Source organism: Episyrphus balteatus, chromosome 1, assembly GCF_945859705.1.
Source record: "Episyrphus balteatus chromosome 1, idEpiBalt1.1, whole genome shotgun sequence".
Lineage (NCBI taxonomy): Eukaryota > Metazoa > Arthropoda > Insecta > Diptera > Syrphidae > Episyrphus > Episyrphus balteatus.
Genome location: NC_079134.1, coordinates 175316384 through 175424347, shown reverse-complemented (window position 1 = coordinate 175424347; position 107964 = coordinate 175316384). Strand labels below are relative to the sequence as shown.

General features: G+C 30.8%; 4 protein-coding genes and 1 long non-coding RNA gene across 7 annotated transcripts; 2 read left to right on the top strand and 3 right to left on the bottom strand.

The window, feature by feature from the left end:
* The first annotated feature begins 6459 nt into the window (after positions 1-6459).
* LOC129906337 (N-alpha-acetyltransferase 35, NatC auxiliary subunit homolog) lies at positions 6460-12675 on the top strand. The gene is made up of 8 exons (XM_055982062.1): positions 6460-6575; positions 6635-6930; positions 6991-7139; positions 7199-7573; positions 9948-10146; positions 10202-10383; positions 10441-11433; positions 12484-12675. The coding sequence occupies exons 1-8, from the start codon at positions 6562-6564 to the stop codon at positions 12622-12624; spliced, it is 2349 nt and encodes a 782-aa protein (XP_055838037.1). The 5' UTR covers positions 6460-6561; the 3' UTR covers positions 12625-12675.
* Positions 12379-16944, bottom strand: LOC129906341 (programmed cell death protein 2). The gene is made up of 4 exons (XM_055982072.1): positions 16623-16944; positions 16470-16567; positions 16322-16403; positions 12379-13526 (listed from the first exon to the last, which is right to left on the bottom strand). The coding sequence occupies exons 1-4, from the start codon at positions 16821-16823 to the stop codon at positions 12813-12815; spliced, it is 1095 nt and encodes a 364-aa protein (XP_055838047.1). The 5' UTR covers positions 16824-16944; the 3' UTR covers positions 12379-12812.
* Positions 16945-21347: 4403 nt separating this feature from the next.
* LOC129906333 (protein tamozhennic) lies at positions 21348-34856 on the top strand. Its single transcript, XM_055982060.1, has 6 exons — positions 21348-21738; positions 31704-31926; positions 31997-32196; positions 32260-32527; positions 32588-32665; positions 32729-34856. The coding sequence occupies exons 2-6, from the start codon at positions 31803-31805 to the stop codon at positions 34597-34599; spliced, it is 2541 nt and encodes an 846-aa protein (XP_055838035.1). The 5' UTR covers positions 21348-21738; positions 31704-31802; the 3' UTR covers positions 34600-34856.
* A 6120-nt stretch (positions 34857-40976) lies between these two features.
* Positions 40977-69926, bottom strand: LOC129906340 (probable WRKY transcription factor protein 1). Of its 3 annotated transcripts, none has more exons than XM_055982070.1 (7): positions 69519-69926; positions 69184-69258; positions 56854-56879; positions 51857-51945; positions 51215-51656; positions 50827-51158; positions 40977-41824 (listed from the first exon to the last, which is right to left on the bottom strand). In XM_055982070.1, exons 2-7 carry the CDS (start codon positions 69219-69221, stop codon positions 41732-41734), a joined length of 1020 nt encoding a protein of 339 aa, XP_055838045.1. In that variant the 5' UTR covers positions 69222-69258; positions 69519-69926; the 3' UTR covers positions 40977-41731. The 3 variants fall into 3 exon arrangements, with proteins under 3 accessions (XP_055838045.1, XP_055838044.1, XP_055838046.1); XM_055982069.1 differs by lacking the exon at positions 69519-69926 and adding an exon at positions 56083-56656 and having other exon boundaries at positions 69184-69263; XM_055982071.1 differs by lacking the exon at positions 69519-69926 and having other exon boundaries at positions 69184-69260.
* Positions 69927-87245: 17319 nt separating this feature from the next.
* Positions 87246-88916, bottom strand: LOC129906345 (uncharacterized). The gene is made up of 2 exons (XR_008770774.1): positions 87618-88916; positions 87246-87544 (listed from the first exon to the last, which is right to left on the bottom strand). It is a non-coding gene; the product is annotated as an uncharacterized LOC129906345 (long non-coding RNA).
* Between the last annotated feature and the right edge of the window lie 19048 nt (positions 88917-107964).

Genomic DNA, 107964 nt, shown 5'->3' with positions numbered 1-107964 from the left:
ATAAACGAGACGAAGATGAGATGAATACAATATCAGTCACGTAGGCGATCTGAAAGGGTTAGATACCTACTACTATTACATATGTATGTGCAATAGAAATGATTTATGACCTGCAATAGCTGTGGTGACTTTGTAGAATAGTAAATAGAGCACACACACTTGTTTCTATTCTATTGAAGTATTATATGTGAAATGTTAAAGTTTTCAAGATCTTTGTAGGTATATACAGGAGAGTATCTCAAGATAGATCCCTGACCATTTATATGTAAGTATTTTTTGTAAGGGAAAAAGGCGAGATTATTGCCGTATTTCGATTTATAAATTGTAAATTGTAGCTGATATTTATTTGATTTGAATATCACTTACTAGCTTTATGTATTTTCTGCTGATTGATTTGACTTTAAACAAAAATAAACTCACAACACAAACACCATGTACCGATATTCTAAGGTCTTTTTTAATAAAGTTTTTTTACGTTTATGTATTTATGCAAATAATTTAAGGTAGGTCACTTGGTGTCGATTTCGGCGTCGAAGGACCTTGATCAATAACCTTATTAAATTTAGTGGACTGTATAACGAATTCTCAATTAATTTATAAATAAAACACAACTGAATACTTTGAGTAGGACTGGACGTCCTGTTTATTGCGAGGTTTTTATCTGACTGACTCTATTCGGGTGTGGGTTGAGGAAGGAGGAAACACACACACCAGCTGATCGCCTGTTCACTCATTTCAGTTGGTGTGTGTACGGAGAGGTACTCAATTGGCGGGGATTATTTTACACCTTTTACATATTGAAAGTCTTAGTAATACAAACATGTAGGTATACCTACCAAAAATCAGCCTGTTATAAATTTTTTCCTTTCCTTGGCAATTTTTCGTCTATTTTTATTATGTGATAGTAAGGTAAAAGAAGTCTAAGTTTAGAGCAAAACAAATGTAAGAAAATGCTGGTTTAATATTTGTTTAATTTTGATCTGTCCCCAACAAACAGTAAAATAACGTCCTTTCAATCAATTCTGTACTCTCCCTTTTTTAACAAAATATAAAATTGAAATTTTAGATTTTTTGGATTGACGTTTTGCCATGCCATTTTTTGTCACAGCTGGCGATATCAATGTTTGTATCAATTTTTAAAGTTAAAACTAAAAACGGTCACTGGGGCGTATGTGAAACTTTTTTTTAAACAAAAATTATTTTGTGAAGTAAACACCCAATAGATAGAATCAAACAAAATATGAACCAATTGTTTCATAAAATAAAGGCCTTACTGTATTTCTAATATGTAACATAAATGTATCCATCTCTAGCAATACCTGCGATATGTAACCCACCCACTTCCATTCAATCATTCCAATCCCATTGAGCAGCATCAATAACAACAAATACATTTGCCTCTTCTGCATGTTTCAGGATTTGATAACACACAGTCTGTTGCCTTCATTGAATGAGCTTATTTTCCCCCACCCTTAATATATTTTCTAACATGCGCATTACATTCTGTATCCAATTCCTTCCCCCGTTCCTCTCTACCATCCCTTAACGAAAAACCCATCATAGTTAAAGTGAATAAATCGTTTTGATATTGGTTCCATTATGTATTCAGTTTTCAAATAGGCCACATTCATTATCATTTGTTGCTGAATCCACTATAGATATAGGGATTGTCTTTTATCCTGGGACAGTGTTAGTTACATAAAAAAACAGTATTTTAAGAAGAATTTTACCATGGTCAAAAGAGAGTATAATCAAATATATTAAAGCAATTTAAATTTAACCAAAGTTCTGGTTCAGAAATTTTTATAAGATAATCACGACGAACGACGCATATGGCGACGTCGTCGCTTATATTAATTAACACCGTATTTATAGTTGTATGATAGTAATCTGAGCTGCAGTCATATAAATTTTGGGTTTCAAAGATAAAATTTTACCAGAAAAGTTAATGCAATTTTTTTTAAATCTACCTGGGTTTTATTAGGCGGTGAGGTGATTGCCCCAAGACAGTATTATAAAAGTACCAGGAAGCGCAGAGCACCCAAAAGAATTCAGGATTTCTTATCTTAAATTAATTTGATTTGACAAATTCTGACAAATTGCCATAAACAGATTATTCTCTTGATTCGCACTTCTTAAAAATGTATTAAAATTTTTGACCTTAAATAAGAAATTAAAAAAAGAATCTTGTCAAATTAAATTTTGAGAAAAGAAATTTGTAACATGTTTTACATTTTTCCATTGTTTTCATTGAGCTGATGGTTGATTAGCGATTTCGTGACTTATTCATGCGACTTTTTAAAACTAATAAGTTGAGCTATATAGGGTTTGTTTTATACCTACTTGAAAAGAAGCTATAATTATTTCAGTGCTGTTGATAGTTTGGAAAATTATTCTTCAAGCTGATGTCTAGATTTTTTTTTATTTCAACATCTTCTATTCAACACTGTATTAATGATTACTCCAACTTTTCAACAAAGTATTCAATTTATTAACGTCTTTATTTAAATGAGAGCACCTGTTTTCGTGTACACATTAAATTGCAATTCAAAATAAAGTAAGTACAACGAAATTGTGAGCACGAAAGAATCGTAAAGCCCTTATGTCGTTAAAATCGACCAACAGCTCGTTAAAAAACAATAAACTTTTAACCCGATATAAATTGAAAGGAAGTTGCATACACCCCAAGACTGGTTATAATATTTTGATTATTAAAAAGTTTGTATACAAATATATATACGAGTAATAAAAAAAGGATAAAACTTCCACCAAAACTCGAACTACAGAATACAGTGGTTTGGTTTGTTAACTATAGCAAAGCTTTTTATAGTTTTGGAAATTTCATTAATAAATAATGTACCTTAGAGCAAATTTAGAAAAAGTATTTTAGTTTTGATAGTGTTTTCTATAAAATATTTTTTTGGCTACTGCTAAAAAGAATAATTGATTTTAATGTTATTTTAAACTAATTACACTCAGGGAAAAAAATAATTATTTTGTAACTATTATTTGCATAGTCACTTTATAGAATTCAATCAAATTTGGCGAACAACTGTTTTTTGAAAGAAAATAGTTAAAAATTGTTAAAAATGACTATTATAATAGTAACATGCAAAAACAAAATAGTTAAAAATAACTATTAACATAGTTAAAATTGACTATACCGTCATATTGACGTAACTATTAAAATAGTCATTTTTAACTATTATGTTTATAGTTAGAAATAACTATTATAATAGTCACATGCCAAAGCAAAAATAGTTAAAAGTATGTATAATTATTTTGTATAGTTACCGAAAACAAGATGCCGTATGGTGTGGTCCCATTTGGGTTGGGTTCGATATCCCGCTTTTTATATTCCCGTTTTTTAAAATCCCGCTTTTAAAATCCCGTTTTTCATTATCCCGCTTTTTATAATCCCGCTTTTTAAAATCCCGATTTTTATAATCCCGTTTTTTATTATCCCGATTTTGCAAGCAAAACTAGTTGTTTTATTTTAAAAAATCGCGCGATTTTTTTAAATAAAACAACTAAAACAATGAGAGATTTTTCTAAACGCATTTAATTAAAACCTTAACAAAAAATTTAAAATCCCGCTTTTAAAATCCCGTTTTTCATTATCCCGCTTTTTATAATCCCGCTTTTTAAAATCCCGATTTTTATAATCCCGTTTTTTATTATTCCGATTTTGCAAGCAAAACTAGTTGTTTTATTTTAAAAAATCGCGCGATTTTTTTAAATAAAACAACTAAAACAATGAGAGATTTTTCTAAACGCATTTAATTAAAACCTTAACAAAAAATATAATATATACAAAAAGTAAGAAAAAGTAAGGAATGTTTAATTAACAAACTAATATTTACTTTAAACTTTTAAAGGAACAATGAAATCGTGATAATCCCATAGATTAATAATAACTTAAAATGATCACAACACCTTAAATTAAGTACACACTACATAATCAAAAGAAATTTCATTTAAATATATTTCAACTTATATTTGGATGCATTTCAACAATTTTGATATTTAAATAAATGAAATTTCTTATAAAAGAAATACCGTTTTCAGAATGTATTGAAGGTACATATTGTGTGATATTTACAACTCAAAAAATCAGTTTTACTAATTTTTTGTCTATTTCTCATGATTTTCTTAATTGTCAATTAAGCATGTATTTTGTAAAAAAAAAATCGGGATTTTCGGGATTTGACGGGATTTTAAAATTCGGGATTTTAGAAAGCGGTATTTTAGTAAACGGGATTTTGAAACTTTTTTTTCGGGATTTTCGAAACAAAAATTAAATATGTGTACAGGGAGTGCATCCAAGCTGCCAAATTCCGCGAGCTCTTCTTTGGCCTATCAGCATATTTCGTTCGAACCATTAATTTTGTATAAAAAACGATTCTAAATTAAAAAAAAAAAATATTTAATATCTATTGTTTCATTTTTAATGCTTTTTTTATATAAAAAAAATTCCGCCATGACATATCAATGCACAATTTGAATTAATTTTTACTTTTATAATGCAAAAAAAGAACATTTTCTCAATCTACAAATGCACTTTTTCAAAAATGTTCAGTTGAATTTTGAACTAATTTGCAATGAATGCATTAAAAATCCTTTTGTTGCTTCTGTAAAGCTTTAAAGAAGCGAAATTGTTAGTTGGGGTATGCATTATGCAATATGCATTGATAAAGGGCGCTCGCAACGTTTATTCACTTACAATAGGGGTATCATGAAACGGTATAAACTTTGAGTAAAACTGGTAAACGTGGGAAAGTGGTAAATGAGTCAAAATTTTTTACGGATTTGAAAGCTCGTTTTCCACTTTTATCGTTTTACCATGGTTTACCAAGAATACCCCTAATAACCGTTGTGAATACCCCTAATGAGTGAGCTATGAGTGAGCTACAAACAAGCACGTGCGTTTTCTTTTGTTGCAGCCATCAATTGACAATGCAATGGACCAAAAGCTCATCGACATTAGCTAAACTAGAGAAAAGTAGCGCCCCCATAAAAGCTTTACGTTTGGAACTGCACAAAACCTCTCCATTTTATTATATTTTCTAATGTCGTTTTCTATTTGCCAGATTAAGAGTCATATTTTTACTAATCCGATAGCTAAAAAAGGGGTTGAAGATTGAAGTGGGGCAAAGTGGAAAAATCTCTGATTTCATGATCTACTTCCTACCCTCATGATTCAAAAAAATGGAATCGAGGTTCAAAAATTTGAATCTGGATTTTTATTAAGATTCACACATACAAGCACACGCATTTTCACACTCACTCCTTTGTTTGACATTTTTCTGAACATTTAGTTGTTGTTTTAATTTGACAAAGTTTCTTATATGAACAGATTTCGTACACAATTGAAAAATTTATTTCATCTTCATTTGCCTGCCAGGAAAAACCTTAGATTTTTACATACAAATAGAAAACATAAGATTTTTTTCAAATTCCCTCAAACCTTGAAGTGCTAGAAAATTGATTCATATGTAAACGTACCTACATATCGTCGGCGTAAAGCAAAATTGTTTTAAATTTACTTTTTAACGAAAATGAGTTAATGATGCAGTTTTACTAATTTGAGGGTGCTCTTTCCGAATTTGAAAACCGTTTTTGTCAAAAAAATTTCATTCCGCAGATAATATACAATAAATAATAATAAACAATAAAAACATTTAAGTAGGCTTTTGAAAATGTGCATGACCCTACTAACAATTTCGCTTCTATAATGCTTTACAGAAGCAACAATTGCGTCTGTAAAGCTTTATAGAACCAAAATTGTTTGTCGGGGAGTATTCTTGATTGTTCTAAGTCCCATCATATTTTGTTCTAAGTCCACATTTTATTTAAGGAAAAAACGTACTTGTATAGGAATTGTTCTATGTCCAATTTTGGATTTTTAGTTTTAAAAAATATTTAAAAATAGTATACACCTATTACCTAATGAGGTAAACTTAAAACTTGTATATTTAATTCAACAGAAAAGAACAAACTTTATAAAAAACATAACTTGAATGGCAAAGGAGTAGAAAATTGTCGCTTTAAACCAATTTGAAACTTAAAAATCGTCCCCTGTAAAATTTGCTTTTTGTGACTTAAGGTATAACTACATTGGCTCAAAAAGTGAAAAAGTACAAAAGTGAAAATTTTCAAATGCATTTTTGTGTAGTTTTTCGGGCTGGAAAATTAAAACTAATGATGCAGAAAGCTTATTTTTTGGTCTAAAAAACAATTTGTATACTCTTTTTCACAAAACAATTGCGCTAGCTAGAAAAAAAATATTTTCACTTTTGTACTTTTTCAAAAAGTGGTGTATGTAGTTAAGACTTTAGAACAATTTTGCTTTACGGCGACGATATTTTGTACGGAAAATTATCATTGTATGCTGAATGCGTTCATTACATTTGACAGCTTAAATCTTTTTCACCTGAACGTAGACATTTGGCTTGACATTTCAGTTTTTGACAGGAGGAAAAAAAAATCAAATCAGAAAAAATTCTTGTATACTTGATACCTTTCGCTTGAAAAAAAACTTTAATAAATTAATTAAATTTAATGAAACCTCTTGAGTAAGTTATTAAATATTTCTTTTAAAATCCAAATAAAACTAAAAATCTTTCAATTAAAGTCCGTGTGACCCTCGAATGATAGCGGCAACTGCTACAGCTGCAGCTGCTGCGGCCGCAGCAACCTCTGCTGCTATAGCTGCTTGTGGGGGTGCTGGTGGCAATAGTAACAGCGGCAATGGTGTTGTCCCTGAAGGAGAAAATCTATCTCAATGGTCAGCATCCGGAGATTACAGATACAAACAGGATCTACTAAATGGTGATCTGCAAATGTCCAACATGGCCATGGAAAGTGGATCCATTTACCCGCAATACGAATGGACTGATATTACCAAGGATTTTTTCGATGCATGTTCGGGTAAGTTTTCTCCCTCCAAATATATATAATTTATTTAAGTTTTGCATCAATTTGAAATAGAATTGGCACTTGGTGAATTGGCCCAAGATGATGTCTTTGGCTTATTCGAAGCAATGTCCGCTATCGAAATGATGGATCCAAAAATGGACGTTGGCATGGGTTATAATAAGAATGATGCTCCTCCGCATACATTTGAAACGGCTGTTGCAGTAATTTATTCCCAAAATTTCGATTAATTTGATTTTAAAACTAATTTCTTCTTTCATAGGCTGGAATTCTAAAACTAGAAGATCTTGAAAATGCCGAATTGATTGGCATTTTCGATGCACTCTTCTCTTGCATTGTCTCTTGGTTAGAAGGCAATTCAATGGATCAAGTATTATTTACTTGTTTGTATTTGCATTCGCCTCATAGCATAAAAGACAAATCCCTTCGTTCTTTTTGCTATGCCATTCACAATTTAATTGCAATTGTAAAGAAAATTATTATAACAAGCAGTGGCAATGAAGAGGAAGACTTCCAACTCTATGGGAATTCTAGCTTTATTTTTATTGAAGAAATTCCAGATGCAAATGTTGCACCGGCTTTAAAAGAAGCCGAAGATGAAATGATTCGTCGAAGTAAATCAGAGATTTATCCGGAGGTAAACTTTATTTATTTGATTTTTGTGGCTTCGCGAATTTAGGAACCAAGAAATAAGGGACCAATAAAAAAAACCGAAATAAGGCCCCAAAAAAATACGAACGAAACAACACGAAATTTCTCAAATTTTGGGGTGTTTTTTCATTTTTTGCGGCCTTATTTCATTTTGTTTTTGGGGCACAATTTCATTATGAAATAAGGCCCCAACGCTAATTTTGGGGCTTACTTTAATTTTAACAACTTCACTTTCCAAAAAATCATTTTTGATTCATGAAATCTATTTTGTGCTGTGAATCAGCATCAGCATTCATGATTCGCATGTGATTCAAAATAATTAATAAAAGAAAATTATTCTACGTCCCGTAGAATAATCGTAGAAAACTTTCTCTACGTCCAAATAATTTGATATAAAAAGAAAAGATCAATATCACGTCAGTCACATTTGAACACATATATTTTATTGTACAGTAAATCTTTGGTTCATAAATTTAAGTTCCAAAAAACATGTTTATTATATGCAAAATTGGGTCAGAGTCATAATTTTAATAAAAATGTGTAGGCTAATATGGAAGTTTCACAGCTGAAACGGACCAAGACAAAAAAAAACGCAATTTTCCGCTTTTTGGCAATCTGAACCCTTCTCCCGAAACCATTTTCCTTGGAATTTTCGTTCAGAATATTCCTAAATAGTTCAATCAAATAGAAATTCAACTTCGAATTGATTGCTTAGACTAAAAGTTTTGTTAATATCTTTTTTTTTTTTACACTTTTGACCTACTCTAAAAGTCTAGAACAATATATTTTCCGAGAGTAGCGTACAACCGGGAGGTGCAGGTTCCTACAAAATATTTTGTTGTGTCTCTAAACGAATATCTATGCTTCTTTGACTAGTGCCTATAATAATCTATAACAGTGTTTGGTTTAATTTTAGCCACAGGTTTCTGAAAATGAGCAAATGTGCAATAAATAGTAAATATCAAGTATTTTAACAATAGTCTTTTTTCAGCAACAGGAAGAAAAAAATTACCTTAAAAAAATTCCTTGTCAAAGATATAAATGCAAAATTTGTTTTGTAATAATAGCTTTATGTTCTGTATGGAGAGCTATATTAATGCAGCCATGTGTGTATACAAATTCGAGCTAGTTAAGAATTTACATCAGAACCATGAAAACCGTTTTCAACCTCGGTGGGCAACATGACATTCGACCGCCTAAGTTGACATATGTATATGCTATCATCGATATGAAGCACAAAATAAAGCAGTTGAAGGCTCTGTAACTTTTTCAGTATCGAAAGTATTTTTATCCAAAAAACGTTGCACTTTTCTGTAATCATGTTGGCATAGGTACTAAATTATACATTATACAACACAAATTGAAATTCTTTTAACGATTTTACTTTAAATCTGAGTCAATCTAAAAAAAAACAGAACGTAAAAACGATTTTGAATCAATTTGTATAGGGACGTAAAACATTTTTTGAATTTGAATGAAATAAGATTCATGGACGCTGATAACACGGTACAAGAAAAGTTCTATGTATCAAATGTTATTCATGGGACGTAAGGGTAGTGTCTTTTCTTTTCAATTAAAATTATGAACGTAGCGACATTTTTTAATCAGTTTGTATAGGGGCAGTAAAGTTGTAAAAAAACAATTTAGGGTCTTATTTAAATTTTATAACTTACATAAATATGCTAAACTAAATTGTCTTTCAAAAAAAACTTTTTTGGATTTTCAAATAACCGCTTATTGTGGACTTCCTGATAGTTAGTAGAAAGACCTTTGCATTGAAAAGCATTAGTAAGTAACAGAATAGCTGAAAAAAATCGATCTGCAAGAAATCGCTATTCTGTTACTAATGCTTTTCAATGCAAAGATCTTGCTACAAACCATCAGATAGTAACAGAATAGCAGCAAAAATTAGGGCGAGTTCTTGTAGCTATTCTGCTACTTCCTGGTGTTTTAAAGCACGATCTTTACATTTAAAAAAAAAATATCATTAGTAATGTCGAATTCCTTTCAAAATCGATAAACAATGTGGCCGAGCATGTTTACTGAACAAAAAATCGATTTTAAACCGATTCTTTTTTTGAAAGGAATTCGACATAAGTAAGGATAGTTGAAAACATTGCAACTGTTTGAAACATCCTTGAGGAACAATTTTAAAAGTTCCGTCCACAAAGATGATTCTGTTGCTTTGGGAATGATATTTCATTATCTAAAATAGGGCTTTTTATGAAAGAAATTGGGGTTAAATTTAATTTTTCCAAAAATGTTCAAAACAAGTTGGGGCCTTATTTAATCTTTTCTTTTGGGGCCTAATTTCGCGGAGCCATTTTTGTTTGTTCTTCACCATATCGGAATACTTTTAGGATACCCTAGCTGTAGTTCATCGTCTACGCTTTATGCGTTTCCTGTTTCAATCGATTCTCCAATTGCAACCGGATATGGGACGTCCATCAGCTGGCGAAGCAGAACTAGCTGAGATTCATAAGAATCTAAATGCCGCTTTAGAGCTGGTTCCATTGATCAAGAGGACCATTGAGAAAGGTACTCAACCAGAGCAGGACTGTAAGTTTGATTTGCTAGAAATAAACAAAAATTCAATAAACTTTTTACCTTATAGCTGAAGCACCCAATCCAATGGGATTCTCTCCTCGAGTGCATGTTCGCAATCAACCGCCCACATTTCCACGCAGTGCGAAAATACGAGATCGTTCGTCAAGTTTGCAATTTCTCGAAGAATTAGTCCAAAGACTGAAGTTTGCATGCAAAATTATAAGACAACGGGATTACTATTCAGCCTTGGTGAGTTTGGAATTATCCAACTTAAATAAATTTAACGAATTTTTCTTCCGCTTTCAGAATTTCTTTATCGAATTCAGTCGAAAATCCGGCCAGTGTATACTCTCCCGAAGCGTTCTTCAAGTTCTCTTCATCTACAATCGTCATCTGGTTTTTGGTGTGATCCCAATAAAAGAGTTCCTTCGTGACTCAATTCGAGCCTTTAATGCTCCTCCAGTTCTGAATCCTCGTTGTCCTTTGGCCAACGATCGGAAAATCCAACTTTACGTTGAGTGTTTCCTTACTTATTGCATCAACATGACCACCTTTACACACTTTATAGAAATTTGTGGTTATAATCGAGCACGTCAAAGGGATAAATTGGCTCGTTTGATTGAGGGATTTGCTAATATCCAAGTCGAAGCCGCCCGAATTGACTCCCATTTGAATATGGTAGCCGAACAGACTGACAATGTGGGCAAGCACTCGTCGCACTTTGCTACATGGGTACTTTACAATTGCTTCCGAGCAATGATGCTCTTCTTAATGTCCGGTTTCGAATTGGAATTGTACAGTGTGCATGAATTTCTGTACATCTATTGGTATCCCTATGAACTGTTGATTGGATTTATTGTATCGGCACTTACACGAGCCGAGTCAGCTTTGTTGGATCAAGAAGCTCTCATGGAACAAATGAACAAGACAGGGAATTCAAAACAACGCAAACCGAAGCCCAAGAAGAAGAAACAATTGAAACCATATCGTCAGGAGATTGTCTATTATCATGCAATGTTGAATATGTGCGGTGGTTTTCATATGGCAATGGGAGCGTTTACAAAAGACGAACGCATTCGACAACCAATGCCAAAATTCGACAATGAAGAGATACGTTTCAATCGAAGATTTGCTCCTTTTGCTGCACTAACTAGTCCGCCGCAAGTAACTTATCAGGAGTTTAAGAAAATACGAGCACAACTTATGCAAATGCCATCGTCGGAGATTTATATGTGTGCGGCCCGGTACTTTGAACAGGCTCGCAATGTATTAGAATCGATACAGAATCCAGAGCAAGAAGTAAGTTTGAATTGGAAATGAAGTTTAATTTGAATTTTCTTTAGACAATAAGGGATACTAATCAAGGCTTTAGGTCTGTGATCATCTGTTAGGGATTGGTTTTTTGTAAAAAGATTGCGGTATCTTCAATTTTTGCCTCTGGTTCAAGTTTTAATGTATTTTATCTTTGTGGTTGGTGTACGGTCAAGGCCTTTTTGCATGGTGCCCACTAATTTTCAAAATAAAATTCGCTTTCTTTCCCTGGTCAAAAAATGAAAATAAAGAAAGCTTGAACTCAATGAAAACGAACTCGTCTTTTTCCGCTTTTGCTTGAGTTATTTTTTTAAATGACCAACTAACACTTGACCAGTCCATAATAGACACTTTAAGAAGTTTTGTTTGTTTAAAGACTACTGAGCTACATTCTTAAGCGCTTAGTTTTTATTTGTTCAATGACTTTTATGCTACTTTATTAAGCGCTTCAAGGATTTATCATGAAAGTAAGGTGTGATGCCGTGATTGATAACAGATGATGATTTTGTTTTTTTAAGCTTAAATGTTTTTCCCAGCAAGTTTAAAAAATTCAATTCCATGAATTGACGTTAATGTCGAATCCGAGTAGTCAAGAAATCGCTCAGAGGTTTCTCCCATAATTCTTGTAAAGGTCTATTCAATTCAACAATTTCATTTTTGATGGAGCAGATTTCCCAATATTCGTAGCAACATCTTACTTCACTTGGACCTATTGACCTTAGGAGGCCATTCTGCGAAAACAAGCTTCGTCATCGAATAGCTCTAAGCTTCATAGCAGATGTGAGTGTTTTTCTCTTCATCAAGTCAAGGCCTAACACCATGGAGTGCAATCCTTTATCTCAGGTATTTGACTTCGCTAAATTCAATGTAGGCAAATACTACTGATTCGAATTGAAACCTGAAAACTCTGAAAAGAAAAATCAAATCAGCCAATTTATTTTTTTAGTAACAACCACTGTACTATTTTATTAATTAGTTAATATTCTTTGTTATTGTTTTTTCTATTTATTTATTTACTATTTGTTTTCTCATCTACAGATCCTTGACATGATTCATGTGGCCAAAGTTAACTTCGTTGTAATGAATGTGCTTGCCAAGGGTCATCAAAAGCATTCTAAAGCTCAGCCCGACTTTGATTTTAGCAAACATCGGTACTTTCCAATTATAAAACTTAACTAAGAACATAAACTTAGCAAAAACAAAAAATATTTATTACCTACATCATCTTCTTCTAAAACAAAAATTGTGCAACAACTTCCTCTCTCGACTTGTCTGTCACTCAAGACCCAGTGAGTGTTTTATCTTTCTATTTCTTTTTTAAGCAATAAACTGAACAAATTGATACCAAAAAAAAACATTTAATTGATTTACTTATTCTCCTCGGAAATGATATCCTGTTTGATTATAAACTCTCGAACATATTCAGTGGATGGCTGGCAACTATTCTTGCACGAGTACACTGCCAGAACACCCCAATCAATCACGTCGTCCTTTAAATAATTAAGCATCTGAGGCATAATTTGGAACTCAAAGTGACGGGCAGCTGAGCAATTTGGACAAGGAGGGATTTGAATATTTGTGCCAATGGTTTTCGCTGTGTCAGCAATCCAAAGTGGCTCTCCACCAATATCGTAACGCAATATTTGCGATGGATTCTTTGCTACTTGCTCTTTAAAGTGGCGGAATGAGATGTCGGCGTTTTCGTCATCTTCCGTTGCATATTTACTAAGCTCCGACTCGGGAATCTCATCCATAGTTCCGGTTTTACCCTCGTCTGCGAGTTTTTGGAATTCATCTAAGCGACTTTGTTCAGTGGCTTCGTCGTCAGTGCAATGGTCACATTGGTCGGCAATACTCGTGTCAGCCTCAATGACAACTTCGAATTCGGGAAAGGAAACAGTCGGGATATTGATGTTTTCAGTGGGAATTGTGTCCCCAGATCGACAAGGAACTTTGTGCTGGGGCCAATGAGCCCGCTGGTGTTTGGCGGAGCAATAGTTTATGCCTTTGCATCGAGAACACACCGAATTGCCACGACAACCACAAACAGAACAAATTCTGCAAGATGGTTCAACAGCAGGCTAAAAAGAGATTTATTCAATTAGTATGGGAAAGTTAGACTTTAGCTGGGAAAAAATTCCAAAATGTATTTTGACTTTAGGACTCGAAAGAGTGTCAAGACACGAGTAGGCAAAAAACTTAAAAAAATTGCGAATTTTTTTTATAGGGACAAAGGTACTAACACAGGGTAATTTCCATTAAGGTGTTAAAAAAAACCAAGGGGGTGTAGGTTGAACTCAGACAAGAAAAAATTCGTATTGGAGGGGAGGTTTATGTCCTCCCCTTTAGGCAGGAGGTTCAATTTTAAAAGAAAAACACTTAAAACTGAAAAAAATTGATTAAAAATAAATACAAAACATTTTGTGATCCGGTTTTTTGTTGATTGATCACAAATTAATAAGAGTCTTGAATATAAGGAAAATAAATACAACTTATTAAAAATTTTAATTAAATTTCTGGATTTTGGCTTTTAAAAATGGTATAGCATAGCTCTATAGCTATAACCGTTATTTTTTAATAAATTTGGATGGAAATAGACCCCTCCTCCCATGCGATTTTTTTCTTGTCTGAGTGCAACCTACATCCCCTTGGTTTTTGTTACACCTTACGTAAATTACCCTGTGTTAGCACCTTTGTCTCTATATACAAAATTCCAATTTTTTGAAGTTTTTTGCCTACAGATCGAAACGGCCTGTCAAATCGAAAAACCGTCCATGTAACAAATGAAGTTAAAAAAAAAACATCTACAACTTTTACTACGAACTTATTTTCAAAAAAAAACTCAAATAATAGAGATATGTTAAAAATAAGAAAATCACCCTTTGACGTGATTCAAAAAAACAACCCTAACTCTTAAACCGAAGGGATAATTTAAAAAAAGTTTTTTAACATATATTAGCTGTGTTCATTTGGACTAAAGTATCTACTGCTAAGTACTTCTGGTTGTATTCAACTCCATTTCTTCTATAGAAAAAATGTCTTTGAATGGATTCAGAAGTACTAAAAAGTACTTTGCTGAGCCCAAAGGAACAAAGCCATTGTAGGTAATTAAATTATCTCCAAGTTTGCCATTCATTTTTTTTTTTTCTGTAGATTCAAAAAAACGTGAGTTATGTGAAAAAGTAAAATTTGTATAGATTAGGAAAATTTTTGTAAAAAAAAACCAAATGGCGGCCAAATGACTAGGTACCATTGTGCAAAATGTGGTTTTAGACTCGTGTCTTGATTAAAGATTGCAATCCCGGGATTTGAAAAATATTTTCAGACTCAGCTTGGGAGCCAAAAAAAAAACAAGTTTTATGGATTAAGTTTTGTTATTAAGAAGGAACAAAGTATAAAAACTAATATTCTTCATAAAAACAAACAAAACAAGTAAATACAAAAACAATATAGCTTTAAGCAAAAACTAAAAAATATTCCTAATGGAATAAATACTCTAAACAATGCATTATTAATTCAGTCTACAATACAAACTGAATGAAGTTTAGTTGAGGAATATTTAAAAAAAATAAATAAATATTTGATTAACATTGAATAACACATTAACAATTTAGTGTTAATAAATAACATTTAGAATTATTTTTATAATAAAATCTGCAATTCATGCTTCTAAATTTTGTTCCAAAACTTGCAGCAGCAGAAAATTCACACTCGGGTTCAATACTCGTTAGAGGGATGGACATTAAATATTTATGTGCCTGCTCTAAGTATTTTCCTCTTATCCCGTCTTCAAAAAGCAGCATTTCTCTTTTGATAACTTTAATTAATGTCGTTTTATTAGCCGCTTCTATATTTTGGTGGGGTTCTATGCTTTTGAGACTATTTTTTATTTAATTTTCTAATTTTTCTTAAAAAAAAAAACAGCCCTATTCTGCTATTCGATTCACGTGGAAGTCTTAAATAAGAAGCCTTTAAATGGGGGTTAAAATTAAAATAAATAATTTTTTTTTTCTTTAGAATCTGTAAGACAAATGAACACAAGCCGTGACGAAGGGATTAAATCGTTCGATTCACGTGAATCGAATAAATAGGGCTGAAAGTTGCTATTCGCAGCTTGGAACAGCAACAGGTTCAGTTTCCTGAATATAGTCATCGTTGGTAGCACCCAAACGTTTTAAAATTGATGTAATTTGCTTCATTTATGTTATTTTGTTGGCACTCGAAAATAAATTTCTTACTTCTGGGCTTGAGTTTTCGAGAATTACTTTTGATTTCTGTATGTTAGCAAGAACACCAAATAACTCAAGCGAATAATTAAAGCTGTCTTCAATTTGTTACTTATTGTTGAAGTTTTCGACTCTAACTGCTAAAAAAGAAATTTAAGAGCACCATAAGCTGCAGCTGTACACAAGTTTGAATCAGAACGGCAAAGAGATTCAACTGTTAATTAAATTGGAGCCAGGCTTATTTATTAAATTAAAATCTGTTTCATCAAACCTTATAGGGTGATTGAGATCGATAAGTGATTTTTGAATGCTCTGTTCAAAGCGTTCAATCATCGTAAGAAGGCTATTCCATCTTGTTTTGCAATCAAGTAATAAGGACTGTTCTTTCCCATATTCCATTTTTACATATTTTTGCAGAGTTGTGTCATTTTTTATATGCGGATGTTTAGACACCAACCCCGCAAATCCCGGGACTGAAAAGCTATAATCCCGGGATTTTCGGGATCGAAAAATGGGCCGGGATCCCGAATCCCGGGATTGCAATCTCTAGTCTTGATACTCTTTCGAGTCCTGAAGTCAAAATACACTTTGGAATTTTTTCCCAGATCCCATATAATGAAATCTAACTTTCCCGTACTAAAGCTTCTTACCAATTCCTCATCTTCATTGGGTGGAATTGCTGAATAGAATTGGTTTTGGCGTGGAAGTTGAGATCGAAATGCTGAAAAGTTTCTATAAAAAGAGAGACAAATCATGGATCATATAGAAAGTGAAGATTATTTGGGAGTGTTTATTTACTCGGCTGAATTGGGAGCTGAACAACTTGGTTCTCGGCAAATGAAAATATAAATCGTTCGATGGAAGCATTCGGGTTTTTCTTCAATTGGTGCATAGATCTAGAATATTAAATTGATGACATATACATACTTTGGGTTGTTTACTTTTATTTACCTGACATAAAAATGATTGTGGAGCACCACATTTTTTGCATTTCAAATCATCGGTAGATGGAATTTTCTCCAGATCTAACCAAGCTGGTTTGCCACCGATTTTACTTGGAAAATATACATTTCGAAGTAAATTGGGTTCACATTCTTCGGCAAAGCCTAGATCTATTTGGTGTTCATGTTCATGTGAAGCGTTGGAGCACATTTTTTTTTTTTTTTTTTAATTTTTCTTCAATTTAAAAGGTTTTCTCTTTGAATTTTGGGAAATGCAAAAATTGAAAAGTATATTTGCGAAAATTCACAAAAATTGAATATGTCACAAACTTAAAAAAAAATATGTCAAATTTTTGACAGAACCAACATGTGCAAGTCAAAGTACACTTCTAGTTGAAATTATTTGCGGTTTAATGCCGAATGTACACTCTATACTTACGTAATATTATTTTTGGGCTTAAAAATATTTTTCGTCGGCTGGATGCTATCTTGTTCTAATAGCTCGCTTTCATTAGAGCTTTGTATATAAAATCTATTGACACTTGGCATCACGGCACCTAGTGGATAGCGACGGAACCCCGAAAGTTATATAGATTATTTTCGGATTTGCCGCTCAATGTAATTTCCATAAGAAAAAAATAAAAAAGACCTCGAAAAACATTTATTTTACGAATTAATTTTATATGTACGAGTATCAATTTTATGATTGCAAAATGATAATAATATGTGTTTATATCTAAATCAGGTTTAAAATATATCAAAAAGTATAATAATACCTGTGTAATTTGTATTTAAAAAGTGCAAGCGAATCGCCTGAAAACAACAAAAAATACTATAAAAAATATAAAAATTATTAAATTATTCTTTTATTTGTTTTACTTTTTCACAAATAATAGTAGGTAAGCATTTTTTTTTATTTTCAACAATCTTGAAAGAAAATTAAACCAAAATAGTTTCTATATTTTTTGTAGTATTTGTTGTTGTTTTCCTGCGATTTGCTTTTCTTTTTGGAGACAAATTAAATAGGAATTATTATTCTTTTTGATATATTTTAAACCTGATTTAGATATAAACACATATTAGGTGTGTTTTTTTGTTTATCTATATAGATTTTGTGCAAAAAAACGACATCGGGATTTTTGAAATCCATGCAAACATTTGGCACCACTGTACATATACTTTGGCAGCTGTCTGTCAAAAATGTTGCTTTTGTTTTTTTTTTATTTTAACTCCGAAGTGGGAAGGCCATTACATCCATGTTGGATGCAAACAAAAATTTTCATATGGCCATGGCATCCATGTTGGATTCAAAAAAATTGTTTTTTTCACATAAAACCAAAAATTATCTGTATATTCTTAGCTACATTTTAAGACCCTGACCATTAACATTAGTTGCGTCGTTCTTGTGTTATAAGCGTTTGAAGGTAGCCATATTGAATTTTTTTTCGATTTTTTAAAAATCAAATGTGAAAACTTTTTTATTTTTATTTCTAACTTTTCGAAAAAACTTTGGTAATTTTTTATACATATCTGTTCAACAATCTTATAAGGATCCATTTAAGACTTTTATCTGAAAAGTGCATTGCGTATATCTCCAGATATTAACATTTCAATGCAACCATGTCAAACAAATTTTTAATTATTTTTTTCTATGAGAGTTTTTTTCAAACCTCTTTTTCTCCGCTTTTTTTTTTTTTAATATTTTCAGATATTTTTGTATGAACACAACAAATAAAGTACCTTGGCACTACTCTTTTTATCGAGAGAAAGTAAAATCTGGATAATTATCTGGATTTTTCAAAAATCTATACAGATAAAGTTTTTGTTGTTTTTAACACGTAAATTTTTTTGATTTCAAAAATCTCGATGTCGTTTTTTTGCACAAAATCTATATAGATAAACAAAAAAACACACCTATTATTATCATTTTACAATCATAAAATTGATACTCGTTCATATAAAATTAATTCGTAAAATAAATGTCTTTCGAGGTCTTTTTTGTTTTTTTCTTATGGAAACTACATTGAACTGCAAATCGAAAAAAAAATCTATATCATTTTCGGGTTGTCGCTACAAGTGGTAGATGGCGTGGAAAGCAATTTCCCAAGTCACAATAGTACTATCATGGAGTGCAATTTTTTAGTTTGTTCGTTACCTGAGTGGTCGCGAGGGCGCTTAGATCGAATTAATAATGGGAGTAAGGAGATGAGATATACATTTCTGTTTGAAATTTGACATATTTTTTAGTTCGTTCGCTAGCTTACTTTTTTGGTGGTGCTGTTTTTTTTTCATGATAGTACTATAGATTTTATATACAAAGCACTAGAGCCCAAATGAGATAATTTCGCAGATTTTAAATTCAATTTTTTTTTCTCTGTAGAATTTGACATTCGGAATGAGATATTTGCATAATTATCTTAATTGGGCTCTAGTGGAAAATCGAAATCAATAATACATTTTGATTTTCATGGTTGGTAGCCATGGAATTTTTAGGAATTTTTCTTTGTCTATTTTCTTTCTTGTTTAAAGCCTGCTGATGTGAAACGAAAATTTCCATACAAAAGGTGTGTTTTTTTGTTTATCTATATAGATTTTGTGCAAAAAAACGACATCGGGATTTTTGAAATCCATGCAAACATTTGGCACCACTGTACATATACTTTGGCAGCTGTCTGTCAAAAATGTTGCTTTTGTTTTTTTTAACTTCGAAGTGGGAAGGCCATTACATCCATGTTGGATGCAAAACAAATTTTTCACAAAAAAAAACAAAAACCATTTGTATGGCCATGGATTCAAAATTTTTTTTCACAAAAAAACAAAAATCATTGGTATATTCTTAGCTACATTTTAAGACCATAACCATTAAAATTAGTTGCGTCGTTCTTGTGTCATAAGCGTTTGAAGGTAGCCATATTGAATATTTTTTCGATTTTTTAAAAATCAAATGTTGAAACTTTTTTATTTTTATTTCTAATTTTTTGAAAAAAACTTTTGTAATTTTATGTATATATTTGTTCAACAATCTTATCAGGATCCATTTAAGACTTTATATCTCGAAATATTAACATTTCAATGCAACCATGTAAAACAAATTTTTGATTATTTTTTTTATATGAGAGCTTTTTACAAACCTCATTTTCTCCTCTTTTTTTTTGTTAATATTTTCAGATATTTCTGTATGAACACAATAATTAAACTACCTTGGCACTACTGTTTTTATCGAGAGAAAGTAAAATCTGGATAATTATCTGGATTTTTCAAAAATCTATACAGATAAAGTTTTTGTTGTTTTTAACACGTAAATTGTTTTGATTTCAAAAATCTCAATGTCATTTTTTTGCACAAAATCTATATAGATAAACAAAAAAACACACCTATTATAGCTGTGTTCCGTTGGCCTATCTATCTAAGTACTTCTGGTTGTATTCAACTCCATTTCTTCTATAGAAAAAATGTCTTTGTCAGCTATTACATGAAGCCTCAAGAGGCGCGCCTCTTTTCAAAACTAATGAGTGCAAAAGAGAAAGAAGATAAAACGAAAAATTATCCGACCGGAGAGTCGTGGGCCAAAATTCTGAGCCTCTTTTTTGACGTTTCTTTTTCCACTCTTTCTTTTTTCAACATTCCCTTTCATTTCTTTTTGCTTCTTGTAGAATACAACAACAACAATACTTAAATCAAAAGAGAAATGTCAAATTTGAGTCTTTGACTCAAGAGGCATCGTGTAATAGTACGTGCCTCACAGAATGATTATCAAAAGAAAATTCGAAAAAAGAGTCAAGCCTCTTGAGGCTTCATGTAATAGCTGACTTTGAATGGATTCAGAAGTACTAAAAAGTACTTTGCTGAGCCCAAAGGAACACAGCCTATATATAACATTCCATTAGTTTTTAGTATATCTATTAATAATAATTTTAAAAGTATATAATTTTTTTACCACACCCAGGAATCGAACTTCGTATCTGCTTGGTGGTAGTCCAATACTCTAGCTGCGTTCCTTTGGAAATATTTATCTACTTTTTAGTACTTAAAACTACTTTGAACTACTTTGCTATACTGAAAAAGTAGTTCAAAGCAGCTTTAAGTACTAAAAAGTAGATAAATATTTCCAAAGGAACGCAGCTTCTACCAACTCGGCCATCCTAGTATATTCATTAATGAAATCAAAAACTTAATCAGTTCAAATACCAAAAAAAAATGTCAGAGCTAAATTATTCAATGTCAAAACCAAAAAGCGTCCGAGCTAGATTATTTATTATTATTAAAACCAAACATCGAATACAAAACTTGGTAATATGTATCTGTAAAGCTTCTATAAATTCATTAAACAAGCTTATAAGAAAAACAAGCTTTCTTCGTTTAAGTTTCTTTAATAGTATTTAAACAACTTATTAGAAGTTGTTAAACAAGTCCGAACTTCTATAAGCACTTAAATTCTGAAACAAGCTCAATACAAGCTGTATAAAAAGTAGAACCTGCGAGATTTTAATTTACAGAGAAGCTGTTGTGCTAATTGGGTAGTTATATGGCCAGTTAAATACTCTCTTCAAACATCTTTAATCAAATACAAAAACAACACAAACATTTTCTCATTCTGCAAGCATTTTTTACTGAATCCAATCGAAAAGAGTGCATTCCACGAAAAAAAAAACAAAACTGTTATACACCAATTTTGACAGAACACCCACTTGAAAATCCAAAAAAAAAAAAAAAGAAATAAACATGGCCTACCCATATTTGACAGCAGATTTTTCTTCAATAACAAAAGTATATCGACGAGATGTTGTAATAAAGTTTCCCTAAACATAAAATCGCTTGAAAAAAAATCTTTAAAAAAAATAAAGAAACCAAGAAAAAAAAACAACATTCTTTTGTGACGAAAAACTTAAAAGTGCAAAAATCTCCGAGACTTCTCTTTTGCAATTCGATTAAAATGCAATGACAATGTAAAGAAAAAAAAAAAAGAAAAAGAAACTTCATCGATCTTCCCGAGTCGTCATTTTTATCGGATTTTCTCATATTTTGCGATTCTAAAAATAAAAATCTTGTGTGGAAAACCGTGCAAAGAGCCAGAGCCTACCTACATTTTAAATCGCAAAGAATATTGAGTGTTTCTCTGTTTTTGAGTAAGTGTTTGTTTGACTATTTTTATTCCTGTAGTTTTTTTTCTTATTTTTATTTATTAATTTTATTTGGGTTCCCTTAAAGAATAAAATTGGTGTCTTTTTTTTTTCTTGTGTGTTTGTTGGACTGCAACCAAGATTTTTGTTTAATTTGGAAAATGGGAACTAGGTGAATTTGCTTCCGCTAAACTAGCAACAGTTGCAGCAACACACGCTCGTTGTTTTTCTTTTTTTTTCTTTATTTTGCATTTTCAATCTTTCAATTATTGTGAAAAATATAATAAAAATCAAAAAAGAAACCTTTCTAGTGCGCCGTGATGTGTGTATAAATAAAAATTCACACAGATTAACTGCAACCATTGTCGAATTGAAATTCATTGAGGAAGGACTTTATTTTTTTTTGTCAGAGTTTTCATTTCACTCCTTGTTGCAGAGAAGAAGAAGAAGAATTCTCTACTGTGAATGTGACTGTTGTGTGACGTTGTTGGCTCGGCTCGGACACAAATTCCTGTGCACATTCGTTTGTTCTTTCATTCATTCATTCATACAAATTTGCGCGTAGGTTGGTTTTGAAATTGAATCCTCTCCCTTTGCCTCTTTTCTTCTATCTCCTCGTCCTCCTGTCATTGCCATTGCTCACTCTGACTATATGACTATACTCCTACTCCTGCTCGTGCTCTTGCTTCTGCTCCTGCAACCATCATCATCATCATCTTCCACGTCCACCAACCACTCTGGTTTTCTTTACATTTAAGCCATATTATTATACGAAATACACTCCTTTTCATCAGAATAGGTACATTTATTTTTTCCTAAGATGTTAGTGGAATAATAAAAAAAATTTATTCAAAGCGTGTGGTTATTTTACTTGTTTCTCCGTGGCAAACCATTTTATAACAAAAACAGAGTTTATTTTTTGTTTCATCAGAATTGGTCAATTAAATGAATTTAAACTTGGTTTTGGTCTTCTTAAAAAATGTATTTTACTTATATTTTTATTTGTATAGTGGCCATAGTTTCATAAAACAAAATACATAGTTTTAAAAACTAAAAATACTTACATTTAGAAAATGGTTCGATCAAAAAGCGTCGAGCGCTTTGTTCAAAACTTTATGAAAGTACAAGCAACAAAAATGCACTCTTCGCTTTTTGATCTTACCATTTTGCATCATGCATCATTTAAAATAAGATTTCCGGACTCGATTTTCCATTTGCTGAATTCTCCATCATTTTGGCCTAATTGTGTAATCGTACATGAATTTGTGAGCAGGAACTCAAAGATACAAACACACCATTTTCGACAGTAACTGACAACGCCAAAACCCAGCAGCATTTATTAATTTACTATCAAAACGTTAACGGACCAAAACCAATAAAGTCTATACTTTTTGAAAGCAACTATCAAATTTACCGACGTGATCGTCATTCTAACTACGATTCAATCGTGGTTGGCGGAGGAATTATTATAGCCGTACAAAATTCGTTAATGTGCTCTCTCGTCGATGACTTCCGACAATCCTTGCTTGAAATATTGTGCATAAAGATAAAAATGCCTAATGGTTTCCTCTACGTAGTGGCTACTTACATTCCGCCTTTATCCAACAGTGATGTATATGATCAACTTTACGACTGCCTGGATGGCATAACTGAAAACATTGACCCTAACGATAAAATAATCATAGTTGGCGATTTTAATCTAAGTCATCTAAACTGGATTAATGCTAATTATTCAGATTCGATGGCTGCCCTTTGTCAAATTAATGGAGTTCCAAACAACAAATTAATGGAGTTCCAAAACACGGACGCTGAACTTTTGAACTTTAATGTTTGTAACTTCTCGAATGCTTGTAATCTTGTTGAATTCAATTTTAGAAAATGTAACTTTGATGAATTGTTTAATCTATTAAGTCTCATTGATTGGGATGCTTTGCTTAGTGGTTCAAACCTAGATAATAAGTTATTTAAGTTTTATAAAATAATATTTGACTGCTTTTTAGAAACCATCCCTTTACGTCATGTTAAAACTAAAGATAACTATCCCCCATGGTTCGATCAGCATTTGAAATCCTTGAAAAACAAAAGAAATAAGGCGTGGTTAAGGTTTAATCAAACTAAAACTGATAGCGACCTACTAAATTATATTGATTTTAAAAATGAATTTAACAACTATTCAAACTATGGTTACAATGAATTCCTAACCAAAACTGGAAATGATTTTAAAATCAATTCTAAAAAATTCTGGAATTTTGTTGATATTAAAGAAATACTGATGGCTATCCAATATGTATGGAGTTTGATAAGTTTTCTAGCCAAGATCCTGAAGTTATATCCAACATGTTTGCGGAGTTTTTTTATGAAGTCCCTTGAGGAAACTCTCATTCATGTTAAAAAAAAATGTGCAAAGCATTTTTTTTTTTAACACCATTCATGGTTTTTTCCCCCAGAATGTTTGTGTCTGAAGTCTGGATAGAGCATATTTACACCTCGTAATTTTTTTTAACCATACTATTTCTGGTGGATCCTTCATTCTTTATTTTATTTAGTAAGGTGTTTTCGCCAAAATTTAGCGATTTTAATCCACCCATGTTTTTCAAAGTGATAGTATTATTATTAAATTACACTAAGGAAACTCCAGTTATTTGGTTTAATGGTAAATTTTCCCAAAATCCACAAAAACATTAAAGATACCAAGGGTGTACCTATTCTGATGAAGAAAAAAATAAATTAATTTTTCCTCAAAAAATACTTTACAAGAAAAACAATATGAAAGTTGTGGTCCATTTTGAAATAATTTTAGCCGTTACTCATCCAAACATCTTAAACTATCAAAAATCAAACTAAACTAAACTATCAAAAAAACAATAAAACCTTAATAGGTCACCACTATTAGGGATAAACGATTAATGAACATTTGAAAAGTTGTGTATCTATTCTGATGAAAAGGAGTGTATATACGGAATATGTACGTAAAAGATTCAACTCTACTATGAGAGACTATGAGACAGGGGATGGTAATAAATATTTTATTGATTTTCTTTCCGTATTTCACTATTATTCAGTGTGTGTGCAGTGGTTTCGCTTTTTTCTTTTGCTTTATTTTTATATTATTTGCTGCTGCAGTTATTGAGAATCAGACGTTTTATTCGTTATGTCAAAGAAGAAGATTATAATCCGGCATTTCTTTATATTATTTTAAAGAAAAAATAAACGACCTGAGTGCAGGCAGGCGGTTGTGGTGTAATAAAAATGTAAAAAGAATTGCACTAATGATCTCTGTCGAGTGTCAGTGTTTTGCGTAAATAAGTCAAATGAATGTGACAACACGTAGATACCTATTTGGGATAGAATTTGCTTTCTCTGAGACAATGATTTGGAATGTTGAGCCGGTATTTACTTGTTTTTACAAAAAAGTTAATCGAATATAAATTTCTTTTGGAGGTAGGTACCCTTCAAAATATTCATAAAGTCTCATCGGCTATTAGTTTTTGACCTTGTTATTTATTTTCAGTGTCACGCATCGCTTGAATAATTTTTCTTTCGTAAATATGAGTGTGTAGATATTCCATCGTGCCTGAAATATTGAACGGTCGAATACCCACTTCATTCGAATTTGCTTGATACATTACATCGATCAATTCAAGCACCTTTTACCACATGGCTTTATACCGAAATGTGTAGATATCGTTTGGAACAGTAAAGACTTCCGTATGATATCGTTCCTCAGTGAATTATTGTTTTTATTTAAGATTTGGACTTCTCCTAATATCAAATCAGATTTTGTCAGCACTGTAAAGATTTAGAAGTTACCATTTTAGTTAAGGGAAATGTCAATTTAAAGTGCGACGAGTCCGTAAAAGGTCAATGCCTAGTGACTTAAAATTCTTAACCATTCTTGTGTGCCGGATGCAATGTTTTATTATACTCTTGCAGGTTTTTATCCGCTTTCTTCAAAGTCCCTTCTTCTGCACCATATAGGAGGACTGGGATGTAAAGAGTCTTGTATAGGGTCACCTTTGTTGGACTTGGACCTTAATGAAACCCAGCAATTTAGTGTCAGCTTTTCATGGTGGGTTGTCTGAGTATCTTGCGAATGAAGTTGGTTGATGTGAAATTTTTCAAAAATATCCGGTCATTATTCTGGTGTAATAGGGCCATCAGTTCGTATATAAAACTTTTGGCTCTAAAAATTTAGCTACATAGATTTTGGATCTCTAATTGGTTAGCTGCTAAAAAATCCTTCCAAATTAGGCAATTTTACTGGAAATTTGAGTCAAAAGTTATTCAAGAAAACTCATTTTATCCATCAATATCCGTGATTAATATATCCAGGATAATGAAAAAAATCAGTCTTAAAAAACAGGCGGTTCAAAATCGATTAAAACTTAATTTAAATAGTTTTTCTTAAAAATTTATAAAACTGGCGGAAGCGGCCCTTTGCCATCAAAAAGGCATACTTTTTTCAAAGCCAGTTTGACTCATAAAGTGATTAGAATAGAATAGAAAGTAATTGGAATAGCTTTATTGGGACAAATGCTTCATGGACGAGGCGACAACTTACTTAAATCTAGAATTCTCAGCACTCTTGGTGTCAAATAAAGCTTTCGTAACAAACACGTAGAAAAACTAGGTCGTATTCTAGACTATTGCAAAAATCTTTACATACCTAGGCTAAAATGCAAAATTAATGAAAAGAATGTAGTTGCAAATGGGAAGAGAAATGAAGAATAAATCAATTTGTATCAGAATCTATAATATGTGGGAGTGCATCTTAAACCCCCATAACATATTCTTTCTTATTATAGTGCAATTTATCTAGAATCTCTTGCAAATCAATAATACTAATTGACCTTTTGTGAATCCCCAGTTTATTTTTTTTTTTCATCGTCTAACTCAATTCTTAATAAACTCTAAATAATTACATGGGTATTGTATTATTCTTGTTTGATGATCGTGTGTTACTCTGATTTTAATTTGTAATCTTGTTATTGTATTATCGTAGGGGTTCACTTGTATCTCAAATCAGAGAGTACATATTCGTATTTATTTTTGTTTACGAATACTACCAATGCTTACTTTAGTAAAAAATAAATTATATTATAGGCAGATTAGGTTGGCCACTGCAGAAACGCTTAACTCATCGAGCTAAAGAAAAATTAAAATTGGAAGTGAAAGAGGGCTATTAGTAGTTACAGAACCACAGGTCTCCCCGTCCGCATCCTGGCAGGATTGGTGTGCTAAAGTACATTGTGCATCTTATTGAGTTAAAAGACATAAATATTACTAATTAAAAATATAAAAGATTTTAAAATGAATGAATAATCGTAACTTCATAAGAAATAATTACAGAGCTACAGATCGTTATCCACCTTATAATGCAATTATAACTCTATCAGTACTTATCATCCTAAAACGGTGCCTTTTCAAATATCGGCAACAACTCAAAAGTCAAGTACCTCTAAGAAGCATTGTGAAAAGAAATTTGAACTATTTTGTACACTTATTTTGTTCAATGATCAGACACTTAGCAGACACCTGAGTTCCAATTTTACTTGTTCGTTTTAAATTGGTAGTCTCTTGTTACACAGAGAAATTTCTAATTGATGTATTAAAAGGCTTCTTCCATTCAACGTGAGAAAAAAGTTAAGTTCTCTGATCCCGTTGTTGAGGGTGGTAACCAATGAAGCATGATTTCCCGGCAGTGCCAATGATTACCTTAAATTAATGTTATTCAAATGTTATCTTCATTTGATTTATGAATAAAAAGAACTTGAAACTTTTACTACAAAAAAAAAAAAAAAAACAACAACGGTAATTGAAGCCCCGTCCATGTTCTCTTTTTCTACTTGCATGTAAAAACTTAAACTGTCTTTATATTTGCTCAAAGTAGTTTATATAACAAAATGCTGATATGTTGCGTTGGAATATTATCGAGCGAGCATAATGCATTTTATTTGCTTCTGTTTCTTCTTCAAAAGAAATCACAGTAGGAACTGATCTCGTGGAAGTTGTTGCACAAGCAAAATAAAAAAAAAAAAACTGTATTGGGAGTGTCATTCAACCTGCTCTTCAACAATATGAGTTGTAGTCGTGTCGCATACCATTCGACTTCATTAGTCTTTTGAATTCTTCTCTCATCTAAGATACAAAAAAAAAAAAAAAAAATATACATAATAATAAAGAAACCACCTTGAGCATGACCATTGATAGCAAATAAACAAAAAGAAAACAATATTTTTTCCACTCCGAGAGTGTGTTGTTTTGTTGCTTCTTCGTACTACTTTACTATACTCCTTCTTTGGAATTGCAATACACTTCTCGTCGGAGGCAGCAGTTACTCTACTTTCATGTCATTGTTTCTGGTTGATGCGTGCGTACTTTACCACAACAAGTTTTGCAATAAAAATCCACAAACAACAACAAAAAGTTATTTCTTTTAAGCACTCACTTGTGACAAAATAACATGCAACTACCTACTATCATATACCTTCCAGCATAATAATATACTCTCTTACCCACTGCCACAACCCGCTCCTGGTCACTGCTCGAGGCAAAGAAAATCAAACCCAACGAAGAAAAGATGAAAATAAAATTAAAAAAGAAAAATATTATTAAAACTACTTTAAACTAAAACAAAAGATGACGCTGGAACGACCATTTGATAACTCATTCGCTGCATGAGTCACCCTCAAGGTTAAATATTCAATCGACAACGTCGTCGTCGGATAAGTTTTTTATTTTATAATATTTTTTTGTTTTGTTTTTCATTTCATTTCATTTTTGTTTTGTTATTCTTATTATTATCTTGTTAGGGCTACGAACAACAACGATGAAAGTGTGAGCAGGAAGATTGAAGAGATTCCAGACCAGACCATACTAACAATGAGTATGAGAGACATGTCGAGGGAGATGTGTTGTGTGTATATGAAGCATGATGTGGCTTATTTTTATTATTATTTATTATTTGCTTTCATTCTCTGTTCAAGGTGTTTACTTGGATTAAAATTTGAAATTATTGACATTTTAGGAATATCATTAAGAAAGTATCGGATCATTAGGTTTGCATCTCCTAATATGGATATACTATTGACAAACAAATTTTGTATTGATATTCATGAGATATCGGATGGAACAGAAAAACAGTTTATAAGTTTAATTTGTTAATTCTATCAAAGAAGTCAATTGAAAATGTGTGATTGGTTCCTTAATCCGCTACAGATTAAACGATGTTCATGCTTAAACTCGAGGTCTAGATCCATGATCATAGAAGATTAGTTTGATAAATTAGTCAATCATAAACATCTGAAGCAAAAAAGGATCTGTTTGATATTTCTTAGATTTAAGTTGTTGAACCTTGACGAGAGCAGATAAGCTCTGTATTGATTTCTTTTTCGTTGATAGGACCAGAAGCGTTTTGAAGCATCCAGAACCATTCTGAAAGGGTTTTAAAAAAACGAAAATGATAGAGAGAAGTTGTTTCTGAAGAGAAAGATTATTATCATTGAGAAAGGAATACCTAGAGACGCGACTTCGGTTGGTTCCACCCAACAAGCTGCAATGAGAGAAAAAACTCCACATTTTGCATTTTAAATGGCACCAACACATTCAACTGTGGAGTTTTGCTCAAACGAATTTAAGTGCTCAATTAGACTAATAAATGCATACAATTTATACCTTAAATTTAAAACACGAACTTTTATTTTTATTTCTGTATATATTTATTGAAAGGTGGGTGTCTAGAGTGAGCTATTTAAGCTCAGATAGCTCAATTAAGTTTATACACAAACCAAAATCATGTTTAAATTCAAAGCACAAACCTGTTTGTGAGGACATCTTCTGGCGAAAAACGGATTAAACGCATTATACCTTTCACATGTATTCACAGATAGGGAAACCAGATGTATACCAATCATCTGAAATTAAATTTGCGGGTGTTTTATGGAAAGGGGGTACGAGTCGGGTCTCTAGGTATATTTCCTCTATTATTATTAACCCTCTGTCGGCACACGGGTGCGAATTTGGCAGGACAAAAATAAAAAAATTACGATTTGTCAAAAAAGTGGTCACAAAAAAGTCTCTTTATAAGGGTGAAAATATTTTTTTTTCGGAATTGTGAATACAATATTCGAATTCCTCGGAATATTCTACATCAATTTCAAACTTGATTCTCTAAAAAATATTGTGACCGAAAAAAGTTCTAGCAACATGAAAAAGTATAAACCAATTTCGCACCCGTGTGCCTATCACGTCACAAAAAAGAGGTGTGCCTACAGAGGGTTAAGATTATTCAACACTTTTGGACTTCAGAATGAGTGAATCCTTGAGTAAGCCAATTGAAAATGACATTACACATAATGCTAGACGCAATAGTCATAAATGTATATTATTAAGGAAGGAGGCCACTTAAACTTACATACGTTATACATTGTTAAAGGCTCTGATTGGTCAGATTTCATAAAAAAAGTTAGTTTACATTTTGTTCTGACCAATCAGGGCGTCTAAAAATTGCGTTAAACGCGGGGATTAACAAAAAGAAAAAGCTTGCATAATTTGTTCACACTTCCACTTTTTCATAGAATTACCAACATAATTAGTAAATTTGTCCAGAAATTCATTTATTCTGTTTAATTTACGTTCGACAGCCACTGTATCGAACTCATGACTAAACCTTTTTATTTCGTCTTACATCTTACTGAAAATATTTATTTTCTTTAAAAGAATGTGCAGAATGTTCAAACGGTGATCGACCTGAAAAATGCAACCGACTGCCACCTGAAAAAAATGAATCACGCTCATTTATTTTGTATGTTTTGCATTGTGTTTAAATATGACGTGGGGTCAATATCTGTTGGAGGAGAATACATACATGTTCATTCATATGGATACTTTTGTATTCATCATATCGCAATTAGTCACTTCAAATAATAAACATTTGTAGAGATAAATATATTTTTTTACAACGAAGTTAATCGCTGTACCTATTAGAATTAGCTTTATCTATTTGATTAGGTTCAAAATGTAAGAATACACTGTTAATCACTCACATACAAAAAAATATTATCTTAAATTTCTGTAACACATATTATCCATTAGTACAGTATCAGAGCGAGTGCCAAATCTGGAAGAATTGATTTTTGGAATTTTCAAACTCGAGTGTAAAACGAAACATTATTAAAAATGCAAAAAATTAAAATAAATACCCGAATATTTTAACCATCGTTGATTGTTCCTCTAAAAGATAAATTTTTGCCAAAAATCAATAATTTACGGCTTTGAAGCATATACATACAATTTCCAATAAATGAATCCTCAAATTATTTCTGTAGGCCTAATGCTTTCCAAGATAATTTATTTTTATTTCGCCCATTCCATTTTTTCTTGAAACTTTGTGAATCTCGAGAATAATCTTTTCAATTGGTCTACTCAGAAAGGAATTTTGTCCTTCCAAAGGTGAATTCGTTCCTAATTTTGTACACATGTTGTTTGAATACTAACATTTATGCCTGTCTAAATTTTTCGACATCGAGGAGTGCACGATTCAGTATTTTAACAAAAGTAATTTGGTACTCAATTTTAACTACTTTGCTAACCCAACGAAAGCAAAAATACTGTTCAGCCGTTTTTAAATAAACATTAGGGCAAATTAGCACCACTACTTCATTTAGTAAATTTTTTTGACCCCTCCTTGTACAACTGTCGAAAGGAAATTTTCTATTAATTTGAAAAGTTATTAATTTAAATGAGTTGGAAAACAAAGCACTTAATTTCGCTTTGGATTCGATTTAAAAAAATAGTTTTGAAATATTTTTGTCGGTAGCAAGTTGTAAGCTGATATTGATCCAACTCTGCATTTCAAGCCGCTCTTTAATATTCTTCATTGAAAAGAATCAAAAAATAAAAGCTTGTATTTAAGTGTTTTTCAATATTATAGAATCTTTAATAACATTAACGTTTTTTCTTTCTAATTAAAGCTTTCATTCATCAATCGAAAAAAAAAAAACAACCAACAACCAAAGAAAAAAAAAAGAAATCTTTAAAAATAAACGAAACGATAATAAAAGAGAGTTAAAATGTCTGATTTTGTGCCACGTGATATTTTACCGGATTTGTGGGAAGAAATACTCCAAAGGCATTGGACATTTCTAGAGACTGAAGAAAGTATGCAAAAGCTAGAGGAACGCAAAAAATTAGAAGGTAATTCACCTTAATAACACACTTCATTATCTCAAGACTTACCTTTTTGGTTTTTTATATTTATTTGTAGCATGTTTAAAAGAGTTCCTCTGTGTTGTGCCACATGATAGGAAATTTTTCCTACCCGAAACAGCTCATGTACTGAAGAAGACTGTCAAAGAATTGGATGATTTTAATGCTTTTAAAGCAATGGTTGGATTCGAATCAATAAGTCAATATGCAAATAATTTATTCACAAAACCATGGAGAAAAGAGTACAGAGTTATAAAGGTAACAACACCTTTGTCCTATAAACTTATGATCAGATGTCATATTTTTTATATTTTATTTTAGATGTATTCTGGGTTTTATCAACACGAAATCAAATCAAATTTAGTCGATGCAGAAAAACTCTTTGAGGCAATGGGCTATCGTCAGATTTCAAATCAGATACTCGTCTTGGATGGACCAATATGCCCAGATCAAGTCACAAATGTCTCGAGAGATGCAATGGCCGCCTATGTTGAGTGCCAAATAATGAAACAAATCAAAGCTGGCCTCACAGCTCTTCCACTTGTTTGCTCTTGGAATGATATTTTTAAATTTAGAGAAACTCACTTGGGTACTTAATCACTGATTTACCAATTCCAAAACAAACTATTATTAACTTTTTATTCGAAAGGTGGTGCATCGCAAGCAATTAAAGCCATAGCATATGCAGAACAAGAACGAAGGTTTCGAGCTAAAAAACTTGCAGCAGGTAAGTCGAAAAAAAAAACATAAAAATGGTAACATAATTTGATGGAATAATTTATTTTTCTAGAAGCTCAATTTGCATCTCAAGTTGCACCCCCACCTGTTGCTGTTAAAAGTGCTGGTGGAACATCGTGTGACAATTGTGCAGTACATGGAAACTACCATCATCATTTGCATCCATCAGCTGGACCACCTATTCATCAAATACCGAATGGTTGCAATATGCGTACCCAATCAGCCTACAACCCTTCCTGCACTATCCACCATCCCACCAGCAATATGATGCATTGTAAACACCCCAACTACTCACAAATGTCACACTCTAGAAGCCTAGAGCATTACAACGAGCATTCAGATGGCCCACCCTTGCCACATCGCCACTCTTTCGACCAACCCCCACAATCCCACCAGCCACAACATCTCTATGACAATCCCTACGACTGTGTCGACAGTTATCAAAACACTTGCAACTTCAATGCATACAACCATCCGTACAATGTGTCTGGCAATCGTTATCCTCTTCCCTACAATATATCCAATCAACTGAATAACCACAATCAATATGCTTACAATGGCTCTGGCAATATGTATCATCCAGTTGCCGGATGCGGTCATAAGATTCAACCACCAGCCGCAATCGATGCCGCAGCATATGGCGATTGCAATGGTGGCTATGCCAAAATAAATCCTTGCAATTACCCTTCTCATCAGTCAGCACGAACTAGCGGAGGCAACAAAGACTTTCAGAACTACAGGCAGAGATCTTTTCCGCCAGATCATCAGCTTATCGATTTCGAGGAACGACCTGCGCCCCATGAACTCCCACATTCACACTCCCGCTCGCAAAACAATAGTTTCGATTTGCACGACCGCACCACACAGGTTTATGATAATAGGCGAAGCCGTTCTAGCATGACACAAGCAGCTTTACCCCCAATACAAAAGGACATTTACAGCCGAAATCATCATAATAATCACATAGAAAGTTCAGACGATTTGGATGGAAACTATGTGTATGCGACACCAATACCTGGAAAACATCGAAAGGTAACGACTGATAAATATTTGAAAAATTCGGAAATCCTACAAGAATACGAAAAAATACTAGACAATAAAAAGCCTCCATTGGAAGTTGCTGTACAAACCAATGGTGGAACTCATACAACACAGCTTTCGTCATTGGACAACTTTGAAAGCTTTGATGATTTCGTGAATGTGGAAAACACAAAGGTCAATGTGGGCGAATCTTCTTCGACTGCAACAAAAGCTTTGAAAGCCAATAAAAATCAAGATGGCGTTGGATCGTTTGAGTCGTGGGATTATGTATTTCAGAATCTCGAAAAACACGGTTATTCAAAGGATCTTGGTGAAAGGGGGGATCTGTTGGTACAAAGTCTTGATTTAGACTCTCTAAATATATCAACTGGAGGCCATATAGCGACGGAAAAGCGGCGTGTAAGTCGCAACCCAGAGGCAAAACCACGCCCTCTGAATGGCGATATTGCAAAGTCAAAAACACTAGAAAAGGTTCCCCCTGTTTCGCGGAATAGAAACGGCACTGAAAAGTCAATTCTTAAGGTACAATCAAAACCTGTGGAAAATGGTCAGGTGTTACATTTGAAGCCGAGTCTGAAATCAAATACAAAACATTTGAACAATAACTTTGAAGAAGAAAACAATCATCAGCAACAACATCAACCCTCAGTCGAACGAGTGGTTTCAAGCCGATTGAGTAGCTCATCATCACGAACACCCTCGATTATAACAAACAATGCGAGCAGCAATGCAATTGCAACACAAGTCATTGTGACGAGTCCGAACGAATGGAGTTGTAGATTTTGTACATTTTTGAATCCCGACACAAAACGAGTTTGCGAGATGTGTTCGAAGAGTAAAAATTTAATTTTAGAGTCGACTAATACGCCGACTTGTGTTTGAAAGATTGAATAATTTTATTTATTTCGTTTCGCTTTGATTTCTCTTTTCTCACAGCCTGAGCCTTTATATTTTTAAATTATCTATGTATATCTTTTTTCTTGTTTTCTTTCTCTCGAATTGTTATTTGGTATTTTTTCATATATATATATATATTTCTTGTTGAAAAAATGTGTTTGAAAAAAAAAAAAACAAAGTGTTATGTGTTCTCTAAGATGTGTGTTAGAAATTGCCCAAAAAATTAGCCAAACTTCGAACGAAAGTAGGCGTAAGAGCGTAAACTAGGTTTTTTTTTTTTTGTGAAAGTTGCATTTACTCTAAATTATTATGTATTTGTAATTTGTTTATTAATTTTGTTTGAAAAAAATTTAAATTCGTTTAAAAAAAAAATTATACGCGTGGTTATTTGTGTGTGAGTGCAAACTATACAATTTGTTTTTTAATTGAATATTAAAACTGTGTGTTTTAAAAATTAGGAGTATCTTCTCTTCTAGTTGTTTGAAGTTGAAAGCCTCTACGAAAATAAATGCAAACTATTTTTTTCTAAAAGAAACTCTTCGAAATCTTTTGAAACAATTTTCAAACATAATTTATTCATCGACTCCAAAAAATAAAATTGTATTTGTATTTTGAAAATCTTCGCTACTTCAAATCTTAATCATGAGAAATTTTCTTACGGCCAATTTCTTCACAGATTCCGAGCGCTAACACCGGTCCTAGTCCCAAAGTTAGTACTCAAATTTAGCAACTATGTCGTACTACTGCCAATTTGGGTACATAGGCCTTGGTACTAGTTAGCTCCTCAAAATCAGCTAGGACATCTCTATTATACCAATCGTTAACGGCAATAATAGCAAATCAAAGCAATGTAGGTATTTTATTCTTTTCAAAAGCTATTGCAGGTTTTTTAGTTTCTTAGGTGTTGTTTCGCTTCAAAAAGGATTTTTGTTGATTTGAATGATTTGAGAGATTTTTTTTTTTATTATGGCAAATGTTATGCCGGAAAAGAAAGAATGGGCAAATGGACACTTCTTGAAGAAGTACCAAAAAAGTATTTCGATTTTTGTATATCTTTCGAAAAGTGACATTCAAGTTAAGAAAGACGCTCTTTTCTGTTATTGAATTTGTCGACTACCGGAATCTGTCTTTGAACTTCAATCATAAAATATGTTTGCAAGAAGACTTCTGTTTACGAATAGTGCTGGAAGCCATTTACAAGTAAAGTTAAATTAATGTGAGTCGCATTGTAGTAAAAAAATAATCACAAGACTGCGTTCTTTAAAACTATCCTTTTTATTAAAATACATTTTATTCATTAAGGTGGACGTTCCGTGTTTGCCTTTGTTACCTTAACCGTAAAACATACGTTTTCGTATGTAAGAACGATTTGATTCATATATGTACCTTGAAAAATGAAAAATTCAAAAACTAATAATCGCTTAGGTTTTTTTTTGTTTTGTTTTATAGAATCTGTCCCCAGTTTCTTATTTTGGAACCGATTCGTCTTTCGTAGTCCTTTGGCAAAAATCGCGACGAAAACTTTTTAATAACGAATTCTAGATTTTATACAAGTTCTTTGAACATATTCTTAGAGTTTGCAGAACTCTCTCACTTAATTTCGACGGTCCTTAAGTATTTTGCTTTTGATTTTAATAAGACTGCCTCGAAGCATGATTCGTTTTTGTATGAAATCGGAAAGTTTTCCGTTCCGATAGGTACCTGGCGTCGCCATCGCCAGGACAAATTAATTGGTTTTCTTAAAAAGTTATTGTCAGGGTTGACAACTTTTTGATGTTCGAAGCTCTTCCAGCTTCTAAAGCCGAAGCGGATACTTTTAAATTCAGCCAACCGATTTTGTTCCAATTTGACAAAAATATTTAGAAAGATTAAATTTTGAAACGATTGTAAAACCAAACTAGGTGAATGTTGTGTGTTACGTTTATTGACGAGTGTAGCCATTTTCAATTTTGTTAATTCGCAAAACATCCTTTGGCCCTCAATATATTTGTTTTGAAGAAGTTATTGTTTATTAAAAAAAAACATCGTTAAATGTCCTTAATAGCATATAAATCAGTTAGCATTGCATTCAATTTCGACAAATGAGTGTTTCTTAAATTTTTGTGGTTTATTTCATTTTTGTTTTTATTTCTTTCTGAACACATAATATAAATGTAAAAAAAATTATTTACCTCTTATATAAGTTTTAAAATTATTTACCTCTAATAAAAGATTAATATTTTATTCAAGTTTGTTAAAATTAAATTAAAAAAAAAAAAAAAAAAAAAATTAAGAAATAATATTTCTCTTGTGTGCCTCCTTCTTTATTCTTAAAACTTCGAAATCCTTTGAAATGAAAAGATATAAGAAATGTAAAGAAAAAAAAAAAAAATGAAAAGATTAAATTGTTTTAAGATGATATTTATTTATTTAGTACCTAAATAAAATTTACTTATGTTTATGTCATTGTATATGTTATAGAATTGAATAAAAAAAAAAATATTATTATAAAAATAATAAATAAAATTAAGTAAAACACCAAACAAAATGGTTTGATTAAAAACAACAAATGAAAAAAAAAAAAAAAATAAAAACAAACAAAACGACCCTATCATTATGATTATGACAATGCTTTAATTAAATCAATACAAAATTATATTAAATTAATATGAGAATTAAAACAATAAAAAAATAAACAAAAAAAAATATTATATGTAATATTAAGAAGAAAAATAAATCATACAAAAAATACTACACAATACACTTTTGGATAATTACAAAATATAAAATTCTACTTACCTACATTATAACAAAAAATAAAATCATTATAAACAAATTATAACTGTTAAATCCATTGATTGTGATTTGAATGAAAAAAAATATTGTAATTTATAGATGAAGAAAAAAAATATAATAATATAAAATCATAAGATACATTTTTGATGATTGGAAATACATTTCAACCTTTTCAAAAAAAAACAAAAAGACAAGCAGAAGAAGAATAAAAAATATCTTCCTTACGAATCACAAAAATTAAACAATAAAATATTTATTGCTATTTTGAATTTAATAAAAAAAAAGAAAAAAATATTTATGAAAAAGTATTAAACTGAAAAATTCTTGTGTTTTCTTTTAATTTTTCTGGACATATTCTGATAAGTTTTTTTTTTTGTTTGATTTAAAACTTGCCTCCAAAAAAGAAAACTTAAAGGCTTTTACCCAAGAGGTTGACCCTGAATAAAAAACCTATATAAAATGGATTCAACAAACCAACAGCAAAAAACAGATGGAAAGTTTGTACAATTCTGACTTCAAACTTGGTAATCTATTTTTGTTGGTTTCCTCGAAAATTGTTTTATGTCCCTGTAGGGGACATTGACATTATATTTTTTGGACTATAACAAGAGTTTTGTTTTATTAAGTTTGATGAACCTGAACATTAATCCGAATTAAAAAATGTTCTATCAACTCTCGTTTTTATATATTCCCGTTATAAAGTCTCAACAATCGATTTTTTGCTAATTTTTTTAAAGCATTTCCCTAGTGCTTGTATTACCCTTGAAAAAAAAAACTTAGGGCAGATTTGAAATCAGCAATGCCAAATTAGTAAAACAGAAACTTCATTAAACCAATAAAGTCGCAATTGAATTTACAAATGTAATTAACGGTTGGTACTTGCCATGTGACCAAAATGGAAAAGTTGGTTAGGTACATATGATTAAAAACGGTTCTAAAGATTTTGATTAAAAAAAAATATGGTTTTGAAATAAAAAAAAAATATTTTCTGAACCGTTTTAAGGGTTCTTACCATAGAACCGTTTATTTTACGCCTTTCTTCTAAGCGACACAACCGATTTCAATGAAAACTATTTTTGTACGAAAATGTTTAATTACTCTAATGTTAAAATTGAGAAAAATAAAAAAAAAATTGGTTAAAAAAAAACAGTTCAAAATTTTGTTTTTGAAAAATCAATTTTTTTTAAATCGAGTTATAGTCCAGTAATTTTAGGTTTTATCTGTGGAAAAATTCCTACTGGGCTCGATTTTGGTATAGACCTTCGTTACGGCGTTGTTATGAAGATGTGAAAAATCGACATTGATATCGCGTCCGCGTTAGAAGTTATAGAGGTCAAAAGGTCACGAAAATCAGTTTTTCGCATATATATCGTGACCTGTTGCTCGGAGGTCAATAGGGGTCTATAGAAAATCTGTTCGTCATAAAATTATTATTGCCAGTGGCAAAGTTATGATCCCCTCGCCATCGAGATCATAACAGGACAGAGTTAAGGGAAGAAAATTAAAGTTTTTTTTGAAAAAAAGTTTGAAAATTTTGTTATAAGAACTATTTTTTAAAACCCGGTTCTAATGATTATTAAATTTTTTTTCTCAAAATTCTTGGTTGTACAAGAAATTGAATAGCATACTTTGTTTGAAGGTCAAGACTATTTAAAGAGATGTTCTTATAACTTTAAGCCAAATTTTTCATTTATTAGTATTTTATTTTTATTATTTTTATACATATTTTCCTAAAAAATAATGTGTTTAAAGTAAAGAACAATGTTTTTTTGATACTATTAAGTGGGAAATGCAATAAGGAAGGGCTGAATTAACCGAGTTCTACAATACACGACTTTCATAAAAAAAAACTTTAAGGAAATTCTTGGAATTCCGATACTTTATGCAATTTTTCTAATCTAATACTCAAAAATTATAAGGTAAGTGTACCTATTTATGGGTTCAAATTTACACCTCCTATATGTAAACTTGTGTATAATATTTTTAACTTCAAGTAAAATCATCCAATGAACCCAAGTTTCCAAGACCGTATAAAACTAAAAATCAAAGTTAAAATTTTGTTTAAGGATCAGCATTTTATTTGACTTCTAACTTTGTGTCACAATATAATTAATCATTCGTATTTTTTGTTTATCATTTTCATTGTTTGCAAGGTTTTTATCATTTCTCTATTAAGTAGGTACACTGTCTAAATCTAAAAATTTAGTACTTTTCTATTTCGTAACTTTGTGTGTGTTTGCGTTTGTATTCGAATTTAAATTGATAATACATGATAGTTTTTTTGACATTTGTTATTTTTTTTTTTCATAGAACACAAAATATAGTTTTTTATTTTTTCTTTTCTTTTGTTTATTGTAAGTTAACTTAACTTTGTAGTTATAGTTAATTCGTTTCAAAGAACGTTGTATAATTTTTCTGCAATTCATAATTTTTTTTTTTTTTATAGTACAGAGCTGAATTTTTCTTATTTATCTAATTTTCATTTTGTTTGTTTGTAATTTCTAATATCAAATAAGAAATATAATTTATTTCTTATAATTTTACAAAAAGGCCGTCGTAAAGTCTTTTTACGTAATGTTTAAATTGTTTTATTTTTTTTTTTTTGTTTTTTTAATTTCATTTTTATTTATTCATTGTATGTTTATTTAACGTTTCTGGATTTCTTGTTTTGTTTAATATTTTTTTTAAATTTATTTAATGAACAAATTAAAAGTGTTTGAATTATTTGATATTTTTTTAGAGAAACTGTTTAAAAAAAAAATGATCAAATTGATTAGATTTTTCTTAGAAACAAGATAAAATCTTTGTATTTTTTATTTTATTTTTGAATTATGTAAAAATATATACGATTATGATTTGATTTTGAATTTTAAATGCTATTCTTTTGCATTTTATTTATAATTTATTTTTCTTAAATGTTAATATTTAAATTTTAGTTTTTTTTCAATTTAAAACATTTTTGAATCTTTAATAAATTTGGCTGAGAAAGATATAATTTTTAATGATCCTTTAAATAAAAAAAATTGCATTAAAAAAGAAATTTTAAACAAAAATAATTAAAAGTATTAGTTTTTAAAAATTGGTATTGTTTAAATTTCAATAACATATAAGTAAGTTTATATTATTAAAAAAATGTCAGCTTGGTATCCTTTATGTGACTAGTTTTACAACACTTGCAATGCCTTTCTTGAGTCTTTGCTTGCGGAGTTGATATTATTACTCATGAAGATTTATTTGTCTTAAACTTAAGTTTATTTTAAAAATAGTTTTTTTTTTTTTTTGTTGAAAATTAATAATTTGCCTTTGATATTGAAAAAAAAAAGTTACAAAATTAGAATCGATAGAAAACGTTAAAACTAAGCAATTAATAAAATTCATAGATAGGTAACTCAATTGCTTTTTAAATAATTGAAAACCTCAACATTGGAATGAAAATGAAAAAAAATTACAGTTTCGAGATCTTTATGTATTTTATTCAATATAATTATAAGAAAAGGCACTTATAATTAAAACATACTTTTGAGGACACCCTGTTTTTCAATATATTAATTAGTTTAAATAGTAAGAAGAAGAACCGATTTGGCTAACAAAAAATAAAATAAAGCTTAACCAAGCCAAGAGCTTGAGATTTCAAGATGTGTAGAGTGTAGACTAAAAAAAAAAAAACAAAAACAACTTAATTCTTAGGTGGGTTTTGTGTTAATGTTGTGCGAGCAGATACTACATAGCATCAATTTTATTTTAATTTTGGCATTTTTTTTTTAATTTTCTTTTTGAAAAATATATTTTCTCATTTTTGTGCAAGTATGCTAGATTGTATGATTTTTTTTTAATTATAATATAAACTTGGTAAATTTTTTTACACTTGAAGGATATTCACTTAAAGTCAAGTTAACCATACACGTATTAAATTAATGCATTTGTCTCAGGACATTCATCATTATTCCAAATCAAACAAAATAACCAACTTTGAAATGAAGTAAAATTTACAGCAATGTAAGCTTTCAAATTGATCTCTTAAATAAACTGCTTAACTTTAAGTAAATAACCATTAAGTTATATTTTTTTATTTTCAAATATTTTTTTTTTTTATTTCAAATGACCCAAGTTATATGATAATAATTGTTCAGTGCAATTTACCTTAAATTAATTTTTACTATGATAAATAATGAAATCGTCGTGCAATAGGCAATACCATATTTCATCATTGTTAAGTGTTAAATTTCAATGATTTTTTTTTCTCATATCTAGGATATAAAATGTTTTTTTTTTTTTTTTTTTTTATGCGCATTGTAAACAGATTAAAATTGTTTAGTTTGTGTTTGTGTTTTTTTTAGTAAAATTACAAAATCGTACAAGCTGATCCTTGCATAACTTCACTAATAAACATTGGTGTTCCAGCGCCAAGTCCACCATCTGTTTTTTGATGATCATTCTAAAAAAAAAAAGATAATGATTTATTAATATTTTTTATTCTGAGGATATATGTAACTGTTTTTATGTTAATAAACAAATAACTGGGTTATGTAAAGTTTTAGTTAAAATTATAATTTAAATACATTATAATTTTCAAAAAAAATTAAAAAAGAAAGAAAAACTTCCAAGACAGCATTTCGGTTACAAGCAAATATTGTGATTCTTTTCCCTGTGTTCAGAAGATTCTTTCTTAAATAGCTTTCATCGGAAGAATCGTTATTTGTTAGTTCCCATATTCCTTTCATGATAATAAATATTGTGGCACAACATGTTATACATGCGACACCAACTTTATTTCTTTTTTCTAACGCTTTCAGAAATATAAAGGTACGAAGAGATGAGCAGTTTTTTTTTACCGATGATTTTATTTATTAAAAATTAGATAAAATTCTCAATTTAAAAGAAATTTAAAGAATAACACTGGTCAACAAGGTTTTTGCCACAAGAACCAAAATATACTTTTCTAGTAGACCGCTACTTAAATTTTAAATATCTCGGGCAATAAAAGAGATATCGGAAAGATTTAGGTCCATTTTCTTCACTCGGAGTTGAACATAACTTGAGAATTTTTAATATAAAATTTCTCAAGTTGTGTTCAACTCCGAGTGAAGAAAATAACTGTATGAGTTCTACAGTAAATGGGGTATCCGGATCAACTCATCCAAATCGGAATTACTGTGCTTTAGACGAACAGGAGGACGAAGCATTCGGTCAGCTGCAAACTGTAGGAGCATCACACTTACACTACCTGATGGTACTAAATTGGCAGCCAAACGCAACGCGAAGTATTTAGGGATCAACTTTAACGAGCTCCTGAGGTTCAACCTTCACTCTAGGTCTGTCCTGAAAAAAGCCAACTACGCCTTCCATCGCCTTCACCCCCTGATGAAGAGAAGAAACGGATTAAGCCAACCAACGAAACTCCTGATCTACAAGCAGCTTCTACGACCTGTCATCGCCTATAGCTTTCCGGTATGGTATACCATTTCCAAGACAGCCATGAAGGAACTTCAAATTTTTGAGAGGAAAATCCTGAGGATCTGCACCGGACTTTACTTCGATCGACAGCGACAAAAATACTACAGCAACGAGCGACTTTACGAGGAAGCAAACATCATGACGTTGGAAAAGTATCTGCTGCAATCTGCAAAGAAATCTGTCGGAAGCATCGCCAACCACCCCAATCAGCTGATGAGAAGCATGAGAACCCAACAACGACATCCCGAACCCAGATACCTTAGTGCTTTGGATATTCTGGATGAGCACATAATCCCAACCGACAACGAGGAAGTAGTTTACTTTTACGCCGATACGCAATCGGCCTACTACCGCGGCTAAATGCCATACCACCCAACCCACCATTATCAATACCACAACTGGACAACCGGGACGGAACACCCCGAGGATAACCTAGTCAGCAGACTTGTAAAATTAAGCCTATTCATGTACTATATTTATATATATTTTATCTTTTATCCATTGTATAAGGTTAGGCCCCATATGTGCCAACAAATTTTATATCAATCAATGTATCTTATTAGAAATAAGTTAAGCTTAAGTCAATTGTATATAGTATGTTCAATAAAACAAAATTGAAAATCCGAGTGAAGAAAATGGACCTTAAACATTTTTTGAAAGAATAAAACTAGCTCTTATAGGCACCGGTTACAAATTTATTCATAATGAATTACTCCACCTCGCCTCGAAAACAGCCAAAATTACGTTTTTTGACATTTTCTAACGGTAATATTTCAAAAACGAAGACCAATTAAATTTTTCTGACTTCAGATTCGGATTCAGCACTAGAAAAGTATATTTTGGTTCTTGTAGCAAAAAAAAGTTAAATTTTGTTGACCAGTGTAATAGGACTTTAAACCAAGTTCTTTAATAATAGTTTTTTTTTTAATGGATAGGGGAAATTACATTTTTATTTTTTTATTGAGAGGATATGAATTGTATTCTGCTGCAGAAATATAATGGGTACGTAGTATTGTGGATTTAATCTTAATTTACTTATTTTTGACCCAAGGGTAGGGTTCAAGGGTTCATATTGATAAGTAGGTGAGGTACAGCAGAAAAAAAAAAGAAATTTCCTTGGAGAAGGTAAAGTTTTTGTTTATAACGGTATTACATCGTCATAAATATAATATATTATATATAATGTGGACAAAAATCCATTTTAAAATTGACATTTGGAAGTATTTTTGTTTTGCCATATTTTCCTTTAAACCCTACATTTTCAAGTGTTGAAGAATAGTTTGGTTATTTTCATAAAAATATTATAAGATAAGTCTTACTGATCTTAAATTAAAATTTTTTTTTATTTTACTGATAAAGAGTAGTTTGTTTTGAGGATTTATTTTGTAAGTGAATTGTTATTTTATTTAATAAAAATAATACGTGAACGACCTAGTGAAAAAAAATTCTCATACATAGCTATTTTAAAATAGTGGCCAGCAAAAAAAAAAAAAGAAAAAGTCGGAGCAAAAAATTGTAAGGTGAAGTCTCTAACTGAAATCTAGTTATAAACAATAATTATTATGTACTTGTATTTGAGATACACTGCGCGTCACTTGAATAGAAACAACAATTTTTCTTTAAAAAATAGCGATTGGCGCTTTGGTGAGGTAACTTAGTAGATTTTTAGTTTTGCATTTTCAAAGAGGAACTTTTAACAAACAATGTTGTAAAAACAAAAAACCCAAAACAGAAACCGTATGGCTACTAGTTGCGTTTTTTCGCATTACTTCACAAAAAACAGTGTTTTTTTTGCGTCACTTGAATAGAAACAAGCTCTTAAAATAGATAAAAATGATGAAAAATCATGGAAAACACTAATAATCCAGTCAAATAAGGGTTTAACCTCGGAATGAATGTTAGTAGAAATTTTTTTTGCTCAATATCTTCCTTTTGTCATTCTATAACATATCTCAAAAGTCTAGAAAAATCTCATGTCCGCTTGTCGCGATTTCAAGGCCAAATCGCGAAATGGAGATTTTCAAAATTAGCAAAAATAGGCTATGGTATTATATACACATATGATACATTATTTCAAGGTATTTTTTAATGCTGATTCCAAAAAATCTAAAATCAAGACAATCTGACGTCTCTGAAAAAAGTTATACCTGTTTTTCATCTGTCAACTCATATTATTATAACAGTTGCAAACTTACTGCCGAAAAACCCTTAAAAGTTATGGTAGATGAACCAAATTTTGCATGAAGATTTTAGAATCCATAATTATTAAAAATCAAAACTATCCATTACAAAAAATATATATACCTACGAAATAATGGTATTTTTTTATGAAGGGGCAAATTTTAGGATATGCACTAAAGAAGATTCTTGTTCATCTTAGGAATAAGTGCTAATAGGCTAATTTTTTCATTTTAATCTTTGTTTGGATATTCTTTAACTACCCTCAAAAATCTAAAAAAAATCTCATGTCCGCAAGTCCTAATTTTCTTGGTTGAAAATAAGGTGCAGATTTTAAAAATTTAATAAGAAAAGTTTAAATTTTTATATGTATACCAACATAAGCGACATGATTTAAAGGTATTTTTTAACACTTATTCCAACAAAACTCACAAACAAGTCAGTCTGACCATCCCTGAAAAGTAATGCACCTTATTCATGTTGATCTGACACAAATATCTGAAGTGCAGTTTTTCAATTTTTTAAAATCTGCACCTTATCTTTAAACCAAGAAAATTAGGACTTGCGGACATGAGATTTTTTTTAGATTTTTGAGGGTAGTTAAAGAATATCCAAACAAAGATTAAAATGAAAAAATTAGCCTATTAGCACTTATTCCTAAGATGAACAAGAATCTTCTTTAGTGCATATCCTAAAATTTGCCCCTTCATAAAAAAATACCATTATTTCGTAGGTATATATATTTTTTGTAATGGATAGTTTTGATTTTTAATAATTATGGATTCTAAAATCTTCATGCAAAATTTGGTTCATCTACCATAACTTTTAAGGGTTTTTCGGCAGTAAGTTTGCAACTGTTATAATAATATGAGTTGACAGATGAAAAACAGGTATAACTTTTTTCAGAGACGTCAGATTGTCTTGATTTTAGATTTTTTGGAATCAGCATTAAAAAATACCTTGAAATAATGTATCATATGTGTATATAATACCATAGCCTATTTTTACTAATTTTGAAAATCTCCATTTCCCGATTTGACCTTGAAATCGCGACAAGCGGACATGAGATTTTTCTAGACTTTTGAGATATGTTATAGAATGGCAAAAGGAAAATATTGAGCAAAAAAAATTTCTACTAACATTCATTCCGAGATTTACCCCTTTTTTCTCCTTATTTGACTGTATTATAATTTTAGTAAAGCAATATTAAACTTTGACATTATTTGCACATTATAACCAATTATGGGCTACGAGCTACCATTAGGCACCCCAGAAAATGCATAAATAGAAGCTAACATTGGAAATGCACTTGCACTATGCAAAATCGCGAAAAATATTGGAAAATTTGCCAAATTTGGATGAGAATTTTTTAAAATATCGTAAACTAGCGATTAAATAAAAAAAAAAAGAGTGTGTGTACACATGTACACTCGACTGAAGTTATACTTCTCATTCAGTATACATATATAAATGAATTTCATTTGATTTTTTTAATTTCTATTATTAAATTAATTAATCCACACTTCGTTTTTTACATTTTTATCAAGTGAACAATAAATTAATTCTTTCATCCTCCTTGCGTCCATGTAGTTTTCAATTTAATCTGTGAACTTTACTCATGTTGTGCGGTTCAGAACGTACTATATATGGTTAACGAAGGTAAATGATTGCGCATAAAATGTGCGATATGGTAATTTTATGAGAATTGTGTGTGCTTCAGCACTAGTAGTAGCAATATGGAACTTGCAGGGTTGCTACAAAGCTCAAAAGTGAGCTGAGCTCAGCTCGCAGCTCAGCTCAAATTTTGAGCTAGCTCACTTTTGAGATATGTACCATAGCTCAGCTCATTTGAGCTGAGCTGAAAGTGAGCTGAGCTGATGGTTGAGCTGAGCTGTTGGGTGAGCTAAGGTAAAGTGAGCTGAGCTGAGCTGTGATGGGTGAGAGGATACATTGATTTTTATTTGGAAAGTATAATGAAATATGAAGATATTTTAAACTTTTATATAACACCATAGCTTAAGATGTTTGGTTCTAGTTATTAATGGAATTATTTTAACACATAGATATTTTTATAAATAAGACAGATAATTTTTCGTGATCTTTTCTCTTGGTGTTTTTGATAGTAAATATATTTCTATTTTTTTTAGTAAAATATTTCTTTTTTTATCATAAAAAAAATTCCGGTACAATCCGGTTTTTCGACTTTTTTCAAAATTCCGAGAAAATCGCGTTTGAAAGTTGGGGTAAATTTTTTTTTCGAAAAATCCCCGAATCTTTAAACGCTCCTGGAAGCTAAACCACTTTAGAGCAATTTTTGGGAGTGATGCCAAATGATAGCTTGTGTCATGGGCCTACGCTTTGCACATTATCAGATTTTTAAAAAATCGCCTTCCATGTTAAACCACCACATCATGCCTTTTTTTTCAGAATCGCGCCTATTTTTTTTACTTTTAAGTTCTCCCGGTTTGAGAACGCGTGGACCTACAGGAATGGGAGTTGTACCCAAATGTAGGTTAGAGTCCCCGCTATCTTTTGGCATCAAAAATTGTATTTTCATTTTCTTCAAAATTCCGCGATATAGGCATTGGAACGCTTTGATCTAGAGTGGTGCCATATGAAAGCTTATATTCTCAGCTAGCCGATAGTGGTATAATCCGGTTTTTCGATTTTTTTCAAAATTCCGAGAAAATCGCGTTTGAAAGTTGGGGTAAAATTTTTTTTCGAAAAATCCCCGAATCTTTGAACGCTCCTGGAAGCTAAACCGCTTGAGAGCAATTTTTGGGAGTGATGCCAAATGATAGCATGTGTCATGGGCCTACGCTTTGCACATTGTCAGATTTAAAAAAAATCGCCTTCCATGTTAAACCGCCACATCATGCCTATTTTTTCAGAATCGTGCCTATTTTTTTTTTACTTTTAAGTTCTCCCGGTTTGAGAGCGCGTGGACCTACAGGGATGGGAATTGTACCCAAATGTAGGTTAAAGTCCCCGCTACCTTTTGGCATCAAAAAATATTATTTTTATTTTCTTCAAAATTCCGCGATATAGGCGTTGGAACGCTTTGATCTAAAGATAGGGGAGTGGTGCCATATGAAAGCTTATATTCTCAGCTAGCCGATAGTGGTATAATCCGGTTTTTCGATTTTTTTCAAAATTCCGAGAAAATCGCGTTTGAAAGTTGGGGTAAAATTTTTTTTCGAAAAATCCCCGAATCTTTGAATGCTCCTGGAAGCTAAACCGCTTGAGAGCAATTTTTGGGAGTGATACCCAATGATAGCTTGTGTCATGGGCCTACGCTTTGCACATTCTCAGATTTTTAAAAAATCATCTTCCATGTTAAACCGCCACATCATACCTATTTTTTCAGAATCGGGCTTAACTTTTTTTTTACCTTTAAGTTCACCCAGTTTGAGAACGCGTGCACCTACAGGGATGGGAGTTGTACCCAAATGTAGGTTAGAGTCCTCGCTACCTTTTGGCATCAAAAAATTTTTTTTCATTTTTTTCAAAATTCCGAGATATAGGCGTTGGAAGTTGGGGCGCTCACTTTCAGCTCAGCTCACTTTCAGCTCAGCTCAAATGAGCTAAGCTATGGTACCTAGCTCAAATTTGAGCTGAGCTGTGAGCTGAGCTGAAATGTGAGCTTTTTGCAACCCTGGCAACTTGCCACATGGAAATTACCACATGCAACTTGCCACACGCAACTTGCCACATGCAACTTGCCACACGCAACTTGCCACATACAACTTGCCACATGCAACTTGCCATATACGACTTGCCACATGCAACTTGCCTCATGAAACATGTAACTTGCAACGTGTTGTGTGTTTTATGTTTGCCGTACTGCGGCGTACTGCATTTTTAAATACTAAAGTACTGCCTACTCTAAAGGTGAAACGACAGCCCTGCTACCCAGGGTGATCGCGTCATAATCCCTTTGACATTCTTGTCAAAAAGTAAATTTTCATACCCACCCTCCCATAAGAAGTATAACTTCAATAAGACAGGTAAGACCCAAATCAAGAGCAGAGAAAAAATAATTTAAAAACTAGCTGCAACTCCATTCACTTTGCCGCTAAAATCGGTCAAAAACGTGGTGTTAGTGCGATGGTAATGTGTTGGTTTGTTCCATCATGGAAGTTATAAAAGGTGCACAACATTAAAAAAAGCCTCAAAATGCAAAATAACAACATTTTTAGTTCTACTAAGATTACATTAAAGTAAACTATTTTATAGTTGCATTCGAACTGAAAAGAAGTGAGGTAAAGAATGGTTTTTTAAAGGAAAACATACCAACTCAGATGGACCATGTTAATATTAGTGCTATTTCATTGGTTTATTAAAGAATAACGTTTATCGCATCGCCACCAAAGGGCACTTAAATGTGTTATAGTAATACGCTTTGTTTTTATGATGTGCAATAGCAAAATTGAAGCTTCACGCTTCGAAAAAAGATGCAAACTTTTACAAAGAAATAATGGTAGAAGCTCTTGGGAAGTTTAGGAACATGGAAGAACAACCGTCTTAGAGATTGCACAAGGATAGTTCCAGAAAAAACAACGCAATAGAAACAAAACAGATGCATTCCGGATGAAAACCAAAGTTTATTTCACTTATTCAATCCTTAAAGTGTAGAAAATGTCATTTACTTAATTTGTAAGAATTTACCAAACACTTTTATCACTTTCTCCAATCCACGATTGTGTACAGTACAGTGCCTAATTGTAGCTCGTAGCCCATAATTGTTTATAGTGTGCAAATAATGTAAAAGCTTAATATTGCTTTACTAAAATTAGTGTTTTCCATGATTTTTCATCATTTTTATCTAATTTAAGAGCTTGTTTCTATTCAAGTGACGCAAAAAAACACTGTTTTTTGTGGTTTTTTGTTTTTACAACATTGTTTGTTAAAAGTTCCTCTTTGAAAATGCAAAACCAAAAATCTACTAAGTTACCTCACCAAAGCGCCAATCGCTATTTTCTAAAGAAATATTGTTGTTTCTATTCAAGTGACGCGGAGTGTATCACAAATTTCTTTTTCCAATATCTTTGAGAAAAAAAATAGTTTTAAAAAAAAGAACCTAAATGTATTTAGGACTATAAAATATTGCGTTTTTAGATTGCATAAGAAGATTTGCAAGAAAAAATTTTTACAGTGGTGTAAGTCAAATGTACCAAAAAAAAAATGGTTTAAAACTTTTTGAAACTGTTCTATTTTAAGCCTATATGTACAAGTACATATATATATGTTTTCTGATTTGAATTTAATGTTCTAAAAAAATAGGACGTATACACCCTAGTGACCGTTGTCTTTAAATTCTTCTTTTGTTGATTAACTGCATTATTACAAAATTTTTTTTTCAATATTTAATATCAATTCGACTTTAATCTTTAATATCAAATTTTACTGGATAACTGCATTATTGGAAAATTATTTATAATTTGTTTTGAGGATGCACTGTTTTCCGAGTTAAACTTAATTTTTATAAAAATAGTACGTACACGCCCAAAGGACCTTATCTTAATAATTCTATTTGTAGTAGTCTATGCTTTTGCTGCTTAATTTCATTATTGGAATGTTATTTTTGTGAATCTAAAATTTAATTAATTTAAGTTAAATTAAAAGAAATAGTACGTATACACCCTAGTGACTTCAATCTTATAATTATAATTTAACATTGTTGAAAGAGTGATTTAAGTGGATTGTTAATTAAATTTTATAAAAAAAAAAAGTACGTATACACCATAGTGACCTTAATTGTATAATTCTCCTTTTACTTGTTGAAAAACTATAATAACAACTTACATCATCAAACTCGCAATCAAAGTAGTGACTTTGACACTCCATGCATCGACATTGATCCGACATTTTGCACGTTATACCCCATTGCTTGGATATGGCTTTGTAAATTTCCTTCGATGATTTGTTACTTATAATTTCCGATCTCTCCTGCTGTTGTGAATAATTTCCACTCATTTGACTCATTTGATTTGAGTCCCAGCCACCGTCACTTTCACTGTCACTTTGCTGATTCTCTTGGTTCTCTGAGTACTCTGGCGGAGGTTGATTCTGCTGTGATTCGTCGTGATTGCTACAATCCAAGTCCTGTTGCTGGTTATTTTGGTTATGATGAGCTTCTAAATGAAAATTAAAAAATTAGGATAGAAAATTGCATTACTATTTTAAAACTTACCATGCATTAAAGGATCACAGAATCCTGAATTATCCGAACTATGACAGGCACTACCGCTACAATCGTCTAACAAATTCTCCTCTGACGAAGGTGCCGTCATTCTAGAAATTAAATATTCAGTTGAATCAATTGATTCCTTGCGATTGTCAGGTTCGTTATCGTCGTCTTCTTCTTCCTGCACGACGACGTTGTTACAATGGTTCTGACTCTGCTGATTGTTGTTGTTGTGAGCGTCCTCAGAGATATGTTCATTTGATTCAGTGTTCTCAGTGCAATCAGGATCTGTGCATTGATTTTCTATCTGTTCGCATGAAGTTCTTCCCGATGTACTCTTTCGAATGTTGGAAGATTGATCCCCAGCACTGTCACGACCGCTACAACCGTCTTCAGCGGACAATGTTAGTCGACTACCTAAGTCGAGACTGTTTGCAAGGCGTGTGTTCTTCAGGAATAATTTAAAACCCACCAGAAAATAGAAGAAGAAAATAAGACAACAAAGTTAAGCATCAGTATAGACTATGAACAGCCATCAACGTTCGTATTAACACCGTGTCGTCGCCTATGACACATTAGGACAATTTCACCATGCTTCAAGGAATCAATTTACAGAAAAAAAAAGAAAAAAATTAAAATTAAACTCACTTCCTCAAGAACGTGTTCGTAAGAAGGCGGTGGGCTCTTCGGCACAGGACTTTCTGATGTGCACTGGGTTATGGTGGGATTCAAATATCCTGCAAAAATATGAATGAATAAATTTTAACCTTAAATCATTATCAAAGAAAAAAAGAAAAAAAAGTAACGTTCTTGTCATCACATTGACTTCTGAGGTCACCAACATCACTTCAAAACTCTCATCGTGTCATCATCATTGTCGCCATCTGAACCATCAACATAATTTACATATATGTATAAGTCAAGTCATGAGATGAAGGCTTTTATATGGATGTGAAAGTGCAACTTTAGTATTCAATGGGTCATGTTTGTACTGTGGGTGGAGTTTTTTTTTTTAGCTTTTGCAGAACTAAGTTACGCCCACACCTGCTCATATTAAAAAAATAAAAAAAATTATAATTTCGAAAGGAGTTGAAGATACAGCCGGAGGGTATGTGTACTTCTTTTCATATGCCTAACACTTGGCTTTTTGCAGTTTTTGCTTTATTAAGAAAACTAGCATACTATAGCCGGTGGCTGATGATGATGAAATGGGGTGACCATACGTGGGAAATTAGATTTGTTAAAGAATAAAAAAAGTAAGTACTAAAAAAACTTGTTTCTTATGACTTTCGAAAAGAGATACAATATTATTGAGGTAAATTAGAAGCATAAGGGGATATAATATTTCAACTTTCATGACGAAGAAGGCTAAAAACTCCGACATGGGTGAAGTGTAGGATTAAACTAGGATTAAACTATTCCAGCAGCCGATAATCTGGTTTGGAGTTGGGAGTATTCACCAACTCATCTGTCAAATTCAATTGAAAGATAGCATTACGAAGGAATGAAACCTCTAAACTGCGCTAACTATTTTATAGAGACATCAGCTTCCGGAACATAGCCTGTAAGATCGCATGTGTTTTCTGAACGTCTAAAGCTCTTCATCTACAATCTGATGAGAATTTATAAATCTAGGCCTCTAAGAAATAACTCTGGAACATCAAACATTCATTGATATAAATAAGCCAAAAAAAAGGTGGGTCGTTTTTGGGTTTTTTTTTCGAATTTCAAATCGTAATAGCGCGGAAAAGTAGTGCAGGGTGAAGACTAAGAAGGGGTTTTTTTTGTTTAAGTTAGCACCTTTTTTACATCTTTCCTTCCTATTAATATTCTATAACGTTGATTATTTTGGCGTTAATTTGCCAATTATGTTTTTATGAAAATAAATAGGAAAGATGTAAAAAAGGTGCTTTAAACAAAAAAAAAATCCAAAAAAAGCATAAAATGACATTTCGTCAAGAAATGACCGTGAAAATTTTAGGTTTTTTTTTATTTTTAGCAATTTTTTGAAGGTTTCAAAAAATCTCAAACTTGTAGAACATATCGCTCATTTACTTGAACACTGTCATAACTCAAAAATTACTTGTTTTTCAGAAAACGAGTTTCAAAATTAGCAATTAGCAGTGATCTTTTTTTTATATGTAAAAAATTAGTTTCTAAAACAAAACTAGTGCTCCTTCCCTGTCAATTTTTAATGTTAACAAATGAGTTTTTGCAGGAATAACTCAAAACTCGTGATTCAAGTAAATGAGCGACCATGGCCATAACCAACATGCACATAAGAGTGGTCCTTAGGAATAAAAAATTGGTTCCAAATCCGGAAAAAAAATGCAATAATTTTTTCAAATTTTTATTCCTAACCCTTCCTGACCCTAATTCATTAAGAAGTGTTTTTTTTTTTTTAATTTTTGATATTTCATCATTTGCTTTTAAAGGGAAAAAAATGACAGTTTATATAGCCTCTTCAAAAAAATAGTGGCGCCCTCTTTACTATTATACTTTCATACGGTATAATACGTATAATTCTTTCATACCTATTATATGTACATATAATAATCAAAGATCCATCTTTTGTGTCCAACACTGGACACAGAATATCACCCCTGCTCTAGTAACAACCAGTACAAGCTTCTTATCAAAATAGGACCAGGAAGGGTTAGAGATATAAAAAATATGAAAAAAATAGGGAATTTTTTAATTTTTTTTTCGACTTGATTACTGGGCGTCGCACTCAATTTTAGAAAAAGATTAAAATAAGGACCACCCTAATGTACATCCATTTGTTATACTAAAGTGATTTTTAACCGAATAACAGAAAAAGTAAGTTTTTTTTTTCCCAAGTTTTTTTTATCTTTTTTCTTCAACAATAATTGAAATTTATTTTGTAGATAGATAAAAGGCAGGAATATATTTGGGGCAGTTTGATTTTTTGAAATTATGTTCTTTTTCTTTACCTTCGAAACACTTGAAGTCACCTATGTAAATAGATAATGCAAATTTCTAAACGTACCTTGGATATTTTATTCATTGTGTCAACTGTTATCAATTTAGTTTTGATGAATGAGCCTATTTTAAATTGATGTTTAATGACCCTGTCTGGATTAGTTCAAAACAGGATTTTCTACTCTTGCTTTATTAAGAATAAGAACATCTTAGCACAGAATTGTGAAAAAAGTCAAATGTGGTTTTTGTTGAATTATGTTCTCACGCAGGGTCGGACTGGCCATATAACTGACTTGGCGATTGCCTTCAGCTATCCCATAGTTACAAAATAAAAATACATACAGAACATGTAAAAAACAAGTACAAATACAAATTTCAAACAAATGCAGGCCCTTACTCTAACTTTTTGAAAGTTATATTTATAATCATATAAGAAGTTAAAAGGTTTGGTGCCCGAGGGGTGTAGAATTGGACATACCCTTGTACCGGGGTAGTGCCCCAGGGCTCCTACGTGTATATGCCAGGGCCACACGCTAGATTGTATTTAGGGAAGAAACGGGATGTAAGAAATAAACAACGAAACAAACAGATACCTATATGATGTGCACTCAGTTTCCTTATTTTCACCTAAGATATCTATCTTAAAGACTTGAATCAACAGAAACAGGATTCAAATTAAAGGGTTTTTCGCGTACCGTACTTGTCCTCGTCCTCGGCGATCTTTTGTGAGCTTTTCATTACCTATAGGGGCCCCAAAATAAGTAATGAATGTCTGCAACATGTTTTTTTTCACCAATTAAATTCGTAAAGAAAATGAGAGCGAACGTTTTCAGTTCAAACAAAACTCTGAATTTCTGAATGAATGCAAACAATCCGAACTAAAATTCAGAACTTTTGGAAATAAAAAAAAATTTTTTAAAGGAAAGAACAAGAGTCTCATAAACCTTTTTTATTTCTTAAATTAGAACATGATTATTTTAATTAATTCTTTTGTCTATAAGTCCAAAAGACTCGAACCTAGCATAACTCGACTTAAGCAAAAGAAATAATATGTAGTAATAAAACATACATCTAACTTCTAAACTTGGAATCGGATAAGAAACAGTTCACCTGTAACTAAGTCGATTTTAAAATCATAACGTTATTTAAATTTGGAAGTGAGATGTATTATGTAGGTATATTTTATTTTTTGTTAAAATAAAGTTATCGCTAAATTCGGGTCTATCACTGAGGCTGAGGGCTATTGTCTATTTGCAGTTGCAAGTTCAACAATTTGAAAATCATTATAGAGGAAGTTATTCCGCTTTTTAATAAAATTTTCAAATCTATGAAGAATTTTCAACTTTTATCATTTTGCCACCTGGGCCCCTATGCCCCAGTCCGACCCTGTTCTCACGATTCTTTCCGCTCAAAGAAATCAAAAGTTATTGTTATTTTCGTATATATAGTGCAATAATAGTGTTATGGATGGTTTGTTGTTTGAGAAAGCTTTTTTGATTTTTGTTTTTTGTTCTTATTTTATTTAATTTTTAGCATTTTGCGTTTTTATTTGGCATACAATTGTGTACATGTTTGGAATTGTAAGGTTGTGATTTCAAAGCAGTAATTTTGTATAAAATTCGTGTATTGAATTTGAGAAGAGTTTTTTCAATATGCTGTTAAATTATGTGAAAAAAGAAAGATTGTTATAATTTTGATGTTGATTTTAACAAAAATTGTAAGGTTAAATATCAGATGTATCTAAATTATTCTAACACAAATCATGTAGGCCAATTGAGTAATAATTCCAATTAATTTATTTTAGCAACTACTTCAATCAATACTATATGATGCAGATGATAAGATACATGCAGAAGGAGATACAGTTTTTTTTTTTTTTTTCAAAAATAGATATAAAGCTTTATTAGAAAAAAAAGCTTAATTATTCTTACCCAATCGTAAATTATTAGTTTTATTTGGCAGCAAAGATTTCCTTTCGTTGCCAATTGATCCCAAACTAGTACAATCGGCTGAATCAATTGTCGAACTACTAGCTCCAATTGTAGTCGAATGATTGAGGAGAGCTTCATTAACCTGAGGATCTGAATCGACTTCTTGGGATGTGCTCCTTGAGCCACCCATGCGAAATTTCAATTTAAAAGGAGCCATATTGAATAGTCTTCTTCTTGTCCGCCTGACGTCTTCACCTCCTCCACCAGCTCTGCCCCGTCGCGGCCTTACTTCTTCCACTTGGGAATTTATTTTTACAATTTTTTATATGCTTACCCACTCTTAATTATTTTATTATAAATTTAGTTAGATGCAAAACATTGATAGTATAGTTTATATGAATTTTTTGTTTAATTTTTTTTTAATATTTTTTAATGCAAACTTTTTAGGCTTAACATTTACAAAGATGCAAATTATTTAGTTTCTATTGAGATATACACAAAATAGACACATAAAACATTTACACTTATGAGCACGTGTGTGATAGGTGTTAGCAGATGTAGAAGAGATTCAAACCTGAAAAAAAAGTTTCGACATACAAAAAAACTATGTATAAATTAAAATCCTTGATAAAATGAACAAAAATAGTAAATAACAAAAAATTAAAAAAAAATTGTGTGTGGAAAAAAATGTGAAAACAAAGAAGTGCTGGATGAGTTTTTTGCCATGCTAAGAATATTACATTTTTTTTTGTGTGTAAAATGTGAACTTACTTTGTAACAGGTGGATATATCCAAAACTGGAAAGAGAACAAAAATATAAAGGTTTTGATTAAAAATACTCCCAACTAAAAAATGAGATATTTATTTGAAGTTCTGTCGAACCAGATTATTAAAAAACAATAATTTTATGGTGAAATGCACTCTGCAATTTGGAATTTGATTTTTAATCAATATTTCTTAATGCGCTTTATCTCTTCACAAATACATACGTATATTTGTGGTCATAAGAGCCCCACCATATTCAAATTTTTGAACTATAATTTGTTAATAACTCTGTATAATAAATATATATCTTTTTTGTAGTGATGTGTTGGTAGTTTGTCAGGGGCGTACATTCCATTGGGACAGACGAGACGGTGGTGGTGCCCCGGGGTCCCCGACTGACGGATGACAGAGCTCCACTCGAGATAATGTAGAAAAGAATTCTGCAAATTAAAATTTGCATGCATTCAGAGGCCCAAAAACTACAGGAGAAAAACAAATGCAGTTGCATACAATTAGAAGAAATCCCAAATGTATGTACCTAGTCTTTTTGATGTTTATTTCGGATTCCAATAGGGAATAGGAGCAAACACTTCTCAACATCATTATTGTATGTTTATAGAAAATATTTTTACTGCGCCTATAAAGATCCTCGAGTAAAAATGGAACTCCACCTCACCACCGCTGCACAACGTCCTCACCATTTCATTTTGAAAAAATGAAAAAAATATGAAAAAATTCACTTCATTACCGCCGCACCACTACTGCACCACGTCCGCATCATTTTATTTTGAATGAAAAGTTTGGTGTACCGCCGCCGCACCACGTCCGCACCATTTTATTTTGAAAAAATTAAAAAAATATGAAAAATATTCACTTCATCACCGCCGCACCACTACTGCACCACGTCCGCATCATTTCATTTTGAATGAAAAATTTAATGTACCGCCGCCGCACCACGTCCGCACCATTTTATTTTGAAAAAATGAAAAAAATATGGAAAAATTCACTTCATCACAGCCGCACCACTACTGTACCACCTCCGTATCATTTCATTTTGAATGAAAAATTTGGTGTACCGCCGCCGCATCACGTGCGCATCTTTTCATTTTGAATGAAAAATTTGGTGTACCGCCGCCACACCACGTCCGTACCATTTTATTTTGAAAAAATGAAAAAAATATATAAAAAAATTCGCTGCACCACCGCTCGCCGCACCACATCTGCACCATGATCAAAAATTCTATTCTCGTACTTATACAAATGTTTAAGTCCTCTTATTTTGACTTGAGCAACAAATTGCCCGTTCATACAAACATGACTTATTGGCGTTGGACTTCTAATTGAAAGTGTTCTGTAGGTATACTTGAGTTGGAGTCTCCTTCTCGTCGGTAATTTTTTTTTTTATTTTTCAATAATCCAACATTATGTATCATGGTGCAGCGAATTTTTCATACAAAATGAAATATATAGGACGTGTTGCGGCGGTGGTGCACTGAATTTTTCATTCAAAATTAAATGGTGCGGGGGTGGTACGACGAAATTTTCCGCCAAACGGTGGTGGTGGTGCGGCGGTCAAGATCTTTTTTATTTTTTTCTTTAAACATTTTTACTCAGGTCTCCAGAAATATCCCAAGAAGAAATATATTGGGGAACAAGTTACGATAGTTTTGTTTTATTCAGGTAAGGTATAAGAAACACACCAAGAACTAGCTAGGAAATCATTAATGTAATAATTAAAATGGTTTAAGACACCAACCCGCTAGTCCGCATTAGCTATTGTTTAATATGTTCAGGTAATCCATCCATTAGTACCTATCCTTAAAAATGATTTCGATTATTACCTTCTTTGTTTAAGTTTTTTTTTTTTTTAATTATAATTCTCATTGTGTTATGACTCAAATATTTTTAAAAAACGACTATCATTGATTGTGAATGAAAGTGAGGTCACAAATTTTAGAATAGGGATCTAAGCGAGCATTGGTACCTCATACCAGTTTTGCTGTAAGTTTGTTAATTTGTATAATACATTCCCCAAAAAAAAATTTCTAATTTCTTTACAAAACTATCATTAGAACTGAACATACATTCCCATAGTTGTAAAACCAACCCTTTATTTACTCGACTTTCATCGTTAACAACAACGCAATCCTTAAATTGCAACACACACCCATTTAACATAAAAACAAACATTCCTTTAAGCAAGAGTATAGGTATAAAAATAAAGGCTTGCATCATTGGTCATCGTTAATTATTAATGTGAAAATAATATTCATTTCCTCATAAATAAAAATATAGTAAGTATATCCTTCGTCCTTTAGGAAAACACACAACATCATGTGTCTCCTTAACAGGGAAAGGTCGTTAATTTCATATTTTTCTTTTATTTTTTGTTTTTATTTATTTCGTCCTTTTTTTTTTCGTCCTGCGTCTATTAGATGAAACGCAAAAAAAAGCAAGCGTGTCACAATGTAATATTTCCATCTAAAACTGAAATGCTTCTTTTTATCATCGCAATATCATTACAACTAACACCAATAAAGAACACTATAAGATAACATACTCCAATATAAGAATGAGTAATACACTCTTATAGAAGAGCGGTATAGTTCAAACAACCAGAAAAAGGTCTCTTCTTTACTTTTTCTTCTATTTAACAAGGCAAATATTTTAAGAATGTCTTCGTTTCCTAGTTCCGTTTTGGTAGCAGAGAAGAAAAAAAAAAAAATAATTAGTATTCGGCGTTAAGCATTCGCATGACAGAGGTCCTTTTGCCTCTCTCGTCTAATGCGTCTATGAGAAAGCAAATGAACTGGCGACGCAGTTTTTGTTTGTTCTATGACTTCGTCTTTCCCTTTTCTTACCTTCGAGCCTTCGACTTTATCAACCACAAACAAGGAGTTAATGAATTGACAAAGGATATTATGAAACACACATTATGTGAATAAGGAAATAAGTTATTTTTTTTTGTTTGTTTATTCTTCTTTATCAGCAAAAGCGTTATAATTTTTACATGAATGTGTGCAAGATGTAGATATTAATTTTATTTGTTGATAAATTCATGCAAACAGTTATGTTTTGTTGGTGTTTAATTACTTAAATATTATCATCCTTTGTCGAATAATGGTATTACTTTGGAGAAGATAGACAAGGTTATATAAAAAAAAACATGTAAACGTGACTGCGGATAGTTTATATCCTTGTACTAAATACATACCTACTGGAAAACTATTGAGTATCCACCTTTGAAATAGAAAACCAAAATTAGAGCCTAGAATAAAACCACATGCAATAACATAGAATAGAAGCCTTATACTGACGTTTAATATCCTTGAATAGCACAGGTGAGTTAGATATCCTATGTCTTTGTAATTAAAATAAATCAATTTGATCGATATAATGAGTCCTTCTTGGCCAATTATTTGTCAACTTAGTTTTCTTTAGAATTATTGCATAAAAGACATTCGTAAGGAGCCAACTGGCATTTAATTCAATATCCTATAAGACTTCAGGAACAGAAACTCAAATGCAAGAGATAAAATGTCATTTTCTTTTTTTTTTTTTGTTTTTCAGAAGCCAAAAGGCAAACTCTGAGCTATGCTATGTTGTGTCGTATTCTGTTTCCTTTTCTGATGTAACAATTAAAATTTCTACAATTTATTGCACACAGATATAATAATGTTCATATATGTGTATTTATAATTGGAGTGCTGGTGGATTCTTTATAAATAAAGAAGGATGATGATGTTGATGACATGTGAAATCCTTATTTTGTGCAATGTAGGATATTTCATAATATAACAATGGCAGTATTGGGTCAGGATTTTTATTTTTATTTTTGTTTGTTTTGTATGCTTTTTTTTTTGTGTATGTTCACTGTGAGTGGCAATGACAATCCTCTTTTTAAAGCCTAAGGATTATGATTGTGATGCACATGTGGGAACTTATTCCATCCAGATATTATTTTGTATGTACAATTATTTTAAAATTTTAGCGAATTTAGCAGAAAATTATTTGACGTAAATTATTTATACAGTCACAAATTACAAACAAATGAAACAAACAAATTTTAAGGAAAAAAAAAAATACAAATAAGTGAATTGACAAGATTCTTGTATAGGCCAACATTTAGCATTGTTTTTTTTTTTTTTCAACGCAGAAAATATTTTATTTTTAATAACATTTTTTTAAAGCAAAATATTGTTATTTGCAATAATTTTTTTTTTTTAATTTTGAAATGCATTTTATCTAATTGATATTTCTTTAATCTTAATCTTGATTACTGGATCAGCAGAATTCAAAATACATATATCTAATTTTTTTAAAAACAACAATTGAATCGTAAGTTTTAAGAACGGAATAAGTTTATTTTGGAAAACTGTTGGGAAAACGTAAAAAACTCAATCGGGTTCTGGATTTATTCTTTTCTTCAAACTTATGGGATTTTTCACCCCCTGTAACTTCGGCCGCCAAAATATTTTTTTTTGTTTTGTTTCGACTTCGAAGATGTGAAAGTCATTTTCGCAAAAAAGTGGAGTTATTCCGTTCTTAAAACTGACATTCAATTACAAGAAACAAGAAACTCTTCTTGTGCTAATTTTTTTTTTGTTTCTTAAAATTTTTCAAATGATTCAACATTTGAAAAATTTTAAGAAAGACTCAATGTTGTAAGCTTCTATTTCTTAATTAAAAAGCAAATCATGCAAGCAAACTTATGACAACTTATAAAAACGAGCAAAACTAAAGCGACAAGCAAATAAAAAGCATTACAAATAATTAAAACAAGAACGTATTCTTTAGAGATCTTTATTAAGACTTTACATTTCAATTCAACAGACTTATCTGTTGAAAATCTATATTAAGACTAACTTAAATTCTAATGCAAAAACATAATCAGTAATACTTTAAAGCTTTGAATAAGCTTTTTCAATAAAAAAAAACAATGCAGTTATACATTAAACAATGAGCATTAGAAATAAAACTGTTTTAAGAAATCATTCGATATTTCTGTTACGTTCAAAGAGAACACATAATACATAACAAATCATATGTTTTAAAAGAATCATAATTAAAGCTTTCTTTTCGGAGTCAATGCAAATGCATGGTCGTAAAGAGTTGCCGTGTATATATTTTAGTACTAAACTATTTGTATGGCTATATCGTAAGAGATGAAGTCTCTTACAATGTCAATACTGTTGGTTTAAAATATCATCGGATAATCAACGTTTAGGTTTTCAGGCGCAGGAAAATCGACATAGTGTCATATTTTATGTTTAAAATAAAAATGAAATTCAGTTATTGAAGGTATTTTAAGTTCAATTAGGTCACACTATTTCATGAGAATCAACAAGAACGAACACTTATCAGAAATAGAACAAAACTCATGAAAACGGATTTTGATTTTACGGTCCAACAAGATTTGGTCAAATGTTATTTCTTTGATTTCAGCAAGGTTTTTTTAATGGGATACTACCTTCATAGGCTGGTTAAAAAAAAAACATTAACGGCCATATTATTCACTGGTTTAAAAAATACATCTGGATGTAAAATTGTCAAATGTCAAAAATAAATCCAAAATAGTTATCTTGGTTTTAACTATGAAAATGGTTAAAAAATAGTTAAAAATGACTATTTTTTTCTCTGTGTGATAGTGAATATTATGGATTTGGATTTATTTTTGAAATTTCAATTTCTTTACATCCAGATGTATTTTTTAAACTAGTGAATATTATGGCCGTAACACTTAAAATTTTACACCAAAATCACTTTTAAGTTAAAAAAGCCACTTAGAAAGTTCAAAATACAGCACTGTGCGCAGTGACCACCAGGTCACTGTGGCGTATGCGTACTATTTAATTTTTTTTTGAGGTAGTAATAATGCTTCTATAATTTTTAAACTAAGGGTAGGATAGGGAAAATAAAAGTTGGCCTATCCTCAGCTTACCTTGGGCAAACCCAAACCACGGTTTTAAACTAACAATTTTTACGCAGAATAAAAAATTCCATAGTTTTTTCGGTTTCTGATATGAAAAAAAGTTTTTATTGTATCTTTTGAACAAATGGTGGAATTAAGAAAAAAACTTGAGATATCCTGGGCTTATGTTGAGCAAACGCACCACATTGAAAAACAATTTTTACACTGAGTAAAAAAATTTTTATTTTGTGATTTTTGAGGTAAAATAAAAATAAAAAAAGAACATTCAAAATTAATTAAGTTAGGAGCTAATTCCATATCCAAAACCAAAAAAATTGGTAAGTTTTAAAACATTGAACTCTGTTAAAGTTGAATGTCATTTAACTGAGGGTCAATGCAGCATCAAAAAGTGAATCATAACCCATTCTCAAACAATGTCAAGTATATTATTATTCTTCTTCTATTCCCTAAGAAATATTTTCAATAACCTTCAAAATTTATTGTATAAAACATAAAAATGGTGATATGATGACTAACAATTTTTAGTATTTATATTGCTCTAAGTACACTCCATTGAAGCGTCCACTCCTTGTGTTTGTCAACTTGTTGAACTAAAATGCTGAGTGTATCCATTTATAAAACCCATATCGTTTTCTTCTTTTTGCATTGTTGTATCCACGCGAATGAAAGAAGAGGGATGGAATTCTCCACCAAATACAAATGTGCATTTTTGCATAATAAATATTTCAAAATCCTTTTTTTTTAGTTTTTTTTTTTTAGAAACCCGCAACTTTTGATGACAATGTCATGTTTTTTGGTTTCATAATTTTATTTTTGCTACATTAAGGTTTTTAGCACACTGCATTTTTCTACCACCATCAAGCATTCTATTTTCTGAAAATAAACTATTTTTACACTGGAACGCTGCCGTTGGGTGAGACTAAGATTAACTACTACTCTGTCTCTGTCCTGAAATAATTACTCTAGAACAATGTAACAGCCCTAATTTTTCAGAACGTTCTCGTATATTATTTTTTTTCTTGCATTTTTTTGTAATTCCTTTTGATATTTCAAGGATGTTTGGCCTTAAATAATGAAAAAGCATCAAAAATTAGGACACACCAACAACGACTAACAAACAAACAAAAAAAAAAGCAACACAACAACAAAATAGATAACAATAAAGTTAATTTTTGTGCAAACAATAACAGGAATCCCTCTGTTTCCCCCCTGTCTCCACTTTTACCGCACATATTTCTGTGCTCCTTTGTTTAGAACTATAACACAATGCAAGGATGGAATGGCACAGCCGACGAACGATGTGGGGCGGTGGGTTGAGTAGGGTGGTTCGTTTGGATTGATATTGGATGGGATGAGACCGGAATCTTGTTGGGTTGTTAGTCAGAGAGTAAAGCTGCTGGCTATGGATGTTGAAATGGAACTCCCACACACCCATACTCCTGTGATGAACCCCTTCCAAATATATTCCTTATTCCTTGCAGCTATGCGGGGCTTTGAACGAGGTTGCGAGAGAGGGGAGAAAAATAATTCTCTTGTTTTTTTCTTAATACGAGAGGAGTGCATCATCGCTCTTTTGTTGTTGTTGTTGTTGGTGGCATCATCACACAGTTTTGCAACACAAAAGGATGCAAATAGCTTTTTTTGTGCTTTATTGTCTTTGCTTGAATACACAGAAAAAAAAATAATAATAAAAAAAAAACAAAACGAAAAAGGAAACAGTATGTAGATATGAATGTATGCACAGCAATTGATTACGATTATCATTGCGCTTTTGAAAGTATCTTAAAATTTTCACAATAATGCACCACATGATGCCTCCTTCCCTCTGCATAATGCATTTGGAATATTTTATTTCTGATTTTTTTGTTTGAGATAAATGTACATTAACTATTTATTCCATGGTTGCCAATGAGAGAGTTTAAAAGAAAGTTTGAATTGTTTTGTCTTGTTGAAAATAAGGAATTGACTTTTGAAATAGGTATAGGTACTAGGTTTAATACATACATGATTTATCTTAGGACTGCAGGATTACGAAACAAAAAAAAAAGAGTGTGTGTACACATGTACACGCGACTGAAGTTATACTCCTCACTCAGTATATTAAATGAAAATGCAGTACGCCGCCGCCAGTACAGCGTATTTTTTAACAATCTCAGCTTATGGTGATATTAGGAAATTTTTTGATGCTATCTCCGTACCTTAACCCAAGACAATCTGACTTCCCTGAGTATAGTTATGCATGAAAAAATCTTTATAATTGGAAATTAAAAATCTTCTTACCAATTACCGGGGCTAATTTTTTGAGAAAAAAAAATACAGGTTTAGTTTAAGTAACGAAGAAAAAAATAACAAAAATAATAAAAAATTATTAAAATTATTTTTATTTTAAGTGGAGTGATTGAATATAATTCAATATAAGTTCAAGTGACCTCAACTCCAAAAATTTTTTTATAAAGCGTTTCGCCCAGGTACGACAGTGGGCTCATCAGTTAGATCTGTTGTACCCTTACTAAGACGCCTTATTTTGGTCGATGTTTACCAACACTATATAAAACTCACAGCATGAATATACTGTAAATTATAAAGCGAAACGCTTTATAAAAAATTTTTTGGAGTTGAGGTCACTTGAACTTATATTGGTTTAGTTTTAGTCTATGTTGCTTTGCCACATGCAACTTGGCACATGCAACTTGCCACAAACACTGAGGGAAAAATTAAATTGAAGTTGAAACATCATTGTTTCAAAGATGAACTACTTTGATTTATGTGACTTTAAGATACGAAACCATCAAAAATTAACCTTTTTTCCACGTTGATTTTAAAATGTTCATCTTTAACGCAAAATCATTATGAATAATAGTTAAATCAATGTGGTTTTCATTGATTTTACGTGGTTTTATGGTGGCTTTTCCCTCAGTGTAAAATTAGCCATATTTTGCATACTGAATGCCACATGCCTCGTGCTACTTGCCACATGCACTTGCACCATGTTTCATGCCACATGGTACTTGCCACTTGCCACATGCAACTTGCGACATGAAACATGCAACATGCCACGTGTTGTGTTTTTTTACCGTTCTGCGGCGTACTGCATTTTTAAATACGAAAATACTACCTATTTGTTTTTATTAGTACTAAAGTACTTATAACTCTAAATGTGAAACGACAGCCCTGCTGCTTCTTCTTCTTCTTCTTCTTCTTCTTCTTCTTCTTCTTCTTCTTCTTCTTCTTCTTCTTCTTCTTCTTCTTCCTCTTCCTCTTCTTCTTCGATTTGTAGATCGCTCCACCAAATTCGCCGTTCCGTTCGAAAGTGTTACATTCAGTCAGAGGCGTACGTTGAGCTGTCGTGGCCCCGTAAAGTGGTCCCTTTAGTGCTTTTTGGCGTAAAAATTCATTTGCACGGCCATTTCTTGACTAAATATCATGAAATTTGGTACACTGAAGGATATTAGTATGAAAAAAACGAAAAAGCTACAAACTTTTTTGTATTTAAAATGGCGGCCATAATAAGGCTTTAAATGGAATTTGTTTTTTCAAAATAGTATATAAGCCAGAAATTTGGCTTAATTCATGTCAAAAAGGTGTTGGATCTTATATCTAGGATTCATAGATTCATTTTCCAAACAAAATTAAAATTTTGAAAAATAAAACTCCAAAAAGTGCCAAATTACTAAAACAAACTTTTAGACCTCTAGTTAAGCTATTTCATGGATTTATTTTTTAAATTAGCACAATATTTACATCTTTTCTTTTATTTTTCATAATATATGGTTTTTAAGTAAATACCTATGAGAAAACATGAAATAATGAAAAATGTTTGGTGAGTCTAAAAAATGTCGATAATTGAGAATAAATTTTTTTGGTACCTAAACCAAAATATACTTTTCTAATAGATTTTAACATTGTAAATTCAAATCTGAAGTCGAAAAAAAACTATGACGACACATTTCGTAGATACAAATTCATTGTATCTCAAAAATACATCGTTTGATTTGGAAATAAATATTACCTTAGAGTTTATTTGTTTGGAGAAACCAACCCATTTTATACATTATTGAAAAGGTCTTCTTTCTAAAACAGCCAAGAAATCGAAAAATTGGTGAAAACCCCGTTTTTTGGGCCTAAGTCCAAATTTTAGGGGTGTAACGGAATTTTTAAATACCGTTTTGTAATCAGTGTAAAAAAACTCTACTAAACGCAATAGGTTTTCGCCCGCGTATATTTTTAGTTTCACACCATTGTATAAAAAATGAAATTTTGCGACGTTTAAACATCCATAACTTTTTTTCTAGTGAATTGCACTAAAATTTTCGTTCAGGAAATGAAAACCCAAGGATATAAAATTTCGAATGGAATGAATATAAGAAAAATGGTGGTCCTACATACATACCTCAGAAGTTAGTACAAAATTGTTTATAATGTTTTTTTTTTTATTTTTTTTTTTGTAAATTGTTGTGTCTATTAATATCATTTAATTTATTTTTATTTTTTCCCTACTGAGATATAGTCCTTTTAACAAAAATACATAACTTTTAATAAAATTAAAATTTTTCAAAAATACTGTGGGATATTATTTTTAGCATATAAAACTTATATGCCAAAAAAAAATGATCAAAATCAAGAAGTCTTAAGAAAATTTCACTCATTAAAAATTTCTGTTCAGAACTACTGATTTCCAATGGAAAATGTGAAAAAGCTTGCATAATTTGTTCACATTTCGTGTTCATTTTGTCATGAAATTACCAGTTTATGGGTAACAATATTAATTTTTTATAGTTTTCGAGGGATAAAATTAGGTATGTTTAATCTCTGAATTGCGGTTTTTTTTAATTCACATAGAAATCACCCATAAGAACTGAAGTTGCTCAAGAATCAAAATAATGCCATAACTAGTTACCACAGTATCTTTACTTCTGATCATCTTAGACTTGTGTGATCCTCACTTGAAAAATAATATGGAACAACTATTTAAAATGGTGCATCAAAGTAAACTTCCACAAAGCTATACTATACCGGCTATAAATTCCTTGATACTTGTATAGTTAATTAAAGTGAAAACTCATTCAAAACTAACTGCCAAAACTCATAACTTCATCAAAGCTTCTAATAACCTTTATGACCTTTATTTTTAAAACCTTGTTTCAAAGGCAGAAAAGTGTATAACACTCTGTTTTTACCCTGAACAAAGAAAAATAATCGAAGCTTTACCGAAACTTAAACATCTTTTTTATCATACTTAATCGAAGCTGAAATAAAAATTCTGTAAATAAATTCTTGTAAATTTTTCTAAAAAAGTCCTAAAATTAAGACTTAACTGAATACAAATATCTGAGCAGCTTTATTTTGTATATATTTATAATATTGTACTCTGGTGATACTTATTAGGTAATATAATCATTGCCTTGTATTGCATTCTTTTTTATTTACCAAATGCGGCAACTCTATACTAAAACAGGTTTGGAATATGCAGCAGCAATCGGAACTGATCTCTTCAACTGCAATCTAAACTGAAAGAAGATTTCGTGCTATTGCAGTTTTAACTTTGAAGGCTACACACAGAGTCTAAGTGGTTTGAAAATGCTGATGAAGAAGTAAATCCACAGGGAGATAAATCTTGAAGTCCTCTAAAGAAAAGTAGATTGCAATTTGGCAAGGGATTTTCTTAGAATTATTATACAAGTATTCGTATATACTTTCAATCTTATAAGTGAAACTTTTCAATTTGTGTGCAAAACCATAGAAGATATAAGTACTAAATACTTTCTCTTCTCTTAGACAAAGTCAACAGAATTTCTACACATACACACAACCATAGGAATCATAATAAACAAAAGAAAATATGTAATAATCCTTCAAAAAACGCTTCGGAAAAATGAATTTCACCACCACCTGTGATGTGTGTGACATCCTCCCACACACATCACACACAGTAGTAAGTTTAGAATAAAAACCGTTAATGGGGTTGACAGCTTCCCACCAACCGCACTTCCCTGAAGGTTCAGAAAAGTTATTTTCTTTTGATTTGTCGTTAATTAAGTCACCTAGCAGAAACACAAGTTGCACACACATAATAAACAGTCTATTCAACAAAAACTTGCCAAATAAACATGGATTTTGAAAAAAACTTTTCACTGTGAGACACTCGCTGAAAAGCTTACTTCTTGTTTCTTCACCATCGTTTTCATTCATCCATTAGACCTTCGTTGGTTCTTTTATTCACCTCGCAGGCAATAGAAACACAGAGCTTGATTAGATTTTTGAGAACCAATTAACCATTTTCCAATACAACTTTATTATTTCACAAAATGTTCAATAGATATATCTCGCATAGACAAAACAACCAAAAAATCATGTTGAAATAAAAATACAAGTGGGAACTTTAAATCTTTTTCGTAAGAACTTACCCTTGTGCTGATTTAATGGATTGAGGTCGAATAAACATAAATATACACACATACACAACAACACTACTTCTTCATCTCTGTGTAAAAAGAAGAAGAAAAATAAAATAAAAATAAAAACACTTTCTTTTCACGGGGACGAGGCAGGAAAAAAATAGATGAAAGTTATAAGGATCGGAAAAAAAGGACCAATAAATAAACTATGACTCAGAGATGCCACCACTCCAATCAGTGGACGAATTAAGTGGCTCTAGCACACGTCAAACAGATGATTAAGCAATGATCTATTATGTCAAAAAATATATATATATAATTTTCTTTAATTAAAGCTTTCTTACTTTTTTTTTTTTGTTAATTTTCTTTTGTTGGGGGCGAAAGGACTTGGCCTGAATTATACACTCAAAATTATAGTCTCGAAATGATGGAAAATGAAAAAAATTATTTAATCAACACTGAGGACTCATTTGGTGGATTTAAAAAAAGACCATAAATTGTATTTTAACTTTTTTGCATTATTTTTTAGGATTTTCTTCACAAGAAGCAAATTATTTATTTTTTTGTATTGAAAGAAAAAGAAAGTTAAAAAAAATAATTACAAACACGACCCGACAACAACGACTGCCACCATTTTGAATGATTTTTTCCACAGTGATGTGCTGCTCATGACTGTTTGCGAAGGAAGCCGTTTTGGGGCTAGAAACCTATACGAAAAAAGCCACAGAGGAGAACAGCCGATTTTGTGTTGCCTTCATAGTCGTTGCCGTCGCTTTCGTTGTCGTCGTCGGCTTTTCACCCCCAAAAAGTGTTGGCTATCCTTTATAAGAGGGGGTGGTAAGCAGGATTGTTGTTGTGCTTTGTAAATGCCTCTGTTATCGGGGTGAGTACATAATTTTGTTTCGGAAAAATAAATTTACTAGGATTGAAAAAAAAAGACGCAAGCGTAGAAAGGACGAAAAAGCTATTTTTTGAGCTTTTTGGTTAAAAATAAAGTTTTCATTTGGTTTGAGGACGAGACGAACTTGGGTATTGGAGTTGCCATTGTTTGAAGATTTAAAAATTTAATGACTCTTCAACCAGAGAGCGTTTTTGACACCGCGTGGAGATTATATTGGCGCAAAGTTGTCAGTGGGGACAACTTATTGTAGTTGTACCGTTAGTTATTGATTAGATTCATTTGTTCAAGCTGTCCAACGCCACTGTAACTTACCAAAAAGAAAGTTAATATCAAAATCAACGCGAATTTAAAAACAATCTGTGTGTGACGAAGTCTTGAAGAGCTCTTTTTGAATTTTGATATTCCATAATAATACAAATTATACCTAAGTCAAGATTCATAAATCATAACTTTTGAACTTTGTGCCGAACTAAGTTTGTGATTTTTAGCATAAGAACTTGTTTTAAAAATAAATTTTTAGTCCTAATTATTTTCTGTAACGGATTTTTTAGACGTTGTTTTTTTTTCAATGTCAAAAATTGGACAGGAAAATGAAGTTCCTATCCTAACCTAGGGTACATTAAAATTCGCTAACCCAAAGTTTATAATCATTTTTATGGGTTTTCTAATAGTTTCTATGGCCAAAACTGAACGAAATTGAAAAGGACATTGCAGACACCAGCTTTCCAATACAAAAAGAATTACCAAAATTGGTTCATTTAGTCCAAATTAATGAGGTAACAAACACAAAAAAAAAGTGGAAGTCGGTAAAAAATTAAAGCTTAATCGTAAAGAAAGCGTTTCAAATTATGGAGTTGAGCTATCATGTTAAATAATACGTTGTGGCTAATATAAAATTTTCCAAAGTTAATTTAGTTATTTTGTATGAATCTACGTGTTGTCTTCTTTCAAGTCCAACAAATAAAAACTAACTAAGCTATTAGCTCGGTTATGTGAATGTCGATTTCTAAAATTTTGAAAATCTAGTACAAAAAGTAAAATATAAACAAAAAACTGTTAAAAATACTGGTACACTAATAAATGCTCTCATTGTTGTCATACATATCATAGAGGAAGGAATACCTAGAGAGCCGACTCGTACCCCCCTTACCTAAAACACCCGCAAATTTAATTTCAGATAATCTCTCTTATTTTTCTCTTGTTTTCCTATCTGTGAATACGTGTGAAAAGTACAATTCGTTTAATACCTTCCTTTCACCAGTAGATGTCCTCACAAATTTTGAATTTAAACATGATTTTGGTTTGTACATGAACTTGAATAGCTCAAATAGCTCAAATAGCTCACTCCAGACACCCACCTTTCAATAAATATGTAGAGAAATTAAAAAAAAAAGGTTCGTGTTTTGAATTTATTATATTATTTTTTTATGAATTTATTTCCTACTGAGCACTTAAATTGTTTTTAAGTGTTTTGAGCTCAACTCCACAGTTGAATGTGTTGGTGCCATTTAAAATGCACGGGAAAACTACCACATATAAGCACTGTGGAGTTTTTCCTCTCATTGCAGCTTGTAGGGTGGAAGAGAAAAACCAACCGAAGTCGCGTCTCTAGGTATTCCTTCCTCTATGATACATATAAAGAATTAGAAAAATTGTCATTTAATATTTACCGTAAGAAAGTATTTTTTGAGAGAAATGGCAGGACTTGGAACTATTACCGAAACATCCTGTAAATAAATTCCAATACATATGAAATAAATTGAAAATGCTGACGCAGTTCATTCGAATATCAAATTTTAAAAATTCGAGTTTATAACTCAAAGTAACGGTTGTCCAAGATGCTAATTAAAATTAACCATTCTTTTCCTCATTATGTTTGCTCCTTAATGTTAAAGAGAAGCTTATTCATTGGTTACAACAAAGCTTTTATCAACAAAAATGCTTTAAGCTTTACTTATCAAAGATAACAATCTTAGCATAGAATTTTTATCCAAATATAGTTCTGGGTAAGTCAAAAATATTGCACTTAAAACTACTATAGAAAAATTGGTCCATTTATTCCCTTTTTAAATGCCCGTTCCTTGAAAGTATTGTTTTTAAGTGCAGGGTTGTAAAAATATAAATTGAAGAAAAATCGATTTAAAATTAAAATGAAAACATTTATTGCAAATAAAATAAAATGCACAACTGGGTCGCACGAATTTGCTCTTGTAGTTCAAAGAACCTTTATATTAGTAAACAAATAACCATTCACTTTTATTATTTCGAAAACCATTAACGATTTAGGGGAAGAGCCGACATCAGAGATTTAAAAACGGAAATATTCACCATATTTCTATTATCCGCACCATATTTCTACTAAACGAAAAAATCATCCGTACCAAATTTCTAGAAAATCCGTCCATTTATTTAGGCTGTAGCAACTTGTATAGATTGACTTACTCTTACGGAGGCACCGGTGAATAGACCGACGGACGTCATGATGAAAACCACATTTTTGGATTTCTCCAAAAACCACGAAACCAATACTTGCCCTATATGGAGGAAGTAAAAATTTACATTATAAAAATAATATTATTGGAAATAAAAAAATTTCTGCATTTAAAAAAATCAATGCAAAATGTGTGCAGTAAATTTTTGTTTAAATATTCATTATAGCCTTGTTTTTCCTACCATTCAGAAGCTACTCATTTTTTTATTTTATTCGAAAAACAATAAAAACAAATTTTCCTCTGGACCCTTCAAATACTTACTTGTGTAATTTTTTTTATTGTTTTGCGAATAAAATGAAAAATGAGTAGCTACTGAGTATTAGAAAAAACACGCCTTATATTAGCTAATTCAACTACATTATTGAAACTAATGTAAGGCCAAATTGCCCATATTATTCAAATATTAAAATTAAATTCAAATATTGAAATTCAAATATTAAATATTAAAAAATTAATTAATGCACATATTTTTTTTAATGCAGAAAATTTTATATTTAATGCAAAATATTTTTCATTTGCAATAAATATTATTTCTTTATATTTAAGCATAGTACTGGCGTTGCGCAAAAAAGAAAAGATGGCAAGAATCTGATGTGTATTCGATTAATGAATTGGTAGAAACAAATTTCATCAGTTTTATTCACCAAGTACACCTCAAACATAGGTACTACAATGGTTTTTATCTTATTAATTGAACAAAAATATTATTTATGAATCGAGACTTTTTCACAAATGAAATAAAAGTAACCTCTGGGGTTACAGAGGGAAGTCACCTGGGTTCGTTACTTTTCTGTCTTCTCTCTTCCGAGTGTTCTGAAAAATTCTCATTGCTTAGAGTATTAAGTTCTTTTCCTGGATTTGAATTTCTTTTATTGGTACAAATTCAACGATTTTTTTACTAAATTTTGAAATGTGTGATTTTAATGTCTTTCAAAATTGCTAAATATTATAGAGCGGGCGGCCACTGCAGAAACGCTCAACTCATCGAGCTAAAGAAAATTTGAAATGGGAAGTGAAAGAGGGCTATTAGTAGTTACGAAAACCACAGGTCTTCCCGTTCGCATCCTGGCACGATTGGCGTGGTAAAGTGCATCGTGCATCTCATAGAGTTAAAAGACAATATTGGTGTCAAATTAAAGGTGCTATTGTAAGCTATCAAAATTCAGAGGTCTTCCGGGCGAAAGTCTGGCAGTTTTGTCATGCAGCCCGTTTTAAGGTTAGAAGCGATAAAAGTGAGTTTTTTCATAAAGTCTTGTTTTTTGGTATTTTGGTGGATGAGTTAAGGAGTTTTTTCACTATAAAATAAAAATAAGAGTTATTAGCATTTAAATATAAAACGATGTTTTGGAAAAAGCTTGATAGTTTATTAGCAATGACCCAAAGTATATGCAAAACTACGAATAATTCACGAAAAAGTCTCAAATAATACGCTGCGCCCCTTACAACTTATCGAATTAAAAGGCGACTTTAATTTCAAATTAAAGCTTATAATGTCTTTTTTTGAAAACCAGAGGTCTTCCAAGCCAAAAATTTCAAGTTAGGTCACGCAGCTTGTTTTAAGGTTAGGAGCGATTTTCACTTAAAACGTTCAAGCAGGCTGGGGGGTGAAATGACAAGATGTGGCTTGGAAGACCTCTGGTTTTCAAAAAAAGACATTATTAGCTTTAATTTGAAATTAAATTCACCTTTTAATTCGGTAAGTTGTAAGGGGCGCAGCGTATTATTTGAGACTTTTTCGTGAATTATTCGTAGTTTTGCATATACTTTGGGTCATTGCTAATAAACTATCAAGCTTTTTCCAAAACATCGTTTTATATTTAAATGCTAATAACTCTTATTTTTATTTTATAGTGAAAAAACTCCTTAACTCATCCACCAAAATACCAAAAAACAAGACTTTATGAAAAAACTCACTTTTATCGCTTCTAACCTTAAAACGGGCTGCATGACAAAACTGCCAGACTTTCGCCCGGAAGACCTCTGAATTTTGATAGCTGACAATAGCACCTTTAATTTGACACCAATATTGTCTTTTAACTCTATGAGATGCACGATGCACTTTACCACGCCAATCGTGCCAGGATGCGAACGGGAAGACCTGTGGTTTTCGTAACTACTAATAGCCCTCTTTCACTTCCCATTTGAAATTTTCTTTAGCTCGATGAGTTGAGCGTTTCTGCAGTGGCCGCCCGGACTAATTCCTATATTCATTTTTTTTTATATAAGGGCATCAATCGTAAAAAACTAATATGAATTTATTAAAAAAAAAACACGCTCAAATGCCAATTATTAAAAAAAAAACAGCTGATTTTGAGATCAGAAACTTCAACCTCATATATGTTCTTAGGTTTAAAAATATTCCACACACAACGCCACTTTTTGTTTGATACCCAAATTTTACCAGTGCATTCGGGGAAAAAATGAGCAATTATTTTTATAACACAAATTGACAAATTGAATATTGTGATTTTTCACAATTTCCATAAATCTAACATTCAACCAAATTTGTAAATAAAAAGTTTAAATATAAATGAGAAACAATGAGAATAATATACATGCATAATCTTAATTAGTTTTTATGAATCTGTATAATTTTTTACAGTTTTTTTATTTAATTGAAACTTATGTATAATTCTTAAAGCAATTACTTTCTTGCACACGAAATGGTTCCTCTCTCCCGCCTTAAGCAAATTTAAATGCTAAAATAAATCCTTAATTTATCTAAAACTCCCTAAACTTAAAATTCATTGCTTTGATGTTTTTCATTTTTTTTTTTGATGATGAGAATAAAATAATTAAATTTCATCAAACTTTGAATGCTCTCAACCTCATTTAAGTTCAACTAATTGGCTTTAGCATAGCAAAATTGTTATATTTGCTTTTCCATTAGCTGAGACATCATCTTCCTATAATTACCTTATTTTTAATTTTTAGAACTTTTCAAAACGTTGAATATCAATTCAGAAAACTTACTCAAAACAAAAAAACTTTTATCATGAAAATATTTTGTATCTATCTAACTATTTAGAGCTTCTCCTCTACTCTCTTAGAAGGACTCAGGCATCAGAAGTCATTCAGGACAACGAACGAACGACAAACACACACTTGAATTAAACTTTTACTTAACTATACATTGAAACTTACTACAAGCAAAGTGTAGGTAATATCATTTGTAAAGTTTATTCTTTTATAGAAAAAGAAATAAAATAAAAAAAGAAATGTTATTGGTTCTTCTTTTGCTATTTTGTCGAAGTATACAAGGATATTGTAGGTTTGCCTTGACAGGAACAAAACAGAGAAAAAAAAAAAAAAAACTCATCTCAAAAGAGGATTACTTCTTATTTTCAACAAAACATTGGTGGGAAAAGTTCAAAGTCTAGGCAAGGTACGACGACACGGTGACAATTTATAAAGAACTCCATGAAACCAGCAGCGTCAGCAGGAACCACCGCGTCAGGAACAACCATCCGACCAAACAAAAGGAGGTTGCTGAATGGTGATGCCAACAACTTCCACAAATCGATTATTGTTTTTATTCCCCATCTTAACTTTATACTTTCCATTTATTCAGGTTAGAATCCGCATCCGGCAGGCGGGAAGTGAATAAAGTTAAAAAAAATTCAATTTAAACGTAATTCACAAGTTGGAAGATTTTCTCCATTAGGAGGCAGGTTATAGGTATAGGTGATATAGCAGCGTTAGCGGTATAGAAAGGTATATACGAAGAAGGTGAGGCATCCATCGGATTAGAAAGAAACGTGTATATTCTTCAGCTTCGCTTACTTCAATGCCTAATGATTTGGAAATGAGGCATAACGCAAATAATGGCGACACGACTTCGCTTCAAGAAAAAAAAATAATAATAAAACTCGAGGCAGTCAATTGCAATCGATGAACTTTTTTTTCTTTAAGTTAAATTCTATTCTTTCAAAGTTTTGTTGGTTTTTTATGACACATATTGGTTTTATAAAAAAATTAGATATATTATATTGAAAATAAATTTTCTACAGTAACTGGGAATGGATTTTTTAAGATTTAACGATTTTTGGATTCACCATAATATTTTCATTTAGAATTTCGTAAAAATTTTTTGTTTAACTATGAGCGATAAAAGCAGATACTAGCGACCTAGTTGGATCCTTCTTTAATTTGAAATATTGAGTTAACAAAAGTGCGATTGTTTTTATTATTTTTATATGAGTAACGAAATGTTTACTTACAATTTATTTACGAACTCTCAGAAATTCAAGAGACGTAAACATTAGCAGTAAGTATTTTTTATTATTGGAAATGGATTTAGGGTGGTAATAGTAAAGAAAGTAAAGTTGTAGCTTAGCTTATAATACATATTAATTGGGATTAACAAATTTAACAATTTTAAGAAAACTCTACAAATCCTGAATAAACTTAGTCGTTGTAGTTGTAAGCTTTCTGCAGACTTTGCAACCATTTTTATCATCTCACATCTCGAGACATATTTTCTTTGACCTATAAGAAGAAATTTGGATTGTATATACGACGAAAATATAAGATTTATTAGTTTTATTCTTGTCTGAATTCCAAATTCGGAATTCATAAATGTTTCTTATTTTTGATGCACCGAGGCGTATACGTAACTTTTTTGATTAAAACAGACTGATTTTTCCTCTCATACTCCAAAAAACTAATTTATTATCGGTGAGTTTTAATACAAATCACTCTATTCAAGGAATCCACAGTAGACGAACTAGATAAAATGCACGGGAGCGGGTAATAATTCTGGCTTCAAAATTCTGCTTTTTAACGAAAATTCTGTTTTTCAAAATTCAGCTTTTTTTTTATTCTGTCTTTCAAAAAAAAAAAAATCTGCTAATTCTGTTTTTTTTTTTCATAGCAAATGCGCTTACAGCTCATTAATGTACCTCAACTTTACTGCTTTTTGTTTCAATGTCGCAAATATTTTTTAAAGCGCATAGATGGGCTTTCTTACAATTCACATCCTATAAACGTGTGAAAACTATGTACATAATTAGAAACTATGTTGTGTGATACAAAATGTTCCTTTAGTATTCAATTTTTTAATTAAAAACCTTTTCTTAGGTTAAATTTTTCAATAGTCAGTTAAACAGTCAGTTAGTACTTATTCCTCAGGTATCAAAAAAATCAATTTTTCAACAGTCAAATAAAGCTTATTCCTTGGAATAAGACTATTTGCTTCTTTCAAAGACAAATACGAATTATTCTAAGGAATACTCTCAACAAAAATAATGTGTTAATTGTCAAAGCTGTTTTGAAAAAAAAAAATTTGATAAAACAAAAACAATTATGAATAAAAATGACGTTTACTTTTAAAAATGTTTGAATTTGATAGTTTTTTTGAAGTGAAAACTTCTTTAGTATCGTAGTGATTTGAAACAAGATGAAACGAAAACGCTACACGACTTCAACTTGTTATAACTTTTTTGTTTTAATAGATAGATGAATGAAATTTGTACTGTAGATAGGTAATTAAATAATTTATAATTGTACAAAATTTCAATTAATTTCATATTCAAAATTCGGAGATAACGATAAAAAGATATTCTTTTCTAACACACGTTATATCTTTTGATCTAGTGCACATATAAATTTGGTTTAACTTTAATACGCATGTTGATAACATAACCTTTTATTTGATATATCACACATAACGGTACGTGCTCTACAAGTTACAAAATCTTAAATTGAAAAAAATTTAAAAATACCTCAAAACACCGGTGGAGATCTGTTGCCGATGACCAGCTACCAGTGTAGGAAGTACCGTAATCTCAGTCTGGAAATTCGACATGGTTGACTTTAAAAAATTCTAACTTCTCTTGTAGACATCTTTGAAATACAATTTATACATCATTTTTCATCGAGTTCAAAAAATTCTAGCTCTTTTATTAGATGTCTCATAGACCTGATCGATATATATATTTTGAGCTAAGACAACAAGCTTTCAGATGATATAAAAGGTTATATAGGTTGTCATATAAAAAACATGGATTTGAAGGTGATAGAATAAAAATAGGTAGATTTTTTCTTTTTATGATTTTTTAAGGTTTCACTTCTACCACGTGTTAATTGCACACATGATTTTTTTGTTATTCTGTACAATAGTTAACTGGGTGATTGAAAAATTCAATGTTGTTATCTGATTGTTTATGCTTAATAACTTTATTCGTCGGACAGTTAACTGATTGTTTATTAGAGAATTGACAAATCGGCTCTTAATATTATTTGTTTAATTTATTGATTTATCAAATAAATAATGAATTTAAAAAGTTGAAAGTTAGTAAGTTATCAAATAAGCAGCGAGGAGTCAATTTTACAAAATTCTGAAAAAATTAAAATAATGGTAAAAACGCGCGCTTTTTAACATTTTCCAAACCATTTTTTGATAGCAGAATTTTGAAAGCAGAATTTGAAAAAAAAAGAATTTTGACCCCGGCAGAATTTTGACCCCAACCCAAGATGTACGACTGAGGTCGCACGTACGTACTCTAATGTTAAATCTTTTTACAGAACAAAACTAAGAAAAATTTAAAATTTGATATTTTTAAGGATATTCATAAAAAGTGTAAAAAACATCTGTTTTTCACTAAAGCACTACGGAGAGGACTCCATAAATTCACGAATTATTTGCCTATAAGAAGCAGAAAGCAAAAAGAATCCTTTTGGCCAACATTGAAATATTTCTCCAAAACGGTATAATTTCCTGGTATAGGTATAAACGTTTCATAAGAATAAAATTGTTTCGGAGGAATTAAAATAATTTTAGGACTACCTCAAGTTGAAAGTAAAAATAATTTTCGATTTCGTAGAAATGTATTAAAAAAAAAAACAAACATCATATCCGCATAATGATCAATCCCTTTTTTTACATTAATATTTTGAACTCTTTTCTGATGGGGGCAAAGTGCAAAGGTACGACTGGATTTTAGAGGAGGGTTCACAGTTATATTGGTTTTAACTTACCCATACTACTACTTAAGTGGTATATTCTTTAATGCAATCTTTAACTTTTTTTCAATTTTTTGGTCAGTTTGGTGGTGATGAACCCTAAATACCAAACATATATGGCATACAATAATGGTAAAATAACTTTTTTTCCTTTGAATTAAATTCTAGGAAATTTCATCACCTGGCTTATTCAATATTCACATCACAACCATATGAAAGAGGTTTAATAGAAAACAAAACAACAAAATGCCTTAGATTCTCTTCTTTAATGTATAATATGAAAAAGGTGAGAATAAAAAGGAATTTAGTTTTTGTTATTGTCCTGTTTTCATGCACATGTATATTTATAAGGATACCAATGTTAACGTATATAATATACCCTATTTCTCTATACCAACAAACCGTTTGTCCTTGTTAAACTTCCTAATCCATTACAACATTTTTACCTCTTTTTTTTTTTTTTGGTGTTGTGTTTTTTCTTGGAATTAAAGGTCAGGATTATACACATATAACAGAAACCAAACATACATATATTTGCAATTAGGATTAGTTGTAAGTTGAAAGCGATATTGCATAAGAATTTAAGAGAGATTATTGAAAAAACTATAAGAATTTTAAGTGTTGTATTGTTCATTCAAAAATATACATACAAAATGGAAATTTGAGGTAATTTAAAAAAAAAAAAAAACTAAATTTGATTTTAAGCAAAAATAGAAATTGAATTTTTAAAGAAAAAATGAAAAAAAAAAATTCTTGACCGCCGCACCACAGCCGCACCACCCTCGTTTGGTAGAAAATTTCGCTGCACCACCGCCGCACCATGTCTGCACCATTTCATTTTGTATGAAAAATTCGCTGGACCATGATAAATAATTTTGGATTGAAAAAATACGAGAATGGTGATCATGGTGCGGACGTGGTGCTGGTGGTCTTGCGGTGGTGCAGTGAATTTTTTTATAAAAAATTAAATGGTGCGGACGTGGTGCGGCGCTTTTAAAATGTTAGATAATGGTGCGGACGTGCTGTATCGGTAAAAAATCCGTGCAGAGGCGGAATTCCATTTTTACTCGGGTACAAATAGAAATAAAATTCTATCTTTTTAAAAATGTATAAGTATCTTAATATTGTAGGTGTAGTGCTAAATTTTTTTTTATTTTGAATTCAATTTGTGAGAAAATTGCTTCTACCGAGAAAACACACATACAAAAATAAAGAAAACCTGCCAGTAAGTACTGTAGATGAAGATACCTATATTTCAAGATTTTATTGCCCTCACAAAAATCATTCATTAAAACAAGCTGAATCAAAACTTTGTCTGAATCGTCTTGTGAGGAGCTTCTAGTACTTAACTATTCTCTATGGCTCGTTGAAGTTTTTGCTAAACTTTCACCCAAGATAAATCTTAATGCAAAAAGTCATTTAAACAGAGTTGAATGAAAAGAATATAAATGCAATCAAAAAATTTCAATCTTTCCAACCCAACGCTGGAGCTATCTATTCTAAAATTAATGCATTTGATATTCAAGCTCCTAAAAAAAAAAACTAAAAACTAAAAAAACTAAAGAAGAAAATTATTATTGTCACAAAGTTAGATGAGAAATACACAATTTTGATCTAAACTTTTCTGGCAATATAATGTTGTATATCCTTGAACCCTCAAGACTGCCTTTCCCTCTATATCTATTTATAGTGTGTAGGTGCGTTTATCAGTCAGTATTAAAGTGGGATGAGTGTTATATTAAGAAACTTCTTGGTTAAGCTTGAGGAATTTCCCTTTTATCGGATGTCATGGTTTATGTGCGGTGGGATATAGTGTATCTCTGCTATAGCTAGAAGAACCAAGTAGAAGGTATAGTGGCTTGGTATAGTGTAGAAGATTTCAATGACACACATCAGATGGTGAAGGATGATTTTATATGTGTAGTTTTAGTTCGTTTATGATTTATGACAAGGCATATAAGTAAAGTGAAGAGTTATAACTTCTAAGGAAGATGATTTGACTTTACAAAAGTAACAGTTCCAACTTGTTCTTTCACACATGAGACCTTCATTTATCATTGCTATTTTCTCTATACGTAGTCTTTTAGCGCAATGAAACAACTGAAGTGTGTTAAAAGGTTTTAAAAGATTAAAAGCATTTGAACACTGTATCGCAAGGAAGAAAATAATTTTTTAGAATTAACTTTTATTTGGAAAACAATATGAAAAGTGTCATTAATTAATTAACTTTTTAAAATTACATATCATTTGGATCAAGGAATTCACATTGCTTATTGAAAACAAAAACATCTTTCACATGTAAGGATCTAGAGTTGATTAAAGTTGTTGACTTTTTGTTTATAAATGAGTTCGTAATGTAAGAAGTAATGTAGGTTTCATGTGTAGATTCTAGTTAATAAATAAATACAATACTTACAAGGATGTTGAAAAGATACCACCTTTTTTCTTCACCCTTGTTTAATTACACTAGTTTACAAAAAAAAACTGTTTATGGATAGCTTTTCGAGATATGATTTTTCAAAGTTTTTTATAGTATTCGGGCTATATCTTAAGTAATAAACGATCAATCTGAACAGAAGAACTGGTATCTGAAAGCTGAATAAATAAGAAAGAAACACTCTTTTCAAGGTAACTCGAGATATTAAAGTGCAATGTACCAAAACATTTAAAAAAAAATCAATTTTTTTTAAGGCAATTTTTTGCAAAAACCATTTCTTATTGAAAGAAAAAATCCAAATCTTTCGAATCCTCATATTTTTAAATTTTGCATGTATAGTACTTACCTACACTTTCTGGCAAAGATAAAAATATAATTTTTTTCCAAATCTGTGGATAAGTTACAAAGATATGACCATTTTTATAACGATCAAAATGTTTGACTCTTTTTGTTTCTTTTTAAGTTTTTGTCTTCAACTTGAAAAACAAGCTGAATTTGAAAATTTGTATTAAGGAATTTTTTATGGATAATTAAATTTATATCCTTCTAAAAATTTTAAAAATTAAAATATTGAAAAAAACTCAAGAAAAACAATTCAAAAAAGGGAAAAAAATGGCATTTTTGATGTTTCTACTAAATAGTTTATTTTTATGCTCTGAGCATTTATAGATATTGAACATGTAACGGAGAAAAGAAAATACTTTATCTTTCAACATATGGTCATAAAAAAATGGATAAAATATTGACTTTCAAAATCCACTGTTTTTGGTCTTTTTGAGCAATTTTTCTTTAACAAAAAAAACATTGAAAAATTATATCTGAAAAACGTATCCATTGTATTTTTTTAAGTGATTTCCGAGTTCCTGAGGTCAAAGTACGTAAGAAAAAAATAGTGGAATTGAGTGTCCATTTTGGCTGTAAACCAGTGTAATGGCCCAAAATTTGTTTGTTGAAAGATAGGACTCCACAATAGAACTCTACAATTCTAGCTCCGTTTCAAAAAAATTAAGCAAATGAAGTTGCAAATGCTTATAGGTTAATGAGGGGTGTTTATGGAAACTGTAGGATTTGGGGTAGGTTTAAAGTTCCAAATTAGCATCTTTTCCAAATCCTGGGTTGTTGCATCTCACTGTTTTCATTAGTTCCAAACTGCACGAATACACCTTTTTTGGGAAGTCCATTCCGTTTTTTATTATGGACATACATAAGTCCCCTTAAATTGGAATATAAGTCGTAATCGAATTATGGAGTTATGTCCTACTGATGCACAGTGTGGGAATTCGCTCATTTAGCTTAATTAAAGTAATAGCGCTCACAAGTTTAACTTTTTGAGAATTCTTTTTTTGCAAGATTAATTATAAATATATCAATAATGAAATATAATAACAATTATTTAAATATCTCGTTAAATTTTTTTATGTACTGAAAGTCAAGTTTTTCATAAAGGTTAACTGGAAACATTGGGTTTTTTGTCATTTTTGCAGGACTCATCAAATTCTCTTTTGTTTTATCTTATTATGATCTGTTATGATAATATGAGAAAATATTTTCATCTAAGACTATTTCCAGTAGTCTTAAATTCTCAATGAGTCGGGAAAAGTATGTGAATTTCAAGCTTCCACAGTTTCGACCGATTTTAGCCCATATTTCACTAAATCTTTAACAAAGCACCATTAATAAATTTATTCTATCTTTAGAAAGAAGCAAATTGTCTAAGCCACGAATTATAAATGTCCAAAAATTCCATCAAAGCACTTTATTATTAACTCAGGTATGCAAACGTGAAAACCCTGTTTAAATATCGATAAACGTTATGAAAATTATTACTGAAATGAAAATTTTTCATATTACTTAGTTCTTTTTTTCTCTTACTATAAATTTTGGATTTGAACACCCTGTATTTCTGATATAACTATTTTTAAGTGAAATTCACTAGCCTATTGTTTTTTAAACACCCTGTGAAATAAAAAAAGTTCCTAAAGGACCATTGGCATTTTGGGCCCAATTTTAACATTGCTTAACAGTGATGAAACGCATGTCAAATGAAAGGTTGAAAAATTGAGGAGTACTTTAATTTAGTATATGGGGGTAAAGTCGAAATCGAGCGCAAAAGTAGTGTTTTGGATCATTTTATAAAATAGTACTCAAAATGAAAAAAAATATATTTAAAAAAAGTGGCAATACTTACTATAAAGTGTTTCACCTTTTTCAAAAGCTAGACATCCCACCTTTAATTCAGTATTAAAATAAAGTTATTTCTATTAATAGTTTTCGAAAAAAAAAAAATGATTTATAAATAAAAAAATAAGGTAAAATCAAAATATTTAGTACTAATTTTTTTTCACTTTTTGTGAAATAAAGCTCTAAAATGACTTTTTATTCACTGCAATATCAATTTATCAAACACTGAAAACCAAAAAGCTTTATCTCTTCTAGTTTTTAAGAAAATCGAAAATTACTAAAACCTCATTTTTTCCATACGATTTTTTATGCTGATTCATTGCTGATGTTTTTCCAATATTTATTTTATATATATTAATTATTTTATGTTTACTACACCTACTAATTCGTCTTACCAAATCGTCATGGACCAAATCGTAACCGATGTCAACGTTTTGTTGACAGAAAGTGAAATTACAGTTATCCAGACTAGAGCTGTAACAAATTGTATGTATTCATTACTAAGATGCGGGTATTCACGTCAGTAAAGAGTAACGAAATGTTATTGTCTAAACAATGTCGTTACATACTCGAATTTTCCGTAAGATTTGAATAAAAAAATATCCTTAACGTATTATCAAATTCCTTAGGTTAGTGTTTTTGATTTTTATTTACATAAATGTTTGAAAAAATATCCTTTAAATATTATAATGGATGTCTTTGTTCTTTTTTCAATGTATGTTTAGTATATTTATCAATGATTTATTGAAATATATTCGTTGTCCTTAAGATATTTAAGAAATCTGGCCTATGTTATACCGTTTTCATTCCATTATAATTCTAGTCTAAACCATGAAAAAATAACTAAATAAACTAAAATATTTTAAGTAGGTACCTACCAAACGCTCGAAATATACTAAAAATACGAAACATACGAAAGTAACGAATAACGATATTATTGATACTGGCACTAGAACCAAACCATATGCCATTGATTTTATAACTGTAAGGCCCAGTTGTACAAATATTTAATCCGTGGTTCAACAACTTTTATCTTATGAAATCGGTGTTAAGGTTCCAGTTTAGCACGAGTGCAAGGTCCACATATGTAAAAACAGCCACATCCATGTTTGAACCGAAGTTGATCCGCAGCTAATCCGCAGAAATCGGTGGGTTAAATTCCTGATCCGAGGCTGAACCACGTTTGTACAACTGACCCTACATAAGTATTAGGAATAGGTCTATTTTCACAGATTGAATAATTGAACAAAATAGGAGACTTCGGTGTCACTTATCCAAACTTGATATATCCCTTCGTCGTTAACTTCAAGAAAAGTAAGCGTAAATACTGTAACGTACTCTCGAGATGTTGTCGAGTCGGAGATGAAAATTTAAGAAAACTTCAACCCCAAAACCACCCACTCCATACACTACCAGTAGGGTTCAGAGCTTACAGGGACTCTAAAACCTACATGGAAGCAAAAGTGGATGGGTGTCCTGTTCCCTAACCGCGCGGCATGCTTGCATGCCCAAAGGTTAGCTCGTCGGTGGGGGGATTCTTGTAGCCAGGGAACTGGACGGCCGTTACGTTTTCATGCCGTTGAAAATTGTACGAAAAATATCGCGAAGCTGATTTGTCCATTATTATTTTTACAACCTGAAAATATTTTGTTTCCTTGTGAAAGTGAGGAGAGCCAGATGTATTGCTCTCAGAGGACTATCCCACCCTATAGTGTCACACATTCCTACTCTATGAGCAGGTCCATGTGACCAACCTAGTTACCACGGCCTCAATATTTGTAGCAACCCCAAAAGAACAAAATAAAACAAAAAAAAATAAACTAAGTTCTCATTTTGCCGTTATCGCCTTATAGCTCACTCTTGTGAGAGCCACATCCACCTGAAAAAAAAAACCTAAACCATAATCATGGTTTCAACTTCAAAAAGCCAAAATAAAAAATTTATAGCAAAAGTCATCTTATCAAATTCACAACAAAAAAAAATGACTAAATTCGATGCAGAATAAAATTAACCCATCCATATGTAAGTAACCTCAGTAAAGATAAAAGATGTTTTTTTCTTAATTGAAGTGTACAACAAATTTTATTAAAATTTTAAAAAAAATATCAATAGAACCTAATACGAAATGTTTCGACAAATCACTTATAGCCAAAATGATAATAAAGAAAAATGTATAAATGTTCAAATTTTTTTATAAAAAAAATATAATTTGATTATAAAATAATTATAGTTAAATTTCAAATTAATATGAATTCAATATTAATTCATTAATCATCACAAAAAAAAAGTTAATAAAAAAAAAATCACAATGACACCTTCCTTAGCAATGTCAACAAAAAAAATTATCAATTAGAAAGTTTCAGTGTACTTTTTTTCTTTCTTTTTCTCTATATATATATTTTTTTCTATCTTTCTCTTTAATCTTATTATTCTTATCTTTCGTATCTTTCTTGTTTTCACTTTTCAAATATCTTTATCTTTTATGTTTAAATTTGCAACAATTAAAAATTATTTAAATTAAATTAAATTATATTCGTTCGTTCAAATTTTCAATCAATAAATTAATATTCTCACTTACCCCACAAATTGTTTTGCAATTTTGCATATTTTTATGTGTTACAGTGGTGAATTGTATTTTTGTTCTTCGTTGTTTATAATTCACATTTGGTCATTTCCTCCTGATAATGTGCACACCATCGCAGGATTGAGTTTTTGTTGTTGTTTTGTTATGATTTTGCTTATTTATTTTAAAGCTAGACTAAAATAGGGTAAAATAGAAAAAAGAAATTTGAACGAATTGAATGTACAAGGTCAAATAGTAGATATGCAATAATTTAAGATTTATAAAACTTTTTTTTTATTTTTTTTACTTGAAAGAAAGATTTTTAGGTACTTAGCTTTTATAGGTTTTGTGATGATTTTTTTTTTTTTTGAAACGTGATGAGATGAAGGCTCAGGTAGAAGATGATTTTATATGTTTTTCCTGGATATTGCTTATTTAGGTTATAAGTGCAATTTTAGATGTTTTCCTGGATGTTTTCCGAGGATGAAAGTTTGGATGATTTTGATTGTTGAGTTGAGAGTGTGTGTTGTATTTTTTTTTTTTTTGCTGTTAATTTTATTTAGTCCTTGCAGGATTTTTAAACAGGATCAAAAAAAAATAAAAATATGTACTTTTTTTACACATTTAAATAAAAAGGTTCCAAGATGGAGATTTTGGGGGTGATTTTTTTTTGTTTGCTCAGGCTGCGAGTCAAATAGTTTTTTTTTCTGAACTTGGGCGATATTGTGTGGCTTAGCAAAAAGAGCACTTTTAGACTTTAAAAAGTCTGATTGGATGGTCGGTTTTTTTTTTTTGTTTCGAATCGAATTCGATCGATTTTTACTCTGGAGCACCTGATTGAAAAATCACATTAATTTACATGTTCGTATCTAGGTACGTAGAGCGAGTAAACGAAAAATGTCTCACCTTTAATTTTAAGCAGTAATGTTTAATAAAACACAAAATTAATGTATGTAGGTGTTAATTAAAACAATTAGAATTTTCTCCACCTGGAGCACCTGGTAGAAAAAAATCACGAGGGCAAGTATTAGGGTAAAATGTAAAGCCAACTCAATTAAAAAAAATCTCACCTTTTAAAATAATTGGGTTTTGCGCACAAAAGTAGGTATTGTTTTTTTTTAAGATAACAATTATTTGTAAAAAAAAACTTGAAAAAAAAAACTTTAAATTAAACTTTTTTTAAAAAAAAACTTGAAATTGAAAAAAAAAACACTTGTAAAAAAAACTTCTTGTATCTTTGACTCGGATATAACGTATAACGTGTAATGTACGGAAAAAATCACCAAAAAAAGGAAAGATTATGATTTTCTTGAACTATTTATACCCTTGAGTAGACTCACAGGTTCCCTCACACATACACTCTCAAAACAATCATGGACGAAATATCTGGGTTTCCGTTTAGTCATTTAATCAATGGTTTTTGACCACAAAAATACAAATAATATCTTAAAATTCATTTCTGAATTTTTCAAAAATATGTGTAATATTTCTTATCATTTTTGGTCAAAATTCACCGATTTTAAGATTTTTTTTGATATTATATTTCACTGTATATGTGAATTTTTTTTTGTAAAATTTCGAATTTCGAAAATTTTATAAGAAAATTTGTCCTTGAACATTAATTTTTGTTTTTTTGTTTTTACCTTTTTTTTCTACCTATTTTTGTTCAACCTAACATACCAAGAACTGCTATAAGCTTCTATTACGACCAAGTTGATTCTAGGTGCCTCGTAGTCCAGTGGATAGAGATGCTGAACACATCTCAGACCCCCTGGTTCGAGTACCGGTGCGTGCACCAATGTCTTTTTTTTTCTTTTTGTCATTTTTTTATATTTTTTCATTTTTTTTTTCTTTCATAATTGTTTTTTTTTTCTTTTTAAACTACCTAATACAAAACAACTCTAAAAAAAAACAACCCTTAGCAGTTTTGGAGAGGTGTAGAATATCCTTACATATTTTGGAAAGATTTCATATAACACCAAGTCGAGCTTATTCATTGCTCCTACATGTATGCAACATTTTTTGTATTGATGTATATTTTTTTGCTTAGGTTCCACAAAGCTAAAATATACCTAACCACAGCTTCTCAAACTATTTAATATACATACACAGCACACATAGAACACTAACAATGACCAGCGATGTTCTAGTTCTAGGAACTATTCACATCTAAGACACACACAAAAATAAAGTTGATAAATGATAGGTTTCCTACAATACTCAGGACTCAGCATAAAAAATCGAATGGAAGAAATGAAGTTATAGTAATTTTCGATTTTCTTAAAAACTAGAAGAGTTAAAACTATTTGGTTTTCAGTGTTTGATTAATTGATAGTGCAGTGAATAAAAAGTCATTTTAGAGCTTTATTTCACAAAAAGTGAAAAAAAAAAAAATAGTACTAAATATTTTGATTTTACCTTATTTTTTTATATTTTTTTATTTATAAATCATTTTTTTCGAAAACTATTAACCCTTTCGGACCCAGCGTTACTCTCATGTAACATTTTTTTAAAAATTCGTAAAAAATATTAAATTAAACAATTTTTTAGGTTTTGATGGCTTAATTGTAAAATAATAATGCCTAGTTACTGGATTATTACAAAAAGTTAGTTTAATATCATACCTTTAATTTTTTTTTCTATAGAAAAAGGGACTGAAATTCACATTTTTTTTTTTTGCAAAAAAAATTGTTTTTAAATATGGTCATAATTTTGAAAAAAAGATATAAAAAATCTTAATGCAGAAAGTGTTTTGTTTTTTTGCTTAGAAGAAGTAGCATACATTATAGTTTCATAAAAAGTTATTTTCTCAGTTCTCCGACTTTTTTTGGTGATCGTAGGCAGTGCATATTACTAACATTGAACATGAGAATAGCACATTAGTTTTGCTATTTATTATTTTGGAAAATAACTTTTTGCTATTCATATTTCTTAGTTGTGATGTTTTTGACCCGATAATACCGAAAAAACATATTTTAGTATTGATTTTCATACCTTGGGTTCGAAAGGGTTAATAGAAATAAATTTATTTTAATACTGAATTAAAGGTGGGATGTCTAGCTTTTAAAAAAGGTGAAACACTTTATAGTAAGTGTTGCCACTTTGTTTAAATATATTTTTTTTTTTCATTTTGAGTACTATTTTATAAAATGGTCCAAAACACCACTTTTGCGGTCGATTTCGACTTCACCCCGATATAATACTACTCAAGACCTTTCATTTGACATGCGTTCACTGTTGTGCAATGTTGAAATTGGGTCCAAAGTCCATACAAAAGTGCCCATGGTCCTTCTTTATAACATAGCTAACCAAATCCTAAGAAATTATTCAATTTTGACAGTAGGTCATCTTTTTTTTTTTAATAGTCACTTAGAAAAATCGGAAAAAAATATATTAAAACATAATTGGGGTGTCAAATTTTAGTGATTCTTGATAGATAATTAATAAGTCAAGCTTTTAAGTGAATACTGTTTCAAAGCGGAATAACTAAAGTTTTGCTCTAATAAATGTAAGAAAATAAAGAAAACACAATTTTTTAAAATTTCAATCACCAAAACAAAAAACTAAAACACCCTGTGAAATGAAAATTCACTTATTTTCTTGATCCTTGATATTTAAATTATATAAAATAACAGTACTGCAAATAGTTCATTTTTTATATTTTATTAACAACCCCTTGAGTTAAGTGAAAATGTGATACTTTGCGGTACTTTAACTCTGAAAGTATAACTCTTAGAGAAAAATGATGTAGTAGAGAAAGATAGATAATTATATTTCCAATCTAAAAAGCACTTGCAAATTTTCTTTGGTTCTCGAAATATTGAGACTAATGCGTTTTTCAACGCCCCACAAGACCAAACAATACGCAAACTAAGATTTATACTCAAGATAAACCCCTCTTTAATACTGCATCCAAATTTAGCTGACGCCAAAACTTTTTCGGATTTTTCCACATTGACCGAACTATAACAGCAAGTAGGTACGAGCATTCTACATTCTACTTCATCATGTATGCGTCATTAAGTAGTTATGGACTATTATTTATTTCCAAGCGTGTACAATTGAACCCTTTCCAAAATCGGTTGATCCTCGATTTGAAATGCAGATTAAATTGATTGTTTTATACTCATAGAGTATTAATATAAATTCTATTCCCTTGTAACCAAATTTAGTATTGTGGGCTCTAAAACTATGATTGATTTTCTGATAATAAATAAAACACAAAACAAATCCCAGCTCCAACACGATATTCGATGTTAACTGCATTATTTGGAATATTGAAAAAAAAAAGTATAAATTATGTCCATCATCATCAGGCCTGAACACAGGCAAACAAATAAACTTGCTCAATTTTTGTTTGCTTACAAATTGGCGTAAACACTAATCCTTGAGAATAATTCACATTTTAAAGGCAAATTTATGGTTATTTTTTTTTTTTTTTTTGCTCTCATGCCACCATGGACACGTTGTAAGTGTATCTCAATAACAACACCATTGAGTCCTGGTGAAAATCCTAACGATATACATATATTTTTTTTTTTTTGTGTCCTGTCTCTTATCCTGGCAGAGTTGTTAAGGATTTCAGGCTATAAATATCGTAAAATTTGCTGTTCATGGCTTTACTCGCAATCGCAATCGTAAGCACCCATACACCAGTCCATTGGTTAGTGAAGACGCGGTTGGAATGTGTTTTTTTTTTTTTTTGCTTTATTTTTTCAAGACCAATCCATTCTGGTATATACAGCAATTTTGATTTTTTTTATGTATATTATTCGATCGTTTTGGTCCATGTCCTTGAAGGGTGTTTTTCCAAAAAAAAAAAAAAAAATTGGGTTCAAAATAAAACTGAAAGTATATAGTCACTGAAGCAATTCCATGAATCATTGTTGCCAAGTCCGATGAAGCGATAAAATGATTCGATTTCAATTTGAATTTTGTTTTTGGGGAGCGAGAGAGTCCAGCAAGCAGAAGGAGTTGTTTGGCATTTGGCATAGAGTAGAGGTGTGTGTTGTGTTTGTGTCTGTTGTCCTGGGAGATACACTTTCTGCTACTGTGTCACATCATTGATTCCATCTTCGTTTCTGTCCTAATATAGAATAGAAGTTTTTCGAAATGATAGGAGGAAAGGGGAAAGGCCAATTCCCCAGATAGCTTCAAATGAACTGCAGTGATAATTTTTCACGCTTTTCTTGACAGTAAAATTCGATTTCTATTGAAATTTTTTTGTTTCACATTTTTTTTGCAGAGCGAGTTTTCGTTTTAATTTGAAACATTTATCATTCAAAGTGAATATTTTTTTTTTCGCATTTTCATTTGAACTTATATATGCCCGCGAGCTGACAGAGGTAAAAATAAATGGCTTTAGTTTTGGTGCAGCTTGCAGCTGGCTGTGTTGACAGGATATATGCTCAATGAAAAAATTGTTTGACAAATTGAATTTTAGTTTCAAATTAAATTCAAAAGTGCCATATACCATATCAGGAAATTGCTATATATGTTTCAATAAAAAAATTTGAATTAATGAATAATTGAATCAAGTTAGAAAAAGTTTTTTTTTTCCGCATAGGATCGATGTACATATTTTATTGAAATGAAACTTTTTCACGCTCGGAAGAGTTAACATGATTAATTAATGGCAATATGTTACGAAAAAATGCTTCGAGGTATTATTGGTCGCCTATATTATGATTACCGGTAATGCGGCTTGATCCTTCGAAGCCGGATTAGCATTTCCCTAATACGTCATTTGACTCAAAGCTTCTCACAGACAACCGACAACGAGGAAGTAGTTTACTTTTACGCCGATACGCAATCGGCCTACTACCGCGGCTAAATGCCATACCACCCAACCCACCATTATCAATACCACAACTGGACAACCGGGACGGAACACCCCGAGGATAACCTAGTCAGCAGACTTGTAAAATTAAGCCTATTCATGTACTATATTTATATATATTTTATCTTTTATCCATTGTATAAGGTTAGGCCCCATATGTGCCAACAAATTTTATATCAATCAATGTATCTTATTAGAAATAAGTTAAGATTAAGTCAATTGTATATAGTATGTTCAATAAAACAAAATTGTATATAGTATAGCTTCTCACAGACATATATTTAATTGCAAAAATACATAAAAGTATTTTGTTTTTATAAATGAAGCGAGGTCCTATAAGCTTAAAGGTGAGTTGTGGATAAATTTAATTGACTAATTGCCTCCAAGGGCATTTTGTGGTTTATGAAGACAAAAAGAAAAAAACTTAAAAAAAATCACTGCTGAAATATAACAATGTTGTTTTTTTTTATAATAAAGGATCGAAAGTTATTAAATTTTCATCACTCATTAAACTTCATAATGTGAAACATAAAATTTCATTAAAACGACATTTTTTAAAGTTAATTACCCGAATTTCCTCAGCCACTCTCATATTCATTAATATAAAGTATGATTCTCGGAATGGTTATATCTTTTTGGTGTTTTTTTTTTTTTTTAATTACACTGGTCAACAAAATTAAACTTTTTTTTGTTATAGAAACCAAGGTATACTTTTCTATAGGATTTTGGTGTGCTGAGCTCAAATCCGAAATCAAAAAAATTCTATCACATCACGTTTTTGAGATAATCCCGTTAAAAAATCGAAAATGCCGCTTTTTACCAGTTTTCGAGATTATTTTTTAGCTTTTGGTTATTTGTTTTAAATAAATTTGTAACGGTTTCTAATAGAACTAAATCTTGTCTTTCTAAATCCGTTTAAATCTTTTAAAAATCTCTTATCTTCTTTGAGAAATCTGAAATTGAAATCAACGTGTTTGGTATATCTCATATTTATTTGCTTTTAATAGTAAATCTCGAAATGTTCTTTGCCAATCGCTTTCAAATTTTAACACAACGTTTCATTTACATTCCAGTAAGTTCTTATCTTGTTTTTAACAAGAAAAAAAATTATATTTTTCTCACTAGTAATTATTTAGTATAAGTATCTGACACGGTCACGCTTTGATGTATCTCACTGCGATTCACCACCTTCGCAAATATAAAAACTTGCAAGATTCTAAATGGAACGTTGTGTCAAAATTTGAAAGCGATTGGCAAAGAACTTTTCGAGATTCGCTATTAAAAGTAAATAAACATGAGATATACCAAACACGTTGATTTCAATTTCAGATTTCTCAAAGAAGATAAGAGATTTTTAAAAGATTTAAACGGATTTAGAAAGACAAGATTTAGTTCTATTAGAAACCGTTACAAATTTATTTAAAACAAATAACCAAAAGCTAAAAAATAATCTCGAAAACTGGTAAAAAGCGGCATTTTCGATTTTCTAACGGGATTATCTCAAAAACGTGATGTGGTAGAATTGTCCTGACTTCGGATTCGAGCTCAGCACCCAAAAAACCTATAGAAAAGTATATCTTGGTGTCTGTAACAAAAACCTTGTTGACCAGTGTTATCTACCCTCAGTGAAATTGTTAATCCTTTCTTTTTTTTTCTCCCTCACAATACCATACATTCGTCATCGGATTATTTATGAACATAAAGGGTTAATATTGTGTTTGCAAACAGTAACTGAAAACGAAGACCTATATTTATTATAAAGTTGTTTTTTTTTTTAATGAAAATCAATCTATTGTTAGTTTATTGGTTCTTTTTTTTCTTTAAGGATTATTTTAGATTTTCTCAATACCTACATCTAAAAATTGCTCTATCAAGTAGGAAGCAACGTACTTGCTCTGAGTGATTTCACAAAACATTGCTGAGAGCTTTAATTCTTTTGTTTTGTTATTTTTAAGTTTTATTTATTGAAACACAAGTTACAATATACATACTTACCCTTTCTTTACAGAAGAACTTAAAGCCACTTTTGTTTTTTTTTTTTTGTCAATGAACATTGAAGTGGAAGCACATATTTTTTGTTTCAATTCAGGATCAAAATCTCTTCAAGGGAATTTTAAAGACTTTATAAAACAAGGTTATATATGTTTACAGAGCTGTATTGACATTAGTCATCGCCTTTTTTAATATTTTTCGAAACCTTTAATTGTCTGTGCATTTTTATTTTAAGTTATAAGAATTACATTTTAACCAATCACATTCGAAAATGTGAGATTTTCAATTCAGGGGGCGTGGTAACCGCTCATTTTCGCCGAATCTTCATCAATTATTAGCTGCTATAGAGCACTTCTGATTCTGGTAGAATGGAAAAGCTGGCAGTTTATACAAAGGAAAAAATTTTAAAATTTGAGAATTTCAGACAATTATCTGAATTTTCATCAAGGATAGAGATTTTAAATTCTACAGCAAAACCTTGCAAAAAGTAGTTTACTTGACAATTTTTAAAATAATGTCTCATTCACAATATTGCGAGACGACGAGACGAGAGAGTATGAAAAAATACACAATTTTGCGATTCTCGTTGCGTTGAAATTTCGAAAATTTCGAAAAAGGACGCATGAGTTTTCGTAATTTCAAAATTCGTGTTAGCCTTGTTGACAAGGTGATTGCCTCGGAATATCACCTCCAGAGTTCAATTCTCAAAAAATACTGTTGGTTTCTTTTATTTTTGTTTACTTTATAGAATAAAAAATCGCAGTTTTGTGAATTTTAAAACGATTTTTTTTAAATCGAAAACGTTCAGAAAAAACGCAACGCTCTCGTCGTCTTACAATATTGTAAATCAAGCATAACTTTAAAAATAAAATCGGTAATAAAAAGAAAAATTGTCAAGAGAACAATCAAAATTTCATTGAAACAAATTTGTAACCAAATTTTAGGACTTGGTACACTTTAACATCTCATTACTTTTTGTGCCAGCATGTGATAAATAATAACAGCTATACTAGTTAAGAGCAAAAAACAACGTTTTCGACTTTTGACCGATTAGAAAAGTAATGAAATTTTACTACTCAAAATTCAAAAACACAGGTTCACGTAGTCGAAAACAAAAACTAAGAAAATAATTGCTCTCAACTGATATGACGATGAGATTAAGTCGTCCTATGGCGGGATCTTTGACTTTTATGAACAAATAGAAAATTCCCAATGCCAAAATCCCCAAAAAACATTAATAATTTTATTATTAATAACAATAACAGTTTTCAAAACATGCATTAATTTTGTCCGTTTACAAAAAAAATTCTTGGGTATGTGGAGATTTTTGGGGCTTTTGGACATATGTATTAAAAAAAAATCTTGGGGATTTTGTCCTTTGAACCCCTTTCCCCTAGAGATTTTTATTTTTTGATCTAAAATTTTGTGGGGATTTCATCCGAATAAGCTTTTTTTGAAAGTTATTTCGCTTCATAATAAAATTTTCAACTTGGTAAAAGGACCTCCAAATAAAGTTTTGCCCTGGAGCCCGGGCAGCTCATTGTACACCTTTGACTAGTAGGTACTAGTCGATAATTCTTTACGATACCTACTTTAATTTTAAAAATTCAGAAAACCACAATGCGCCCTTGATAACTTTTCACTTGTATCCATAATACACTTTAATTTTTGTTGATCCAGCCCAGTACATTTTTACTTACCCTTAAAAGTACTTTAATGTACTCGTATGTAAATTTAAATTTATGAAATGAGAATGAAGAATTATTGTCAGGGAAAAAATTCACTCGAATGAATCCGACCAAAGGAGAAGATAAATTATTTACTTCATTCATACCTCCGCATAAGTAGGGATTAAATCATCAGATTGAAAAAATTAATAAATTCAAAAAGAAAAAAACAACAACAACAACATTTGGGATTTTACGTATGGTTATAATTCGTTTTATTTTTCACTTTTTATATTTTTAAATACTCTTTTTTTTTATTTATAAATTCTTTTTCAAAGAAAAACATTTTTGTTTTTTTTTTTTTTTTAATTTTCGTACACAAAAAAAAATTGTTTTTTTTTTTTTTTATTTACAATCATAAGTAATAATTTATTTAGAATTATTATATTTTTTTTATTAATAAAAATTAATGAAGAAAAGAAAACATTTATTTGATAACGCTCTTTAATTTTAATTTTTTTTATTTAAAGATTTTATTAATAAATCTCATTTCATTTTTCTTTTTAACAATTCATAATGATTTAAGTTAAAACTACAATTTTCTTAACAAGTTTTGAGATTATATTAATTTATCTAAAGGTACGTTACATTTATATAATAATTTTATTTTTTTTTTGGCACAGGTTTTGTATGCGTTTCTTTTTTTTTTTTTTTTGGTTTCTTATTGAAATAGTAGCGGATTTTGGGAAGTTGCGGATGCTATATAGTTTTTTTTTTTGTATATTTTTATTTTTGCAAGGAGGTAATTATAGTTTTGAACAATTCTAAGTATTTCTCGTATTTCTGTTAAATTTAAAGCAATTTATTTTGTAAGCTTTTTAACATTAAGTAGATTTTTTTTTATTTTTCTCCTAAAATGCTAATGGAATTAAAAAAAAATTAATTGAAATAAATCTGAAATCAATTTTTTAAAACTCTGAACACTTTTTCTGTATAAGAATAATTGAATAAAAAAATACTTTTTATTGATGTTTTTATAATGAACATTTTAAATCATATCAAATAGAAAAAAAAACAATGTTGCAGATTCCATTAAAATTATTTAAAAAAAAATATGATTTATGGTTTAAATCATGAATATAAAATACTTTATAATATCATTTACTCTGTTTATTGTTTAATCAATCAATAGTTGTTTAAAAAATTAAATAACGAAAAAAAAAAAAATATTTAAAAATCATTCATGCATGGAAGACGAGAGAAAATAATATTTTCAACTTATTTACGGAAAAGTAATTTACAAAATAATCCTCTGTTTCATTGTTATATATTAAACGCAATTCAAAAAGTATAGTTTTGTTTTTGTTGTTATTTTTGATTTTGTTTTTTATAAATTTTATTTAAAGGAAAAAAAAAAATCTCATGAAACCCCATTTGCCCCGAAGGATAATGGTTATGGGAATAAAAGGTCTGATAGAGTCAATATTTAATTTTGAATTCAATTACCAGCTGGCGGATGGTATGCTGCACAAAAGGTTTCTCGTTTTTTTTGAAGTCGTTGTCGTGGAATATTTGATGAGTGGTAAATTTGCATACACACATCCGGTACGATACTATGATGGCGTAGGCGTCGTCGTCGATGGCGGTGGTGATGTCGGTCGATGGCGGCAGCAGGCGTAGCGTTTTCAAGTTAACAAACTGAAGGATAAATACATACAAATAACTGGGAATGGAATGTGAAAAGTTTTGAGAATGTTGTTTTTTTTTTTTTTTGGAATTCCATAAATGGGGCAGTAGGTGATGATCCGTTATGTAAAAGGGACTATTTTATGAGTGTGTGAGTTTAGTATCCTTACGGGATTGGTTTTACTTCTTTTTTTTATATATAACTTTGTTTCAAAACAACTGCGTTGGATAGTTTTAGGCTGGAATTAGAAGAGAAAATTTAAAATTTATTAACAGGATGTGAACAATATTTTTGATATGTATGGATAAATAATTAAATAAGCCTAATTGTTTTCTGCTGGATAATAAATTTCGAAATTTGATGAAAAAAAATGTTTAAATCAATAAAATCAACTCAACGAAATAAAATAATAGGATAGTTTTGAATCATTTTGCGTGGAAAAGTTGTGATTTTTGTGTCAATAACTCTAAATACCTAAAAATCACTGCTTAATAATAGTATCACATGTCAAAAATGAAGTCCTTTAGCATTGTCAAAGTAGGTATGCCATAACACGCACCGAATAGAAGGAACACTCATTGTATGTATCAAAAGAGGCAGGTAAGACAATTTCGTTGAATTTATTCGGGCGTAAAAATCATTCCAATGAGACATCAAAAGGTCTTCGTTCAAAGCCACCAAAAAGACTAAGGAGGATTGTTTTGTTTTTCAATCTCGTCACATGAACAATGAGATTGTGTAGAGTTTGTCAATGTTAATTTTATTTTATTTGTATAAACAAAATCACAAACATAAATGTTTAAAGTAATTTTTTTTTATACCTCGCAGTTTTTGAACAGTCAACATTTTTTCAATAAGGGTTGAATTCTGGTTAGCATTGAATTATCGTATTAAAAGTTGCACTTATCGAGTAAATTTTTGTAGAAGATATAAGCGATTACTGCGTCAACAATGATAAAAATTGAGGTGTTGCGAAAATCGAGGAGTTTCGCGAAACGAGAGTTGCGTTCATCGAGAACGGACTGTATGTTTGTGTACCAGTTAAAATATTTTATATTTCTAATCTTAAGATCAAAATATAAAACAATACCACTGTACAAAAAATTTACAAATTTTTTATTATTTTAGTTGCACTGATTTAACTATCAAAAACTTTCCTCATTTTTGGCCACCACTCGCTGTTGCCCTGAATTAAACAATCCATGTGGCAAAAAATTACATTAGTTTAAAATGATTCCCTTCAAGAAATTTGTTTGCACAAGCGCATATTAGTTTTTTTAACGAAAATATTTATTTAAATGAAAAGAAGATCATTTTAAATTTAATCGAATTCCATTAATTTTACTAAAAAATCTTATTGCTTTAAAGTGGGCATCATCTTATTTAAAATTGATTTATTTTTCTCCGAGTAGGTATGTGTACCACAACAATTTCTTCCATTTTGATAGATATGTACCTACTTAAAAAAAATAAATGAATATAAATAAAAAATAAATAATAAATTAAAAATAATAAATCGGCGTTGCAAAAAGCGGCCCAATTTTGCTAAACAACTTCTAAAACACTATTTTTTAGGAACAAACACTGAAAATTATTAAAATTAACAAATAAAGTAGGAGGATTCTCTCAATTACAACGAATGTTTTTGATATCTGAAAAAAATTTCTCTTTTATAACATCAATTCTTATATTATAACTAGCTGACCCGGTGGACTTCGTTAAGCCTCTTCTGCTATTTACTTCCAATTTGGAGTGTGTCAATCTTTTCAAAAAAAAAAAATCAAATATAGGTCTTTATAAATAAAAGAATATGTTTTTTAGTTCTATTGATCATATGATTGATATTTTCAGGCTTAAAGGAAATGACAGAGCATCAGTTCCTATATTTAGAATATGAAAAAGTACGAATTTTGGTTATTCATATGAGTTGAAAAACTAATTTTTGTGAATCCCTTTAAACCAATATGAAGCCGCGACTTGAAGCTGCCAGATATTTTAATTCGTTATTATAACGCATATGGCTATAAAACTGCATAATGTACTCTCATTTTGGTAAAACCTCCACTCTTAAAATTTGCTGTCACATTCTAAAAACTTCAGAACTTTCTACTGGGCGAACCGATTTTGATAGTTCTTTTTTTTAATTCAAAGCTCTCAGTGCAGTCTCATTTCCATTAAGTCCATTTCTGATTAATATATTTATATCTTGAAAATGTTATTTCCACAAATTATAAAACTTTTCAATAGAACTGATGAAATGCGCAGTCAAAAATAGTTTTTTTTTCGTTCAAGCTTTCGTGTCATTTCTCATAGGTGGTTGTAGGTTGCTTGGGGTGTTTTCATAAACGTCTGCCATCGGGCAGATTGCGATTTAACTACACTTTAAAAATATTTTTTTTTTTCTTTTTAACAGATTTTGGCTTCGTTTGGTTTTTTAATTGCTTCAAGTAGCAAAATCAAAAATAACAAAAACTGGATGAGTTACTCGTGTAAAAAATTTAAATTACTAAGGCGAAAATTTATAATTTAAATACTGTCGCGCATAATTTAGTTTTATGAAAATAAATCTTGGTAGATTCTCAAACTTAGCCGATATGCACACAAAATTTCATAAAAAAATCGTTTAAAAAAAATTTAAAAACAAAATTTTGACTAGGTAACCATTTAGTTCTATTAAAATATATGTTGACCGATTCTTAGAATAACCCGATATGCACACAAAATTTCATAAAAATCGATCTAAAAATATATATAAAAAAATTTTTGGTTGGAATACCCTAACCATTTTATGTTATGAAGATTCATGTTTGCCGATTCTCAGACCTACCCAACATACAGAAAAATTTCGTAAAAATCATTCCAAAAAGATATACAACATTTGGCTGGACCCCCCTTTACAATTTAGAGGTATGAAAAATAGATGTTGGCCGATTCTCATGCCTATCCGATATGCACACAAAGTTCCATAAAAATCGGTCCAGCCGTTTCGGAGGAGTTTGGTACCAATCACTGAGACACAATAATTTTCTACATTAGATTTCTGTTTACATTTAAATGATCTAGCACAACCGTACTCATTTTGAAAACACTGCAGCATTATTTCAACAAGCTGCACTCTAAGGGTCTGGCCCAACAGCTTTTACCCTCTTGGAGTATTCAACTGCCTCACTGACTTCTTTGACTGTTATGCCGGATACTTCGCTAAAGTTTGGTGAAAATACTGTCGGCACCTGTGAAGAACTTCGTCGTCTTCCACAATTAGTTGGCGTTTAGCATTGTTGAACTTTGGGAAACAAATCTTCTGAGAATTTCTTCTTCTAATGTGAATCAGTTACAAATAGCTATACTACCTGTATTTCAAAAATTAATAATATATTGTGTGAAGAATTAGTGTAACTTGGCAGCACTTATTTATTTAATTCGTTAAATACTAACGTTACATTACATCTTAATATTAAATTTATATACTAAAAAAAACATTAAAAGAAAAACATTAAATACAATATTACATATACATACATACATATCTACATTAAAATTGTGCATTAAAGAAATTTTGTTTGAAATTCTTACTCTTAAAATTAATATTAAATGAAGAAATTATAAAATAGTATCTGTTGAAGACTGAAATCAGTTGATTTAAGGGACTATTTAAACCATAATTTGTTCTGCTAAATATTGGACATAAGATAATTTGTCTACGTAAATTAGCTTGACTGTAGCTGAAATTTAGACGATCCAGAGCTGGTGGAGATGTTATTGACCCATTTATTAATTTTAAAATAAAACATAACTGTAACCTTAATCTATTTGCGTACGGGGGAAGTGCATAACCTGGAGACCACGGGAGAAAGCGTAGACAAAAACGCATGAACCTTCTTTGGATGCTCTCAAGGCGGTCTATGTGAACTGAGTAGTATTTTAACAAAAACTTCATATTTAGTTGGCAACATTTTAGTCTATAAGTCCTTATCTGCAAATGATTTCGCTCACCATATGTGATAAAAATAAATCATATTGAAAAATAAAACATGAATAAAGAAAATATGTGTCAACTTTAACATTTTCCCAAAACCAAACTCATCCCTTAGTTTTTTTTTTTTTAAATATCATATTTCTTACATCCATTATGGTTTGCTTAAATTGTAAGAATTGTTAACATACACCATCTCAATCTTTTCAAGCATAAATTTGTGTGGGTTAGGAACCAACGACCCAAAACTTCAATAAGCCACCACCGTTCAAGAAGATTCCATGTCATCATTTCAATTTTTTTTTGTATTTTTTCATTTATATAAATGAAAACCTTTATCTTTTTTTTCTTGAATTGACTGAGAATTTTCCGATTGGTGGCTCAAAATTATTGATGTGAAAAAGTCTCCACAAAGACAAAAAACTGATATCTTCTATTTTTTTTGTACACCAGCTATAACCTATATGTGTATATATCAGTCTTATAAGACCTAGATATCTTCTGAGATGAACCATTTCTTATTCGTACGTCAATGGATATCATAGAGACACATAGATATACACAACAGGTTTTAACGACCCTAATATAAACTTTGTTTTTCCAGAGAACCGGAAGAGGGAATTCGGGGGGGTTAGACAAAGAATAACAAAGTAAAAGAAGCCAAAAGCAGAAGAATAGAAAAACAATAATAATAGATGCAGGAAATGAGGTGCATGTATATTGTAGAAACAATAAAAAGTTATTTTAGCAGTCCCATTTTTCGAACTCACCATCTGCCACCCACAAGGACGAAAAAAAAAAAAAACAAGCCAAGAAAACAAACGTCAAAGGTTTCACGTTTGGTTTCCTTGTGGTCCATTTAATTCATTGGCATTTCGTCGAGCCTGTATGTGTTTGTGTGTGTGTGTATTGGTAAATGGTTAAATTAATAGTGTTGGCTGTTGGTAAATATGGTTTTACTTTTTCAATGGACACCGGAATCGGACGGAATCCATGCCAGTCAGTGGGGTATTGTTTGATTAATGGCTGGAATAATATATTTTGATCTTGATGGACCGTATCGTAACTTATTCATCGCAAATGGAATTCATTGGCAGAAATATTTCCCCAGTTTTCAATATCTAAGCGCCCTTTTGAACTTATTGCGACATTTTTTTGTGTCAAACAAGAATGCTATTGCAAATTAGGTATTAGCATTTTGACAATTGCAAATATTGACTAGAAAGAACATTAAATTGAATCTTTAATAGGATTTTTTCCAGAAAGTTAAAGTTTTTTAAAATCGTCTAAAAGATCCTTTGAATACTATACTTTAGTTAAATAAATATAACCCATCTATTACGAATCACGCATTCGTGCTGTTAGTTATTTTTTTTTTCGTTCTTAATTTCCCTGTGGTTTACATTTTTACGCACGATTTATTAAGGATATATACTTTCTTTCGTTTTCTTTGCTAGGATTCCCTGCTGATTTGATTTTTTTTTATTTTCACAAATTACTTTGGCATTAAATTTATCTCTGCTAACATTTTCATTGCGTGACTCTTTTAAGTTGTGTCACAGTCACAGGATAAATAAATACAAAAAAAAATATAGAAATACCACCGCTTGATATTTAGATAACAACAAACATCCTTTCGTGTTTGTGTGTCTATAGATATTTCCATTCTCAACTCCTAACCAATAAATTGTAGTCCTTACAGTTGATTGACTATTGTGGTGTATATGTGTGTATGTCTAAGTAACTCTATAGTAACTCGTATATATCTTTTTTTGGAAAGGTAAATTTGCAAAGATTATTCATTAGAATTCGTTAAGCCTACGTGAGTTCGGGAGTTCAGTTGACAAGTCTTTCTCATTTGTTTGAAAAATGAGCATGAGAAAATTAACGCCGCGATGACGGCAGTTTTTATTATTTTCAATTAATATATTTTTTTTTTTCTGTGTAGATTAGTAGGTAGATGATGAGCTTATGTCAGAAGGTTTTTTTTTTTTATTTATGGTTGTACTAATGATTGCAAAAGAAATACAAATAGGTTTAATGTTTGGTATATTTTTCAAAGGAAGAAAAATAAATGGAAGGTGTTGAACACGTAATTGTTTTGAATTTAAAATTTAAAATTACGTGATTTTAAATCAGCATTTTGGTTGCATTGCAAATGAGTGAGTCAATAAAATCCATTATGTGTTATTTTAGTTCCGAAAAAAATGTGCCCATATTAATGGGAAAATCCTTCTCAACCAAGTTTTCCATTTATACTTCAGTCGCATATATAAAAAATCACATTTCGTTATTATTTGACTGTTTTGCACATTTCTACAAAAATATGTGTGTGTTAATTTTGAATAATATTGATTCACGCTTTGTCGAAATATACGAGATTAAATTAAAATAAATTCCATGTATCCGAAAATTATTTTGAGAGAAAAAAAAACGCAGGTTTTTATAATATATAAAATCATTTCGTACACCAAATTTAATGGAAAACGTTTGAACCGTTTTCGAAAAAATTGCAATAGGTATCTCGAAAACGTTATATGGGAGATATGCTTTAAAAAAGGAGAAACCATTCAACCTTTTTTTGACCCAAAAACAATACTAGCTCTATAAAAACAAGTAAATATATAGTAGGGAAAAAATACCTACTCAAAAAATTATAAAACCCTTTTCATGAAAAAAAATTCTGAAAACAGTTAAATGGTCACGAAAAAGTTATGGACAAGTTTAAATCGTTATTAAATTAATTTAAATTTGTTGAAGTTTGGCAAAAAAGAGAAACTTAAATAAAAGGAAAAAAACCGTTACAACAAACGAAGCGAAAAGAGACCATAAACATTCTAGTCTAGCTCTGCAATTATTTTACGTGGATGCTTGATTTTAGTATCTCAGTTATAAAAATCATTTAAAACTTATTGGAATCAATTCATTCCAATATCCAATCTTATTAATTGGCAATAAAAACTTTATAATAAATGTGTTTAGAAAAAAAAATGTTACGTATACACCTCAGTGACCCCCCTCAAATCGTTCTATTTGATATTAAAATTAACTGATCAGGCTTGGCGCATTGACATAAGTCCCCGGGACACAAGTCCCGAATTTTTTTTTCGGGACTAATGTCCCACTTTACTGGGTCATAAGTCCTGAATCCAATTCGGGAATTGTGTCCCACCCTACTGAGACAGAAGTCCTGAATTTTTTTGTCGAAAATGGGACATAAGTCCCGAATAAAGTAAAAACAATTTTATATACATATTTTTACTATAAATGTTCATATACCTACATAGGTACTAAGTAATCCATAAGATTATTTTTTGGTGCCATGAAATACGCCCAAGTGAAATAAGGAAGTCTTTCGAGAATTGGCATAATTTTAGTTTTCAAAAGAGAAATAAAGCTTTTTTCAACATTTGGCTTTATTTCTCTTTCACGTCAATTTATTTTCAGAAAAAAAAAAATAAATAAAAAAAAGGTGACTCGTTTCGGTTTATTAAAGCGAAATAATACCATTATGATTTTTATATCATTCCAACTTTTCAAAGAATAAGTTTTATATAAAATTTGTCTTACTTCAGTTTGTCAAGGAAAAAAAATAGAACTTAATCTTTAAAGAGAATATTTTGCCAGTTCAATGTTTGTTCCAAAGATATGCTAGTGTTATAACTCAATAAACGCGAAGCGGAAAAATTTTTCTCAGAATCGAATCTCTTTAATTTGCACAACCCAAACGCGAAGCGGAAAAAAAAGAGATTCGATTCTGAGAAATTTTTTTCCGCTTCACCCTGGTAAGTACTCATATCGGATTTTCGATTAACCAATAAATTTGCAAACTTTGCTTTTGTTTTCCAACAGCTTGTAACCGTACCTTACATCGGAGTTGGTACTAGGAAAAAAAAAAATCGTGAGAACAATAATAGTCTCTATAGATATATTTATGCAAAAAAAAAAAAAAAATACGTGGGACATAAGTCCCGAATTGGATTCGGGACTTATGACCCAGTAAAGTGGGACATTGGTCCCGAAAAAAAATTAGGGACTTATGTCCCGGGGACTTATGTCCCTGGGACTTATGTCCCTGCGTCAAACAGAGGTTATCTGGAAAATTTAACATTTAAATAAAAAACTAAATGCAATTAATTGACAAATAGAGTTAATACTATCGTATGTATTTTTTTTTACCTACAAGTCAAAGTAAAAAGTTCAAGCTTTAAAATGAGACCATGAGACTTTGAAGAAAAAATATTTTATACATTGCAATTGTTGTTTTTAATACATATACGAATTTATTTCATTCCGCTTTTTTGCTCCTTAGTGTAGTAAAATCAGGATTACCCATTTTCTTAACCCTTTCGGACCCAGCGTTACTCTCATGTAACATTTTTTTAAAAATTCGTAAAAAATATTAAATTAAAAATTTTTTTAGGTTACGATGGCTTAATTGAAAGATAATAATTACTAGTTACTGGGTTATTACAAAAAGTTAGTCAAATATCATACCTTTTAATTTTTTTTTATCGAGAGAGGGACTGAAATTCACATTTTTTTTGCAAAAATTTTTTTTTTATATATGGTCATAATTTTGAAAAAAAAAATATATAAAAAATGTTAATCCAGAAAGTGTTTTGTTTTTTTGCTTAGAAGAAGTAGCATACATTATAGTTTCATAAAAAGTTATTTTCTCAGCTCTCCGACTTTTTTTTGGTGGTCATAGACAGGGCATGTTACTTACATGAGAAAAACACATTAGTTTTGCTATTTATTATTTTGGAAAATAACTTTTTGCTATTCATATTTCTTAGTTGTGATGTTTTTAACCCGATAATACCGAAAAAACATTTTTTAATATTGATTTTCATAGCTTGGGTTCGAAAGGGTTAAGAAAACTTTGGTGGATACTCAATTTTAATGACAATCGAAATGTTCGAATCTAGAATACCTATGCATATTATTTCTAAAAGTTTTTTTTTTTAATAAGAAAGCCAACTAGAAATTTTGAGACTAGGCTAATTTTAAGTAAGTTGGGATGTGTTTAAGAATATCCGCTATGGATTTGAGCCTCAAGCTTCTCCAGCCAGTTGCACGACCTATGATTAGGTTGGGAATATTTGATTTTTTAAGTATTCTCATTTTGCAAAAAAAAAAAATCAAAAATCGTGAATCACGCAAACAACGAAGGCGTAGTAAAAAAAATGTTCCACATACGCCACAGTGAAGGTTTTTTATTGCAAGCCTCAAAATCCGACACTAATTATCGCTAAGCTGACCAAATTACTGGTTTTCAGTAAGGCACACACCGTTCTCAAAATAATTAAAAAGTTTATTAAAAAAACAATTTAAAATTTAAATGAAATCTACATTTTTAAAAAGGTTAAAAAAAGTAACTACAACCATCGCAGTTAAAGCAATTAAATCTGACCCAATGGTGCATTCAAATTAGCTTATACCAATCTGCATATATCACAAACGAATATTTAATGAATATCTCTATCTCTTAAAAGGATATCGAAATATATTTACTCCAAAAAACACTCTTCTGAAGCAACAAATTAGTTCGATAGTATTTTGAGTCGAGCGTTTAATCGGTTTGTTGGTTTCCTCCGATTTCAAATCGTGAATTATTGATTTTATTACATTATACTTCCTTATGAAACAGCACAGCGAAAAAGAGAAACGAAAACGACAATCTATAGACAGCAACAGCATTCAGCAGCAACTTGTGTACTGCTGAAAAATCCACACACAAATTCTAAAAACCAATTTCATTTCAATTCAATTCCATTCTCCGCAGAATCGCGAACTCAAATTCACCCCATCGGCCATACAATAGCTTGAAACAATACGGGTATTAATATTTTCTGACTGCCACTTCCGGGGAAAATTTATTTCCCTTTTTTCGGTTAGATCCGGTCTACGTCGTCGTCGTTGGTCGGTGGTATGGGGTAGGTATTCGGAAGACCTTGTTGGGAACTATTTGCTACTGGAATTTAATGAAGCGATTTAATTAATAGCCACCTTTTCTGATCCTGCTAAGTTGGAATGAGTTTCAAAAATAAAAAAAAAGTCTATACCCATTTTTGTTGGAGAACGAGTCGGGG

Bases quoted from the DNA above. Each gene is read 5' to 3' on its own strand.
- LOC129906337 (XM_055982062.1), top strand. The intron at 6,931-6,990 runs GTAAGTTTTCTC...AATTTGAAATAG, and splicing joins TTTTTTCGATGCATGTTCGG to AATTGGCACTTGGTGAATTG. The intron at 10,147-10,201 runs GTAAGTTTGATT...TTTACCTTATAG, and splicing joins TACTCAACCAGAGCAGGACT to CTGAAGCACCCAATCCAATG.
- LOC129906333 (XM_055982060.1), top strand. From the start codon at position 31,803: ATGTCTGATTTTGTGCCACGTGATATTTTACCGGATTTGTGGGAAGAA. The intron at 31,927-31,996 runs GTAATTCACCTT...ATTTATTTGTAG, and splicing joins GGAACGCAAAAAATTAGAAG to CATGTTTAAAAGAGTTCCTC. The intron at 32,197-32,259 runs GTAACAACACCT...ATTTTATTTTAG, and splicing joins AAGAGTACAGAGTTATAAAG to ATGTATTCTGGGTTTTATCA.
- LOC129906341 (XM_055982072.1), bottom strand. From the start codon at position 16,823: ATGTGCTCCAACGCTTCACATGAACATGAACACCAAATAGATCTAGGC. The intron at 16,404-16,469 runs GTAAATAAACAC...CTCTTTTTATAG, and splicing joins TCAGCTCCCAATTCAGCCGA to AAACTTTTCAGCATTTCGAT. The intron at 13,527-16,321 runs GTAAGAAGCTTT...ATCTCTTTTTAG, and splicing joins CCAATGAAGATGAGGAATTG to CCTGCTGTTGAACCATCTTG.
- LOC129906340 (XM_055982069.1), bottom strand. From the start codon at position 56,299: ATGGCTCCTTTTAAATTGAAATTTCGCATGGGTGGCTCAAGGAGCACA. The intron at 51,946-56,082 runs GTAAGAATAATT...ATATTTTTGCAG, and splicing joins AACTAATAATTTACGATTGG to GATATTTGAATCCCACCATA. The intron at 51,159-51,214 runs GTAAGTTTTAAA...ATTTTCATTTAG, and splicing joins CTGTGATCCTTTAATGCATG to AAGCTCATCATAACCAAAAT.